General features: G+C 40.6%; 8 protein-coding genes, 1 long non-coding RNA gene and 1 pseudogene across 17 annotated transcripts in view; 4 read left to right on the top strand and 6 right to left on the bottom strand.

The window, feature by feature from the left end:
- Window positions 1–1,319, top strand: part of LOC124864391 (NADH dehydrogenase [ubiquinone] 1 beta subcomplex subunit 10-like) — a 2,393-nt gene extending 1,074 nt beyond the window's left edge. Inside the window, exons 3-4 of the mRNA XM_047359170.1 lie at window positions 890–1,029; window positions 1,129–1,319. Of these exons, the coding sequence (XP_047215126.1) occupies window positions 890–1,029; window positions 1,129–1,217 (229 nt within the window). The 3' untranslated portion in view covers window positions 1,218–1,319. The remainder of the gene's footprint in view (window positions 1–889; window positions 1,030–1,128) is intronic.
- Window positions 1,320–2,788: 1,469 nt separating this feature from the next.
- LOC124864385 (40S ribosomal protein S2) lies at window positions 2,789–5,323 on the bottom strand. The gene is made up of 7 exons (XM_047359164.1): window positions 5,173–5,323; window positions 4,758–4,895; window positions 4,596–4,685; window positions 3,773–3,880; window positions 3,360–3,693; window positions 3,002–3,093; window positions 2,789–2,913 (listed from the first exon to the last, which is right to left on the bottom strand). The coding sequence occupies exons 2-7, from the start codon at window positions 4,890–4,892 to the stop codon at window positions 2,833–2,835; spliced, it is 840 nt and encodes a 279-aa protein (XP_047215120.1). The 5' UTR covers window positions 4,893–4,895; window positions 5,173–5,323; the 3' UTR covers window positions 2,789–2,832.
- A 5,797-nt stretch (window positions 5,324–11,120) lies between these two features.
- Window positions 11,121–13,448, bottom strand: LOC124864389 (RING finger protein 151-like). Of its 2 annotated transcripts, none has more exons than XM_047359168.1 (4): window positions 13,005–13,448; window positions 12,286–12,431; window positions 12,093–12,189; window positions 11,121–11,724 (listed from the first exon to the last, which is right to left on the bottom strand). In XM_047359168.1, exons 1-4 carry the CDS (start codon window positions 13,005–13,007, stop codon window positions 11,251–11,253), a joined length of 720 nt encoding a protein of 239 aa, XP_047215124.1. In that variant the 5' UTR covers window positions 13,008–13,448; the 3' UTR covers window positions 11,121–11,250. The 2 variants fall into 2 exon arrangements, with proteins under 2 accessions (XP_047215124.1, XP_047215123.1); XM_047359167.1 differs by having other exon boundaries at window positions 12,286–12,455; window positions 13,005–13,447.
- A 648-nt stretch (window positions 13,449–14,096) lies between these two features.
- On the top strand, window positions 14,097–29,133 carry LOC124864369 (transducin beta-like protein 3). The gene is made up of 23 exons (XM_047359137.1): window positions 14,097–14,254; window positions 14,365–14,416; window positions 14,504–14,599; window positions 15,459–15,506; window positions 15,582–15,723; window positions 15,814–15,898; window positions 18,525–18,695; window positions 18,791–18,866; window positions 18,948–19,044; window positions 19,120–19,337; window positions 20,539–20,680; window positions 21,093–21,151; window positions 21,265–21,371; window positions 21,497–21,626; window positions 22,789–23,028; window positions 23,126–23,196; window positions 24,600–24,756; window positions 25,125–25,183; window positions 26,437–26,540; window positions 27,022–27,093; window positions 27,281–27,439; window positions 27,914–28,007; window positions 28,309–29,133. The coding sequence occupies exons 1-23, from the start codon at window positions 14,223–14,225 to the stop codon at window positions 28,679–28,681; spliced, it is 2,784 nt and encodes a 927-aa protein (XP_047215093.1). The 5' UTR covers window positions 14,097–14,222; the 3' UTR covers window positions 28,682–29,133.
- Window positions 29,134–32,650: 3,517 nt separating this feature from the next.
- LOC124864138 lies at window positions 32,651–49,923 on the bottom strand (annotated as a pseudogene).
- Window positions 35,548–36,539, bottom strand: LOC124864396. The gene is made up of 3 exons (XR_007037300.1): window positions 35,865–36,539; window positions 35,700–35,780; window positions 35,548–35,621 (listed from the first exon to the last, which is right to left on the bottom strand). It is a non-coding gene; the product is annotated as an uncharacterized LOC124864396 (long non-coding RNA).
- A 3,230-nt stretch (window positions 49,924–53,153) lies between the features above and the next one.
- Window positions 53,154–58,734, bottom strand: LOC124864380 (dynein regulatory complex subunit 3-like). Of its 5 annotated transcripts, none has more exons than XM_047359153.1 (13): window positions 58,620–58,659; window positions 58,423–58,529; window positions 58,143–58,308; window positions 57,936–58,052; window positions 55,969–56,135; window positions 55,729–55,875; window positions 55,492–55,566; window positions 55,263–55,372; window positions 54,994–55,168; window positions 54,760–54,891; window positions 54,608–54,646; window positions 53,648–53,758; window positions 53,154–53,560 (listed from the first exon to the last, which is right to left on the bottom strand). In XM_047359153.1, exons 3-13 carry the CDS (start codon window positions 58,291–58,293, stop codon window positions 53,465–53,467), a joined length of 1,320 nt encoding a protein of 439 aa, XP_047215109.1. In that variant the 5' UTR covers window positions 58,294–58,308; window positions 58,423–58,529; window positions 58,620–58,659; the 3' UTR covers window positions 53,154–53,464. The 5 variants fall into 5 exon arrangements, with proteins under 5 accessions (XP_047215109.1, XP_047215110.1, XP_047215113.1 ...); XM_047359154.1 differs by having other exon boundaries at window positions 58,143–58,305; window positions 58,620–58,651; XM_047359157.1 differs by lacking the exon at window positions 58,423–58,529 and having other exon boundaries at window positions 58,620–58,734.
- Window positions 58,735–59,280: 546 nt separating this feature from the next.
- On the top strand, window positions 59,281–84,297 carry LOC124864375 (TOM1-like protein 2). 4 transcript variants are annotated; one of them, XM_047359146.1, is made up of 16 exons: window positions 59,281–59,396; window positions 65,774–65,858; window positions 67,115–67,193; window positions 68,296–68,445; window positions 70,326–70,460; window positions 70,542–70,685; window positions 70,786–70,902; window positions 72,186–72,319; window positions 72,606–72,648; window positions 76,232–76,403; window positions 76,616–76,730; window positions 77,612–77,687; window positions 78,294–78,368; window positions 81,057–81,116; window positions 81,509–81,545; window positions 82,719–84,297. In XM_047359146.1, exons 1-16 carry the CDS (start codon window positions 59,345–59,347, stop codon window positions 82,862–82,864), a joined length of 1,620 nt encoding a protein of 539 aa, XP_047215102.1. In that variant the 5' UTR covers window positions 59,281–59,344; the 3' UTR covers window positions 82,865–84,297. The 4 variants fall into 4 exon arrangements, with proteins under 4 accessions (XP_047215102.1, XP_047215104.1, XP_047215103.1 ...); XM_047359148.1 differs by lacking the exon at window positions 78,294–78,368; XM_047359147.1 differs by lacking the exon at window positions 81,057–81,116.
- An 11,031-nt stretch (window positions 84,298–95,328) lies between these two features.
- On the top strand, window positions 95,329–110,302 carry LOC124864368 (sterol regulatory element-binding protein 1-like). Its single transcript, XM_047359136.1, has 19 exons — window positions 95,329–95,662; window positions 97,551–98,102; window positions 99,680–99,855; window positions 99,954–100,094; window positions 100,178–100,396; window positions 100,585–100,699; window positions 100,827–100,984; window positions 101,344–101,560; window positions 101,681–101,865; window positions 101,965–102,226; window positions 102,374–102,540; window positions 102,631–102,799; window positions 102,899–103,007; window positions 103,185–103,294; window positions 104,513–104,645; window positions 104,824–104,989; window positions 105,618–105,833; window positions 107,086–107,197; window positions 108,784–110,302. The coding sequence occupies exons 1-19, from the start codon at window positions 95,548–95,550 to the stop codon at window positions 109,002–109,004; spliced, it is 3,543 nt and encodes a 1,180-aa protein (XP_047215092.1). The 5' UTR covers window positions 95,329–95,547; the 3' UTR covers window positions 109,005–110,302.
- A 1,841-nt stretch (window positions 110,303–112,143) lies between these two features.
- Window positions 112,144–125,006, bottom strand: LOC124864367 (retinoic acid-induced protein 1-like). Its single transcript, XM_047359135.1, has 4 exons — window positions 118,510–125,006; window positions 118,293–118,386; window positions 117,375–117,424; window positions 112,144–113,764 (listed from the first exon to the last, which is right to left on the bottom strand). Exons 1-4 carry the CDS (start codon window positions 124,963–124,965, stop codon window positions 113,756–113,758), a joined length of 6,609 nt encoding a protein of 2,202 aa, XP_047215091.1. The 5' UTR covers window positions 124,966–125,006; the 3' UTR covers window positions 112,144–113,755.
- Between the last annotated feature and the right edge of the window lie 16,921 nt (window positions 125,007–141,927).

Raw genomic sequence — 141,927 nt, 5'->3', positions numbered from 1 at the left:
GATTTTTTTTTACAGGATTTGTACTAGGTGAAACTAAAGCTATGCCACCTGAGTTCTGGATAGATCATATTTACAGACAAGTTTTTCATCTTTAATGCAAAATGTATAAAGTTTTTGTACAATTTTTGCCCAATTATTGCTCTGAGTGGGTTGTTCTTTCAGGAAATGGCATGTTTTAGAGTCTGTATACATCTTTGAGTTACTAAATTAGTCAATGATTATTTCAGTAAACGATTAATCTGATTAATTGTTTCAGCCCTACATGAAATTTACCATTCACTGTATTTTTTCAAAGTGTTGAGATTTTTCATCTAAAATCAAAATATAGTAATAAAGTCATGGCTGTTTAGCTGTACTATAAACACTTTTTGTATTGTAGGAACACCTTTTTTTAAAGAATCGAGTAGCTTTTGTGACTCTAGACAAGCTATTTAGTCAACTCTAAAGGTTGCTGAGCCTGGTTTATGAGGAAGAAATCTTAAAACCACATGGGAAAAATCTTCTCAAGTGGCCAATGCCTGCTATGTTTTAAAGCACAGTGACAGTGTCCTATAAAGACAAGGAGACCTGTCAGAATTTGCTTTTTTTCTGATTGAAAACCAGCCTACAGATAGCACTGAGTGGAACATAAGATCTCCCTGGAATGGCATCAAGAATTCAGATGTAACATTTATTTACCCGTTACAGAAAGACCAGTTTTTTTCAAGTTTGCCTTTCCCAGTTTAAAAGAAAAGGACAGCTTCTCACCATCTTACTTCCAAAAATTTGGGGATTTTGTTCATTGGTTTACAGGATCAAATAAAGATGTCCGACGGAGAAAACATACATTAGTATTTCTGCAGAAAGTGGGCTTAGTTATAATCGTGGGTTACTGTTTTTCCCACCACAGTAAGGTGGATCAGGAGATTGTGAAGGTGGTCCAGGAACGAATGAGGGCCTGTCAGCAGAGAGAAGGGAACAGCTACGAGCAGAACTGCACTAAAGAAATCCAGCAGTTCCATGAGGTGACCAAGAACTTCCAGTCACGCTGTAAGTGTGAAAACTTGGACACATCTAGAGTATGTTTATGCCTATGAAATTGTTTTCAGAGTCCCAATATGTTTTAATTATGGCCTAATTCTTTTCCAGATGGAGATCTTGGAGCGTATGCTAGCGCGAAGAAGTGTCTAATGAAGCAGAAAGAGCGAATGATGGCAGCTCAGGCCCAGAGTGCTTAAGAACAGTTCTCTTTCTGTCCAGTGTATCAATTGTAAAATAAATTTATGTGATTATTTTCACAGTCTTACTTCCAATAAATGCGTGGTAAGGTTATATGCCAACGTTTAAGTGCACAACTTCATTTTTTTTTTCACAAACCAAATCTTTGTTTAACCAACAATTATCAATCAACTAGCTGCTAACCTAACTTGTGCTCCATGTTGTGAAAAATATATTTGGTTAAGCTGATTTCATTAAGTATAATTAAAGTATAAAGGCTGTTTTTGTAAATAACCAAACTATCCTCTGTAAACCAGTTCAGATTGTGATAAGGGATGGATTTTCATTCATTAAAAAAATTTAATTTCTTACGTTTGTAATGTAAAAAAAAAAAAAACTCAAATACATTAAGGGATATATAATACTGTAAACTTTGTTTTTCCGTCTCAAAATGTTCAGACTCAGATCAGTTGCTATTTCATAGATTTTTAATATCTGGACAACCTTGGATCTGCTGTATTCCAAAATCAAAAATACTAAGTTAATGATAGACTAATTTATTGTTATGAGAAAAGATTCTCTCAAAAGCAGTTTATCATCTACAATCTAGTTTTTAATTGATCTGCCAGGAACTCGGATACCAAATGGATCAATTAGCTGGACTTGGGTTTGGCCAAATCAAAACTAAAATACATCTTGATTTATTTTTCCATAATACAGAAAGTCTGGAAACCTATTCTGTTCATATGTACAGGTTTTTGTAAAAAAAAAAAGTACCACTGCTAATTTCACATCACTTAACCTAACATCCACATTAACTGTACAGAGTAAGAAAAAAACAGTAAACTGGTAACTGTATGTTTAACGTCTCATTTGGCCATACATTTATTGGTCATACACAAGGCTAATAAACATTATGGCCAAATTTGATTTTCTAGTAGATGGCCTTTCAATTGTAGTTTAAGCTGCTTTTTGGCCTGATGTTTTTATGCAAATTTAACCTTTTTCTAGGCTTATTTTCAGTTTTAACCCATTTAATGTCTAGATTGAAGAGTTTGAAGTCCCATTTTTTCAAAAAAAAAAAAAAAAATTCAGCACTACACTTCCTCATTAAACCAGCCCAGTATTCTGTCCATGAAATAGACCCATGAATCCTACTTGAAGGTGAAACACTGTCTTTATTCATGTTACCCCCTCCTAACAGATGGGATTCTTTAATCTTACAATCAGCAGCACCACTTTTCTTTATTGCTTCAGCTATCAAAGCAATAAAACCAGGTGTTAAGAATGGGATCCATATTTCACTAACTTTTTAATAACAGTTCCTATATAAAGGGTTCCCACAAATATCCTTTCTTAAACTCATGCTTACATTTCTAGAGTAAAATGTGCTTTTTTAGTAACTCAAACCACTTATGGGTGAAATGTTTGGGATGTCACTTTAATATAAAAATCGACATAAAAGTTGAAGTCCAGAAACACACGTTTCCCCCATATTTTTCCAGACCTAGAAAACTAAATTCAAATTCCATCATCTGCCAGACTGCAAAGAAAACCTGTCCACTACACAAAAAACCCATAATGCATCAAGTGGTCTATCAGAACGTTTATTCAACAATGTTCTGTACAAAATATTTAGGAGGTAGGAGCTGGCACAGTCTGGCCCCTCTGCACAGACACCTTGGTGTGAGTCTTGGCCAGATGGTCAGTGAACTCCTGAAATAAAACAAAAAAAATAAATCATTTTAATCAAACTGTTCATACATGATTTTGTTTAAGAAATCAAGGCATTTGTTGTACTGACCTGGTATGGAGACTTTGTGAAAATTGTCTCTTTCCACAGATCAGGGGTCAGGTAGCTGTAGGTCTTTGAGATGGCATCAAAGGTGGCCTTAGCTGTGGGTGATAACAATTAGTAGAAGCAAAGAAAAGGAGTAACAAACAAAACTCTTGTAGGGAGAAAGAAAAAAAAAATGTTGAATACAATAATTTTGGGAACAGCGAAGACGACTGAAACATCTTCCTGCCGTGCGTTATTCGTTCTTTTCTCTCCTGATAAAGACAACAGCAGCACCACTGAGGAGGTGAAGCTGAGCAGAGCAAGGAGAAACTCAAAGACACTGTTCTGCATTCGCACTCTGAAACCCAAAGAGGAATCTTACCAAAGTTGCCGAGGGTGGCGGTGCAGCCCCTGGCAGAGGTGTAGCAGTCATCAATACCAGCCATCATGAGAAGCTTTTTGGGCACAGGGGCGGACACAATTCCAGTACCGCGGGGAGCCGGGATAAGACGCACCAGTACAGAGCCACAGCGGCCCGTCACCTTGCAGGGCACAGTGTGGGGTTTGCCAATCTTGTTACCCCAGTAACCCCTTCTGACTGGAACGATTGACAGCTTGGCCAGGATGATGGCTCCACGGATGGCTGTGGCTACCTCCTTGGAGCACTTCACTCCCAGACCAACATGGCCGTTGTAATCACCAATGGCAACAAAGGCCTGAAGACAAAAAGGGACCACATTGAAGGGTAACCATGCAACAAAATGAGTTACACAAACATTCAGGCTTGACATTTACCTTAAACCTTGTGCGCTGACCAGCCCTAGTCTGCTTTTGGACAGGCATGATCTTAAGGACCTCATCTTTCAGACCTGAACCCAGGAAGAAGTCAATGATCTCAGACTCCTAAAAAAGAAAAATAGACATTACACTTTATCATCTGGAGTCCTACACATGTTAATGTTCAAAATCAGGTACTTTCAAGGTTCTGATTCTTAGATTTCCATGTCAACTTTAGGTCAAAATGTAGTACGATCACAAAATAGAGGCAGCTTGAAGGGTGGACAATGACAGAGGGATTTATTAGAGTGAAAGTGATAGGATTGACCGATGTAGGGAAAGATGAGAGACCGGAGACATGGGTGGAAGGATGAAAAAAAGATGACAAATGGTAGATGAATCCATCAAAGGATGCAATTGATAGATCAACACATTGACCTCTTGAAGGAAAGATGGACTGGGAGAACAAATGAAGGAAGGATGTAGAGATTAAGGGACATGTCCAAGGCGAGATGGACAAAGGGAAGAAAGGACAAAGACAGAACTTTAAAATGATGGACAGCTTCATAACTTTCTAGAATACATTCCAGATAGGGCAGATGGAACGATAGTTATGGCACATTTTAGCATTATTTTTCTAACACTGGCGGAAAATTTTAGGAAGCTTGTCATGTGGATAACGTAGCACAGAATCAAATTAATTTAATCTTCTCCAGACCATGTAAGCCCTTGATTCCCCTCACAGAAATGTATATTTCTGAACAATTTGTAAATTTCACACCAAGTAGCAATCTTTACTGTCCCACTGATGTTAAACCGAGGCATCTGTTAAGCATCTTACCTTGATGGGCAGAGAGTACAGATAGATTTCCTCCAGGGTCTTGATCTTCATGTCCTTAACAAGGCGGCCCAGCTTGGTGACGGGGAACCACTACGAGGAGGAGAGAGCATTAATTTCTAAAATAAATTCAATTAAGTTTAACTTGAATAAAATAAAACCTACCTCCTTGTCTTCGGACTTGCCACCCCGAGCACCGCGGCCCCTTCCACGACCTCTGCCGCGTCCACGGCCACGACCGCGGCCACCTGCGCCAAAACCTCCGCGAAAACCTCCTCTACCACCGGCGTCGTCCGCCATTTGCTGTACAAGTCAAAAATTAAATCAAACATTAGGTTAATTGCTTAACAGGGATAAATTATGAGTCTAATTATGGACAGCAGACATGAGCATCGCCTCCATGTTTAGATTTTATCTTTCCTTTTAAAGTATAATTTTAGCTCACATTTACCTTTAAATATCAGCAGATAATTAAGAGAAAATGTGTACGTGTTGGATTAGATGTTAAATTAACGTGTTTCGCTGAACGATGTACGAAATAATTAAAGATTTCAATACAAAAGCGGACATATCCACTTACGTGATCAGTATGACAGGAAGAAGGCCCATGAGGAAGTTCCGCCGGGTTTTATCTGAAACGTGTTATCGCGATGTTTCCGTAATGAGAGAATATGCTCTCTGCGGGCTCTTCTTCTTCTTCTTCTGTGTTGTTTTTTGGCAGTTGGCAAATAACTTGAAGATGTGCATTACCACCACCGACCGGTATGGAGTGTGGTTCTTCATGGTTTTAAATCTTATTTACTATTACAACAATCAAATTTTATTTATTAATTTAGTGCTTTTGAAAAATCTAATTATAATTTGAATATGTTTGCTACCTAAACTTCTTTGCAAAGTATCTCTCAATATAAAATTTTCTTTAATACCTACAAATTCTCTCCTTAAAATTGTTCTTTCTTGTTCATATTTCTGACACTTCAATATTACATGTTCTATTGTTTCCTCCTCTCCACAATAATCACATTTTCCTGTATTATGTTTCTTTATCTTGAACAATGTAGAATTAAGTCCTGTATGTCCTAGTCTTAATCTTGTAATTAATCTTTCCTCTTTTCTACTCCTTCTTCCTGTTCTTACTTCTCCTACTATCTTGTTGATTCTATAAAACCATCTTCCTTTCTTTTCTTCATCCCACCTTTTTTGCCATTCTTTCCTGATTCTCTGTTTAATTATATTTCTTGCCTCTGACCTACTAATATTTATTATAAAGCTAATGTTGTTTTGTGTTGCCTTCTTTGCTATCCTGTCCGCCATCTCATTCCCTCCAACTCCTACATGTGCTGGTACCCATAAAAACACTAATATTAATCCCATTCTTTGTATTCTAAATAAAGTAAGTTTTATTTCCAACAAAATGTCTGGTCTACCCTCTGAATGATTATGTTTTAAACTTAATAATGCTGAACTTGAGTCTGAACAAATGATTGTTTTTAATGGTTTTATATCCTCCACCCACTGCACTGCTAACAATATGGCTAATAATTCTCCTGAATATATCGATAATCCATCTGTAATTCTTTTTCCTACTTTTATTTTAAATTCTGGTATTACAAATGCTACTCCTATTTTTTCATCTGTTTTTGATGCATCTGTGTAAATCTGGACATAATGATAGTAATTGTTTATATATTCCTGTATTATACTTGAATCTAATCTACATTTTGGATCCTTTTTCTTTTCCATCAATGCCATATCCACCACTGCTTCTGGTAACAGCCACGGTGGCACTACTGGCAAAGGCAACATTAAACTTATTTCTTTTTCATATATTTGAAATTTTTCTGCTATATTATTGATAATCCAACCAAAACTCTTAACTTGTTTTTTTTCTTTTTCCCAGCATGGTTTTAAAATATCACGTGTGGGATGATCCGGATTATTGCTTTGTAAATTTATCCAGTAATTTAATGCTAACTGTTTCCTTCTTAAATCTAATGGCATCTCTCCCATCTCTACCTGAAGTGCTGCTATTGGAGTGGTTCTGATTGCTCCTGTACAAATTCTTAAAGCTTGATGTTGTATATTGTCTAATTTTATAAGATGAGTGTTTGCTGCTGATCCATAAATTATACTTCCATAATCAATATTTGATCTAATTAATCCTGTATAAATTCTTTTTAATGATGTTCGATCGGCTCCCCAATCAATACCAGCCATACATCTCATAATGTTTAATATTCTTTTGCATTTATCTATGATTTTTTCTATATGTACTTTCCATATAATTTTTTCATCAAACCATATACCTAAAAATTTTATATTTTTTACTTGTTCTAAAACTTGATTGTATAATTTTAGTTTTATATTTTCTCTTTTCCTTTTCTGTGTAAACACCATTACTTTTGTTTTTTCCACTGAGAATTTAAATCCCCATTGATTTGCCCATTGTTCTATTCTAATAATCTCATCCTGTATTTTATTTTCAATAAATTTGATATTACGACCCCTTTTCCATATAGCTCCATCATCTGCAAATAGTGAGCAACCGACGTCCTTACCAATATTTTTAAATACATCATTTATCATTATAGAAAACAATAACGGACTTATAATACTTCCTTGAGGAGTACCATTATCTATTATATATTTATCTGACAATTCTTGACCAATTCTTACTTGTATTGTTCTATTTGATAAAAAATCTTTAATCCAGTTAAACATTTTTCCAGTAATACCCATTTTATTTAATTTAATTAATAATCCTTCAACCCACATCATGTCATATGCTTTTTCTATATCAAAAAATACAGCTACTACATTTTCTTTGTTTATTTGTGCTCTCCTAATTTCATATTCTAAACATAATGCAGAGTCATTTGTGCTTCTCCCTTTTCTAAACCCATTTTGATTTCTAGATATATATCCATTAATATTTAAATAATATGTTAATCTATTATTAATCATTTTTTCCATTATTTTACAAATATTTGATGTTAATGCGATCGGTCTATAATTTTCTGGTTTTGTGTTATCTTTTCCTGGTTTAGTTATTGGAATAATTATTGCTTCCTTCCAGCTCTGTGGCAGCTCTCCCTCCTCCCAGACTTTATTGTATAATTATAATATTTTGTCTTTTGCTTTGTCATTAAGATGTTCAATCATCGCATAGTAAATTTGATCTTTTCCAGGTGATGTATTTTTTGTTTTCCTGGTTACAAAGTTCAATTCTCCTTGTGTAAATGGTTCATTTATTAATTTATTTGTATCTACGTTATTTTGCATTAAATCTTTATATTTCATCTTTGTGATTTCCCTACCTTTCTTTCCCTCTTCACTAATATTATTTGAACTATGAATTTTACTAAATGTTTTAGCTAATATTTCTGCTTTTTCTTTATCTTCCATTATAGTTATATTATCTATTTTTAATATAGGATATCCATATTCTTTTCTAATACCCTTCATTCTTTTAATCGTTTTCCAAATTTGATCAATTTTTGTTTCTCTCCCTACGGTATTACAAAAGTTTCTCCAATATTCTCTTTTTGTATGTTTAATGATCTTTCTTACCTTTGCCTGCTTTCTTTTGTACTCAATTAAATTCTGATAAATTGGGTTACTTTTTAACATTTTAAATGCTTTATTTCTTAATTTTATTACTTCACTACAATCTTTTGTCCACCATGGCACAATTTTTTTATCGTTCTTTCTTCCTCCTTTTTTATTGATTCTTCTGCAGCCTGTAATATTTTTTTACAGATATTTATATTTAAACTATTTATATCAATTGACTCATCTATTTCTTCCAATTTCTTTTGACTTAAATATTTAAATTTTTCCCAATCAGCCTTATTAAAGTTCCATCTTTTATATAATCCTGTATTCCTGTTATTTATTAATATTCCTGTTATGATTTTAATGGGGTAATGATCACTACCTACTGTTGTATCTTTGTCAATGTCCCACTCACAGTTATTGGCTAAACAATTTGATACTATTGTTAAATCAATCACAGACTCTGTACCTGTTTTTACATTAATTCTTGTTCCTTTTCCATCATTTATACATACCAAATTTTTTATTTCCATTATTTCTTCAATAACTTGTCTATTTTTATCATTACATTTTCCCCATAATGTGCTGTTAGCATTAAAATCTCCACACCAGATTACTTTTCCTTCTAAGTATCCCATTAATTCATCCATCAACTCAAATGATAATATTTTACATGGATTATAAAAATTTATTATTTTACACTTTTCCTTTTTATTGTAAATTTCAACTACTATATATTCTAACTCTTTGCCTTTTCCTAATATCTGATATTGTATCCCTTCTTTTATAAATATTCCACATCCTCCTCCACTTCCTTCTATTCTATCCCTTCTGATACTATTATACCCTTTAAACACAAAATCTAGGTTTGGCTTTAACCATGTCTCCTGTATACATATAATTTCTGGTTTTTCTTCAATTCCATCTATATACCCTTTAAATTCCTGTCCATTAGCGATTAAGCTTCTTTCATTCCACTGTAATATTATCATATGTTTCTATCAGCTGGGGTTCCTCCTTGCCTTCCATCTGTTTCCAACTTTTTATTAATGTTTTCCCAAGATCCTTCTTTAAACCCTAAGAACTTTTCTGCTCCTCTGACTATTATTTTAATCTTTTCTGTTTTGTGTTTAGCCTGTTCAGTGCAGTTAATGACATAAGCTATGAATAATATCAGTTTTTCCACAGACATTGTAACATTTTCCTCTGATTCTACTTTTCTTTGTTGATAAGCTGGAATCCTAATTTGACCTTCATCCCTTGATCTTTCTTTCTGTACATTTTTGACTGCTTCGGCATAGCTTATGTTTTTAGTCATTTTAATTTGTTGGATTTCTTTTGCTTTCTTCCTTACCTCACATCCCCCGAATGTAACTCTATGTTGCCCTCCACAATTGCAACATTTTTCCTGCACTTCTTCCCCACAATCTTCAATTCTGTGATCTTCTCCACACTTTGGACATCTTTGTTTTCCTTTACAGACAGCTGCTATGTGACCATATCTCTGACATTTAAAACATCTTAGTGGTGGAGGAATGAAAGGCCTCAAAGAAAAACTCAGATATCCTATTTTAACATTTTGTGGCAACACCTTTTCTTCAAAATCTATTAAAATTGACAGGCTTCCTACTCTTTCACCATTTACATTTTTTGTCAGTCTTTTGAGATTTTTTACCTTTGCACCAACAATGCTTTTTTTTAACTTGTCTATATCTTCCTCCATAGGAATGCCATAAATTACCCCCCGAATGATTTTATCTTCTCCTATAATCTTCCTCTCTGTCACTGTTTTCTTGCAAATGTTTTCCACTTGTAAAGCCTTTCTTCTTTGTTCTTCAGTTTTACACACCACCAGTATATTTCCATCTCTCAAGACCTTCACCATTTCAACATCTCCTATCTTTTTTTTAATTTCTCTAGATAGTGAAATAGGACTCAGGTTCTCTTTTTCTTCTTCATTTTTTATCTTTAATATTATTTTACATTCTTCCCTTCCGATTTTCCTCCTAACTACTCTCTCTTCTTCAGAACTGTTTTCTTCCAACTCTCTTTTACTCCTTTGGCTGTCTAACATTTTCCCTTCTTCTGCTTTACCTCATCCGCGTCCTCTCCCTCTACTTACTGGCGTCCATTCATCAAAGTCCATATTATCCTCCTGTGTATCCATTCTGAACCATTCACATACCAGTTTATGCCTTTTACTGCCACTTCCAAAAGTAAATAATTTCTACCACTGTGGGGTTCTAAGTAGACCAACGTTTTCAGATCGAAGTTTCGCGCCAAGATCCTGCCTCCAACCAATCCTTTTCCGGGTTCAACCAACAACCGTTTCCATGAGATCAGTCAGGAAGGAATGCTGGATAACTACTCACAAATGTTTTCGAAAATCTGGCCCGGGCTCTTCTTCTTCTTCTTTCTTTTTTTTATAGCGGTTTGCAAACAACTTTTAGGTGCATTACCGCCTCCTTCCACTCTGCTGTCTCTATTGGTAGCTTCCAAATATGACACCCTCCGAATTTATGCTTTTGTATCTAATTTTAAAATTATAAAAACGTAAATTTACAAAATTGCTTTGATAAATGCTGCGAACGTGTACTTGTTCGCTTTCCAATGCCCTGCTTGGTTTGAACAATTCAAAGAAAATAATATTTTCATTATAATTATCAGTCACATTATTGGCCTTATTTTCAAGTTCCCTTTTAATAACTATTTTTTTTCAAGTATAAGAATTGTCATATAATTGCAATAACATAACAATTCCTACTTTCTTTTTGATCATTCCTTACAATATACAATTATTTATATCCTATTAATTAATTAATCTTCCTGAAAATAAAATATAATTACTCCTGTATTGTTTGGCTCACAAGTGAAAGTAATCGAAAGTATTAAAGATTTTGAATTTATTATAATTGTCAATATCATTCAAGTTTCGATTTATTCTCTACTCCTCCAAGCAAAATGCGCGGACAATTCAATGTTGAATAATTTATTTAAAAATAATTAAAACTACAGTACAAAATTGTCAAATAATCATTCATTTTAAGCACATCACCTGCAGGAAACAAACACAAGCAGGAGAACACAAGAGCAATGTGCTCCCTTAACAGTTGCTGTTGCTGCTTGAAGTCCCACTGGAGCTGCTGCTGCTGCTCTCTCCAAGGTCCACCTCCTCCTCCACCTCATGCAAATCATCCATTACCTCCAGGCTTTCACATATTAATCCTATTTGCCTCCTCATGTGGGCCATGGTGCTTTGCATCCTCCTCATCTTCCTCTGTAGGGTCGTAGCAATAGCCCTGTGGTACCTCTGCCTGGTCTCATACTCCTGCCTCAGCTGTTTGTAGCAGTTGTGCTGAGCCTGGGTGCTGTGAGTGAGTATTGTCCCACAACCCATGTGGCAGGGCTGCCGCCAATGCTCGCAGTGGCGTGCGTGGGTTTCCAGGTCCCTGCGGAGAAGCTGCGCTCTGCAGCCCTGGTACGGGCAGGGGATAAGCTCATACAGACAGCCCATGCTGTGACAGTACTGCTCTGAGAGGGTGAAGGTTTCTGTACATCCACGAATCTGGTTTTTACACTGTGACAGAGGCACATACACACAGATCTTTAATAATTAGTCAGTCAGTCAGTCATTTTCTACCGCTTATTCCATAGTGGGTCGCGGGGGAGCTGGTGCCTATCTCCAGCAGTCTATGGGCGAGAGGCAGGGTATACCCTGGATATCTTTAATAATTACATAATTCAAATTCGGCAGGGTTACTACAACTTTTATTAATTAATTAAAAGAAATTCTGGAACTAAATATTACATTTGCAATGCCAAGTTTAGTTGAGTGATTAGTCAGTCATTTGAAATTTAAAAAAACAAAACAAATACTGTTTATTCAATTAGATATTAAAGGAAACGACAGCTTACAAATACATTTAAACTAGTTACATTTCCTACCTTTATTTTCATGCGTCCAATCGATTTGCTCAGCTTGAACATGACAAAGATCAAGCTTGAATTTACTGGTTTCCTGCAGCAGGGGCAGGTCTCCTGTCTACACAAGACAAATGTATTTTAGTCCTTATTTCTTGACTTGAAAGACAAATTAAAGTTCATTTACAGTACTGATCAGATGCACAGCATTCTGGACCTTTTTAGCCACTGTAAGATGCATTTCTTGCAGAAGATGTGGTGGCACGCACTTCTCACTGGACATCTGAGGACCCCCTGACAAATGGTGCAGATCAAATCGTGGTCTGGAGGGTCCACAAACAGCTCCACATCGTAGCCCCCACTCTGTGTTGAAACGTCTGGGTCAGCCTAGATATGTGCAGTATATATATTTCAAAAGTGTATTGCAAGATAGATTTTGTTGAATATTTTTTGGTTATGGAGCAGAGGGATTTTAAGCCAAAACTGAGACAACTGAGGAGGACATTTATATATGAAACAGTGTGATTTCTGTACAGCAAATGTACACTGTGCCCCACAGTTCCCCACAACAGTTTCTTAGCATAAAAGAAGGGACAACAGCACAGAATTGTTCTGGAAAGTCATATGACCAATCCCATGATTACAAAAATAAATACTATCACAGAGCAATTTTTTTCTGTTTGTGTCACAGTAACTATAAAAAATATCTCTTATTACAGCATCATGTTTATGTGAGGTTTTAATTCCTTCAAATATGAACCCTAATAATTAGAATTATTAGATTATTTGCTCATGGCTTCACTTTGTTTTGAGCCTTCACTCTCAGAGATGTTCACATGCGTAGATATTTCAAATCCAATTTGTTTATTTTATCCTGAATAAAAATAATCTAGAATAATACATACAACAACCCAATAGAAACTGCTGTTTACTTACCATGACAACTCTTCGTCCCTTATAGTGTTTCCATTCTCGCCGCTGCTTTACTCCACATTATCGATCTCTCACATGTCACTCACAGACACACACCCTTGTTATCAATACAACACACACATGAACATTCCTGACAGAACATGAAGGAAGGAGTGCGCTCGGACAAATAGACTGTAGTTTTTACTGTGGGCAGCGTCATTTCCCTGCTGTTCTAGCACCAAACTCTGGCTTCCCGTGTATAACGGTGACTTGTGCCTGCCTATTGTTGTGACTAAGCAGAATAAAAACAGTTAAAACAGTCTAGGTTCATCTTAGTAACCCAATTAACTAAAAGAAATGTCACTGCTATGAAAAGGAAAACGTTGAGCGTTATTTTCAAGCGTAGCTAGCTAACAGGTCGGCACGTTAATGAAGCCACCATATTGGAGAGGGACCCTGTCGTCACATAATTAAGTGTTCTAACGTTCCCATCTTCAGATAGATAGATAGATAGATAGATAGATAGATAGATAGATAGATAGATAGATAGATAGATAGATAGATAGATAGATAGATAGATAGATAGATAGATAGATAGATAGATAGATAGATAGATAGATAGATAGATAGATAGATAGATAGATAGATAGATAGATAGATAGATAGATAGATAGATAGATAGATAGATAGATAGATTTTTTTAAATTACATTAGGTCTAGTTACCTGTTACCTGGTTTTATATCACCTACTTTATCTTAAGACTATGATGATTTAAAGGATAAATTTTTTTGAGGGGGGGTTGTTTATCAAGATTTTCATATTGTAACATTGTGGGCCCAACACTGCAATGACTTCTTTGCAGTGGCGTGTTGCTTAACTATCTAGTTTTTTAGTTGCTGTATTTTCCATATGACAAAAATCAAAAACCTCTGAATTATAAAACTATAAACGTCATCGTGCAAACCACAATCGAGTTTTAGTTTTCAAACTAGTCTCTACTGTACTAATGCGGCGGATGAGAACGCGTACGTACCTTGTAACAGGGTAGTAAGTAACATCTTACGTGCTGAACTTTTGACCAATCACAGCTCCGCTCGCTCAGATGGCGTACAACGTGTGCGACTCGGTAACAACATGCGTGGTGTGGCGGCTACAGTCAACGTGTGAAATGAGAAGCCAATGATTATATCGTGTTTATTTCCTAAAAACAAAATCTGCTTTAGGAGGTTCCTCTTAGCAGAATGGCGAACACAAACCTTCAGTTCAAGACAAAGTAAGTTTATCGCACATACGTCTTACCGTCTGGCAGCCAACTTGACTGAAAGTGTGTGATGGAAACCTGTAAGGTCTTACTGATGGATTTCCGTTTTAATTGTGTTGTAGTTACGCCGTTTCCAGCAAGATCGAGCCGTTTTATAAAGGAGGGAAGGTGCAGGTAAGTTTTGAAAAGTTGTGTAAGATGAGCTGTGATCAGAGACGTACTCGGTCTTTTAAATGTAAATTCTGTATGTATGTTTTCCAGATCAGCAAAGATGAGAAGTACATTTTCTGCACATGTGGATCCCGTGTTAATGTTTTGGAGATCAGCACAGGCAAGATCGTCCACTGTGTGGAACATGTGAGTTCACACGGCTTACGATTGTGGAATAGATCCTACAGCTATGTTGGTGTGTATATACAGTATATATATATATATATATATATATATACAGTATATATATATATATATATATATACTGTATATATATATATATATATATATTGCATATATATATATATATATACTGTATATATATATATATATATATATACAGTATATATATATATATACTGTATATATATATATATACAGTATATATATATATACATATACTGTATATATATATATATATATATACTGCATATATATATATATATATATACTGTATATATATATATATATATACTATATATATATATATATATATACAGTATATATATATATATATATATACAGTATATGTATATATATATATACTGTATATATATATATATATATATGCAGTATATATATATATATATATACAGTATATATATATACAGTATATGTATATATATATATATACTATATATATATATATATATACAGTATATATATATATATATATACAGTATATGTATATATATATATACTGTATATATATATATATATATATATGATGTGAAGTAAAATCTATCAACTGAAATTCTTTTTTTAGTGATTGCTGTCAAACATTAAATCTAATTGAATTATGAGTTGTTTTTAACTATTTTTGGCTTTTTAATCTTGCCCAGACATTGTCACTTATGCCCCTTTGCCACTAATTTATTAAAGGATATTAAACTTGCGCTTATAAATATCTTTTAATAATATAAATAATCTAGATTCCGATGCATGCCGTCATTAGACACATTGCGAGTTTTTCCCTCTCCTAACTTTGTCTAAATTTGCTCTACAGGATGATCAAGAGGATATAACATCATTTGCACTGAGCTGTGATGATGAGGTAGGCAATGATTACTTCACTCAAATATCCAACAGATCAGGTTAAAACAGTAACACATGTTTCCATTGTGTCCAGATGCTGGTGACAGCCAGCAGAGCTTTGCTACTGAAGCAATGGGACTGGAGGCAGGCCAGTTGCACTCGCTCCTGGAAGGCCATTCATACCATCCCTGTGGCCAGCATGACCTTTGACTCCACCTCCACCCTGCTTGCCACAGGTCAGCGATGCCACGATTAACACAGACCACCTGACCTCTGCTACATCACCAACAAACCTCATGTTTTACTGATTTGTATTTGTCTTGCAGGCGGTTGTGATGCCACCATAAAAGTTTGGGATGTGGTTAAGCAGTACTGCACTCACAACCTTAAAGGATCATCTGGTGTTGTACAGTAAGTGTCTGTTACCATAAAGGAGACACAGCAATGAGAATTACAAAGACTTTCATGTGGCATAATGCACTCACAGCACTTTTGCAAAAGTGTTTATAATGCTTTGAACTTTTTGTCACGACGCAGCCACAAACATCAGCGTATTTGGGTTTTATGTGATAGACAAAAAAAAAGAAGGTTCAAAGTTCTGAAGTGGAAGAAAAATGATACACGATTCTCAAAGTTTAATTGACGTTTTGTTTTACCTATGGAAATCGGTGTATTTGTATTCCGGGCCCCCGAGTCAGTCTTTTGCTGCAACCACAGCTACAAGTCCTTTTGTAGTCTCTACTTCGGGTTTGCACGTTTAGAGACTGAAATTCAGCCCCTTCAGTGAAATTGGATGGAGAGCCTATGTGGACATACAGGTCCTTCTCAAAATATTAGCATATTGTGATAAAGTTCATTATTTTCCATAATGTCATGATGAAAATTTAACATTCATATATTTTAGATTCATTGCACACTAACTGAAATATTTCAGGTCTTTTATTGTCTTAATATGGATGATTTTGGCATACAGCTCATGAAAACCCAAAATTCCTATCTCACAAAATTAGCATATCATTAAAAGGGTCTCTAAACGAGCTATGAACCTAATCATCTGAATCAACGAGTTAACTCTAAACACCTGCAAAAGATTCCTGAGGCCTTTAAAACTCCCAGCCTGGTTCATCACTCAAAACCCCAATCATGGGTAAGACTGCCGACCTGACTGCTGTCCAGAAGGCCACTATTGACACCCTCAAGCAAGAGGGTAAGACACAGAAAGAAATTTCTGTACGAATAGGCTGTTCCCAGAGTGCTGTATCAAGGCACCTCAGTGGGAAGTCTGTGGGAAGGAAAAGGTGTGGCAGAAAACGCTGCACAACGAGAAGAGGTGACCGGACCCTGAGGAAGATTGTGGAGAAGGGCCGATTCCAGACCTTGGGGGACCTGCGGAAGCAGTGGACTGAGTGTGGAGTAGAAACATCCAGAGCCACCGTGCACAGGCGTGTGCAGGAAATGGGCTACAGGTGCCGCATTCCCCAGACCTGGGCTACAGAGAAGCAGCACTGGACTGTTGCTCAGTGGTCCAAAGTACTTTTTTCGGATGAAAGCAAATTCTGCATGTCATTCAGAAATCAAGGTGTCAGAGTCTGGAGGAAGACTGGGGAGAAGGAAATGCCAAAATGCCAGAAGTCCAGTGTCAAGTACCCACAGTCAGTGATGGTCTGGGGTGCCGTGTCAGCTGCTGGTGTTGGTCCACTGTGCTTTATCAAGGGCAGGGTCAATGCAGCTAGCTATCAGGAGATTTTGGAGCACTTCATGCTTCCATCTGCTGAAAAGCTTTATGGAGATGAAGATTTCATTTTTCAGCACGACCTGGCACCTGCTCACAGTGCCAAAACCACTGGTAAATGGTTTACTGACCATGGTATCACTGTGCTTAATTGGCCTGCCAACTCTCCTGACCTGAACCCCATAGAGAATCTGTGGGATATTGTGAAGAGAACGTTGAGAGACTCAAGACCCAACACTCTGGATGAGCTAAAGGCCGCTATCGAAGCATCCTGGGCCTCCATAAGACCTCAGCAGTGCCACAGGCTGATTGCCTCCATGCCACGCCGCATTGAAGCAGTCATTTCTGCCAAAGGATTCCCGACCAAGTATTGAGTGCATAACTGTACATGATTATTTGAAGGTTGACGTTTTTTGTATTAAAAACACTTTTCTTTTATTGGTCGGATGAAATATGCTAATTTTGTGAGATAGGAATTTTGGGTTTTCATGAGCTGTATGCCAAAATCATCCGTATTAAGACAATAAAAGACCTGAAATATTTCAGTTAGTGTGCAATGAATCTAAAATATATGAATGTTAGATTTACATCATGACATTATGGAAAATAATTAACTTTATCACAATATGCTAATATTTTGAGAAGGACCTGTACTTTTTCAACTCGATCTCTCGATCAAGTAATTTTAGGCCTGGGCTTCGACGTGAATGTGCTTCAATCTACACCCTTGCATTGTAGCTGTGGTAGGATGTTTGTGGTAGTTATCCTGCTAGAGAGTGAACCTCCTCGCTATTCCTCAAGTCTTTTGCGGCCTCTAACAAGTGTTCCTCCAGGATTGCCCTGTATTTAGCTCCATTCATCTTCCCAACAACTCACACTAACTTTTCTTTCCTTGCTTGAGAAACTCAGCATGATGGTGTCGCCATAATTTTTTGTGGTGGCAATTATGCTCAGTGCAGCATGATTTTTTATTTTTTTTTATTTTATTTTTTGCCACATACAGCATTTTGTATTTATGCCAAAATGTTCAGTTTTGGTCTCTTGTGTTTGCTCTGTTTCCTTCATTGATTTAAACATGATTTCTTGTTTCTTTTTTAATAAAGGCCAGATTGGTAGAGGGCCCAACCAATAGTTGTCCTTGTCAACAATTGGTGCCTTTAGGTGGACCTCCAGGTCTTGACCATAGATGTTTGTGGTTTTAACATTACAAAATATGGAAAAATTCACGGGGCTGAATAGTTTTGCAAGATGCTGTGAAGCTTAAACATCGTACAGTCGCACAGAAACTATGGTGTGTTTGTGCAGTTTGGTCCAGTTCCACCCTGACATCAGCCGACTGCAGCTGTTCTCCTCGTCTCTGGACTGTGGCATTCGGCTGTGGGACCTGCGCTCCAGTCAATGTGTGTGCATCCTGCAGAGCCACTACAGCGCCGTCACCTCTCTCAGCTTCAGCGGAGATGGTGGCACCATGATCAGGTACAGAGAAATCGGCCACCCTTGCAGATTTATTAAGAATCTCGCTGCTGTTTGTGTGTGATTTTTACTGATAGGTCTTAATGTTGAACTTGTAGTTCTGGGAGGGATCAAATCTGCACTGTTTGGGACCTCAAATCTCACCAGGCAACGAGAACTGTTCCTGTTTATGAGGTAAGATGTGAGAAAGTTTTAATATATATATATTTTTTTTAGTAAAAACAAGCTTAGTGTCTGTTGTCTTTTTTCCTCCAGGCTGTCGAGGGAGTTGTACTGCTGCCTGAGAAGACAGGCTTATCTCAGATTGGAGTAAAAAGCAAAAACTTGCATTTCGTCACAGCTGGCAGCAAAGGTTTGATCCACAATCATTTTTATGTGCCTTTTTTACATCTATATCCCTTACCTTTGTACCCTATTTCCCCTCCAGGTGTGCTGAGAGTGTGGGAGGCCAGCACTGCTCGCTGTGTTTATACCCAGACTCTTCCCTCAACCTTGACTCCGTCCTCTGAGGAAGACGAAGAGGAGGACAACCCTCGCAGTGTGACGTATCTTTTCCACCTGCCTGCCTCCTCCAGATTGGCTACGGTCACAGCAGAGCACAACATACTCTTCTATCAGCTGCCCAGTCTCACCACACACCAGCAGGTCAGTACTTAGTATTGACTCATTACATGCATGGCTCATGCTCCATGTGCAGTCTAACCTGCTGCTGTCACTGCTGGGCTGAGTTAGCCTAGATTATCAGGTGTGATGTAAGGAGTAGGCCTGAGGCAAGCTCCTTTATAGCCAATTGAGCTGCTGGTAGTCCTCTGCAGCTGTATTGTGAAGCTGTTTTGGAAAAGCATGGATGATATCCTTCAAGTGGAATTGATTGGAAGGTACTTCAATAAGAGCAAGAGCAGGACTAGGCACTAACAGTGCCTGGCTTTTAAATAAAATAACACAGAGACCATGAACTGGAAAGTCCTATAGCAACAGTGTCACTATTTACAGCTAGTTTCACATCGCTATGGAGTGCTGACCAAGAAGGAGGCACGTATTTCTACATGAGCAGGTTCCATGTCTAAAAATTGCAGCTCCACGCATGGATAAGGCAAATTCTTTATGGAAAATGGTTATATGGCCACACAAGATAAAGATTGGGCTGTGTAGCCACAATGGCAAGATAAATACTTGGCGAATCGAGGTGAGGGTTTTAAGCTCAAGAACACTGTATCTACCGACAAGCATGGTGGTGGCAGCATAATGCTGAGGGAATGTTTCGCTGCCAGGCGTACTGGTCCTGTGATCAAAGTCCCACCATATTCTTCAAATTTACCTTAAATTAACAACTAGATGGTTGAAACTTGGACCTAGTTGGATGTTCCAGCAGAATAGTGACGTTGTTTTGGAATGATAACGCAGGCGAACATTAAACTTCTGGAATGGCTGTGACATGAACCTTATTATAAATTCACAGAACATGCCTGAAAGCTATAGGTCTTAGCCAGGAAAACACTGACTTCAAATGACCTCCACCTTTTCCTATTAGAAGATGGCTCAGATATTCTGACCAGAAGCTTGTTGATGGCTACAAGAAATGTGTGGTTTCTCTGCAATCAGGAAAATTGAGCCAAATACATAGTTTGTTTAAATTCAGACTTGTGCACCAGATTCTTGCTTTTAAAATTCATTGACGTGGCATGTTAGATTATAAGTCCAGCCCTAATAAAAATTGCTGAAATCTATTAATAAAAAGCCCAAAGATCATGTGGAATACAGGCAGATGATGAGTGAATGGAAACTTCTGTTATTATAAATGCGAATTTTCCTCATTTAAATGTAACTTCTGTTGTACCTCTTGCAGTTTGTGGGATACAGCGACGAGGTACTGGACGTGAAGTTCCTGGGTAAAGAGGACAGTCACATTGTGGTGGCCACAAACAGCTGTCAGCTGAAGGTTTTCCAACTGCTTACCAACAGCTGTCAGATCCTCTACGGACACACAGGTTAGCAACCAGCAGAGGGCAGCATCCGTTTCTAAGCTGGTGTCCCGCCTGTACTTCTGCTTAACCATGAAACAAACCAGTCAGTACAGAGGTGTCCATATGTACATTAATAGTTCTTTTGAACTCATTCATTTTTAGTGAGATGATTTTAATTTGTTTGGAGTCAAGATTTCTTATTTGCTGAGTTTACAACTGACAACTAAACAACAAACGGGCAAATATTTTTGAGAAATGGGGTTTACCCTTTAAAGTTTCTAACACAAAAGAAAGGCAACGTAAAAAAAAAAAAAAACTTTTGTGTGAAGCCAGAATCGAAACAAATCAGGTCTGGAATGATCATGTTTATGACTTGCTGAACAGGTTGGATGAAGATGTTTATCTCTGCTCTGTTTAATCAGTCTATCTTCCTCAGATACCGTCCTCACTCTGGATGTGTTCAAAAAAGGATCTCTGTTTGCAAGCTGTGCAAAGGTAACCTCCTGCGACCCAATGAAAACGGTTTCATGCATGTGGCACGTGCATGTACAGTTTTGCAGCAGCTATATACATTTGCATGTTGTGTGTGTGTGTTTGTGTGTGTGTAGGACCGGTCGGTGTGTGTCTGGCAGATGGACAGCGTCAGCGGCGAGGTCCGATGTGTAGCTCAGGGATCCAGCCACACTAATGCTGTGGGCTCCATCAGCTGCTCCAGGTAGAACTCCTCTCTGCAGCTCTTTGGCTGCTGAGGTTTCTCATCTCTGCTACACACACACACAGCTTGACAGCTGTGGACTAATCGAGCTATACCGGTGAATTTTCATCTTTGTTGGTGTCCAGGATGAAGGCATCCTTCGTTGTGACCGGCAGTCAGGACTGCACCGTGAAGGTTTGGGATCTGCCAGCAGAGTTTCCTGGAGCAGAAATCCATCAGCTGAGCCCCCGCACCACAGAGAAGGCACACGATAAGGTACAAGATTATCAGTAGACTATGTGTCCCCATTGTGGTGTCTATCTGTTAGATGTTGTAGTAGCAGGTGTCTATATTTAATCTAAGTGCGCTGTAGCTTTCTAATCAAACCAGTTACTGGCTGCTCCACTATCAACCCCAGTGTCCCAGCCTCAGGTCGTTTATGACAAACCTTGGGCCATTTATCCTTGTAATGTATGTTTATGAACATTCTTATCCTATTCTAACAAAATGGAAACATTAGAACTTATATTTTATATCATTGTTATAAATGGGAAAGAAAGCTATGAGTCATATTAATAAAGGTTATTCCTAACAGTCATAAAAACTAAAAATCAAGAAAGTAGAGTTTGGAAAATTAGGAATTGTTGAAATGAAAGATGCTGCTAGTCCACTAATACCTCAAATTATTTTTTAACCATCTTTACCAAGGGTTCCAATAAATATGAGGCAGTTTTCAAGTGGCTTTTAGCAATTTTTCTCCAGAATTTCAGAAGTTTTTATATAGTTGTTTCTCTGTGGCTCCTTTTTTCTCATTTTCAAAATGAGGGGTTATGTCATTTGAGTTTATGTATTTTCCATCCATTTTACCTTAATTACATTTCAGATCTAATTGAGGGAAGTGGGACCAGAGGAACACTATTTATACATTAGCAAACAAGTATATGTTTGGTATGTGTGTTTGTTTTTCTTTAAAGCTCAGAAGGTGGCCGCTCTTATTTTGTGCCTGAAGCAGACTGAAATCTGTCGTCATGGAAACAGGTTTACGCAGGATGGCTCTGCTCAGAAGGAATTGCAGGATCATTTTTGGAGTCTTGCTCACTCGTGGGTTTCACATTTTCACTTAGCACTTTTTCCTGTCGCCCTTGCATGCTTCAGGGGTGAGACGAACAAAAGAACTATCAGAGCATTATCTGTGACAGGTTACCTAACTTCCTTTTTGTTTTCCAGAGTAGCATTCCTTCAACTTATTGTAAAAAGGTCTGGCCCTATTAACCTGAAAGTGACTCTTGAATGCATGAATGCTAAGAATCTGTTTGTTGAGGGGGAAAAACTCTTGAAATGCCTTCTTATATTGAACGTTTTAATCTTCAGTGCTCTGAACGTCTTTAATTTCATTCCCGACTGATTCCTGTGGTTTTAACCTTCATTGTTTCTACAGGATGTCAACAGTGTTGCGGTATCTCCCAACGACAAACTGCTGGCCTCTGGCTCCCAGGACCGCACAGCCAAACTCTGGTCCTTAACAGGAGATGGAAACTTGGGGCTCCTGGGGGTGTTTCGGGGCCACCGTCGGGGGATTTGGAGCGTCTGTTTCTCTCCGGTGGACCAGGTCCTGGCCTCCTCCTCTGCAGACGGAACCACCAAGCTGTGGAGCCTGCAGGACTTTAGCTGCCTCAAGGTGGGAATGCATTAGGAAATCTCAGATATCTGTTATTACGTGCTGGTGTTTGCTTTTAGAAAGCATGTAAAGATAACTCGGTTTATTTCTCTTTAAGACTTTTGAGGGACATGATGCATCGGTTCTGAAAGTGATCTTTGTGAGCCGTGGCACCCAGCTGCTGACCAGGTATTAACTCACCTCTGTCCAGATGTTTGTTGATTCCTTTTACAATGTCAGCGTATGATTGCATTGTGGAGTTTTAAAAGAAAGATCTTGTAAAAAATAAAGTGCAGTTATATGGAGCCTTGCTAAAATATAGTCAAATATTTTTACCCCTTCATCTTTTCCACATTTTGTCACAAACATCATTGTGTTTTTTTGGGATTTCATGTGACAGATCAGCACAATGTAGTGCCTAATGGTGAAGTGGAGGGAATCTGAAAAGTGTGGCTTGTGTTTGTATTCAGCCTTTGCGTTTGTATTTCTACTTTGTAGAAACAGCTGTGGTTTGTTTTCGGTATCTCTCTGCCAGCTTTCCACTTGTGTGACATTTTTTTCCATTCTTCTTAAACAAACAGCTCAAGCTCATGCAGATTGGATGGAATGCATCTGTAATTGTAAAACCTCAATGACTTATGAAAGATTTAGGTGTAGACTTTGACTGGACCGTTTGATCTAAACTGTTCCATTGTAGCTCTAGTTGTTCGTTTAGGGTGGTTGTTCTGCTGGAAGGTGAATCTCCACCCCAGTCTCAAGTCGTTTGCAGGTGTTCCCTCCAGAGTTGCCCTGTATTCTGCTCCATCCACCTTCCCATCAACTCTGACCAGAGTGGCTGTTAAAGAAAAGCATCCCCACAACATGATGCTGCTTCCACCGTGTTTCACTACGGACGTGGTGTATTCTGAGTGATGCGCAATGTTAGCTTTCTTTTCACCACATTGTGTTTAAAATGACAGCTTTAAAAGTATAATGTCAGTTTCATCTAACTAGAAAACCTTTGTCCACATGTTTGCTTCTCCCTTTTCTGTCTACTATAAATGTCTTCCTGCCACAGTTACACAAAGGCCGGATTTGTAGAGTGCACGACTTTCTACAGTTTTGGATCTGATTCACACCGTCGTATCAGCCTGACCATGTCTTGGCAGATTTGTGGTTGTGCCATACTTTTCTCCATTTTTGGATGATTGATTGAACAGTTTTCTGTAGGGCTCCGTGGTCTTTATTATGCTTTTTGTGCACACTATGTGCTATTGGTGGCCTATCAAGTAAATTCCCTTATAAAATAGATTCATGTTTGTAACATACATAATGTGTTCGAGGGATATAAATACTTTAGAAAGCAGCAGCAACACAGTGGCTCAGATGCCTACAAAACAGAATAGATGTTTAGGTTTGAATTCATTGTGAGATTTTTGCTAAAGCTTTTTAAAATAATTGTTACAGTTTTATAGACCTTTTAAAGTGTTAAAACTACCTAATTGATTTATTTTTCATCGCTTTTTCTGTTGTTCTATCCCTCCAGTGTATATATTTGTGTTTTCAATGTACACAGTTTTATAAAAACAAAACTTTTGATTCTTTCCCCTCAGCGGTTCAGATGGTTTAGTAAAACTGTGGACCATAAAGACCAATGAGTGCGTAAAGACGTTGGACGCACACCAAGACAAAGTCTGGGGTCTCCACGCCAGTCGTAAGGATGATAAGATGGTCACGGGCTCAGCAGACTCAAACATCTCAGTGTGGATGGTGAGTTGGAGTTCACTGATGGTTCCCCGACTGAGCAAGGGGTTACTGAGGAGATTATTTAAACCATTGACTTCTTAAAAAAGCACTTCTGAGTAGATTAGGTATACTAATGTACTGCCTTTATTTCCTAGTCGCTGTAAATAACTTTTCCACTGCAGCTCTTTAATGCCTGCTTTTCTTTTAATAAAACAAATCTGAAATTTTTGCCATAGTTCTTTTTTCAATTGTATCCAAATATGTTGGGTAACTATAGTTGCTTTTTTTCCCCAGTGTTTTTGAGGATGTCACGACTAGATCTTTTGCTGCTAACGCCGTACTCTTTCATGCTGGGGTTATTTGATAACTGATGCCATTTTTTACATGATTAGGATGTGACTGAAGTGGAGCTGGCAGAGGAACAGGCCAAACAAGAGGATCAGATACTGAAGTAAGACATTCGCCAGAGCCTGTCACAGATCAAGTTGATTTAATTAGCTCCTGTGGCTTTCATCCCCATCTTCTCACTTTAGCTAAAGCTCCAGACAAACGTTTTATACATTTGTTAAACCTTCCTTTCTTGGCACTTCTCACCATGTACAGGTGCTTCTCAATCAGGGTTGCATGATACCAGGAAAACATATATTTGCGATACCATTGTTAAATATCGCAATAACACTATCATTTATGATTAACCCAAAAGTTAAAAATGTTATTGAAAAACTGAATTTGAATGCATGACACTTGAATTATAATCTTACCTATTATTGCACCCAAGTAGGCCTTCGCAATTGCAATATTTCACACATTGACATTTCAATACAGATTATTCTGCAACTTGGTCTCAATTAAAATGTCATTGAAAAATTAATTTGTTGCGGGCGCGGTGCTGATGGTGTAGGGGTTAAGCGCGTGACCATGTACAGAGGCTAGAGTCCTCGAAGCGACCATCCCGGGTTTGTGTCTCGGACCCGGCGACATTTGCCGAATGTCTCCACCTCTCTCTACCCCTCTTTCCTGTCTGCCTACTGTCAAAAAAATAAAAAGGCCACTAGTGCCGAAAAAATATCTTAAAACAAAATTTATTTTTTGCAATAATTTAATTCAAAAGGGAAATTAGTATATTGATTCATTTGTGTTCATTTTGATTATTATGGCTTCAAGTTTATGAAAACCCAAAATTCAGGTTCTCACCCTTCTCACCTTTTCCTTCCACAAAATTTTCCATTCATATGCTCGGATGCAGCTCTTGTGAACAGACAGCTTCTTTAACAGTGACTTTTAGTGGCTTATGGAGGCTGACAGTACTGGACAACTGTTGATCCAGCAGTTTTTCCCATTATTATATCAGCCATAACTTAACATTTCTTAAGCTATAATAAACCGTAAATAAATGCTTTAAATGTATCACTCTGGTTGTAATAAATCTATATAATGTATGAATTGCACTTTTTGATTTGATTTACTGAAATAAATGATATTGTTATTTATTAAGATGTGCCAGTATGTTTATCAGCAGTCAGGTGCATCCATGGTGTGGATCTACAGTTAATGTAATTAAGATATTAAACATAAACTGTACAGTAAAAAATGTTCATGCCTCATCAAGCATTTACATGTAGTTGTTGCAATAAAAACCTTCTATTAAGTGTATTCAGGTTCTCACCAGCAGGTACATCTTGTGTGTTTCTGTTGTGTTTGAAGGCAGCAGGAGTTGTCCAACCTGCTGCATGAGAAGAAATATCTGAAGGCCCTAGGTCTAGCCATCTCACTGGACCAGCCTCACACAGTGCTCACTGTTATCAAAGGTACTTTGTTTGATTGAACGTTTGTCAGCCTTTATTCTGTTGTCCTCCTAAGATAATTACATACACAAACCGTCTTCATCGTTGTCATTTTTCCACCTGCGATTATCCTCGGTCTGTCAATACTCTTCTCCGAATGGCTTCTCACTGACTCACTTGTGCATTAAATCATAAACATGACATACCTGTTTGTTTTTCCGTAAGCTCTGGAGCATTTCTACAGAGTAAAGAACTGGTTATTGTTATTGTTCAGACTCCAGAATGTTGACAGGAGGCAGGACATGATGCAACAAACTTGCTGCAGAAATCCCAAGATGTGAGACTGTTCCTCTATAAACAAGCTTTAAAAAACCATGTGTTTATGTTTCTTATTAAAATAAGAAGCCCATCAGTTGTCTGTGTGCAAAATATTCTACTTGTTTTAAACTTTGCATGAACAAATGGATCTCAGCTGCTAAATGACAGCTTGCTGTGTTGTTTCTAGCAATTCGTCAGGTGGAGGACGGCAGCGAGCTGCTGGAAAAGACGCTGCTGAAACTGCGAGTAGATCAAAAAGGTAACATTCAAAATAATTTGTTTTGGATTGTTTTTAGGAGGTTCTGAAGTGCACCGAAAGTGGACCCTGATTTATGTGGAAGCAATAAACGTCTCAAATATGCAAACAATACAAGGAAGTTTTTATAAACACCTAAAATTGTAGGTTTTTTCCCTGTATTTAATATTCTGGTTGCTGTCCTACTCAGAGTCGCTCCTGCGCTACTGTGTTGTATGGAACACCAATGCCAGGAACTGTCTGGATGCCCAGGCATGCCTACAGGTGCTGCTGACGCACCTGCTGCCCGAGGAGCTGCTGCAGTACCAGGGGGCCCGGACCTACCTGGAGGGTCTCATCCCATACACAGGTCAGCAGGCAGCAACATGGGCACAAAGTGTTACAGCGTGGCCTCAACTCAGATTAACACCCAGAGGACACTGGTTATCCTGGCTAAATAAATATTTAGCCAGGATAATTGGACTTCTTGTTTCTTGAGGACCCAATTAGGGTTGAAACAATTAATTGAATCAGTTATTAAAATAATTGTCAACTAGTTTGGTAATCAAATCATCGTTAAATGGAGTATACAGACTCTAAAACATGCCATTTGTTGAAAGAACAACCCACTCAGAGCAGCAATTTGGCCAAAATTGTACCAAAAATATATAAATTTTGCACTTAAGATGAAAAACCCTGTATCTGTAAATATACTCTATCCAGAACTCAAGTGGCGAAGCCTTAGCTTCACCTATTTCAAATTCTGTAAAAAATCTATTAAGCACCTTTTGGTAAATAGGAGATTTTAATAAATAAACAGGTTTTATTTATCTTCTTCCCACAGAGAGACACATGGAGAGGATCGGCCGTCTGCTGCAGGCGTCCATGTTCCTCAACTACATGTGGCAGAAAATGAGAGTAGCTGGAGCATCTTCTGGGTGAGATGTTTAACTCTTCAGCTTATTTGAAACACTCTGGAGTGTTGACCGGTGGTTTATGTAAGCCTTTTTTTCCTGATGCGTACGTGAAGCTCGTCTTGTACGTCCTCTTTAATTTGTTGCAGGTGAAACCTGACATGTCAATTGTGAGTTAGATTCAATGAAAGCTGCAATACATTGTGGCGGCAGAGTGTTGCTTTCCCACACTGAACACGCTGACAGTAAAAACCACAAGTGATTGCTTTAAACATTCCAGTACAAGTTCAAATGTAAATAATCGGTTTTATTATATGTCGTCTAGTATGAAGCAGGACGAAGAGACGGACACTACTCCTCTCACACAGACGCAGCCCTTGTTTTTCATGGACAAGGAAAAAGTAAAAGGCAGCAGTGATGAAAGGGGAGTCGGAGACAACGACTGTGACGGCGGCCAAGAAGAGGAGCCATATTCTCATGTGGAAGATGAAGAGGAGGCAGATGAAGTCCGTGCCTCAAAGAAAGCCTCCACTAACGGTGCACTAGAGAAAAACAGAAGAAGTACCAAAACCAACGGGTACCACAAGTCAGAGAGCGAGGAAAGTTCAGAGGAGGAAGAGCTGGAGGACGATCATGCAATGCAAGTGATGAAAAATGTCATAGTTTCATCCGCTCTACAATGCCGGACTTTAAGCTGACAGGATGATGGAGCTCACCTGTAGACGGAAACCTCCTGAGGTTTTACTCTGCAGATCATTAGCTGACTGACTGACTGCAGACATCAGGAAACAAAGGGGGAAATTATGCAAATCCAGATAACAGGTTTCACTGGAAATATTTCTGTACCACCTAAACCCTAAATTAGTTCCTCTTTGCCAGTTTTAAACAAGAAACAAAAGTACTGAACCATCCTGATTTTATGTTTTTGTAACAGGACACCTTCCTTGAGGTGTCCTGTTACAAAAAGAACGTAGAAATGGTGGCTTAGGCATCTAGGCTGTGTGCCAGGGCAATTTTCTGAAAGCAAATACTAATTAGTAGGCATGCAGAAGTACCTGATTTCTATTTACAGGATTAGAAATTTACAGCTTCCTCATGTAACCCATACATGTAGTGATTTATATGTTTATGAATAAAATATTAATATCTATTTAGGGGCGTGTTTTGTAAATAATGGTAAACTAAGTTCCCGTTTTTATTTTTTGCCAGGTATTCATTTGGTTATTTAATTAGATGACCTCAAGTGTTGTTTGTTCTGCAAAACCTCAGAAACCTCAATTTTCAGGCTTGATTTAAACAGAAACAAAAAAAAAGCTGCAAATTTCTGCCTTAAAGAAGTATTTGTAATAGATTCCTGCCGAATAAGACTCAATAAAATCAGAAGTATTTAATTTATTTTGCATAAAAAAATGCTGTTGCAATGAGGAAATCATAGGACCTAAACCAACAGTCAACCAGATTTTTAAAAAGCTTTTTAAAAACTTGAGTTGCTGCCCAACAGGACGTTTGCAGGATGTCAGTTTTAACCTGCCAGGAATGTCTAAACATCTAAAGTTTTGGGGAGAGAAAACTAGAATTCCTAAAGCTCTAGAGGTTAGCAACTAAATGCAGTACCTTGCACAATTTTTCATACCCCTCATTTCCCCTTTTGTCACATTATTCACAAACATCAGTTTTTCACATTTTTTCTAAATAAAAATAACATGGCCTTTACTTTGATACCCCTAAAAATAAATCCAGTGCAACTAAATATCAACAGACGTCACCCAGGTAGTGATACTCTCCATCTGTGTGTAATATAAATGTTGTATAAATCCATCTGATCTGTAAGAACTCAGGGCTTTGCTTGAGAACATTAGTGAATAAACAGCACCATGAAGACCAAGGAACACAACAGAAAGATCAGGGCTGAAGTTGTGCAAAGTTTAAAGCTGGGTTAGGTTTTAAAACACTTTCCCAAGATTTAGACTTCTCAGACCTCTCTGCAATCAATCATCTTAGAATAGAAAAAACTGCAAAACTACCAAAACGTGATCATCCATCTAAACTGACAGGCTGGGCATGGAGAGCAATTACTTAGAGAAGCAGCGCAGAGGCCCATGGTGGTTTAGGGGGAGCTACTGAGAATCTGTTTAGATGCTGGCTTTTACTCATGTACTTAGTAAATCTGGCTTTTATGGGAGAAAGGAAAGTTCTTGACAGAAAGCCAAAGGAGTTCCCATTTAAGGTTTGCTATAAGCCATTTAGGGGACACGGCAAACATGGAAGAAGGTGCCCTGATCAGATGACACAATAGTTGGAAGCGTTTGGTTTATGTGAAAAATGCTATGGGCAGCGGAAAAGTAAAACTGCACGAAACACTGAAACATGGTGGGGGAAGCATCATGTTGTGGACTTGTCTTTCTTCAGCAGCTGACTTGAGACTGGGTTGGCAGTTCACTTTGCAGCAGGAAAACAACTATAAACATACAGTCAGAGCTACAATTGTGGGAGAGAGACATGAGTTTAGTATGAAAAAAGATTGTTTTGTTATTACCAAACACACGAGCCTGTTCAAGAGTAGTCCAGTTATGGAAATGTTGTGGTTACTAGATCTTACAGCTGTTTAGGTCAGGCTGATACAATATATGTGACTCAGTAATTCACCTAGAGGACCCCTTGAAAAGGCTTAGAGATTAGTGCCTGAAGAGTTATGGAAATCAGAAGATGAGAATGGATTGGTTAGGATTCATACATTCATACCAATGAGATGACTCAGTTATATATATGCTATTTGTATCAGAATGTGGGGATTTTGATGATTATTAAGAAGAGTTCAGAATTGTGCTCTGAATAAGGTCTCCCAAGTCAAAGTCCAGGCCTAAATTAAATTAAGCATCATTCGCAAAAATTGAGAAATGATGTTCATGGAAGTCGTTTGTTTAATCGGATTGGTTTGAGTATTTTTCATAGAAAAAATTGACAAAAATCGAGTCACTACATGTTCAAAGATACTACTTACAAAAAGTAAGGGATATTTGGCTTTCGGGTTATTTATGGAAAACATAAAATGTTCACGGTACAGTGATATTATTTTATGAAAGTAGGGCATTTAAGTAGAAGCATGCAATGGTGATTTCCTCATCTCACAATTTATTGAAACAAAAGCCAACAACAAATGTAGGTATACCACAACAAATACTTTCAGTGTCTCAATAATGTGCCATGTGCCTTTGAGCATCAACTACAGCTTGACAACAACGTCGGATGCTGTTCACAAGTGGACTTATTGTCTGCCTGAGGCATGGCATCCCACTCTTCTTGAAGGGCGGCCCTCAGGTCACTGAGGTTCTGGAGTACAGAGTTACGAGCCTCTACTGACTACTTCGCTGTTTCCATACGTTTTCCATAGGATTCAGGTCTGGAGAAATGGGAGGCTACTCCATTCACCGTTCATTAATGACGCAGCCTTGATGAGCTGGAGTATTGTCGTCCATGAAGATGAACTTAGGCCTGTTGTTTTCATGCAGGGGCACAATAACTGGATTATTGTGGGTGTGTCAATGTACTATTTTTAAAGTGTAGGGCAGTTCTGTATTGACTAGACACGCCTGCCCACACTATAACACCACCACCAAAGGCTCGTTTGGTGACAACTATGGGTGATGCATAGCACTCTCCTTGACGTCTCCAACACTGTTGGTGCCATCATTTCTGCTCAACGTCATTTGACTTCCACCAGAGAAAAGTGCTGAGGCACACTGGTCCCTCGTCCAGCGTAAATGCTCCCTGGCCCATGCAAGGCGATGATGCCTGTGCCTGGTGATGTGGTCAGGGGCCCTTGCAGATTGTCTAGCAAGCAGACCACGCTGATGTAAATGATTTCAAATGGTCCGACTTGTGACACTTGGGTGTCTCTCACCTTCCTTAAATGTGGCTGGAGTTCCAGTCTCTCTGTATCTCTGTTGCAACCTGCTGATGACACTGTGACACTCTAAGCCCAGTGACCACATTCGTCTGACATCAGAACATCAAGTTTTGCAAAAAGTACCGAAACACTAAACTGTTGGATTTGTCCATTTACGTGTTTAGAGAAGGTCACATTAGGTTCACCTGCAAATGTTATAGTACAACGTTTTGTGAGTAGTGCAAAGTACAAACATAAGTATAAAAGGGGAGTCTTTTTACTACCCTGTTTTTTTAACGTGAAAGAACTATGTGTGGTACATTTCTCTTTCAGGAATGACACAAAGACGACATTCAGTATTAAACCGACAAGATATATTTACTAATACTCTACAGTTATAATAAGTTCAGAAATCAGATAGATTGCACAGTATGTATTAGAGTTGATAAACTTATGGAACATAATCATGTACCTTTTCTCTCTAAGAGCAGATAAACCTCTCTTCCTGTGCACTAGGCACAGTGTGAATGCTTATATTACATAATGCAAGGTTTCCAGTATAGAAAATACATCCAGTTGCTAGGTTACCTTAAGTATTGATCACCAAAGCGAAATTATATTTTTCTTATATTATTGCAGAATCTGTATTTTCTGTTTGGTTTTTACCATTTTCATGTTTCAAGACAGTCATGAAACCAGTGTATCCAGTTAAGATCACAGAATACAATCTACTACAGGAGTAGTAATAATAAAAAAGCCTAACTTACGTTTAATCGACCTGTTACCTCAGTTTGTGTGACAGGTTGCTTTTGGTTGCATTCTTACAGGTGACTGTGGTACAACGGGTGAGAATCTCCTGGGGCTGGGGTCTGGGGGGCACCTTGGGGGACCTGGGCCCCTTGTAGAGGTTGGGGTCAGAGACACTGGGAAGTAAAGTACCCTTGGGGTTGTTTGTTGGGCTGAGACAGCTGGCCACCATGGGAGGGGATGTTGCAGCTGTTCATCATTGGCGCTGTAACTCAGGTTGAGGGATGAGCTGGCAGACACGGAGAGGGCATTATCACTGTCGCTTTCGAAGCTGTCCACTGACTGTCCTCTGAGGATCCTGCCAGTCTTCTCTCCATCACTCTGCACCATGATAACCGGAGCAGGGCCCTGCATTGCAGAAGTTGGAGTGGTGGAGTGTTTTTGTGCTGGAACAGAGTGGCTTGCTGCAGGCTGAGGATAAGGCCCGTCACATAGCCTGTTCAGAGACTGGGACCTGTGGGTGCCAGTCAGGTTGGGGGAGGTGGGCTTGCAATTAGGAAGTTGAGACAGGTTGCCATAGGAACAGCTGTGGTGTAAGGGAGAGGATGGGGCAAGCAAGGAGGACGAGTTTTGCACATTATGCTGAGGCGTCATCTGAATGTGAGGGTATCTGTAGGGCTGCAGGATCAGGGTTGGGATGTAACCAGTTTTTCTATTGTGTCTGTCAAAAGACATAAGAGATGAAGCAAAGGAAAGTTACCTACACGGTTTAACCATAACTGCAACTTTAAGAGTACTGGGCTGTCTAAAGCAAAGTGCTTTTGCACGAGTCAAAAATACAAACAGTGTTGTGCAAACACACAGTATTTCTAAAAAAATGTAAACACTTGCTGTGCATTTGTTTGCATCCCCCTTTACTCTGAAGCCCCCAAATAAAAGCCAGTGCAACCAATTGCCTTCAGAGGTCAATACTTTCACTGCAATTACAGCTAGAGGTCTTTAAAGTTTGGACTTTGAGCAGGCCACTGTAGCCACACCATGTTCCACTGTGGGAATGTTTCTCTTTAGGGTGATGTGCAGCGTTTTGCATATAGGCCAAAAATAAAAAAATGTCCCAAGCTTTGGGTATTGTTTGTTTAATAACCTAACACTGTCTGGTGTTTCTTGGTCTTCATGATGCGGTTTGTTCACTGATGTTCTCTAACAAACTTCAAATTAAATTCATAAATAGCATCTATAATAATGATAATCTTCTATAAGGACATTGAAGTCCTTGTAGGAGGATTAATATGTTACCTAATGAGCCACCAGTCGTTTTCAGATTTCCGCAGGACCTCCACCACTGTGCCAATGTCCACGCTTATTTCATCATCTTTGGTGGAACTGTAGCTCTTGACGACTTGGTAAAGCGCCCCTGTGGGTGGCATAATGAGCTTTAGGAATTATCTTCTCTAACTCAACAATTGTTGTCAGGGTATTGATTTCTGTCTGGATACCTCTGTCTGATATCCCATCCAGCTCCTCTTCATCCTCCTCATCTTCTAGCTTATACAGATAAGGTGCAGGGAACCAGGCCATCCTCTTCTCCTCATTCTCTACAAGCCACCACCCTTGATAGAATCACCCATTGATAAGATCCCTGAGTGAATCTGGAACTATTACAAGGACTGCTCGAGTTATATGTTGCTCACCTGTTATGTCTTTGATGAGAATGTCGAATTTCTCATCCACAGCAGCTTTGAATGGTTTGTTTTTGGTGTCTTTGGTCTCAAATGGAGCTACACATCTGTAGGTCTCTGTGATGAATGGCTGGGTAACACTAACGCCGGTGTCATGTCCTACAAAGCTCCTGAGCTCGTCCTCGGAGGGCATGATCATGATACTAAAGTAAACACAGAAAATAACTCAGCATTTATCATCTGCGTACATACAATTTGTTGTGCAATCAAAAATCTAAATTAGATGCTTGCCTGCAGAAACGTAATGGTACCAACTCACTGCATATGAAATGTAAATAGGAAGAAGAATTGCAGACTGACTCTTCAGAGGGGGATTGGTATATAATGTGTTAAACACAAGACAGTTTAATTAGCTTGAGACACTGGAGGGAATTCAACAGAAACAATTTAACATGTTTTTTTTCACACCTTTATTCAAAAGGAAACATAAAGGAATACCTTGTTGGCAAAAGTGTGAACATATGAATGCCAATCACTCATTTTTTTCTGCTCATGTTCCAAACAGATCTTTTTTCATGTGTCTTTTCTATGTGTAACTCTTTTAAAAAGACAAAATGAAGAGTTAAAAAAAACTGATAGATAGCTCACAATGGGAAGAAAAGACTTCATTATTCAGATTAAGTTTTGATTTCTTCTGAGGCAGATTAATTTATAGACATTAATATAGTGTGATGATGCATATTTATGCTACACCACAAATCAGTCTCATAGCAAGAATTTATACAGAATGCACAAAATGTGTGAAAATGGACCATTTTTGTTGTCAGTAAGTTCTGGTAACCAAATATGCATCTAATAGAAGTTGCAATATTCACTTTTACTTATTTTCTTTGTTTAAGTTTTGAATTTTTTTTTAGCTATGTCACTGCTTGCATTTAAACAGCTCCAACTGTTGCACAGGTTCTTATAAAAAATTCTCCTACTTGTTTTTGGTGAACTCTGGCTGCAGCTCCTTCTCCTTAGGTTGCAAGAACCTTCTTAGGTCTGCAGACTGCAAGACCTGCTGATCGCACCTTTGGAGCTCATTACAGTATTTCTGCAAATACTTAAGGCACACCACTGATTTATAAAGCCCCTTGCCGTGGCTCTTCTGCTTCACTTTGTTGCCTAAACAAAAAAAATAAATTTGTATTAATCCCAACTGTGTCCAGCAGCTGGACATATAATATTTACATCAAGCAACCCTCACACACTTTGAAATTTAGGAAGGATTCTGACAGATTTATTTATTTTACTCCCAGATGAAAACGTCTTCTTCAGTTGTTTCTATAAGGAAGAACAAAAAATAATTTAAATCATTTAACACGATCCCAGAGAGTAAATAGTGTGTTTTTTAATACTTACATGCATTTTCCTGAAATCATCAAAACTTCTATAAACTACAATCTCATTCTGATCCGACCAAAGCACAGAAGTTATGTACATCTGGAGGAAGATATGCGATATTAATAAAAGCCGAAAATCCCCTTAAAATAATTTCATAAAGGTAAGGACTTCATCTCTCCTTACTTTGATCTTCTCCTTGCGGAGGACTCCAGTTAAACGGATGCTGATGGGAAAACACTCACGCTCCATGATGACTGGAAGGAAATACTGTGGAGAAACGAGCTGCAACAGAAGCCTCTCAGTCTCATTCAAGAATGCACAGGAGACGTCCTGCAGGTGGATTTATATTTCCTCCTCTAGAGACAGGCGTGGCTGGACAGCTCACACAGCCTCTTTGATAGTGAATCAGTGATCATCTGCATATAGGGAATTCCTGCAGCGTCCCAAAGCCTGCATGGTTGACAATGAGAAATGCACCTTAAAGACACAAAAAGTTTAGCTTATTAGGAGCTGACAGGTTGGACTGGAGGTGTCATGGTCTGAGAAAATGTCTAGCTTTTTATTGTAGTTGACAACAGAAGGCAGTTTAATTCTCTTTCGAGTTGGCTGACTCTAAAAAACAAGTGAAACAAATTACAAATGACAAAGGAATGTAGACTCAAACACAGGATCACTTTACTATTTCTCAACATCCACGTGTCCTTATAAGAAGAGAGTGGTTAAAATAATTCCCCATTAAATACACTCTTTAAAAATAGATTTTTTGTACACCATCTAAGATGATGAAGACAATTATTTTCCTGTTTGGCAGCTCTACAATCTACACAAGGAACACACATAAAGTAAAACATGAACGCCTCTGAGTTTTTATGTGGAATTACAGGTCCTTCTCAAAATATTAACATATTGTGATAAAGTTCATTATTTTCCATAATGTCATGATGAAAATTTAACATTCATATATTTTAGATTCATTGCACACTAACTGAAATATTTCAGGTCTTTTATTGTCTTAATACGGATGATTTTAGCATACAGCTCATGAAAACCCAAAATTCCTATCTCACAAAATTAGCATATTTCCTCCGACCAATAAAAGAAACGTGTTTTTAATACAAAAAACGTCAACCTTCAAATAATCATGTACAGTTATGCACTCAATACTTGGTCGGGAATCCTTTTGCAGAAATGACTGCTTCAATGCGGCGTGGCATGGAGGCAATCAGCCTGTGGCACTGCTGAGGTCTTATGGAGGCCCAGGATGCTTCGATAGCGGCCTTTAGCTCATCCAGAGTGTTGGGTCTTGAGTCTCTCAACGTTCTCTTCACAATATCCCACAGATTCTCTATGGGGTTCAGGTCAGGAGAGTTGGCAGGCCAATTAAGCACAGTGATACCATGGTCAGTAAACCATTTACCAGTGGTTTTGGCACTGTGAGCAGGTGCCAGGTCGTGCTGAAAAATTAAATCTTCATCTCCATAAAGCTTTTCAGCAGATGGAAGCATGAAGTGCTCCAAAATCTCCTGATAGCTAGCTGCATTGACCCTGCCCTTGATAAAACACAGTGGACCAACACCAGCAGCTGACACAGCACCCCAGACCATCACTGACTGTGGGTACTTGACACTGGACTTCTGGCATTTTGGCATTTCCTTCTCCCCAGTCCTCCTCCAGACTCTGGCACCTTGATTTCCGAATGACATGCAGAATTTGCTTTCATCCGAAAAAAAGTACTTTGGACCACTGAGCAACAGTCCAGTGCTGCTTCTCTGTAGCCCAGGTCTGGGGAATGCGGCACCTGTAGCCCATTTCCTGCACACGCCTGTGCACGGTGGCTCTGGATGTTTCTACTCCAGACTCAGTCCACTGCTTCCGCAGGTCCCCCAAGTCTGGAATCGGCCCTTCTCCACAATCTTCCTCAGGGTCCGGTCACCTCTTCTCGTTGTGCAGCGTTTTCTGCCACACTTTTTCCTTCCCACAGACTTCCCACTGAGGTGCCTTGATACAGCACTCTGGGAACAGCCTATTCGTTCAGAAATTTATTTCTGTGTCTTACCCTCTTGCTTGAGGGTGTCAATAGTGGCCTTCTGGACAGCAGTCAGGTCGGCAGTCTTACCCATGATTGGGGTTTTGAGTGATGAACCAGGCTGGGAGTTTTAAAGGCCTCAGGAATCTTTTGCAGGTGTTTAGAGTTAACTTGTTGATTCAGATGATTAGGTTCATAGCTCGTTTAGAGACCCTTTTAATGATATGCTAATTTTGTGAGATAGGAATTTTGGGTTTTCATGAGCTGTATGCCAAAATCATCCGTATTAAAACAATAAAAGACCTGAAATATTTCAGTTAGTGTGAATGTTAAATTTTCATCATGACATTATGGAAAATAATGAACTTTATCACAATATGCTAATATTTTGAGAAGGACCTGTACAACTATCCATCCATTTTCTATACCCACTTCTTCCATACAGGGTTGCAGAGGAGCTGGTGCCCCTCTCAAGTCATCTACAGTTGAGAGGCGAGGTATACCCTGGACAGGTTGTCAGTCTGCATTGGGAGAACATGCAAACTCCATGCAGAAAGACACCTGGCCAGGAGTCAAACCCAGGACCTTCAAATTACAGCCAATTAACCCAATCATGTCCCACTCATCTCTCATGTCTACAGAAATTAATTTTAGAATGAATCACCGACGATGTAAATCTGTACATGCATGAAAAGCAGTTAAATAAATCTCACTTTACTTTTATTTACTCTCTAATGAAATCCTAAAATTAAGTAGCAGGTCATGTGTGCAGTGCTGTCAAATGGTACATGTCTCCTTATAGATTTTGCCTTATTAAATGCTACAGATCATCAAACACATTTTTATATCAGATAAAGATAATTTAGTAAATACATGTACATTTCAAATGATAATTTTGTTTATTAACAGTAAAAAGCTGGCCTATGTGAAAAATATTTTCCAAATTGTTAAATTACATGTTAACTGGCTCTTGCATGATCGGTACAAGAGGTATACTGTTTTTTGAGCAGGGACTTCTTTCTTGGTCAGTCTTCTCATTCCAGAGTGATGTGGGTTGGACAATGAAACTGAAACACCTGGTTTTAGACCACAATAATTTATTAGTATGGTGTAGGACCTCCTTTTGCGGCCAATACAGCATAGATTTGTCTTGGGAATGACATATACAAGTCCTGCACAGTGGTCAGAGGGATTTTAAGCCATTCTTCTTGCAGGATAGTGGCCAGGTCACTACGTGATACTGGTGGAGGAAAACGTTTCCTGACTCGCTCCTCCAAAACACCCCAAAGTGGCTCAATAATATTTAGATCTGGTGACTGTGCAGGCCATGGGAGATGTTCAACTTCACTTTCATGTTCATCAAACCAATCTTTCACCAGTCTTACTGTGTGTATTGGTGCATTGTCATCCTGATACACGGCACCGCCTTCAGGATACAATGTTTGAACCATTGGATGCACATGGTCCTCAAGAATGGTTCGGTAGTCCTTGGCAGTGACGCGCCCATCTAGCACAAGTATTGGGCCATGATATGGCAACCCAAACCATCACTGATCCACCTCCATGCTTCACTCTGGGCATGCAACAGTCTGGGTGGTACGCTTCTTTGGGGCTTCTCCACACCGTAACTCTCCAGGATGTGGGCAAAACAGTAAAGGTGGACTCATCAGAGAACAATACATGTTTCACATTGTCCACAGCCCAAGATTTGTGCTCCTTGCACCATTGAAACCGACGTTTGGCATTGGCATGAGTGACTAAAGGTTTGGCTATAGCAGCCCGGCCGTGTATATTGACCGTGTGGAGCTCCTGACGGACAGTTCTGGTGGAAACAGGAGAGTTGAGGTGCACATTTAATTCTGCCGTGATTTGGGCAGCCTTGGTTTTATGTTTTTTGGATACAATCCGGGTTAGCACCCGAACATCCCTTTCAGACAGCTTCCTCTTGCATCCACAGTTAATCCTGTTGGATGTGGTTCGTCCTTCTTGGTGGTATGCTGACATTACCCTGGATACCGTGGCTCTTGATACATCACAAAGACTTGCTGTCTTGGTCACAGATGCGCCAGCAAGACGTGTACCAACAATTTGTCCTCTTTTGAACTCTGGTATGTCACCCATAATGTTGTGTGCATTTCAATATTTGAGCAAAACTGGTACAATGTGCAATCAATGAAGACTGGCTACCAGGCTGGTCCAATTTAGCCATGAAACCTCCCACACTAAAATGACAGGTGTTTCAGTTTCATTGTCCAACCCCTGTAATACCGGCTCCAATATGGTGGCACTGGTGTCCCAACAGTCTCCAATTCATGGCCGACTTGAGCCTTGGCGGTTCCTGGGTTGACTTTGTAGCTGCTGCCATCTAGTGGTAGCAGATAAAAACTATTTCAGATCAGGTGAGAATAAATTTGATCTGAAGATCTGAATTTATTTTGTGAAGGTTTATGTTTTTTAAGGAGATGAACCATTTAACGGTCCTCAGTAAAGGGTGTATTCTTCCTGTATGAGATGTCCTGCATGTTTAACTGCTAATGTATTGAGATGCGTTTATTAAATAGGTCATTAATGTTATTCCATAAAATACCTTAAATCCAACAGATAATAATCTGGAGTTCCAAAATTTGTATAAAATATTTTATTCAACTTCCATGTCCACATGGCTCAACATGAAATCAAAACATTCTCTTCATGATACAGGTCCTTCTCAAAATATTAGCATATTGTGATAAAGTTCATTATTTTCCATAATGTCATGATGAAAATTTAACATTCATATATTTTAGATTCATTGCACACTAACTGAAATATTTCAGGTCTTTTATTGTCTTAATACAGATGATTTTGGCATACAGCTCATGAAAACCCAAAATTCCTATCTCACAAAATTAGCATATTTAATCCAACCAATAAAAGAAAAGTGTTTTTAATACAAAAAACGTCAACCTTCAAATAATCATGTACAGTTATGCACTCAATACTTGGTCGGGAATCCTTTTGCAGAAATGACTGCTTCAATGCGGCGTGGCATGGAGGCAATCAGCCTGTGGCACTGCTGAGGTCTTATGGAGGCCCAGGATGCTTCGATAGCAGCCTTTAGCTCATCCAGAGTGTTGGGTCTTGAGTCTCTCAACGTTCTCTTCACAATATCCCACAGATTCTCTATGGGGTTCAGGTCAGGAGAGTTGGCAGGCCAATTAAGCACAGTGATACCATGGTCAGTAAACCATTTACCAGTGATTTTGGCACTGTGAGCAGGTGCCAGGTCGTGCTGAAAAATGAAATCTTCATCTCCATAAAGCTTTTCAGCAGATGGAAGCATGAAGTGCTCCAAAATCTCCTGATAGCTAGCTGCATTGACCCTGCCCTTGATAAAACACAGTGGACCAACACCAGCAGCTGACACGGCACCCCAGACCATCACTGACTGTGGGTACTTGACACTGGACTTCTGGCATTTTGGCATTTCCTTCTCCCCAGTCTTCCTCCAGACTCTGGCACCTTGATTTCCGAATGACATGCAGAATTTGCTTTCATCCGAAAAAAGTACTTTGGACCACTGAGCAACAGTCCAGTGCTGCTTCTCTGTAGCCCAGGTCTGGGGAATGCGGCACCTGTAGCCCATTTCCTGCACACGCCTGTGCACGGTGGCTCTGGATGTTTCTACTCCAGACTCAGTCCACTGCTTCCGCAGGTCCCCCAAGGTGTGGAATTGGCCCTTCTCCACAATCTTCCTCAGGGTCCGGTCACCTCTTCTCGTTGTGCAGCGTTTTCTGCCACACTTTTTCCTTCCCACAGACTTCCCACTGAGGTGCCTTGATACAGCACTCTGGGAACAGCCTATTCGTTCAGAAATTTCTTTCTGTGTCTTACCCTCTTGCTTGAGGGTGTCAATAGTGGCCTTCTGGACAGCAGTCAGGTCGGCAGTCTTACCCATGATTGGGGTTTTGAGTGATGAACCAGGCTGGGAGTTTTAAAGGCCTCAGGAATCTTTTGCAGGTGTTTAGAGTTAACTCGTTGATTCAGATTATTAGGTTCATAGCTCGTTTAGAGACCCTTTTAATGATATGCTAATTTTGTGAGATAGGAATTTTGGGTTTTCATGAGCTGTATGCCAAAATCATCCGTATTAAGACAATAAAAGACCTGAAATATTTCAGTTAGTGTGCAATGAATCTAAAATATATGAATGTTAAATTTTCATCACGACATTATGGAAAATAATGAACTTTATCACAATATGCTAATATTTTGAGAAGGACCTGTACACTCCTGAATATTTGCTCTTTTCTATTGCACATCTTCTGTTTTCTGCTGCATGATGAATAATAAATAAAAACAAAAAGCAATATTTTATGATTGTGATGTATGCATTTTATTTGACTGGTTTAAACCTCAACTTGCTTTAGACCAGCCAAATGCACTTTAACCCTTACATCATCCCTGTTCAGGAAAACATAAAGCATTCCAACATGAGATATTTTCCAATCATTTACATTAAATAAAATCCCAGCCCAAGATGTTCTTTGAGAAAAGCTTCACAAGCACTTGAAAGCATAAGGCAACATATTTTACTTATAAGAAATTAGGTTTTGCTCACTCCTGCTTACTTTCAGGCCTCACAAGGTGCCCCCACCTTAGCTGAAGCTCCGAGTGTTTAATAAAATAGTCTAACGCCACACAAGGGAAAATTCACTGTTTCCTTGTCAAAGTCCTTACCCCAAACCCAGAAATCTCTCATTTTTGGGTTTCAGAAACATCTTATTTGACAGCTCATTTAATTATTAATTGTAGTTCAAATAAAACAGGAGCCTGAATTATATTAAATTAAGATTTTAAAAGGCGAGTGAAAATCTTTCCACTACAGTTCATTGGCTTGCATAGAAAACCATTTGAGGAAAAGATGGTTATCGATGACCCGTTCTGATCCGGCAGGAACCCTTTCAGCTGTTTCACTTCAACTAAACATTCTTCATCGTCTTGCATTGAACAAACTTCTCTTATTCTTGGTTGCAATACAATCCTTAAGGCATAAACCACCAATAAATCTCTCTGGGTAAATAAACATATTTTCTATTAAATATAAGAATTATTGTCATTGCTGTTGAACAAAATTAGCTTTTTCTCTGCAAACCTTCACTAAAAGTGCAACGTGTCTCCACAATCAACAATCTACTGTGATCTATCATGATGTTCAATAACACAGAGAGCAAAAAACATTAAATGGCAAAAAATTAAAAAAAAAAAGCCAACCAAGAAACCAATTATTGTCTTTCCTCATAAGAAGCTCGGTCTCAACTGTTCGTGTCTCATCAATCTTCACCAGTCCAACTCTTCTTCAATCCGTGCTTTGCTTTGTCACAACAAGAGCACCTGGCTACTTGTTAGTTTCCTCCCAAAGAGGACAACGGGTCATCCATCAGTGTGTGGCGTTTATGTCCCAGTTAAATGCAGGGCGGTAAGAGCCATCTCTTCACCCAGATGTTCTTTACATCACCGGAATTCATAAATAGGCATACTATGCTCCTGAATGTGGTTTAGACTAAGTGACTGGTACCTGCAGAAATGAAACAAAAAGCTTACATGGACAGCTGTTTCAGAAAAAGACAAGATATTTTGGGTGGAAATTTTACTTTGATTACCACTCTGAGCTTCTGTGGTAATAGTAGCCCTCAATGGTGGCTGTGGACTTCTGGAAGCAGATGTAGTAGAAACCAGCGAAGGAGGCACCGCTAATGTCTTTGATTGTGTGGTCTGGAACAAGAAACTGCTCCTGAAAGACCGACAGGAGATGAAGCCGGACCGTATTTCGCAAAAAGTAAAAAAACAAGTGAAGTAAAACCCTGCTCACCTTCCACTTCATGAAGATGTAGTCACTGTTTTCCAGTGTTTTGTAGTCAAAGTTGTCTGAGTTAAAGGTTTTACCGTGTTTGTAAAAAGCTTGAAACTTCCCCTAAGAAAAGAAAAGGCAATATGGGAATCAAAGAGTACAAGCACATGATCTAAAACTTATTTTCTTTAATCAGCCATCTGCCATGTAAGTATGACAAGTCATCACATCCTGACACTCCAAAACGTAGGTAAAAAGATGCCAAATGTTGTTGCTTGTCACCAGTCTAATTATTTTCAGTCACATAGTCTCCAAATGGCCTTAATCATAATAACTGCACACAGACACTCCAACTACACCCAAGTGGCCAAAATTAATATTAGAAAGCAGAGTTTAAATACATAGCCCTAGGCTTACTATATATCGCATCCAAGCAGGACTTTGCAATTATAACATTGCAGCTTTAATCTAAACATACAGGTCCTTCTCAAAAAATTAGCATATTGTGATAAAGTTCATTATTTTCCATAATGTCATGATGAAAATTTAACATTCATATATTTTAGATTCATTGCACACTAACTGAAATATTTCAGGTCTTTTATTGTCTTAATACGGATGATTTTGGCATACAGCTCATGAAAACCCAAAATTCCTATCTCACAAAATTAGCATATTTCATCCGACCAATAAAAGAAGTGTTTTTAATACAAAAAACGTCAACCTTCAAATAATCATGTACAGTTATGCACTCAATACTTGGTCGGGAATCCTTTGGCAGAAATGACTGCTTCAATGCGGCGTGGCATGGAGGCAATCAGCCTGTGGCACTGCTGAGGTCTTATGGAGGCCCAGGATGCTTCGATAGCGGCCTTTAGCTCATCTAGAGTGTTGGGTCTTGAGTCTCTCAACGTTCTCTTCACAATATCCCACAGATTCTCTATGGGGTTCAGGTCAGGAGAGTTGGCAGGCCAATTGAGCACAGTGATACCATGGTCAGTAAACCATTTACCAGTGGTTTTGGCACTGTGAGCAGGTGCCAGGTCATGCTGAAAAATGAAATTTTCATCTCCATAAAGCTTTTCAGCAGATGGAAGCATGAAGTGCTCCAAAATCTCCTGATAGCTAGCTGCATTGACCCTGCCCTTGATAAAACACAGTGGACCAACACCAGCAGCTGACACGGCACCCCAGACCATCACTGACTGTGGGTACGTGACACTGGACTTCTGGCATTTTGGCATTTTCTTCTCCCCAGTCTTCCTACAGATTCTGGCACCTTGATTTCCGAATGACATGCAGAATTTGCTTTCATCCGAAAAAAGTACTTTGGACCACTGAGCAACAGTCCAGTGCTGCGTCTCTGTAGCCCAGGTCTGGGGAATGCGGCACCTGTAGCCCATTTCCTGCACACGCCTGTGCACGGTGGCTCTGGATGTTTCTACTCCAGACTCAGTCCACTGCTTCCGCAGGTCCCCCAAGGTCTGGAATCGGCCCTTCTCCACAATCTTCCTCAGGGTCCGGTCACCTCTTCTCGTTGTGCAGCGTTTTCTGCCACACTTTTTCCTTCCCACAGACTTCCCACTGAGGTGCCTTGATACAGCACTCTGGGAACAGCCTATTCGTTCAGAAATGTCTTTCTGTGTCTTACCCTCTTGCTTGAGGGTGTCAATAGTGGCCTTCTGGACAGCAGTCAGGTCGGCAGTCTTACCCATGATTGGGGTTTTGAGTGATGAACCAGGCTGGGAGTTTTAAAGGCCCCAGGAATCTTTTGCAGGTGTTTAGAGTTAACTCGTTGATTCAGATGATTAGGTTCATAGCTCGTTTAGAGACCCTTTTAATGATATGCTAATTTTATGAGATAGGAATTTTGGGTTTTCATGAGCTGTATGCCAAAATCATCCGTATTAAGACAATAAAAGACCTGAAATATTTCAGTTAGTGTGCAATGAATCTAAAATATATGAATGTTAAATTTTCATCATGACATTATGGAAAATAATGAACTTTATCACAATATGCTAATATTTTGAGAAGGACCTGTACTCAAACATAGAAAGACTCTTCAGATTTTGTGTTAAGATGTCTCCTTTTCTAGCTTCAACTGCTTGCTTTTAGTAATAAACCCCAAACCAGTGACTTTTGGTACTAAAAGTGATTTGTTCATATGCATGTTTGGTATCATAACCATGTGTTATGATTGTAACCATTTCAGCAATATGTTGATTCGAGGTCAAGATGAAAAAAATTCAAAAGGTAATCCTGTTATTTTTCCATCCACTTTTGCACAAGTACCTCCGACAGTGAAACAGTCCCACAGCATGACTACCTTACTTTTGACTCTTACTGTTACTTTGGCCAAACGGCTCAACCTTTGGAAACATCTAGGTGAATGTGTGTCCACACGTGAGCCTGTACAGTATTTTCATCGTCATATCAGAGAATATCCACTATAAATTCAAACTTGTAAACCTAATTCTTGCTCGGAAAAATCCTTAACATTATGTTCTGTATATCCCTTTACAACCTGGAAATATACAGTTTCGAATAAGGTGTTAAAAAGGCACAAAGCTAATGAGACGTTCTGAACTCCTTTTATAAGTATATGCAAGTTTCGGACAGCAACCATATTATTTTAAGGCATTTTCAGGTGGAACCCCATATTCAGCATGAACAGTGACCAGTGATGGAAATTTGGACCTAATGTTGCAATAAATAGAGCTTCAAAACATTTCTCAACTGCAGTGTAAATTAAATAAAAAAAAAAAATAATTATAACATATGTGACTTATGTTTCATTATTAAAACATAAAAGTTGTTTAAAAAACAAATAAAAACAACCTGGACAGACATACCCAGTGCTTTCTGTCAACATCCTCATCTGCATCCCACTTCCGCATTAAAAAAGGCCGCCTGCGGCTGATTATTTCACCACCAAAGAACGTTGTAAGAGTGGGAAACTCCTACCACACATAAAAAGGAAAAAAAAAAAGAGCTTAATGTTGCTTATGGAGCGTAATATTCCCACACATTTTTCAGGCCGACAATTCAGACTCTCCACACGCAAGCTGCATAATTATAAGTCCTTGTTTTAACACTCATCCAAACCTGAAAAATACAAAGTGACAGTACAGCATAAATCCTCACAATAGATTTTGGCAGATTTTTTGACAGAACTGGAGTCAGGTTTATAGGCCACCTTGTTGCACTTATTCTATATGCTCTACCGAAAGCTGGTCAATGGGATGAAAACCAAGCCGTTGTGATGCCAGAATAAAACACTCAGTTTGGAACTAATTTGGCTGTATGCTTAGGGTTGCTGTCTATCTGGAAGATCAATTTGTGTTCCTTCGATATTCCAACATAATGTTCAATTCTAGTAAATCCATTGTTTGTCCAAACTACAGCAGTCCCTCTTACAGCAGAGTACCCCACAGCATGATGCTGCCATCTCTGTACTTCACAGTTGGGATTGTACTCTCAGGCTTGTAAGCATCTCCCTTTTCCTCCACATGTACAATGAGCATTAAAGCCAAGAGGTTTCCTCACACAACAGGACATGTCTCCAAATATTGAGGTATTTGTCCCATGGTGCATTTCCAAACTGTAATCTGGCTTTCACAGTAATGACTTCTTCCTCCAGGAATGGCATTTCAGCTTGTTTTAATGTGGATAAGGATTTTCTCTTACTGGCTTCAGCCAGGATCCTCACTGGGTCTTTTCCTTTGGTTCCGGGGTTTATACATAAATTTTGCCCCATAACACGTTCATCTCTGTGACACAGACAATGTCTCATTACTGGACAGTATGATGGCTGGACATGGCAGGATTCTTATGCCGATTTCTGACCCGATCCCTCCCTTTCGACATGCCCCGATCATGGTGATGGCTCTAAAAAGATAATCTTATGAGATATTCCTGCTGTGTGTCATGTGTTAAGAGTGATCTAGTCTGCTCGGAAGGACGTCAGGACCGCTTCAAACTCAAATCGGAAAAATTCAACATGTTGGATTGTCTTGGCCCTATATTCTAACGTGCGGGGTGTTCCCCGAGGACAAACGAGTACGCAGCCTGTTGAACGTGACGTGTAGCCAATCAGAAAGGGAGGCGATGGAAACATGAAGGTGAACTGCTCTGAACTCACGTTTGAACTCAAGAGGTTTTGTGAGATTTCCTGGCTGATACCGGAATGTTAGTGAGTAAAATCTGTTCGTTTGAGGTGTATTGTGCTTGCCGTGTGGCAGCACATCACACACTGTAGAACCAAACCTGTTATATCTACGATTTTTTAATCATCATGTGTGGGGTCTCTCGGGTTTTCAAATTAAATACCATTTTAAAATATTGCTGTGTGAACCAGGCATAACTGTTTCAAAAGAAGAATGTGGAAATTTCAAGCATTTGGAAACTGTAATCAGTAATGAACCAGATTTGGTGAGATCCTCAGTTCTCGTCTGGATGTCTTGGCTGATTTCTTTGGATTTTCCTAATTTGTCACACAATGAAGCAATGTGTGAGGTGTTGCCCTAAAATACATCCACAGGTGTGCCTCCATTTCACTGAATATCTGGTTTTAACTGTAAAACCTTTAGAATTCATGTGAAAATGATACCTGAACAGAAAGCACTGGACACGTCATGCAATGCTGATGACTAACCTCCCATCATCAAGATAAGCCCATAACTTGCTGCAATATAACATCAAATGAATGAAGAGTGCTTTTCTATACAGAAAGGAGAAATAATATCTGCTCTCCAATCATAAACCTTCAAATGTAACCGTTACTCATTAACATCTTCCACAGACAGCTTTACATCCGGACCGGTAATGCAACTGGTCTCAAATTGATCCAATTGAACCACGCTCTTGATTCAGCTTGTCTGGAGCAAGCATGAACCAGTCAGTGCTCAGCATTTGGAAGCACAAAGGTCAGTCTTACTACATCTGACCTGGTTTGAAAGCTTTACCTCAGTCAGGCCTTTGATCTTCAGGTATCCACACAAATATGAGTCGTCCATCGTCACATGCTGTCCAGCGCAAACAGATTAAGTTGCATTTAGTCATGTCTCACTGGGCCACAAAAAAGTGCTAATGTATAGTGCAAAAACAGCAGAAGGTAGGATTTAAACACAGGCTAACCTTTTTTAAACGCTATAGCTAGCATGCATTAAATTCTACATTTGAAAATCTACTCTCCTTCCTATTAAATGAAACACCTGCCGCTAAAATACTACTAATTATTTGCATAACTTCCTGCACAGAATGTAAAGCTTTTTAGACAGGTGTCAAAAACTACTATCTAGTTTACATACAAAACAATAATACTTAAAAATAAAAAACTCAACAAAGGTTAAGCTAATTTTGGGTTAAATAATATCAATATTTTTTAAATTACCTGTAAAACAACTTCGACATCGTAGGAGTTTCCTTTGCTCCTCTGATAACCCCGGTACTGCGCGCCGCTGTAGAGCAGAGAGGAGGCCACCCCGGGCTGGTGGGTGTTGATCGGTGCGGGTGGAACAAGACAGGCCGAGGATGGACAGGCCGCGCCGGGTGGACAGCGGCACTCTGCTCGGACAGGCATGATGGGCGCTAAAGAAACCTCGTCAACAACCGTCATGAACTTCTACACTGAGCACACCACAGCCGGAGACAGAAAATGGGGCTGACACAGGTTTTATCAGTACAACAATAACCGTAAGACTGCTCAAATGTATTAGCTTTCATTGACTGCAGGACTGAGGATGAGTGTTGCGACATTTCCTGTAGTCGTTCAGTTTCCTTGGATTTTATTGGCTAAAAACTAAGCGCTCAGTTGGAGCGCAGTTCTTATTGGATGATGTGCCACCATACATTCTGGGGCTTGTATTTCGATACTTTGTTTCCACCTTTTTGATTGACGATAGCTACAAAAGATTATTACATGCAAGACTAGAGTGGACCACGGTAAATGGGAAAATAAAGGTACTACTTAATTGCGTTGTGGCACATTTCTCTGTTACAGCTTTTTGCCAAATTAAAAATGTTTTTTAAATAACTTTAAAATGGCTAAAACACGTTTTAAATGTTATCGAAGATTTGAGATTAGTAATGTAAAGATTTTTTAAGCAGTAATTTATCTACAGTCCCTATGTAAAAGTATCTATACCCCTTGCACTTTTTCTTTTTATGGGACAACCCCATACTGGATTTTCTGTGACAGACCAACAGTTAAAGCTTAGTCAGACTGGATGGGGAGTGAATTGAAATACAATTTTGATATCTAACAGCATCTCAACGTATATGCTTTGAGCTGAACTATATTAATTTTAGTTCTGGCTGTATTATGGTTCTAAAATCCAGTGGGAAGGTGAACTAATGCCCAAGTCTCAAGTCTGTTGCTAAAGAAAAGCATCCCCACAGCATGATGCGGACACCACCATGTTTCACAACAGGCATGGTTTCTTCAAGATGATGTGCAGTATTAGGGTGTATTCACACTTGCCACTTTTGGTCCGCTTTAAACGGACCAGAGTTCGTTTCCCCCCTTGGTCCGGACCTTTTGGGCAGGTGTGAATACACCCAAGCGAACCCCGGTCCGGACCAAACAACCGGACCGAGACCCACTTTTTGAGATGGTCTCGGTCCGCTTCCAAACGGACTCTGGTGCGGTTCGCTTATGGTCTGAATACAAACCGGCCCCGATCCGAACCAACTACAAAAAGCGTACGTCTCTTTGGACATAAAAAGCCACCGTAGCCGGTAGCAAAGGTGTGTGTTGTAAGGTAATCATACCTGATAAACTGTGTGTTGCTTAGCAACGCTACTGGCTTGTTGTGGGAGGAGACACGTCGGCGTTCACAGCACGCATTGTCCGACGGGGTTCCAACATTATAAATGGAACATCTCAAAGTCTGTGTTGAATGAGCTGAACTTCAGTCTCACAATAATATTGCAGCTGTAATAACGGCTTAAATATGCAGAACAGAGGTGCTGCACGCAGCACGTCTACAGATGTTTTCCTCAATTTCCGGGTCTGTGCTCTGTCCCGCCCCGTCATTTCTGTCCAATGGGAACAATGATCGTCACCCGCGTGGCTTTGTTTACAAGTAATAGTTCACTTGCAAAAAGTACAATGTGAAAACAAACCACACCAAATGAAAAAAATAAAGTTAGCTTTTGGCCCGGACCAAACAAGCGGACCAAATTACTTTCCTGGTGTGAATACAACCTTAGATTATCACTCATGGTAGAGGCTGAAAGGTATAATTTTAACCTCATCTGACCAAGGCACCTTCTTTCACATGTTTGCTGTGACCAATACATTAATTGAGGCAAACATAAGACAGGGCTTTCTTTTGACAATGACTTACTATTGGCTATTATTCTGTAGGGCCCAGATTAACGGATTGCAAATCTATTAGTTGTCCTTTTGCAGATTCTACTATTTGAACAGTGGATCTCCGAAGCTCCTCCAGAGTAACAATGGGCCTGCCATCTCTTCCGTCGATTTTGATGGGCAATGTGAGATTGTTGGGAAACAAGTTGGATGAACTCCAAGCCCTACAAAGGACCCAGCCAGAGTACCGGGCATGCAGTATCATGTGTTTTACTGAGACATGGCTGCAGGATCATATCCCCGACTCCAGCGTCTCTCTGCCGGGCTTTTTAACCATACGAGCAGACAGAGATTTAAAGAGGAGCGGCAAATGTAAAGGAGGTGGACTGGCAGTACTTGTGAACAACAGATGGTGTAATCCAGGACATGTTACTGTGAAGTGTCATCTTTGCAGTCCAGATATTGAACTGTTGGCAGTAAGTTTTCGTCCATATTATGTACCCAGAGTTCACCAGTGTTATTTTGGTAACAGTTTACGTTCCGCCTTCCGCTGTTGCTGACACTGCATGTGATGCCATCAGCTCAGTTGTTGCTAAGCTACAGACACAAAACCCCAATGCTTTTGTGGCAATTTCTGGTGATTTTAACCATGCTTCACTCTCTGCTACACTTCCAACGTTTCAACAGTTTGTCAGCTGCTCTACCAGAAAAAACAAAACATTAGATTTGTTTTATGCAAATGTCAAGGACTCATACATCTAGCACAACCTCCTCTAGGCAAATCAGATCACAATCTTGTTTTTCTGTGCTCGAAATATAAGCCCCTTGTTCAGAGGCAACCTGTAATAAAGAGGACTGTGAGAAAATGGTCACAGGAAGCTGAAGAAGCTCTGCAAGGTTGCTTTGAGGCTACAGACTGGGACGCACTGTGCCAGCCACATGGAGAGGACATCAATGCCATGACTGAGTGTGTAACCGACTATATAAACTTCTGTGTGGATAACATCATCCCCACCAGAACCGTGAGATGCTTCCCCAATAACAAACCTTGGATCACCAGTGACCTGAAGGACCTGCTTAACAAGAAAAAAAGAGCCTTCAGAGAGGGAGACAGAGAATTATTGAGGAGTATACAGAAACAACTTAAAGTCAAGATAAGAGACAGCAAGGAGGTGTACAAGAAGAAGCTGGAGAGCAGGCTCCAGCAAAACAATATCAGAGATGTGTGGACAGGGATGAAGAAGATCACAGGCTTCAAGCAGAAGGATGATCAGACCGATGGAGGTCTGGACAGAGCCAATGAACTGAACGTATTCTTCAATAGGTTCAGTTCAGAAACCAGCTTTGCATCCTCCTCTCCTGCCCACAGCCAAACAGACATCCCACCCTCCTTTGACCCACAGGACCCACAGCTGTCTAGTAACACCTCACATTTTTTATCTTCCACCTCAGCCCTAGACCTTTCTACATGTTTACCTTCAACCATATCAGAAGATGCCGATGCTTCCTTTGCTTCCCCCTTCCACCTGTGTGTCTCAAGAAGTCAGGTGAAGAGACAACTGGAGAGACTGAATAGGAATAAGGCTGCAGGTCCAGATCATGTCAGCCCTAGAGTCCTGAAGGCCTGTGCAGAGCAGCTCTGTGGGATTCTGCAGCACCTCTTCAACCTTAGCCTGGCCCAGAAGAAGGTTCCGGTGTTGTGGAAGACCTCCTGTCTTGTTCCGGTACCAAAGAAAACTCACCCATCAGTCCTCAATGACTATAGACCTGTTGCCCTGACGTCTCACATCATGAAGGTCCTAGAGAGACTCCTGTTGGCCCACCTGAGACTGTCCTACAACAACAGAGTGTCTTCAGTCAGAGGCTTCTTCAGATCTGCTGTAAGACGGAGCACTACAGGAGATCCTTCCTGCCCACAGCCATCAGCATCTACAACGGCTCTTTGAGAAAACCTTCATAATATGAGCTATAACAACATTTAATTTCCCTTTGGGATTAATAAAGTATTTTTGAATTGAATTGGCTACATTAATGCTCTCCTTGTCTGGCCTATCAGCTTAGGTGGACTGCCATGACCAAATTTTCTTTCCCTTTTAGAATAATGGATTGAGGGTCTATAATATATCCCTATTTCAAGCTTCTCCTGAACCCTGATCAAACCTTTATCCCTGACCTCTCTACAGTGTTTCTTCATCTTTATGATGCCATTTATTTTCAAATGTTCTCTAACCTTTGTTCTAAACCTCGGAGGCCTTCACAGAACAATTGGATTGATTCTACAAATAAATTAGACACAGGTGGACCAAATGTTTTATTTAGTGGTATCAGAGCACAGGGTGCTGAATTTGCATGCCACAGTTTCAGTTTGTTGTTTAAAAATAATGAAAAAAACCCCGTAGAATTTTCTTTGACTTCAAAAATATGCCCCAAACACATTGGTCTATCCCAAACACTTGCAAGGGTCTGTATCTGTAATAACACATTTTTTAGCTAAAAACAGGGAAAAATAAATGGACCAATGCTATTATTACTTATTTGCTAAATATTGTAGCAGTGCAGAGATTGTAAGATACATTTCTTCTCTGGTGCAATGAAATCTTGTAATAATATCAATCCAAGTCCTTTAGTTGTTTCCTCAAATAGTCGACATATCGGTGAATGTCTGAGATGCGGACTCGGTTCCTCTGTTCCTCTTTATCCTGAAGCTGCAATAGTGCATAAAGATGGGAATTGCCGAGCGGTTGTCGTTTAACTTGAACATACACTTGTCTGTTTAATGGGAGGTTCTTTACCTCTTTAATGAGAGCTGCTTTCGAGTCATTAACTCGTGTAACCTGATTTTCTGTTTCATTGATTGTCTCAAGGAGGTCATTATGGCTGGCTGAATCTTTGCTTGTAAACACCTACACATAAAGAAATATTCATTCTCAGTAGCTTTTTTCACATTTTGATAATAAACACATTGTTGGTTACAATAACTGACCTCTCTGGTAAAGATGTGTAAAAACCTTAAAATGATTTCTGTATAAATAGAACATGACACAGATCAGGTGAAATCTATTCTGCAAAACATACCCCAGGCGGCTCGGGTGTGAAACAAAGAATGAATACATGAAAAAGAAACTCATGCATATTGTTAAGTATGGTGAAAGATCTATGATGTTGTGGGACTGTTTCTCACCCAAAGGCCCCGGGAGCCTAGTTAGAGTGCATGGCATCGGGAACTCTTTTTACACATCTTTACCAGGGGTGCCATGGATATGGCTGGCATTGTATTTTCCTGCTCACATGGTAAATAGCTTATATAGCACTTTATCAAGTCAGAGAACCCCAAAGCGCTATACACCAAGATCAGTCATCCACCCACTCACACACTGACAGTGGTAGGCTACATTGTAGACTGACAGAAGTGGGGCTGTCATACAGTCAGCGCCACTGGGAGCAAATAAATGATGACCACCATCAGCAGGCAAGGTGGGCGAAGTGTCTTGCCCAAGGATGGACAGAGTGGGGGTTCAAGCCAGCAACCCACTGGTCACAGGATGAACCCCTACCTGAGCCACCGTCACAACTTTTTTCATCAGTTCAAAGAAGAAATGTACTAAAACACAAAAAAAGTAAAACAATTGACTGCAGTAGTCCCATTATCAGCTTGGGAGGCAGCTAAAGATTCCAAGAAAATTGAAGTCTTTGTCATTTTAACTTGAACTCATAACTAACTTTAACTAATAGCATCAGTAAAAGTTACCCACTATCTCTGAGATGCTGCTTTCGAGGAGTTTGATGTTGCACTGAAATAAAAAGAAACAGCAAAGAAGTTAAGTAAAGAATTTCATCTAAACCCACGTATTAGATCACTAGATAAAATAAAAGCATTTAAAAACACAATCTTATGTAGACTTACGTCTAGATTTCCAACCAACTCAAACTCCATATTCAAGAGGCTTTCACAGAGCTGTGAGATTTCATCACTGCCTTTGTTGATTTTGATCTTTTTTAGCTCTGGGTCTTCTAGCTTCTTTATTTCGATTCTCCTCTAGAACGTTTGAAACTCATTAGACGACAAGGATAAAAATAATAAGAAGGCAGTGAAAATATACAATGATTTACTGTACATATAGCAATTTGGTCAACTTGCCTGTATGTCCGGCTTATCAAAGTCTGCTAGAATCTGTGACGCCCTCTGCTGGTAGTAAGTCTCAGTCTCAATCTGACCAGAGAAGAAAGAGTTCAGCTCTGCCTCCATTTGTTTGTGCTCAGCTGAGTCTACAGGAAATATCTGTGAGCACAGCTCAAAAATTGGGCTCTCAGCTGTAAGTGCAAAGTCAAGGAATCTGTGGGATTTAGTCAGTTTGAGCTGTCTGATGAAAGACTACATCAGCTTGGTTCAAAGAAAACAAAGGATATGTCTGAGGCATCTGAGCCACTCCTGGAAGGCAGTGTGGCTCTGTTGCCTTTGTATCGTCGTTTACCTTGCTGTGAAATGAACTTTGTACAATATTGTTAACAGATGCATCCTGTAAAAGGGAAGAACTTAAATTAGACAAAAATGCAAGAAATAAAATGTGCACACTTGGAAAAACGGTATATAAAAATACGATCATTATCAAACTTTGTGTATTTGTAGCTGAGTTACCTGGTTTTGCGCCTGCAACTCTTCGGGTCTAAATTTCTTAAGTTCAATTTGGTATTTTATGATGGCTTCATCTCTCTGTAATTTTCACAGACAGAAATGGCTAACTTTTACTAACTGTATGGATTATCAATATGGGGCCACAAATCTGGCTAAACTGATGCTTAAAATAGAATTATTGTGCAAACCTCCTTAAGAAAACAGAGGAATCCAAAAAGATGCACAAGAGTTTAGACTTACCATCTTTTGACCGATTAAAATGTTGTCTAAGAGGGTCACATTTGGGAAGAAGGCAGCAACATAAAGCGAGCGATCGTCCTTCTCTGTCAAAGGATTTCCAGCGATGGAGAGCTTGAACAAGCTTTTAAACCTCCTGAGGTAGAGCAGCTTTTGAAATAAATAAGACGTACACAATGTCAGGTAAAAATTCAATAACTTTACATAAATGTAAGTTATTTTCCTTAAGAAACAAAATCTTACAGTGTCTGTCCGTCTGATGAGGTTTTTTGAAATGAAGAAGTGACTGAGGTTCTCAAGTGTATCCATGTTGTTAAGGAGAGAGATTTGGTTGTAGGCCAAATTCAGCAGTTCAAGCTTCTTCAGGGACTCCAGACCCTCAATGTTCTTGATCCTGTTACACGACAGATCTACAAATACATTTAATACAACCATCAATGATTTCTGAGAGTACCCTGCCTTGTGAAAGTGCTCATACCCCTTAAATTTAAAAATTTAAGTTAAATTTAATTTCCCTTTGGGATTAATAAAGTATTTTTTAATTGAATTTGAATTTGAATTTAAATGTTCCCACATTATTTCACGTTACAATCACAATCTTGAAAACATATTATTAGGATTTTTTTCAGGCTAGACCAACAGGAAGCAGTGCATAGCTGTGAAGTGGAAGTTTAAAAATTTTTTGCGCCAAGTTCGTAAACACAGTCCATGTGTAAATTAATTTCAGTAGCCGAGGACCTGTCCTGTGAAGTTCTCAGATGTTTGTTTGTGAACACTAATGAATAAAAACACACCAGACCAGTCTGGGATAAAATTGTGAAAGATTTTAAAACAGGCTTAAGTGGTAAAACAAAATCCCAAATTGTGAACAGTTCACTGAAAGTGTATGACACAAATGCAAACTTACCAAAACGACCTAAACTGACAGGTTGGGCAAAGAGATCCTTACTCGTATAAGCAGCCAAAGGGCACCATGGTAACTCTGGATGAGGTGGAGTGATCTAGAGCTCAGGTGGGAGAACTATTAGTTGTGCACTCCATAATTATGATGGTCTTTGTGGAAGAGTAGCACAAATACAGTCTTATGAAGTCCTGTTTGCAGTTGGCCACATGGCATGCAGGGGACACAGAAAACATGTGGAAAATGTGATCTTGTCACATGAGGCCAGAATTGACCTTTTGCAAACATGCAAATGCTATATGTGGAGGAAGAGTAACACTGCACATCATCAGTGGCGATTTTTGATCTTGGCCATTTGGGCAGTTTCACAGGGTTGCATTAGAAAGAGGGATGCACAGAAACAAACACAATGTGCCCTATTTCTTCTATTCATGAACTGTCAATGGGGAGTTGGTGCCCCCATATGTTGAGTAGGCATACCCTGCTGAGAATAGAAAGACTTGGTTATTTGCACTGCATTTTATCTAAGGCCAGCATTTTAGAGCCCTGCCAATGGATATAACCATGAAAACATAATCCACATTGTAAAACACAATCTAAAGCTTTGTGACAATATTTATTTTTTTTTTTTTACATCAGGGGCAGTGAAGTTGGTCATAGTTGATGCAGCTAAATACAGGGCAATCCTGGACAAAAACCTGTTAGATATTCAGGAAGACTTAGTAATGGGCCAGAGATTCATCTTCCGGTAGAACTACCCTAAACATACACCCAGAGTTACAATGGAATGGTTTTGACCATGTGTTAAAATGTCCTAGTTAAAGTCTAGACCTAAATCCAATCAAGAATTGAAATCAATACTTTGAAATGCTGTTTATAGATACTATACATCCAATCTGACTGAGCTTGAGCTATTTTGTTAAGAAGAATGGGTAAATATTTCATTCTCTAAATATGCATAGCTAGAAGAGACATACCCCAAATCATTAGAAGCTGTACGTAGCAAAATATGGTACTGTAAAGTATTGGCTCAAAGGGGCTAAATACAAATGTATGCAACACTTTTCGGATTTTGATTTTGATTTAGAAAAAAATGTGAAAACTTTATATCCTTGGCATTGTCATTGTATTTCATAATTATGCATCACTTTGTGCTGGTCTACTATATAAAACCCTAGTAAAATACAGTTAGATTTGTGGTTGTAATGTGACCAAATGTAAAAAAAGTTCAGTAGGTATGAACACTTTTAAAAGATTATCCAAGACACAATGGTAACATGAAGCGAAAATTAATGAAATTGTCTCCTACTAAGCCAGGTCAGATTAGTCAGATGGTCCAGGCCCCAGATCTTCTCTATGAGGTTGTTATTAAGATCCAGTCTTACCAAAGATGTAAAATCATGTATGAAGTCCATCTTCATGATGTCTGGAAACGACAACATGAATCCGTTCACAAAATTAGACCCACAACTTTGTCATGCAGCAAATGAATAGGAAATTGTGTTTTCCTTTTTACCTTTGAATTCTAAGACCAAAGTGATGAATTCACTATGGTGAAGACTCTCAAGACTGTATTTGTGTAGGGCCCGTTTTTCATTTTCAGTGAGTTGTTCAACTAAAGCTTCCTGCAGGAACTCCTCATCCATGGAAGAAGAGTCCGAATCCATGTTGTTTAGACTCTGCTGAAGTCACAGATTATTCCAAACTAAAACTTTTGATCAGTTGACAAAGATTAAGCTTACTATTATCCTCATTTTAACTACCTAAATGTAAATGTTCGTAACATGTTTACTTACCAGGGACAACGAAATAGACTGATTACTTTTACTTTGTATTAATATAAAGTATATAAAAACAGCCGGGTTGCCCTGTTTTACCCTGTTACTTAGCAACAGACCGATTCCTTTAAGTAAAAGCAAAAGTACGTTGTTTGAATAATAATTTGCTAAAATAATTAAACAACTCAGCAGTATATTTTGGTGTGAAGCATTACCTTTATGTTAAGTCTCTAAAAGAGGTTGCCGGGTAACGGTCTTCCCTCAGTTTATACCATGTTACCTAGCAACGGGCTCTTCTTCTTCGGTTAATTTTTTAGTGGGTTAAAAAACCAGTGTATTACCGCCATCTGTCTGGTTGAGGTGTGAACAACTTAATATAAATTTAATCTAATATCCATTTGGAGAAAAGAAGAACAATAAAAACAAAAACAAAAAAAACTTGCTAAATTCTGTTTTCTAGTCGTATATCCTTTAGAAACTTTACTAGTGATTTTACTATAACAAGTAAATCAGGTCTATATGTTTATCATTGTTATTGGAAATCTCACTGCCCTTCTCATTTTCTCTCTTTCATTTGTGTACCTTTTGCATTCTACCATACCATGTTCAACCCTTTCTATTTCTCCACAATGTGCACAGGCAACTAATGGATTTTTCCCTTTAATATTTAAACCTACTATTTAGACTCGTGTGCCCAATAATTAATCAAGTTATCCATACTTCCTCTTGCCTCTTCATTACACAGCCACTTGTGATTACCTCCTTTAATTAAGTACTACGTAGCTTTTTTTCTGATTATGATTGACACTGATTTTAGCCAAGCAAATTCAGGGTTTGTTTCATTTCATCCAATAGAATTAATCGATGGGCGGGGCTTAGTCGCACAGCGGCTTCTGAGTTCAGTCTCAGTCATTTCCAAAGCGGGTCATTTATTGTCAAAATGGAGTTTCTACTGGGAAATCCGTACAGCACGCCTGTGGGCCAGTGTATAGGTACGTCAAGCCGTGAGGGTGTTTTATTAGAACATTGCTGTTTTGTTTTTACATTAAGATATTTAGAGTTCACTTTTACGTTGGGTGGAGAGAGCAAGCTTTGCTGGCATCTTCCTAGCAAACGTCATCCACTCGGAGTAAGCTCTCAACTAACGTTAGCCAGAAAATCTGAATGATTTCTCTTTACCTGACTTTTTGTTTCGGTAAATCACTCTGCATCTGTGAGGAAAGTGACTTGCAGCTTTTAAGAAAGTTAAATCACTGAGATTTAATGCTAAGTGCGGGTTTTGGCAGATAGAGAAGGCTTGCTGAGATTTTGCTCAGTCTCCGAACAACAGTTGACCACACTGTTTGATCAGTGTCGTTCTTATTCATTTAAAACATCCAGACCCTATAATAATGTGGTGCTTTCTGCAGATCTCCAGAGGAGAAGGAAGCATTTTGGCGTACCACACCCCATGGCTGAATAGTTGTAGCTTATGTTTTGAATTACATCAGATTGTAATTGTTTTGACTCATCATAAAGTCATTTTGCAATTAAGGATTATACAGGTGCGATACAGGTCAATACATTCAAATATTTATTTCAAATTGTTAATTAAAATGGTGATACTCGTATGAACTAGATTTTTTTACACGCACAGTTATATTTTTCAAGTGTTTATTTCTGATCATTTTGATGACTATGGCCTATAACAAAAAAGAAAATCCTAATTTAAGTTTCTTAGAAAATTATAATAGGACATAAAACAGACAACAAACGATTTGCCATACAGAATTGTCAAGCTGGTGATAAGTATGTCCATGTATTGTCCCATATACATATACACACACACACATGCATGGTATAATTAGTCATAATAAAGTCAGCATCGCCATAAAGCTCGTGCTCTAAAATTTTGCACACTTTGGACAAAGTAGGGTCTATTGTGTTTTATTTCTACTGAGTAGACCAACACCAGCAGATGACATGAACCCCTAAATTATCATTTCCTGTTGAAATTGATGCTGGACCACCATAATCTTGGATTCTGTCCCTCTCCAATCCTCCTCTAGACTTAAAATAAATAAAATGCAAAGTTCACTTGACATGACTTTGGAACATGGAGCAAAAGTCAATTTCTTTAGCTCCTATTTGCTTCACAATCCTCCATGTTGCATGTGTGGCATTTTTCTACCACACTTTTTACTTCAGTATGTTCTGTTTAAATGCCAAATGAAGCATTGACACTCCTATTTGTTTTATTTTTTCAAAAAAATATTAAAGGTCACAAACTGTGATTCATAGAAATTGTGTTTATTGTAGGATAGTCCTGTGTTATAGAACCTGTTGTAAGTTTCAAACCTCAGCACTGTGTTGTTTTTCTGATTAGTGGAATCTACATATAATAAAACCAGACAAGGTAAATGTTTACCACTCAAATTTCCACAATGTTATAAAAACAGATCAATTTGGAGAACTGGAAAATCTGTTTGAAATGTAAATGCTTTATCTGTTCAAGACTTAAGACTAGAAAACGTTTTAAGACGTTTCAGAATATCTTTTACTTGTTATTTTGTCATTTAATGCATTTCAAAAGAGTCAAATAGAAAAAGTGCATTAGTATTACCATTTTCTCTTGCATTCTACAGTATAGTCCTCCCTCTACCTTGTGTGGTACTTTGCATTATGTTGCACATCTTGGGTTTCACCATTTCACAGAGCTGTCTGCATCCCTGGGCAGATCTCTATGTTGCTGCACCCTGTGGGGCTACGGCCAAATGACAGTGATCCATACCTTGCAGGAGATGGGCAAGCGATCATTTTACCTGGCCCCAAAGATGTTAGAGGAGAGATGCCTGTCAGGTGTTCATTTATTTATTTTCTTCATTTGTGGGTGATGAGGACTTGTTAAACAACTGGTATCAGAGGTTTAGTATTGCTGGCTGGGACTGAAAAGGTTAAATAAAAACACTTATGTGGACAAGGCAAGCAGTTGTAATGGAGAAAGGAAGGGGGTTAAAGGTCTGCACTGAGGAGGGATAGGCTGGAGAGGAACTTTGCAGCTTTGTTGGGGAGTACATGGTACAGCTTGTCACCATCAGAGGCACGTGATCAACTAGCTTCAGTTTTTCAATTGCCTCAATCTGTGGTGGTTGGGAGGATTTTTGCTCTACACCATGAAAAATGAATGCATTTCGTTTTATTACTAAAGCTCTAGTTGTTCCGTGCCATTCCTACACATTTTTCCCTTCTGTTTTTCCTCCTCATTCCTTCTCGGCCACTTGGGCTCTGTCCCTCCCTGACCCTATAATCCATTTGAGGAGCTTACAGGAAGAGGGTTGTGGGTAATTCCTCCAGACTCATCTTCTAGATGCTCCTAATACCCAGAAGTTGGACAAAGCTTTAGGTGTCAGTACGGTTTGAAATTTTTGAAAGATAATAGACTTTATTTCATCAGAAAGCTCAAATGGAACAATGTAGGGAGGAAATTTAGTCTGGCAATGTGGAGTAACCAGCGAGATCATTTTCATTTACTGCATCGTGGTGTGCCATGCATCCTCTACAGCTCTGGGAAAAAATATTAAAGCTGTAGGAAAAGCTCTTTGACTGCCTACTACCTCTTCTGGAAGATCTCACCACATCACAATTATGCAGGACAGAAAAAACATCATTTATTGTACATGTATTAGTACTAAAACTCGTTTTAGATCTGAACAAATACAGAACGTCTATGTGCAGAACTAATTCTACAACTTGCCCTGCAACTTTAAAACAGCAGCAACACGCAGGGAAGATTAGCCGCTGTCAGTAAAGTCTGCTATTAGGGAACATTAAGGTTTCTCGTTCAGCTACAGTGAAGAAAGAAAGGTGGACCGAACCAAAGCTTTATGTCAGCATTATTCAAAAGCGATGATGTACAATTTAAAAATGTAACATTATGGTAACGAGGTTTAATTTAACAAATTGACATTTTTGAAGAAATACTTTTCACATAGAACAAATCTATCATACATATTGTTTATTTGCGCAATTCTGCCCAAACATGATGTTATTGTCTTGTTACAATATAAATAACATTTTTAGATCACAGCCAACATTGACAGTCATGTCAAACAACCTCAAATACATGTTCCAACCTCTCATCATCAGTACAGCAACACTATACAAATCATATTCACTTGTGGGTTAAACTTAGCATATTTGAAATTGCGTCTCATTCATTTTATGTGTAACAGAAGTAAAACCTGTCTGAATTCTGAGAAAATCTTCTGTTGGCGCCACCTGCTGGTATGTTTGTTCCTTCAAACAGTCGCCCTCGCAAGAGTTTCCACGAGAGTTTGATTCGCTCAGTTGGGAGAAAAATCCAGTAGTCTGTGTTCCCTCAGCAGGCGAAGTTAAGAGCGTGAGCCCCAGTGTTTCAGATGGGAAACAAAAACCAGTCTGGTAGTGCGAACACCTAGTCTTTTTTAAAAAGTCGTGTAATGTGTCCCCAGCTTAAATCTCCACTCAACTCTTTAGTAGCCTTTTTTGAATTGCTAGACCATACTGGTAAAATCTTTGTTCGCTGTTGAATAGAGTAAAAAAAATGTACGTTTCAGTGCCGAGGTACAAACCAGACCCTGATTCTCCTTTTTTTTTGTGTGTGCACCATTAAACCCCCTATTATGTACACCAAAAAGACTCAACATTTGTTTTCTCACTGTTTGACAGTTAATCAGACTACACGTTTCCTGTTTTAGGTCAGTTAGGATTACCCCGGTTATTTCTATTTGCTGAAAGCCAGAAAGCCAGAATAATAAGAGAGGTCTTTTAAAAACCTGCCTCAAATTCCAAAATTTGCATACATGCCAACTTAAACTGACAGTTCTGATAAAAAAAAAGTTGATTAGTACTTAAATTATTAATTTATGCATAGAGCTGCAGGATTTCAGAAAAACATGTATTTGCGACATTAGTGCTGAACTGCATTGATGACATTGATTAACCCACATTTTTTCTGCATCTCTTCTTTTTTTTCTGATTGCACAGTTTTCCCACTACTCTGCATTAACCTTGTGCATCACGAGCAGTTGGACTCAAATGTACTTCAGATATGTAGAGCACACTTGAAATAGGGCTGTGCACTCATTGGAAGCTGTTGTCCAATTTTGATTTAGGCTCCAACTGATCCCAAAAATAACATAATAGTCAAAAAACAATACAGTTTTTACATTATTTTGGCATATTTCAATTTGCAAGTAACATCTTAAGTTTGTGATTTCTCCCCACTGTCGCATGTTCTCCTTTTTAGAAGCTGAAAATAAATAACTGATTACCATATATTTACCAAAATAACCATCATATAAAATTTTTCCATATTCGAGCCACTTCAGCTGCCCTGACATGAGAAATAACATCCTACAATATATTCTCAGCATTATTCAAAAAGCGATGAGGAAGATAAATAGGGAAGGAAACCCTGAGTTTCAGCTCATCACTTCACCCTCTTCATTATTCCCCACTTGTAGCCAAAATGCTTTGAAAGACAAAAGTGAAGTGCAAAGAAGTGATCAGCTCTGACTTCTGTTTCTACGTGTTGTGGTATACAGCATATCCATTAAGGTAGACAGCATCACCACACACAGCCTGTAGATGTTTTGCCTTAACATGTTGACTTCCCACTTTAAAGCTGACTGGTTTAAAGCATTGGAGGAAAAGCAGGTGTGCCGTGTGTGAAAGTAAAACAGGACAAAAGAAGTTCACTTCCAGTAGGATGTTTACACATGGCCTCTAAAAGGGGATCCTTAGAATAATGTAATGTAACTGTTTAACAGGCATGTATGCATGTAATAATCAGAATTAATGAGGTTTTTTTGAGAGTCTGGTCATACAATTGGTACCTTATTTATTGTCATATCAGTGTTCTGTTGACCTATGCTAAAGCTTGGCCACGGACCTTTACAGATGGACTCCATCATCCTTTTTTTCATTAATTTCTGCGGAATGTAACACAATTCAGTTGTTTCATTTTGTATTTTGATTCTGTTACATTATTTAGCTGTTTAAGTGAGAATTAGACAGTTGTTGGTGCAAAAAAATTTTATTTTAATATTTTTTGAGTCATTTAATTTCTGAATTGAAACTGTTTTTTTGTTTTTTTTTTGTTTAGAAAATTTGAACATTTTAACCCAGGCGTTGTACTTCTGAACTTAAATGTTTAATAAATAAAGACATAAAAAACATTATTTTCCTCATCCTGCAGATTTCTGCAGCAACTTGTCTTCTGATTTATGAACCACTTTTTTTAAGCTCGGTTTACTCTAACTGCTCACTGGATTGGTCAAAAAGCTGTACTTATTAGAGATGCATTAATCAGGATTTTACTGGCCAACACGAGTCTGAAGTTTTCTTTGAAGTCTGACAATATAGGTAGTTGGGTACTATGTAGGTAGTTGCTTTGAATTAAACAGGAAATTGTTTACGACATTATCCCCACTGATGTATCAAAGAATATCCTCCCACACCCAGGTCTTTTCTCTCCCTTAAAGTGAATCACGCTGTGCTTACAGAGCTTCAAAAGTGGGAGTTTTCAGATTTAATGGATTTAATAAATAAAATAAATCAGATTTTTCATTAATTGACCTGCAGATTGCTGGAGCTGATCAAAACAAATTGGCTATTTCACTGATTGTTGTCGCTGATTGTTATGTTGTAAACTCCTCTTTTTTTAAAAACATGCTGACTTTTCCAGATAAACGTCCCTACAATAAGTAAGACAGTTCTATTACTGTAGTTTAATTTACATTTTTTACGTTAGTTTCTAGGGTTGCACCAATTGATCGCCCGGCCGATCAATCTGCCCCAATTTTCTTAATTTTGGGAGATTGGTGATCAGATAATACTTGCATGTAAAAAATAAACTATTCCACTGATCTTATCTACTTGTCTTCTCTATTGTGCACATTTTGTTTGTTTTTAAAATGTGAAAAATGATAGACTAAAGGAACAGCAATGCTGAAAACATTTCATTTATATTTGAGAGCACTACCTCATGTGCAGTTAAAACAAGTTTGTATGTTTTCACAAGTATTGTTCAATGTTTTTGAATAAAATAAGATTGGATCTTTTAAGGTGCATTGTGACCTTCTAACACCTGACCAATATTGGGCAAAATCGGAATGGTCAGGCTTTTTAAAGATCGGTGATCGGCCAGAAAACTGCAATCGGTGCACCCCTATTAGTTAAATTTTTCATGCATGCAGAAAGGCACTAGCATCTTGCATCTCTCGGGGCTTATTGATCCATATGTAAGATTTGTTTGTCTTAATTAGTTCTGAAATAATATGTGTAATACTATGAAAAATGGCAAAGTTTAAACAGCATTCTGGTTGACCTCTTTGTGTTTTTCCTCCAGAAAGAGCCACAGACGGAGGCCTACAGAGTGAGGACTGGACTCTGAACATAGAGATCTGTGACATCATAAATGAAACAGACGAGGGGTGAGCAATTTAATTCATTTTTATTATTATAGGTCTTGGAGCGTTATCGTTCTGAAACATGTAGTGTGGGTCTGTGGCAGAAAAGCACTTCAACTCTCACGGCAGCTTGTAACAGAGCTTTCACTGTCTTATCGCAGGACGGACGGGCCGAGTGACTGAAGCGAATTATGCACTGCCTGCTGTTATTTGCCTGAAGTCAGCACACCAGACAGAAACTCTTTTGTTTGTTGTTTTCCTGTGTCACTGACTGAATGAATGAAAGATTTCAGATCCTGAACTGGCCTCCGACAATAAAAGATGCCCAGTCAGCAGTGGAGTATGAGACTCTAATTCTGCAAAATCTGTATTTGGAGAATTACCAAATGTAAATCTTTTCCAGTGCAGGCTGGAAAGCCAAAAGAAACTATACTATTCAAGTATTTTCCAGGTCTTGATACGTATGGTCAAATATTATTTCCATACTTTACTCAATCATCTGTCTGTCCGTTTTCTTGAATCTCTCCTTTCTCCATCTTCCTTTCATGTCTGATTTACAGTCCTCAGGCCTACACTCACCATTTGTCTTGTGTGCAACCATCTCTGCCACCCAGCAGCTAAAACAGAAGAGGAGAAAACATGGAACATCTTTCCTTCAAGGTCTTCAGTAAATCATTTCAACTCCAAAAACTGAAATTCTGGAGATCCAGAGTATGTTTTGAGTAACCTTTTGTTAGATGTCATCCTAACACAAGCTTTGTGTGCCTTTTGCACACAAAGCTTTCTCAAAGCAGATGGTGTGTACTTGAACAAGATAGAACAAAACAGATGCACGCCCAATAAAGAAAGAATCTGAAACAGTATGTGCACTGAATGCATACTCACAAAAACATTTTTCCTCTGTCTACATCCATCTTTATCAGTTTTAGCAGCCTTGCTAAGTACCTGTTATGAGCGTTATGAGCTTATGAATGAGCTCATAACAGCTTATTATGCCCCATCTTCATTGAGGGGAAGGATAGTATTAGGCAGAAAGCCAGCCTGAGCTCTTTATGCATGGGTAGCTTTGATCTTGCCTTTTGGAAGAGGTGTTCTCTAGTCACTCAAAGGAGAAACGGACAGCCAGATGGTGTGACAGTTCTTCTCAGTCCCACTCAAATAGTTTCACTCACAGACTGACTGGCATCTGTTATTGTGGCCCCGAAAAGAGTCCATTCCAACTAAGTCAGTGGTGTTATGCTCGCTCTCAGGGGGGGCACTTAATGCTGTTTTCTTTCCAGGCCAAAAGATGCCATGCGGGCCTTAAAGAAGAGACTCAGCGGCAACAGGAACTACAGAGAGGTTATGCTGGCGCTAACGGTAGGTCGTTCATACGTCTAGCTGCATATGAATGTATATGTGCTGACTGTGGAGAGATAACATGGAGTTTAGTGCAAAGAAAGCTCATGTGTTGCACACACATAGACATATGAATGAAAAGCATGAGACAGTAATTTGGTTAATTCATTTTCCTTTTCAGTTTAAAAAAAGTCCGAATGGCCTGTAGAAGGAAGCCTAAAAAACCTAAATAGATATAAAAGTGCAGAGACTTTGGCCAAAAGCACATTTAAAAAACTCTAAAAACATAAATCACGAAATATAGGGTGCAGTCAGTTCATCAGCAGGTGGTAATAAGAGGGTTCCTACCTCGCCTTGAAAAGGCTGAAATTTGATTTCAGTATTTTCCACGCCTGGCTAGAATGAAAAGATCTTCCTTCCTTCCTTCTTTCCTTCCCTCCCTCTTCCCTTTCTTTTGTCCATGCTCTTTCACTGTGTCCTTTGACCTTTTTTTCTTTGTGTCCTTTTTTCCTTGCCTTCTTCCCTTCCTTAAAATGAATGTAAGGGACAGATATCTTTTTACATGGAAAACTTGTGGGAACTCTGTAATAACGCCGTCCTTTCTTTGGTTCATAGAAAACCCCTAGTATGTTTTGAATGGCTGGAAAGACCTAGATAACTGCCATTTTTTTTTTAAACAGCATGGTTTTAGTCACTTTACATGGTCATTGTGAACTCTGTTACACTTCATCCAACTGCTACAGATACTTGCACTATTCATATTGCCCTACATATATTTTTTATATCTGTACATACCTTTCTAATCTATTCATTTTATTTTATTTTTTGCCACATTCCTTTCTGTTGTTGAATATGCTTATACTTATACTGTCTTGCTTTTACTTGTTTTCCTGTTTTTTATTGGGAGCCTAGCAATGTAATCTCGCTCATATGTACATTGTGAATGTGCAGTTGAATGACAATAAAGTCTAAAAATCAAAAGTCAATAGGGACAGTTAACCTTAACAGCAAGCAGCAGAACACAAAACGTCTACCAAACCTGATGCTCGTGGAAATTCCTCCCCTTTCTCCTCTGTTTCTTTGTTTATAGCGTCTCTCTGCTTGATTGTTGCACTTTCTGCAGGTGTTGGAGACATGTGTAAAGAACTGTGGTCACAGGTTTCACGTCCATGTGGCCAACAGAGATTTTATTGATGGCGTCATGGTCAAAATCATCTCCCCCAAAGCCAACCCTCCTACGATAGTGCAAGACAAAGTGCTGTCCCTCATACAAGTAATAAGCCTTTCTTTTCTTGTCTGTTTAGTCATTATTTTTATCACAATCTTTGTACATTCTGCTTCTCTGTTACTGCTTAAAAATGCCTTAAAGGTTTTTAACAGTGGTGCTGTGGTGCAAAACAAACATCAGCCTACAAAATGTTTTTAGCCCATTAACTTTTTAATATTTTGTCATGTTAAAACCACAAACTTCAATGTATTTTATTAAGAGTTATGAGTGAGACCAACACAAATTAGAGCCTAATTTTGAATTGTATGGAACATAATACATGGTTTTCAACGTTTTTATTCAAATAAATATTTGAAAAGTCTCGTGCGCCTTTGTATTGAGCACTCGAGTCAGTAGCACTAACCTTTGCTGCGATTACACCTACAGGTCCTGGGGTATATTTCTACCAGTTTTTTTACTTGTGAAGGCTGACATTGTTGCCTATTCTTCTTTGCAAAATAGCTCAGGCTTACTCAGTTTGGAAGAAGAGTGTCTATGAACAACTGTTTTCAAGCCTCGCCAGGTATTTAATTGGATTCAGGCCTGGACTTTGACTGGGCCAGTCTAGCATATGATTTTACTTAGATTTAAACTATTCCATTCTATTTGTGGCTGTATGTTCAGGGTTTGTAGTCCTGATGAAAGGCGAATCTCCTCCCTAGTCTCCAGTCTTTTCTAATCTCTAACAGGTTTTCTTCCAGGATTGCCCTGTGTTTAGTTCCATCCACGTTCCCATCAACTCTGACCAACCTTCTTGTCCCTACAGATGACAAAAGCGTCCCCTTGAGGATGAAACTGCCACCAACATGTTTCACCATGAGAACAGGACCTTCAGGATGGTGTGGAGTGTTAGTTGCCTGCCACACGTTGCGTTTTTTGTATGTAGGCCAAACAATTCAACTTTGGCCGCACCAGACGTCTTGCAAGCTTCAAACAGGACTTCTTATGACTCCTTTTAACAAAGGCTTTCGTTCTTTCACTTTGTCATAATAATCACTTTTGGGGAGTGCACAACTAACCTAACCTTTATAGATTCTTCCACCTAAGCTGTGGATCGTTGCAGCTCCTCCAGAGTTACCGTAGACGTCTTGGCTGCCTCCCTGATTAATGCACTGATTGCGCTGCCTGTCATTGTAGGTGGATCGCCATGTCCACCTACGTAGGTTTCCAGTTGTACCACGCTCTTTCCATTTTTGAAAGATGGACAGAGCAGTGCTTAGTGAGTCATTCAAAACCCGTGGATGTTGTTTATATCCTAACCCTACTTCAATCTCCTCCACAACTTTCTCCCTGATCTGTTTGCTGTGTTCCTTGGTGTTCGTGATGCTGTTTGTTCAATAATGTTCTTTAACAAACCTGTGATGTCTTCACCATACAGCTGGATTTTACTTTATTTAATATTAGGTGACGTCTGAAAGAAGTTGGTTGATTTTCTTTAATTAGGGAATACTGTATATTTTCTTTTCATTTTGCAGCTATATGATACTTTGTGTTTGATCTGTCACATAAAATCCCAATAAAGTTATTGAAGTTTGTGGTTGTAGCACAACAAAATGTTGAGAAGTTCAAGAAGTGTGAATGTTTTTGCAAAGTGCTGCAGGTCGGGTGGGTTCCTTATGCACCACTTCCCAGATATTTAACAGCAGTTCAGCTTCTAGTGTTGCTGTTTTATCATCTCAAGGCTTGTTTAAATATTTATCAGCATTTGCACAAGGAATGTTTATAGATTTAACTATTTATCCAGGATGATGCCATGAGTCATATTCTGTTTTATCAAGATTTTTTCTATAGTTTACAAAGAAAGAGCTTACTTTATTCACTTACTTTAATTTTCAGTGGTTATCAGAAAAAAATATTTTTATGATTTATTTGTTTTTTCCTATCAGTCCTGGGCCGATGCCTTCAGGAGCAGTCCCGATCTTAATGGCGTGGTCCATATCTATGAGGAGTTGAAGAGGAAAGGTGTCGAGTTTCCAATGGCAGACCTGGATGCTTTGTCTCCGATTCACACGCCACAGAGGGTAGGAATAAAAACTGTCCCTGCATGTTTGTAGAGGATTTAAAAAAAAAAATTTATTGGAAGTTTTGCTTTCAAATCATAGGGCACACCTAAAGTGGACCCAGCCATGATGAAGTACCTTGCTCCTAACACATCGGCTGATGATGCTCCTAAACCCAGCCAGCCAACCCCCGCTGCCACGCAGGCCTCCAACATCCCCAGCCCTGTCACTGCGACCCCTGAACAGGTGATGACCACTTTATGAAGGCATTTGTAGCCATTGATTTGCAAGGAAGTAATGAATAAAAACAGACTGGAAGCCCTTTATTGAGTTCTTGTGCGTTCAGATTGCCCGGCTGCAGAGCGAATTGGACATCGTGAGAGGAAACATTAAAGTCATGTCAGAGATGCTTACGGAGCTGGTCCCTGGCAAGGAAGATGGTTCTGACCTGGAACTGCTCCAGGTAAGATTTGAACCTTCGCATTTGATATGCTACTTCAAACTATAGTAATGTGCATTCATAAACGTTCTTATATTTCCTCGAGAACCCATCTGAAAAATGAACTCTTTACCTTGCTGTTAAATTACCAGTTGGTAAGCAAATATACATGTAATGCAAACACAGGCCCCATAGATCAATCAGGCCTTGTGACCCGACCGGGTCCGGCTGCTTTCACAGACAAAGTTGCACCTCTTTTGAAGCCTATGTTGCTCCCTAGACCACGAGGAAAGAGAGCTGACCAGCCAATCAGAAACTGATTTTTGTGTAAGTACGGCAGCAGGTTAACAGGAAAAAAAAAAATTTAATGTCAGCAAGTTTGGACTTCCAAGACAGCATCTGAGTGACTGAGAGCTTGTGCAGCTGCAAAACGTTAGCAGCGATTTTAATAACATGATGGATGTTTTTTTTGGTACAGTGTTTGTTATTTTGAGAAACCTTATTGTTTTGCTGCACCTGGGCTCTTTGTGCAGAGAGTTTGCATTTTCTCCCTGTGTATGTGTTCTCTCGGGGTCCCCTGGCTTTGGTCTCTGTAAATAGCTCTTTGGCATCAGCCTCCCTGCAGCCCTGGATGGATAAGCGGGATAGATGGATGCTTATTCTTTTGATTGAGCCACTCTAATGGCCAAACTAAATGTTGATTTTGGCCAGATCACCTAATCGGGCCAGGCAATCTGAAGTGGGCATGAGGAAAAAATGGATTTTTTGGTGACAGGTCAAAATTAGGAGGTGTATGCTACAACAACGTTTTTTGAAAAACAAAAATGGATCACAGAAAATGAGTTGTTGTAGCACAGTGTGTCCACCAGGGTGTGTGCTTTGTCAAGTTTTCACACAATTTCAGTTGAAGGTGTGAGACTGAGGGACTGATGTGAGATTCCCTGAACTGGCAATCATCCAGCGGTACAGGGACCCGTGCAGAGTTTAATCTACTCTGGCCAAATCCACTCAGGTATTTGTCAGCCCCACAGATTTGGCTTGCTGCTCACAAACTGCTGCCAGTTATGATCATTATGTTAATCTTTTTCATGTTGCTACAGAATCATACAGAATAAAGTTGAATAAATATCCTCATCTCGGTCAAGGATTTTTTATGTAAAAAGTAGTCACATATATATTATATTATAAGCAACGCATTTTTGCCTTTTTTTTTTTGTTTTTTGCTTGCTCTATGGGGTCCTCACAGCTCTTTTGTTTTGTGTCCCTTCCCTCCGTGCATCAATCTGTCGCTGTGTCCCTCCGTCCAGGAGCTGAACATAACATGCCGCGCCATGCAGCAGCGGGTGGTCGAGCTGATAAGTCGTGTGTCCAACGAGGAAGTGACTGAGGAGCTGCTGCACGTCAACGACGACCTCAACAATATATTCCTTCGATATGAGAGGTGCATTCAGTCAAAGCCAATTTCTCTTGGGCAGTGACATCTTAGAACATGTGCTGGATTACAGATAACAGTTCCTCTTAATCCTCCTAAATATGACAAAACATGCTTTGATTAATTTGGTTTTCATTACAATGAAGGGCACTGTGCAGAACTCATTCCTCTGAAGCGTTTTTCAGTTTTGCTTCCATGTTGCCAAAACGGCTCGGTCATATGGTGTTTGAAGATGAGACGCGTGGGCCGTCAAAGCATGATGTGAAACATTCACAGGATTTTGTTTTTCTCACAGGTATGAGAGGTACAGGTCAGGCAGGGCGGCTCAGAACAATGGGGTAAGTAATCATGAACTGAGACTTTGCTTGTAAAAAGACATAAAACAAGCACCACAGCTGTATACGTTTTTTATTACATTCAATTCCATTATCACATGGGTTATTATATTTGATTCTGCCACAGTGCTTTGTTCGTTTGTGTTGACAGAAACAAATATGAGAGCAGTCTTAGATTTTATTCCAGCCTCCTCGGTTTAGCAGTGGAATGAATATGAACCTAAACTGACATGCTAGCATCTGAACCCTCTACATGTTCTAGGTTATTGGCCTCTATGTTTACCTGCTGCTTAATTTCCAGGGCCTCAGTATGCTTTCAGAGTTTTTACAAATGAAAATCACTCACTAATCATTTATAAGAGAAGCTTTTTAACCATACGAGCAGACGGAGATTTAAAGAGGAGCAGCAAATGTAAAGGAGGTGGACTGGCAGTACTTGTGAACAACAGATGGTGTAATCCAGGACATGTTACTGTGAAGTGTCATCTCTGCAGTCCAGATATTGAACTGTTGGCAGTAAGTTTTCATCCATATTATTTACCCAGAGAGTTCACCAGTGTTATTTTGGCAACAGTTTACGTTCCACCTTCCGCTGTTGCTGACACTGCATGTGATGCCATCAGCTCAGTTGTTGCTAAGCTACAGACACAAAACCCCAATGCTTTTGTGGCAATTTCTGGTGATTTTAACCATGCTTCACTCTCGGCTACACTTCTAACATTTCAACAATTTGTCAGCTGCTCTACCAGAAAAAACAACATTAGATTTGTTTTATGCAAATGTCAAGGACTCATACATCTAGCACAACCTCCTCAAGGCAAATCAGATCACAATCTTGTTTTTCTCTGCTCGAAATATAAGCCCCTTGTTCAGAGGCAACCTGTAATAAAGAGGACTGTGAGAAAATGGTCACAGGAAGCTGAAGAAGCTCTGCAAGGTTGCTTTGAGGCTACAGACTGGGACGCACTGTGCCAGCCACATGGAGAGGACATCAATGCCATGACTGAGTAACCGACTATATAAACTTCTGTGTGGATAACATCATCCCCACCAGAACCGTGAGATGTTTCCCCAATAACAAACCTTGGATCGCCAGTGACCTGAAGGACCTGCTTAACAAGAAAAAAAGAGCCTTCAGAGAGGGAGACAGAGAATTATTGAGGAGTTTACAGAAGCAACTTAAAGTCATGATAAGAGACAGCAAGGAGGTGTACAAGAAGAAGCTGGAGAGCAAGCTCCAGCAAAACAATATCAGAGATGTGTGGACAGGGATGAAGAAGATCACAGGCTTCAAGCAGAAGGATGATCAGACTGATGGAGGTCTGGACAGAGCCAATGAACTGAACATATTCTTCAATAGGTTCAGTTCAGAAAGAAGCTCAGCATCCTCCTCTCCTGCTCACAGCCAAACAGACATTCCATCCTCCTTTGACCCACAGGACCCACAGCTGTCCAGTAACACCTCACATTTTGTATCTTCCACCTCAGCCCTAGACCCTTCTACATGTTTGCCATCAACCATATCAGAAGATGCTGATGCTTCCTTTGCTTCCCCCTTCCACCTGTGTGTCTCACGAAGTCAGGTGAAGAGACAACTGGAGAGACTGAATAGGAATAAGGCTGCAGGTCCAGATCATGTCAGCTCTAGAGTCCTGAAGGCCTGTGCAGAGCAGCTCTGTGGGATTCTGCAGCACCTCTTCAACCTTAGCCTGGCTCAGAAGAAGGTTCCGGTGTTGTGGAAGACCTCCTGTCTTGTTCCGGTACCAAAGAAAACTCCCCCATCAGTCCTCAATGACTATAGACCTGTTGCCCTGACATGTCACATCATGAAGGTCCTAGAGAGACTCCTGTTGGCCCACCTGAGTAAGCAAACAGTAAACCATCAGGAGTTGGAGTTGAAGATGTCATCATACACCTGCTTCAACAAACCCACTGTCATCTGGACACAGCCAGTAGCACTGAGGATCATGTTCTTTGATTTCTCCAGAACATTTATTACAATCCAACCTGATTTGCTTTGTCAGAAACTCCAGAAGACTCAGGTGGAGGCCTCAACAATCTCCTGGATCAAAGACTACCTGACAAACAGACCATTCCTCTTCACTCTGTACACCTCAGACTTCCAGTACAAGACAGACTCCTGTCATCTGCAGAAATACTCGGATGATTCTGCAGTTGTGGGGTGGATCAGAGATGGACAAGAAGCTGAGTACAGGAAGGTGGTGGACCTCTCTGTGGCATGGTGTGGAAACAATCATCTCATGTTGAACGTGAATAAAACAAAGGAGATGATTGTAGATTTTAAGAGAAACAGGAATAAGTCAAAAACTATTTCTATCATGGGAGAAGAAGTGGAGGTGGTGGAGGAGTATAAATACCTCGGTGTTCACCTGGACAACAGACTAGAGTGGAGATGCAACTGTGAAGCCATCTACAAGAAGGGACAGAGCAGACTGTACTTCTTGATGAAGCTTAGAGTCCTTTGGTGTGGTGTTTGCAGCAAGATGCTGCATATCTTCTATAAGTCTGTTGTGGAAAGTGTGATTTCTTCTGCCATCATCTGCCGGGGAAGCAGCATCAGAACCAGGGACTTAAAAAAGCTCAACAAGCTGATAAAAAGGCTGGTTCTGTTCTGGGGACTCCTCTGGAACCTCTGGAGATCATTGTGCAAAGAAGGAATCTTCATAAAATGAAGAACATTATGGAGAACCCTGAGCATCCTCTTCATGAGACTGTCCTACAACAACAGAGTGTCTTCAGTCAGAGGCTTCTTCAGATCTGAGTAAGACGGAGCGCTACAGGAGATCCTTCCTGCCCACAGCCATCAGTATCTACAACCCGAATAATGAGCTACAACATTTAATTTCCCTTTGGGATTAATAAAGTATTTTTGAATTGAATTGAATTGAATTGAATAAAAAGATGCCCCCTTAAAACTCTGCAGAAGCTGCCAAGATCTACAGCCCACTCCACCAATCTGGCTTTTATAAAAGAGTGTTAATAAAGAAAGGAAAGCCATAAAATACACTTCTTATGTCCCTTTTTATAATTTGCAGCAAGATATAAAAGAGACAGGGCAGACATGTGGAAGAAGGTGATCTGGTCAGATGGGACTAAACTGAACTTTTTGGTGGCAGTGAATTGACACTGCACATCAGCCTTAACAAACCATCTCCTCTGTGATCAATGGGGGTGGCAGCGTCATGGTGTGGGGATGTTTTCTTCAGCAGAGGCAGTAAGGCTGGGCTAATACGAATTCAGATATTTGTGAAGCCCAGGTCTAATTTATCTTCCAGTTTACAATAATGTGCTACTTATGTTGGTCTGTTGCATAAAATCCTAATAAAATGGGACAAAATGTGAAAATGTTGAAGGTGTACGAGTACTTATTGGAAGGCACTTTACCTCTTTTCTTTTGCAAAGCCTCTAAACCCATGATTCAAAATATTGTCTGAAAAGGTCAGATATGAATGTTGTCAAATATAAGTTGATTTAGGTCATTCAATCAACTGTTCTGTTCTCTTCTAACCTTTGAATATTTACACTTATTTATGTTGAAAGTTTCTCTTCTCCTCTCTGTCCTCAGATGTTGGCTGATGCTACAGAAGATAACCTCATAGACCTGGGCCCGGGCTCTCCCTCTGTGGTTACACCCAGAAATATGTCAAGCCCTCCGTCCAGCTCCGCCCCCAGAGCCTCGGCCTCCCCAACCCACAACACGTCCACACCTTCCATATCTACTGTACTCGCTAGTCTTGGTAAGAGTAATATTAATATTAAGAGCTTCCTCAAGCTTAGTTCAAGTGTTTTTGGAGGAGCAGCAGTTCAAATGATATAACCAATATACCTAAAATCAATTCTTCTTTGTCCAAATCCTCATTAGTTTTTATTTTATTTTCACTATGGATTTAATTATTTAATGCATAACAGGAAATGCACTCAATGTTCCTCTCCTCGTGTCTTGTTCCAGATGTAGGTTCTGACAATGTGAGCGGAACCCTGACGTCTCTGTCGGACCACAGCAAGGATGACTTTGACATGTTTGCCCAGACCAGGAGCAGCTCACTGGCTGAACAACGCAAAAAGTAGGTCTTCATATCACTTATCGGTCTGTGTTTTATTTGAATTGCTAAATATGCAAATCCCTCCTTCCTAATAATTTCTTGAGCAAATGTCAATATCAGTGATGCGCAGTGGGGGAAATAATTATTCGATCACTAATAATTTTGTATTTCTAAATTAGGTTTAAAATGACTGATTTTGATTACAAAGGACAAAATATCTGCTACATGTAAAAGGTAATCTTTTTTCATGTCACTGATTGAAACAGGCTTTGATCTCTTTGCAAAAAAACAGCCCAAAGCATATTATGTCCTCCTCCATGCTTAACTATGGGGCTCATTATGTTTGGGTCATATTTACCATTTGTTTTCCTTCAACCACAGAGGGTCAAGTTGTAAGACCTCAGCATTTTGTCCTAAACGTCCTCTGAACCATTTAGATGTTTACTGAAGAACTTTATATGAGTTTGTACCCGTCTCGTCTCTATCAGAGGGCTGCAATATTTCAATCCTTCACTGCGTGCTACTATTGGTGTAGCTGGTAACTGTGCTCCCAGCTGCCTTCAGGTCATTTCTAAGCGCCAGTTATGAGATTCTGGACTGAACCCTCATGGGCCCTTTGTCATCCTCAAACCATGAAGCAAGATCTTTCACAGTTTCTCTAAGCTCTTTTTGATGGTCACACTTTTCCTCCCAGTGTATTTTGGTCTTTGTTGGCTTTGTGATTTTGACCTTATACTATTCCAGCCATAATATAGATTTTAACAGTGCTTCTACAGAGGTTGGAGATCTGTATCTGCTCCTTGAGATTTGTCTAACCTTCATCAGAATGAATCTTATCTGTTTGTGTTTTTCTGCTACCGAATTGTCAGTATTAACTTTAGTTTTATTGGTTTGGTGCACAGTGTAAAATATGAAGAGCCCCATGCTCTGGGAGGCCTAGCTTCTGCTTTGGACGTGAGACAACAAAACGCAAGTGGGGTGAGTACATGGGAACATGCAGTTTATGTCTGATTTACCATGTATGACGCAGGGAGGGTAGCTTATATATACATGTTGCTTATCTTTACTGCATTTAATTCCAGAGGAAAGCAAGTAGGCATGTTTAAATTAAGTGCTCAAAATGGGTAAAAGCAGGTTAAAACCAGTGTTGCAGAGAGATCTACTCTGGATCGTTTTGCCAGATATTAACTGTTGGTTCTATCAGAAACGCCAACTCAGGACCCACTCACTAGTTTCAATATGTTTCTGTGCTTTTCTCAGCAGACATTGCCATTTATTTGGAAGTTATCTCTTGGTGTGTTTCCACAGCCTGAGAAATTTTAGTCATTAATTACATTTCTCTTTTTAGCATGTTTTACATTTTATAGAATTAAAATTATTTTCCCCACTTTTTTTTTCCTCATCTTTCTGTTTACGGAATGAACCTTTTATTTCTCTTTTATTCTTTTGTTTTTAATTCTCTTTGAATGAAAGTCGTGTCTCGCACTTTTGACTTCTCCTCTGTCGTTTTTCTCTGGATTGTGTGCTATGCTGTGGTGGGGCCTTTCTTCTCTTGTGTCAGGTCTTATTCTGTTGTTGATTCAGCTGAGGGTAAAGGGGGATGATAACCCAGCAGATCAGGAGCTGCCCATAGACAGCTGGCTTATTACCCAAGGAATGGTGAGGACTCTTATCCACAGTGTGTCCTCCTAGCCCTCCCTTCATCTTTACCAGCATCTACGCTTGCATCATCCATCATCTTCGTCAGCTGCTTTGCTTTTCTTTTTTTTTTCTTTTTTTTTTTGCCTCATTTTACCACTTTGTTTGAGCACTAAACACTACTCTCATAACTGTCAGTGACGTTAAAGCCACCTCTTCATAGATCTAATAATGTCCCCCATGGTTCTTATTAAGCATTTATATGCTTAATATAAACTAAAACAAAATGAGTGGACATACTTCCCCAATGCAGCAAATCACACCAACAATTCAGAGCTAATTTGCAGTTTGAATTTGTTTTTTTTGTTTTTTTAAATGTAAATATAAATTGATTTGCAGTTGTTAAGAATAGCATCTGCTGTTTGAATATTTGATCATTTAATATGACATTTAGGACAAAGTCCAAGAACCATCCTGGACAGAGCCGGCCCCAGACATAAGCGGACCTGGTAGCTGCTTAGTGCACCCCCATGCCAGCAGGGGGTGAAAAAGCCATTCAGTTTTCAAACACTATATATCAGCTTGTGTTGTTGGTTGTGGTCATTTTGATGAAAAATGAACCAACTTTTATATGTGCTGTTGGGTTTGATGTTTTTTTAAATAATTTAAAAAACTTCACTAATTGAAATGATTTATTATTATAACATTTGAAAGATGATTTTGACAAGTCCACTTTGTATAAATACACACAAAAACATTTTAATATTCAGTCATTTTGAAGTGGCCCAGAAAGAGTCCCCTGATAGATATTCTGGGGAGGCTGCTAAAGATTAGGGTGATGGCAAGGAGGCTGGCACCCTTAAGGAGGTGTAGCTCATCACCAGAGACACCAGTGGACACAAGTTAAAAGCTAGTGAGCATTATTGCTAGATCATTTTCGACATGACGTTTTTAAATAAAATGTGAATAAAAACAGACGAATATTTTCAAAAATAATACCCCCTTACACACTTCTCGTTTGAAAGAAAATGTTTGCCAGGGTTATGAATAATGTTGGGCCTAAAGATACGTGCTTGTAAGTGCAACCAATTAAACTTGGCCCCTTCATTCTTGATTCTCCTTGGTCCCAAATGCCGTAAACCAGATATGCCCTGCAGGAGCCAATGAGTGAGTAGGAGAAATACCCCAATCTCCAGAATTTATTTACAACATTAATATTCCACAAATCTTCATCTGGAATGCCATTTGTTTAATAAATAAGGCAGACTGTCTAACATCCAGTTTAGGGAGCTCATCTTTGGCTCAGTAATTAACTCTAAAAATGCTCTTTAATACTTAATGTGTAAACAAATAAAAAGGCAGTGGTGGCTGGTGGGCAACCGGGCTCCTAAATGAAATTCAGCTTTGGTCCCCATTCAACCTTGGACCAGCTCTGATCTTGGAGCGCATCTACAGAGTGCAAGGACAAAGACGCCACAGTTCTGGTTTGGGTTGTGGCCGCCCTGTCTTAAGGCCACACATAAAAACAATCTTTTAATATGTTCTCTTTGTTCTCTTTCTAGTATTTTTGGAAACTAATTGAAAAAGAAAAATAATGCTAAGACTGTGATTGCTGCGTTGTGGGGAGTTTTACCAGTTGTAAGAACCTCCACGTTCCGCTAGTAAATCATCTTAATAAAACAACTAACAAAGATTTAAGCTTTGTTGACATGGGAGTTTGTTTCAGTAGTTTTAGTTTAATCTAACCTTAAGTACAAAATGTTGCATTTTCTGACTTGTTAGGGACAAATGTCTTATTTTGCACTTCTCTGCAATGTTTTCTCATCTCTTCTTATAGATGCATGTGTTTTTGTTTTTTTTTGTCTTCTGAATGGGTTTTATAGCCTCACTGCCTCAACCTGTATTTTAAAAGGCTCCTCCCTTGCATAAACGATACTCTCACAAACTTCACCAGCATTTTGTGCTGTTAAACAGAGCCTCAGAATAAGGTTTTCCTGCCTGTGATGATTGGGTTGAGCTTAAAACTTAAAAATAAATAACCTTTGATGCATCAAAATAATTCGAAAGGGGTTTGTGAGGCTAATTGTGCTCTAATAAGTAGAAAGCAGGTGTTTAAATGTTACTATTTTTACTGTTTTGAAGGTTTTCCAACTTGTATAAGCACAGCAAACTCCTCATTTACTTCCTCATTGAACATTCTCATCAGACATTAACGAACCAAAATGCCACGCGCTCTGACATGGCTTCCAGCATCACTGCTCACCATGCAGCGCTGCGATTGCTAAGTCCCTCCACGGTCCCTGTGCTCTCAGCTTTCCGCATCCAATCAATCTCTGAATCCCGCTCAAGTGATTTGCTGATTAACTAATGATGTGGGATAAGGACTGCAGCTCATCAATCATCAGCTGTTCAGTCATGGTGAACGCAGTGAAATCAATGAGAGCAATATGTAAACTGGGAGATGCTGTTCTCATTTGTAGGCTTGCTAAACAGCTGATCATTATATCAGGAGAAGTTGTTTTTGTCTTTTGAGAAATTGTTATTTTTTTCATTTTGGGAAAATTTTTATCATCTTTGTCTGAGGTTTTGGTGATTCTTCTCTTCATTTGTGTGTGTTGCATCTCTCTTTATGTTTTTTGGGGTTTTCTTGTCTCTTATTTTTGTGGCTTTGTTGCGACCCTGTGGTTCGTCCACGGCTTTGCTCTATAGATCCCCGTATCGCAGTCCTCTGTCATGGATGACATAGAGGAGTGGCTCTGTGCTGACGTGGTGAGAGTTTTCTTTTATACCTTGATTTTATTTTATTTTCCCTATCTTTTCTTTTCCTTTTTATTCATCTGTTTATGTTACTAATCATATTTTCCATTAACTTCATGTTGTTTTTTTTTCATTTAAAGCCCACGTATTCCACTAATGTTGGATGTAACACTTAACGTTTAGTTCTGTCTAACTAAAGTTATCTGTGTTAGCTTGTGGAAGATATGGAGGGGCTCAGAAAGGTTCTTTGCTGTGTAAAATGTGCATGAATATCAGAGTCTCCATGGGCCACTTGGTGTGAATTTTATTAACAGCTGACTTGTGTGACCACCCGGTGTCCACATTTACCTTATTGTTTTGTGAAGGTTTGTGTCTTCATAACTGCTTTTCTGTCTTTTAAATAGAAAGGAGATGCTGCTGAGGAAGGAGTGACCAGTGAAGGTACCTCTTACACAATTAATGCAGCACATAGTGCCTTGCAAACATGCTTTCATTACCTTTGAACCTTTTCAGATTTTGTCACATTAACAGAAGCAAATTCTTTTAGTGGGATTGCAGGTGATAGACCAACACAATAGAGCCTATAATTGTGAAGTAGAAGGAAAATGATACATGGTTTTGACAAATTTGTGGAACCGTACCTATTTTGGAGTCTCTAAAATGTTTTCTTCCAGAACTGTCTTGTATTCAGCTCTATAAGTCTTCCCATCAACTCCACAGAATGATACTCCCAACACCATGCTTCACCATTGGAATTGTGTTTTCAGGCCGATGTGCAGAGTTAGTCTTCTGGCACATCACAAATAGCATGAAGGCCAAACAGTTCAATTATTGTCTCATCTGATGCTTCGTATGGCTTCCTTTCAACAGTTTTTTACAACTAATGGTTGTGCACTCTAGAAAATTCTCACACTTGAGCTGTGGATCTTTCTTGCACTTCCAGAGTTACCATGGGCCTCTTGGCTGCTTCTGTGATTAATGCTCACCTTGTCTTGCCTGTCAGTTTTAGGTGGACAGCAGCAGAAGCTGCAAATGACCCGAGACTGGTACTGTACCCTCTGCACATGGTGTGCCCACTCTACCAACTGAGTGCCATACTCACCCAGTGAGATGTACAAACCTTGGGATAATGTTTTATAACCTAACCCTGCTTTAAACTTCTCTACAACTATATCCCTGACCTGTCTGTTTTGTTCCTTGGTCTTCATGATGCTGTTTGTTCACTAATGTTCCCTAACAACTCTCTGAGGTCCTCACAGAACAGCTGGATTGAATTAGACACAGGTGGACTATATAAATGAGGTGACTTCTGTTGATGATTCAGTGCACTGGATTTTATTTAAGGGTATCAAAGTAGGGGCTGATGAATACTTAAGCCTGACACAGTTTCCAGATTTTTATTTGTATAAAATGGTTTTTAAAGCCACGTATCATCATAACATCCCAATAAAATGCACTAAGTTCATTGGAAAGTGACAAAATGTGGAAACGTTCGAGGAGGTTAATGACTTTCGCAAGACACTACATTTCCTCATGGCTCAAAGTGTGGAAATTTGTATGAAATGTCCTTGCACTAATATCTGTGTCAAAGATGAATTGATTTTTTTCTTTCAGAGTTTGATAGGTTCCTGGAGGAGCGAGCTAAGGCAGCAGACACCCTCCCGTCTCCCTCTGGAGCTAACCCTCCTCACCCCACTCGTCCCCCCACTGGCTCCCACAAGAAGGCTGAACGGACAGAGGATGCCCTCTTTGCCTTGTAGACTGTTTTCAGCAAACATTAGCTTCTCCAACAGGGAACAGCAAGGTCATCCTAAACAATTCCCCTCCAAACCAGCTCTTTTATTTCCATTTTAGCGCTGACTGGATGGAAGTGGTGTGGCAAATGAGCTCCACCTTCTTGCTCTTCCCTTGCGCAAACCCATGGAGCACACTGCCATGTTGCGTTTTACTGTAAATGGATGTATAAATCTGTTAATGTGGGATGTAGAACTCGCAGGCCTGCGGCTCATTTGCAGCGATCCCACCAAATGAAGACAACCTAATTCGTCTCATGTGGCGTAAGATTGTGTTATAATTCTGCTAAGATGAATTAATAGCAGAAATGCGGGCTTATGCATTGAATTTGTATGGAAGCATACAGTTAGAATAATGTTATTTTTACTATATTCAACGAATTGCCTATTTATGCATTTGTTATTCTAATGGTTTGATCTGTAATATGTGCGAGAGCGGTGGTTTTGGTTCATCAGTTATTTTCAATTAATCCGCAAATATTCCATTGAAGAATTCTGGTTTGTTTTTTAATAACTGTATTAAGTAATGTGGAAGGGAACACTGTGTTACCCTGCTTACCAATAACACTGCGAAGAAGAGGCTTATTTAATCACATCTCATCTTAATAAACCAGGCATTCATTGCATTCCTCTAACCAAAGGGAATTATAACCACAGCCACAACAAAAAGAACCTCGTTAATGCATTTCAAACGACTAAAGGGAAGAAATATGCCCATCGGATATTTTATGCATCTTTAAAAAAATACAAACGTGAACTGGGAACAGCAAACAGCTGCAAGCACCTTTAGCCATTCCAAAGAATATTAAGGCTTTAATGACCAACTAGGATTTTATTTTTATATACTAAGAATATATAAAATGTAAGAGTAATAAACTATGGATGTCGGTACATGTTTTGGTGATTGAGGAAAATGTTTTGGATTGGTTTTCCTTTAATATTTCAAATGATTAAAAACATAACAATCACAGGCAAAGCAGTGTTTTAAAAAAAACAAATACACAATTTTTTTTCATAATCTGACGCCACAACTTGCAATAGCAAAGGCCATATATGGTAGGGGTAAGTTTGTTTTGGATCGGCCTCACGATCTTAAGAAAAGATGGGATCAAGTTAATATGTACATTAGTATTAACTTGTCAAAAGTTTAGATTTGTGCTCATTTTATATGTTCTTTATATTTGTAGTGCAACAATATGTGGGACAACACCTCTGAAGTGCACATGAGAAACAGCGCCTCCTACAGTCAGGGAATGCGATGATCGAAGAATTGCATGCCTGTCTAGACATGTACAAATGGGTCCTATTTTTTTATTTCTTTTTACCAGTCAGTTTGTATTTTTGTTTTAAATATGAAACACAAATTTAACTAAATAAAAAAAATACCTTTTTGAAAAATAGAAAAAATAAGCAAAGTCATTTTTCTTTATGGTCTAGAATGGATGGCTTGGGGTGCGTTTTTTTTAATGATGGGCTTCCGTGTCTTGCTCATCTATCTCTCAACGTTCTCTTCACAATATCCCACAGATTCTCTATGGGGTTCAGGTCAGGAGAGTTGGCAGGGCCAATTGAGCACAGTGATACCATGGTCAGTAAACCATTTACCAGTGGTTTGGCACTGTGAGCAGGTGCCAGGTCGTGCTGAAAATGAAATCTTCATCTCCATAAAGCTTTTCAGCAGATGGAAGCAGCTCCAAAATCTCCTGATAGCTAGCTGCATTGACCCTGCCCTTGATAAAAACAGTGGACCAACACCAGCAGCTGACACGGCACCCCAGACCATCACTGACTGTGGGTACTTGACACTGGACTTCTGGCATTTTGGCATTTCCTTCTCCCCAGTCTTCCTCCAGACTCTGGCACCTTGATTTCCGAACGACATGCAGAATTTGCTTTCATATCGAAAAAAGTACTTTGGACCACTGAGCAACAGTCCAGTGCTGCTTCTCTGTAGCCCAGGTCAGGCACTTCTGCCGCTGTTTCTGGTTCAAAAGTGGCTTGACCTGGGAATGTGGCACCTGTAGCCCATTTCCTGCACACGCCTGTACACGGTGGCTCTGGATGTTTCTACTTCAGACTCAGTCCACTGCTTCCGCAGGTCCCCCAAGGTCTGGAATCGGCCCTTCTCCACAATCTTCCTCAGGGTCCGGTCACCTCTTCTCGTTGTGCAAGCGTTTTCTGCCACACTTTCCCACAGACTTCCCACTGAGGTTGCCTTGATACAGCACTCTGGGAAAAGCCTATTCGTTCAGAAATTTCTTTCTGTGTCTTACCTTCTTGCTTGAGGGTGTCAATAGTGGCCTTCTGGACAGCAGTCAGGTCGGCAGTCTTAACCCATGATTGGGGTTTGAGTGATGAACCAGGCTGGGAGTTTTAAAGGCCTCAGGAATCTTTTGGCAGGTGTTTAGAGTTAACTCGTTGATTCAGATGATTAGGTTCATAGCTCGGTTTAGAGACCCTTTTATGATATGCTAATTTTGTGAGGATAGGAATTTTATTTGTTTTGTGATGGGGAAAAACAGCAGGACTATACCTTTTTAGGTGTACAAACAAAACAGCCCCTCAGTCAGTAGCTATATGGAGAATTAGGTGTCGGTCAAGAGGCAGGAAAAAAAGGGATAATTTTCTGTTTATGTTTGCCTGTGATGATTTATTATTTTAATAATACAAAACTAAAATCAAACCAAAATAACATTTTTGCTTTTGTTATTGACAACAAAAACTAGAAAAAACAGCTTTTGTTCAATTTAATATTTTGTATTTTAAAATCAAACAGAATAGCTACTTTTTTTCTAATATTTCTGGTGAGATCCAATTACCAAAACATGCACAGACATTTAGAGTACATACATTTTTCTTTATCAACTATATTATTATGGGTGCACTTTTATGCAAAAACAAATCTGTTTTTTGTCTTTTGTGTTTGTAAAGTTAGTACTTTTTCAGGGGATGGAAAAAACTCTTAAGAATTACTTTGCACACTGCTTTTGTTTCTTCATCACTGCACTGCTTGTTTAAGTTCATTATATAAAGTTTAGGATTGCAAAACCAACAATATTAGACATTTACTTGGACAAAAACATGTTTTTTGTGATCAGTGTTAAAAGCGCTGGCTTTAAAATTGCCTCAATGACAGTATTGAGATTACAATGATGGATGCTTTTTAAAGTTGCATTCTCATTAATAGATCCCCATATATTTAATGCTATAAAGTCTATACAGCTCAAAATACTCTCCTGATTTAATTTTTAAAATGTATTTCTACTTTATTTTTATAGCTCATGTATTTTTGCAACAATATTGAGTGCGGTCAGAGGCAGGTACATTCTAGCTCAGGTGTTGACAAGAAAAACATCAAGTCAATTTTCATTTTCACCCATTTCTACTTTATTTGTTCATTACAGCATTATCTGCCCCCAACCCCCACATTAAACTGCAAAACCCTTATTAATTTGGCTGAAATAACTGTTGTCATTAGAAACCCCAGTTATAGGGAAAAACTTATGATTTATTAATTTGTTAACAAAGAAGCTAAGTCTCAATGATTAGCTGTTTTTCTCCATATAATCCTTGTAATATTTGAATGTAACTTAGTTCAAATCTATTATTGAGCTTTATTTGGTATTGATGCTGTATTGTTACAAGTGTTTAATATGGTTGCCAGGTAATTTTTTTTAATTCTTAACTATAGGTTGTACAATGACAGCTACTAAGAAAGTTTTCAGAGATGATTTAAAATGAAACTTATGCTATTTTCAGTATATATGTGTTACAAGTCTTTCTTTCAAGATTGCAAAATGTGTTCCACAGATGTCTTGGCTGTCTATAATTGAGTACTGAATGTCTTAAATGGGATTAATACAAAAGGTTTGGACATCTCAGGTGTTCCACGTCTGTTTGGCTGTACCGTCTGCTGCCATTACTTACAATCAGATTTGTATTTGACCCTATGTGTGACTGCCCAATAAAACACTAGCAATGTTTGAACCCTACCTCATTATTATGTTCTTATTTCACTTTTTGACTTTTGTGACAGTTATCTGCTCAATACTGATGCAACCTACCATTAATCTTGCACTGTACAGGTCAATCACTGTCACATGGGTGTTTTTTCCCCTCCCATAGTATTGTTGGTTATGGATATGTTGCCCACTTAACCCCTGGGCATATACTGTATATATATATATATATATATATATATATATATATATACACTGCTCAAAAAAATTAAAAGGAACACTCAAATAACACATCCTAGATCTGAATGAATGAAATATTCTAATTGAATACTTTGTTCTGTACAAAGTTGAATGTGCTGACAGCAAAATCACACAAAAATCATCAATGGAAATCAAATTAATTAACCAATGGAGTCACACACAAAATTAAAGTGGAAAACACACTATAGGCTGATCCAACTTTGATGTAATGTCCTTAAAACAAGTCAAAATGAGGCTCAGTATTGTGTGTGGCCTCCACATGCCTGTATGACCTCCCTACAACGCCTGGGCATGCTCCTGATGAGACGGTGGATGATCTCCTGAGGAATCTCCTTCCAGACCTGGACTAAAGCATCCGCCAACTCCTGGACAGCCTGTGGTGCAACGTGACGTTGGTGGATGGAGCGAGACATGATGGAATGGGTGGGCCAGTCCATCGCTTCAATGTCTTCATCTTGCAGGAACTGCTGACACACTCCAGCCACATGAGGTCTAGCATTGTCTTGCATTAGGAGGAACCCAGGGCCAACCGCACCAGCATATGGTCTCACAAGGGGTCTAAGGATCTCATCTCGGTACCTAATGGCAGTCAGGCTACCTCTGGCGAGCACATGGAGGGCCATATGGCCCTCCAAAGAAATGCCACCCCACACCATTACAGACCCACTTCCAAAACGGTCATGCTGAAGGATGTTGCAGGCAGCAGATTGCTCTCCACAGTGTCTCCAGACTCTGTCACGTCTGTCACATGTCTCAGTGTGAACCTGCTTTCATTTGTGAAGAGCACAGGGCACCAGTGGCGAATTTGCCAATCCTGGTGTTCTCTGGCAAATGCCAAGCGTCCTGCACGGTGTTGGGCTGTGAGCACAATCCCCATTTGTGGACGTTGGTCCCTCATACCATCCTCATGGAGTCGGTTTCTAACCGTTTGTGCAGACACATGCACATTTGTGGCCTCCTGGAGGTCATTTTGCAGGGCTCTGGCAGTGCTCCTCCTGTTCCTCCTTGCACAAAGGCGGAGGTAGCGGTCCTGCTGCTGGGTTGTTGCCCTCCTACGGCCTCCTCCAGACACAGCAAACCTTCTTGCCACAGCTCGCATTGATGTGCCATCCTGGATGAGCTGCACTACCTGAGCCACTTGTGTGGGTTGTAGAGTCCGTCTCATACTACCATGAGTGTGAAAGCACCACCAACATTCAAAAGTGACCAAAACATCAGCCAGAAAGCATAGGTACTGAGAAGTGGTCTGTGGTCCCCACCTGCAGAACCACTCCTTTATTGAGTGTGTCTTGCCAATCGCCAAAGATTTCCCCCTGTTGTCTATTCCATTTGCACAACAGCTGTGAAATTGGTGTCAATCAGTGTTGCTTCCTAAGTGGACAGTTTGATTTCACAGACGTTTGATTTACTTGGAGTTATCTTGTGTTGTTTAATTGTCCCCTTTATTTTTTTCAGCAGTGTATATATATATATATATATATATATATATTATATATATATATATATATATATATATATACTCACTGGCCACTTTATTAGGTACACCAACTGCTCGTTAACGCTAGTTTCTAATCAGCCAGTCACATGGCAAAGCCAATCAAATGCCTTGTTGATGTCAGAGGAGAATGGCCAGACTGGTTCGAGCTGGTAGAAAGGCAACAGTAACTCAAATAACCACTCGTTACAACCAAGGCATGCAGAAAAGCATCTCTGAATGCACAACACGTCAAACCTTGAGGCGGATGGGCTACAGCAGCAGAAGACCACACTGGGTGCCACTCCTGTCAGCTAAGAACAGGAAACTGAGGCTACAATTCGCACAGGCTCACCAAAATTGGACAGTAGAAGATTGGAAAAACGTTGCCTGGTCTGATGAGTCTCGATTTGTGCTGCGACATTGGATGGTAGGATCAGAATTCAGGAATTGACGTCAAACAACATGAAAGCATGGATCCATCCTGCCTTGTATCAACGGTTCAGGCTGGTGGGTTGTAATGGGTGTGGGGGATATTTTCTGGCAACTTTGGGCCCCTTAGTACCAATTGAGCATCGTGTCAACGCCACAGCCTACCTGAGTATTGTTGCTGACCATGTCCATCCCTTTATGACCACAGTGTACCTATCTTCTGATGGTTACTTCCAGTAGGATAATGTGCCAAGTCATAAAGCACAAATCATCTCAGACTGGTTTCTTGAACATGACAATGAGTTCACTGTACTCAAATGGCCTTCACAGTCACCAGATCTCAATCCAATAGAGCACCTTTGGGATGTGGTGGAACGGGAGATTTGCATCATGGATGTGCAGCCGACAAATCTGCAGAATCTGTGTGATGCTATCATGTCAATATGGACCAAACTCTCTGAGGAATGTTTCCAGTACTTTGTTGAATCTATGCCACAAAGGATTAAGACAGCTCTGAAGGCAAAAGGGGGTCCAACCCGGTACTAGCAAGGTGTACCTAATAGAGTGGCTGGTGAGTGTGTGTATATATATATATATATATATACAGTATATACCAAACGTTTGGACACACCTCATTCAAAGAGTTTTCTTTATTTTTCATGACTATGAATATTGTCTTATATTCTAGGTTCTTCAAAGTAGCCACCTTTTGCTTTGATTACTGCTCCGCACACTCTTGGCATTATGTTGATGAGCTTCAAGAGGTAGTCACCTGAAATGGTTTTCACTTCACACGTGTGCCCTGTCAGGTTTAATAAGTGGGATTTCAAGCCTTATAAATGGGTTGGGACCATCAGTTTGGTTGTGGCAGGAGGTGGATACAGTACACAGCTGATAGTCCTACTGAATAGACTGTTAGAATTTGTATAATGGCATGAAAAAAGCAGCTAAGTAAAGAAAAACGAGTTGGCATCATTACTTTAAGAAATGAAGGTCAGTCAGTCCGAACAATTGGGAAAGCTTTGAAAGTGTCTCCAAGTGCAGTCGGAAAAACCATCAAGCGCTACAAAGAAACTGACTCACATGAGGACCGCCCCAGGAAAGGAAGACCAAGAGTCACCTCTGCTGCGGACGATAAGTTCATCCGAGTCACCAGCCTCAAAAATCGCAGGTTAACAGCAGCTCAGATTAGAGAACAGGTCAATGACACGCAGAGTTCTAGAAGCAGACACATCTCTAGAACAACTGTTAAGAGGAGACTGTGTGAATCAGGCCTGGGAAAATAGCTACTAGGAAACCACTGTTGAGGACAGGCAACAAACAGAAGAGACTTGTTTGGGCTAAAGAACACAAGGAATGGACATTAGACCAGTGGAAATGTGTGCTTTGGTCTGATGAGTCCAAGTTTGAGATCTTTGGTTCCAACCACTGTGTCTTTGTGCGGCGCAGAAGAGGTGAACGGATGAAGCATGGAGGAGGAGGTGTGATGGTGTGGGGATGCTTTGCTGGTGACACTGTTGGGGATTTATTAAAAAATTGAAGGCATACTGAACCAGCATGGCTACCACAGCATCTTGCAGCGGCATGCTATTCCATCCGGTTTGCATTTAGTTGGACCATCATTTATTTTTCAACAGGACAATGACACCAAACACACCTCCAGGCTGTGTAAGGGTTATTTGACCAAGAAGCAGAGTGATGGGGTGCTGCGCCAGATGACCTGGCCTCCACAGTCACTGGACCTGAACCCAATCGAGATGGTTTGGGGTGAGCTGGACCGCAGAGTGAAGGCAAAAGGGCCAACAAGTGCTAAGCATCTCTGGGAACTCCTTCAAGACTGTTGGAAAATCATTCCAGGTGACGACCTCTTGAAGCTCATCAACAGAATGCCAAGAGTGTGCGGAGCAGTAATCAGAGCAAAAGGTGGCTAATTTGAAGAACCTAGAACATAAGACATATTTTTAGTTGTTTCACACTTCCTCCACAGATTCTCAGATTCATGTTGGGACTGACTGAGGCACTTCCAAAATTTTTATATGGCTTCCAGTCAAAACATTTGTGTACAGTAGGTTAAATTAAAAGATTATGTTAAATCTAAGTCTGTCAGGGGTATGAATAATCAGTTTGCTGTGCACAATTAGTGTGACTTACTCAACAACCCACCCCAATCAAGGGTACTCATACTAGTCGTCTTCTCCCCAGACACCTCTTCCAGCTCCTCCGGGGGGAGCCCAAGGCCAGCTGAGAGACATAGTCCCTCCAGCGTGTCCTGGGCCGTCCCCTGGGCCTCCTCCCGGTGGGACGTGCCTGGAACACCTCCCGAGGAAGGCGTTCAGGAGGCATCCGGTATAGATGCCCGAGCCACCTCAACTGGCCCCTCTTGATGTGGAGAAGCAGCGGCTCTACTCCAAGCCCCTCCCGGATGGCCGAGCTCCTCACCCTATCTCAAAGGGAGTGCCCAGCCACCCTACAGAGGAAGCCGCTTGTATCCGGGATCTCGTTCTTTCGGTCATGACCCAAAGTTCATGGCCATAGGTGAGGGTAGGAACATAGACCCGACCGGTAATCGAGAGCTTCGCTTTTTGGCTCAGCTCTCTCTTCACCACAACGGACCGGCACAGCGCCCCCATTACTGTGGCAGCCACACCGATCCGTCTGTCGATCTCCCGCTCCATTCTTCCCTCACTTGTGAACAAGACCCCGAGATACTTATACTCCTCCACTTGAGGCAGGAACTCCCCTCCTACCTGAAGAGGACAAGCCACCCTTTTCCGGTCGAGAACCATGACCTCGGACGGAGGAGCTGATCTTCATCCCAGCCGCTTCACACTCGGCTGCGAACCGCCCCAGTGCATGCTGTAGGTCTTGGCTAGATGGGGCCAGCAGGACCACGTCATCTGCAAAAAGAAGAGACGAAATCCTCTGGTCCCCAAACCAGACCCCCTCCGGCCCTTGGCTGCGCCTAGAAATCCTGTCCATAAAAGTTATGAACAGGACCGGTGACAAAGGGCAGCCCTGCCAGAGTCCAACATGCACCGGGAACAGGTCCAACTCAGTGCCGGCAATGCGAACCAAACTCCTGCTCCGCTTGTACAGAGACCGGATGGCCCCTAGTAAAGGGCCACCGATTCCATACTCCTGGAGCACCCCCCACAGGGCATCACGAGGGACACAGTTGAATGCTTTCTCCAGGTCCACAAAACACATGCGGACCGGTTGGGCAAACTCCCATGAACCCTCGAGTACCCTGTCGAGGGTATAGAGCTGGTCCAGTGTCCCACGGCCGGGACGAAAACCACACTGCTCCTCCTGAAGCCGGGGTTCGACTATCGGCCAGACTCTCCTCTCCAATACCCTGGCATAGGCCTTACCAGGGAGGCTGAGGAGTGTGATCCCCCTGTAGTTGGAACACACCATCCGGTCACCCTTCTGCCAATCCAAAGGCACTGTCCCTGTCCGCCACGCAATGTTGAAGAGGCGTGTCAACCATGACAGCCCCACAACATCCAAAGACTTCAGGTACTCAGGGGGAATCTCATCCAACCCCAAAGCCTTGCCACCATGGAGCTTTTCAACCACCTCGGTGACTTCAGCCTGGGTGATGAAAGAGTCCAACCCCAAGTCCCCAGCCTCTGTTTCCACCAGGGAATACATGATGGCAGGATTGAGGAGATCCTCGAAGTACTCCTTCCACCGGCCGATAATGTCCCCAGTTGAGGTCAGCAGCTCCCCACCCCCACTGTAAACAGTGTTGGCGAAGCACTGCTTCCCCGTCCTGAGGCGCCGGACGGTTTGCCAGAATCGCTTCGGGGGCCAACCGGTAGTCCTTCTCCATGGCCGCACCGAACTCCTCCCAGGTCCGAGTTTTTGCCTCTGCCACCGCCCGGGCCGCGGCACGCTTGGCCCCATGGTACCCGTCTGCCGCCTCAGGAGTCCCACAAGCCAACCACAGCTGATAGGACTCCTTCATCAGCTTGACAGCGTCCCTTACTGCCGGTGTCCACCACCGGGTTCGGGGATTGCTGCCGCAACAGGCACCGCAGACCTTACAGCCGCAGCTACGGACAGCAGCATCGACAATAGATGTGGAGAACATGGTCCATTCGGACTCTATGTCTCCAACATCCCTCGGAGAGTTGAATACATCCCTGGTCGAGGGCTCTGCCAGACATTCCCAGCAGACCCTCACTATGCGCTTGGGCCTGCCAAGTCTGTCCGGCTTTCTCCTCCTCCAGCGGATCCAACTCACCACCAGGTGGTGATCAGTGGACAGCTCAGCCCCTCTCTTCACCCGAGTGTCCAAAACATGCGGCCGAAGGTCTGATGATACGACAACAAAGTCGATCATTGATCTCCTGCCTAGGGTATCCTGGTGCCAAGTGCACTGATGGACACCCTTATGTTTGAACATGGTGTTCATTATGGACAATCCGTGACTAGCACAGAAGTCCAATAACAAAACACCGCTTGGATTCAGATCGGGGAGGCCATTCCTCCCAATCACGCCTCTCCAGGTGTCACTGTCGTTTCCCACGTGGGCGTTGAAGTCCCCAGCAGAATAATGGAGTCCCCAGGAGGGGCACTATCCAGCACCCCCAACAGGGACGCCAAGAAGGCCGGGTACTCCGCACTACCACTCGGCCCGTAGGCCGAAATGATAGTCAGAGACCTCTCCCCAACCCAAAGGCGCAGAGATGCGACCCTCTCATCCACTGGGGTAAATCCCAACACGAGACGGCTGAGCTGGGGGGCAACAAGCAAACCCACACCAGCCCGCCGCCTCTCCCCGCAGGCCACTCCAGAGTAAAAGAGAGTCCAGCCCCTCTCAAGGAGGGTTCCAAAGCCCACGCTGTGCGTGGAGGCGAGCCCGACTATTTCTAGTCAATATCTCTCGACCTCCCGCACCAGTTCAGGCTCTTTCCCCCCCAGCGAGGTGACATTCCACGTCCCTAGAGCCAGCCTAAGCATCCGGGGATTGGGCCGCCGAGGTCTCCACCTTCGTCCGCCGCCCAATCCTCTTTGCACCGGTCCCTCACGGTTCCCCTTGCAGGTGGTGGGCCCACTGGGGGATGGTCTCGCGTCTGTCGTTTGGGCTAGGCCCGGCCGAGTCCCGCGAGGAGCAACCCGGCCACCAGGCGCTCTCCGACGAGTCCCGACCCCAGGCCTGGCTCCAGGGTGGTACCGCGCGACGTCACATGCCTCGATTCTGTAGTCATCATGAGGGATTCTCGAACATCTAGACGTCACCTAGAGCCTGTTTGCCATGGGAGACCCTTCCAGGGGCATTTAAGCCCCAGACAACATAGCCTCTAGGATCATTCGAGCACTCAAACCCCTCCACCACGTTAAGGTGGCGGTTCAAGGAGGGGCCCAATCAAGGGTTTCAGTGTTATTCAACTCAACCACTCAACTTTACAGTGCTACAGCAGGTCATTGACTATACCTATTTCCATGCAGTTTTAGAGGCACTCATTTGTTGATAGAACAGATTTTGTTTTAATTAAAATCTTTTTTAGCATATGTTTACTTTGAGAAAAATGAATAATGTGTTTAGATTTTTTTTAAACAAGTACATACATTTTAGGTTCTGCTGAATTTTATATTTTGAATATATTTTAATTAGATTTATAAGGTTTTAGCAACTTTATTTAGTACGGTTTTGTTTTTTTTGTTTTGACAAAACGCCTTCGTTTAATTTCAGTGTTCCCCCTTCTAATTCTGCGGGATGGCAGCACATGACGTAATCGCTGAGATTCAGGGCTGTGACGTCGGATCACCCCACTCCGATTCTGAGCTTGCCATTGGACGATTTCGCTGGTTCTACATGAGGACGTGCTGATTCCAGTCAAACAACCTTGACTACCGGCAGCTCCCTCCCACTAATGATTTTGATTGGTTGTTGGTGGCAGACCCACAATAAACGAATACATGTTGATGTCTTGAAAACATAGTTATGATTTTTTAAATATGTGTAAAATATTATTTGACTGAAAATTAGAATTAATATCAGTACAAAATATATTATTTTTTAATTGTAAATTGCCCTGTTATTTTTTTCCTTAAGGATCAACAAGTATTATGTTGGAGCCACTGTGAATTATTACAAGTTCATAACCATACTGCCTCGTGTACAGTCAGACAAAATAATAAAAATTCTCTCTACACTGTTTCACCGGCTTGTTCAACAATGAAAACAAACTTGAGATTCGTGAGAATCTAGTACGGGCTCTGTGATTGGCTGGCTCATCTGTTCATCTTCAGGTGTGGTATGGGTTCCTCTGTTAGTACTGAATGAGCTTCAGTGTTTCACTCGGTTTGACAAGTTTCCCAGCGACGATCATGGGGGGTTGGTGTGTATAGCTAGTTGACATATCGCTAAAAAAGTTTAAGCGCATCCTAGATAAGACTTAGACTGATTTGGGATCCGATAGTTTATCAGATGTAGGGACGTAAGGCATAAAGGATTCTCCAGCTTTCTGAGATCAGATAGCACGTCGAGCCAACTCTGTGGTCCAGAGAATCAGATGAGAGTGAAGATGGACCGCCTGTCTTTTGACGATCCTTCGTTGGATCTGGATCCAACTTTGTCACTAAATGACCCCAGTGAAATTGATACGGCCCTTTTAAGCGACATTGATGGTAAGGAGCAGTATATTTATTTATACTGATGGTTAAGTCAGTCATGTTTAAAGAGCTGCAACAGTAAACACTGTATAGGCTTTTCTTGTTCAGCATGTGTCTTTTTCTAATGTGTATTGTACGTCAGACAACTTGTATACAGCAGAGACAAATTAAATGTCTTTAACAGCTTATAGTATATTTTCAGTCAGAGACATAACTAGCATTAGCCATTTAGCATTCGGTTTTTCTAAAAGCTTCTCTTTGGTTTCAAATGCATCATTCATTTTATTAGTTTTTTACTGTAAGAGGTGGTTGCTATAACTTTACTGTTTACAAAGCGCTAATTGTATTGTTAATTTGGTGATTTAGCTAAGCTAGCGAGGCTAATGTGCTGCTAACGGTTGTGAGTGAGCCCCGCCCCCAGCGTGCCTGGCAGACAGAGGTTATTGTCGTTCATCCCTCCTTCCTGGGTTCAGCTGCCTCCGTTGACCGAATTAACACACGTTTTAGTTGTTTGTCCGAATAAAATATAACATTTTGCGTTATCACACCTGGTATTTTAGCTGAAATCCGTGTGAATTGCAATATGTGTCGTGGTTTGTGTTATAACCCTATATTGGTGAGGAGGAAAAACGTGCATTTTATCAAAAATGCAAGATTTTCTGTTTCCCAATGATGTTCCATCCTTGATCGATGTGTGTTTTATGAGTATTGCCAACGTGTAGCATGATAAGCGAGCTTGGGTAAACAGTATTTGACCGTGCTTTCCTAAATTTGACCGACTGTAACCCCTCTGGTGACGCTGCACGATGGTAACCTCCGTTGGAAGCCAAAGCATCTCTCCCTCTTCTCGCTGCCTTGGTCTAGTCGGCATAGCAAGTGTGAAAGCTGCGCTCTGTTTGGTCAAGAGCGATCACCTCAGACACAACAGTGGTTTTACAAATTCAGGCTGCTGCGTTGCACAGCAGACACAACATACACTCGGAACCGGACACTTTCTTTGTCTAGATTCTCAAAACTAGTGGTACCTGTGCTGCCTTCGGTGGTCAGAGTAATGGTCTTGACTATTTATTAGTAAAATATGAAGCAAATTATCCCTTGTAAGCTGAATTGTGATGAAAACATTATTAACACAAGCCTAAAATATTAATTATTGAAGTGCATTTATCTTTTTTATAATGACAAACGACTCAAAAGAAAATTGCAAGTCATCCAGGTTCTCATCCACCCCCAGACTGATATGCTACCACCACCCTGCATGATGCTGGTATAATACTTACTAATTTAAAGTACTAGATGTTTTAGAAATCCTTGAGCAGGAAACTACTGTTGTATAATCTCTCTCCTTTACTGTCATTTTTTAAAATCAATTTATATAAAAAAACACATTCAGATCTATTAATTGTATATCAACTAACAGAAAAAATGAGACAGGAAAAATTTTCAGAATAAACACCAGTGTAAAGAAATTGTGTGATTTAAAAAAACACAAATAGATAAAGCACACAACGGGTAAATATGAGATTAGTACAATATGTGTCACCTCAGTTAGGTGTTTTAACAGCTTGATGCAGAAGGCTGTGCATCAGTTTGATGGGTTCTGCTTTTGATGTTGCGGTACTATTTGCCTCATGGCAGCAGTTTAGGAAGTTCTGGTCGAAGGTGTGATGGGTCTCTGTTAATGTTCAGAACCTGGTTAATACAGCTACTCTGGAACTGATCCTGAACAGAGCATAGAAACACTCCAGAGGCCTTTTAGACTTTTTTTTTTTTTTTACATATTTAGTATAGTTACATGTATTTCAAATTTTAACAGATTCCTTTATCTTTTAATGGAGTAATTTTATAGTTAATTTCTGGTTTATGGATAACATTCCTGATGTTTTTGATTTCTTCGTTTCTGCAGACATGCTTCAGCTCATCAATAATCAGGACATGGAGTTTGAAGGACTCTTTGATCCCACTCCCTTTTCTGGGAGCCCTTCCACCCAAGAGATGAATGGCTTGTCCCAGACCATAACTTCTGCTTCTCCTCCAGCTACCACTCCCACACCTTCATCCACCACCACTTCCTCCATCCTGAGCAGTAACCCCCACTTAGATGCCCTGTTGGGCCCGCCCATCAGCCGTAGCTCCTCAACCCCAGACAAGGCCTTCCAGCCTCCTACCTTCCAGCAGTCTCCCCTGGCTCAGGTACCCAGCTCTGCACAGAGGCAGCAACCGTCCTCGAGCCCACAGGCTCAGAGCCTCACACAGCCCCATATGGAACAGCCCCAATCGACCATAAGTCCGTCTGCCCCTGCGCAGGCAGCATCACCTCATGGTTCGCCCGGACCAAATCCAGCTTTCAGCACCACAACACAGACACTCTTCACATCCCCAGCACCCCAGAGTCCACCTCAGCCCCAGGCACAATCTCTGGTCCAGAGCAACTTCAAGAGCCAAAGTACCTTCACGGGTAAGTCCTCTGTAGTGTGACAAACATGTTGAAGAGGAAAAATTGTAGCATTAATAGTAAAACAAAAATGCTCTGCAGGAGAAAAGCTCTTCTGATATTTTTCAATGCAGTTACAGGTTCTTTTCTTTTTATCTGAACCAGAGATAATATCCATCTTGAACTGACATTCATGGTGTTTGGATTTGCTGTATAGTTGTAAATTAAGTAAAAACTAATCCAGCAGGAACATTTGACTGGCTGTGACTTTTGAAGCATGTCATCAGTGTCTGAGTATGGGCTTGTTTGAGTGAGTATGAATTGCTATGTTAATGGCTCAATATGACTTAATGCAAAGCTGCTTAATTCCTTAATAAGACTAAATAAGCTCCTCGAGTGCTGTCAGTTTTCCCCTTTTTCATGTCCATTTAATACTTTTGTACAATTTAATATTGTTTATTTGTTGTCCTCTCTCACAATCAATAGATTAGATGTAAAGAGTCTTTACAACAAAGAAACCTTTGGACATTTCTGTAATCAAGCAACAACAGTAATTGATATCTGATGGACTTGGCTAAATAACATTTAGATATTCAGAGGTGTTCACTTGGGTTAGAAGACCGGTTTGAAAGATGATGAGGAGATTTTTTTTTTAATTGGATGCAATCCATTTTTTATTACCACATGCCAAATCTCTCTGACCCTGATAAGGCTTGGCAAATGCAGCGGTTATCTTAGTTATATCTGATAAAAAGAGGTATGGGATGATTCACTGAAGTTTCTTAAATGTAATTTATAAATAGGTGAAAGGTTATCTGTTAGTCTACACACTCATTAACAAAGCTCGTCATGGAATTGAAGGCTTAATTAAAATATTGGCAGAAGGGCTGAAAAATGTCGATGCATTGAGCACAGAAGCCGTTCCAATAACTTGGTGGCAAAGGAACATTTCTGGTTCATGTCTGAATTACTTTCATAGTGCTTTTCTTTAACATTTTGTGATATCTAGGATATCAGGATTTTGAAATTTAACTATCACTTTCAACATAGGACAAGTCTGAGCCAGATCAAGGAACAGTCAGTTTATTTGGCCTCTGTTAGCCTTTTAGAGAAATTGATGTTCTGATTGCTAAATAAGTAAATACCAGTGCTGTGCAAAGTGTTCTAGAATTTTTATGATAAAATTACATATTTTCAGAAAGCTACAACTTAAAATCAATTAGTTTTTTGTTGAGAAACAGCCTTACTCCTAGACTCATTGTCTTTTAGCAAAGTAAAAGATTAAGTCTAAAAAAATGAACTATGCTGATGGAAAAAAGGTTGAGATAAAATACTTTGTAACAGGCTTAAAGATGTAAAAGTTTGAGATTTTTAACTGCTTCCATCCACTACTTGTTTATTTTACAAAACCTTTGCCAGGTTTAGACTTGGCATGATTACCAGTGCTGGTGCACTGCATTTGTATCAGTTGCAAGGAAATTTACTGCAAATAACCATATTAAATAATTTCTTATTCATTCTGAAAATAGCTTTTCCAGGAACCCAGAATAAAAACTTAACAGAAGGGCCTAATATATATCTGTGTTGTCACTGTCTTGAAGCTGTCAGCCCCATCAGTGTGAGCTCTCCTGCCACCAGTTTGTCGTCCTCGCCTCCAAGCGTTCAGCCAATGGCGATTCAGACCCAACTTCAAGGGCTGACCACTGCCTCCCCCCTCCTGGCCACCTCAGTAAGCCCTCCAGCTCAGACTATCACAACCCAAGTACAGCAAGTACCTGTAAGTGTCTGAAGCTGCTACTTGATTGCCCCGGTACTGATGAAGGAGCTTAATGCCAAGTATTTACGGGTCTTCTTTGGTCTTTGTGTGTGTGTCAGGTCCTGCTGCAGCCTCAGTTCATTAAGGCTGAGTCAGTGCTGCTCACCACCCTAAAGCCCGAATCCTGTATGGTCACAACAATGGCCTCTCCCACATCTCTAGCCACCACCACCAGTGCAGTACAGAGCACTTCCTTGCAGGTAAGAAATTAGTTCAGGCAAAGCCAAAACATTACTGTGAAATTTAAACATGAGATATAATGCTGAACTCTGACCATCTCTAGGCCTTTATGGGTGGGGGCACTATCCTGACCACCGTGCCTGTGATGGTGGATACCGAAAAGCTGCCCATCAACCGCATCGCGATTCCTGGCAAGCCGTTAGGCCAGCCGCACAAGGGGGAGAAGCGCACCGCTCACAATGCCATCGAGAAGCGTTATCGCTCCTCCATCAATGATAAAATTTTGGAGCTGAAAGATATTGTAGCAGGCACTGAAGCCAAGGTTAGAAACAGTTTATTCTATACTCTTGTTTTTAAGCTGTATATAAAATTATTGGATGTTTATGCTCTAGTATCTTGTATTTTCTTGGTACTAGTCATAATGTGGTGGCTGACTGATGTAGATGTTACATTTGATCTTTATTATTACATTCATTACATGTTTGTAGTGAAATTTATCCTCTTCTGTAGCTCAACAAGTCTGCAGTGCTCAAAAAAGCAATCGACTACATCCGCTACCTGCAGCAGACCAACCAGAAGCTCAAACAGGAGAACATGGCTCTGAAAATGGCAGCCCAGAAGAACAGTACGAGTTTAAACCCTTATCCTGTCTGTGTTCTGCTGCGTGCTGTTAAGCAAGGCTAAATCCTTCTGTGCTCTGGATCAACCCTCAGACTGTTCATTTTGTCATTTCTTTCTTCCGCCTCTTAAAGAGTCTCTCAAAGACCTGGTTGCAATGGAGGTGGACAGTCAGGCAGAAGTGAAGAGCGAGCTGCCCACCCCACCTGCCTCTGACGTGGGCTCCCCGACCTCGTTCTCACACTGTGGCAGTGACTCAGAGCCTGACAGTCCAATGGGAGAGGACACAAAGGTGTGTAGCATTTTATTTGCTCTGCAGCAGTTTTAATTGTTGGAGGATGATGAGTTTTTCAATTTAAATTATGGTTCAAGATTGTTATCATTAAAGTTTCCAGAGGAAAGGTCTTCATCCTCTTCTTGCTGATTAAATTAGTGTTTTGCACCGATAAAATCAATGTTGAAGTAGACTTATCTGTACGTAAAGTTTAAAGGAACAGATGATTATGCTGCACATAACGCCATTTTCTCTAAAAGCAATCAACAGTTTCCATGTTTTTAGTTGCATAATAACAATAACAGTTGCATAATTTCTGTTAATGCTTTAAAATTATAGACACTAACTGTCTCTATCTACATCTTCCTTTGTTGCAGTCACAAATGGGCTTGCTGGACCAATCCACAGCAGGTGGCACGGTCGGGGGCATGCTGGACCGTTCCCGCATGGCGTTGTGCACTTTTACCTTCCTCTTCCTCTCCCTCAACCCGCTGGCGGCTTTGCTCTGCTCACCCGGCAGCACCTCTGCAGGAAACACTATGGACATCACCACCCACCATGCAGGAAGAAGTGTCCTGGGTGTAGATATTGCGGGTAAAACTACTGGTTCAGTGCCTATCGCAGCATATCACACTAAAGTGATTTATTTTGCTACTTGCTCTGTTGCATAGACTTAGTCTTGGCAATAATTAGCTGTATTTGTGCTGTCCATAGCTGAGTCTTGGGGCTGGATGGATTGGATGTTTCCAACCATATTTGTGTGGCTGCTGAATGGCATTCTGGTGTTGGGAGTTCTAATCCGATTGTTGGTTTATGGAGAGCCCGTAACCTGTCCACATTCAGGATCATCCGTGTTATTCTGGAGACACCGCAAACAGGCCGACCAGGACCTTGCTAGAGTAAGATCATCTTTTTATTTATCTACTTAATAATAATAATTTGCAAAGGTTCATTTTTGCCTTACTCTCTGCTTTTCCATCACTCATTCCTTTCCACAGGGGGATTTTGCTCAGGCCAGTCACAACCTGTGGACCTGTCTGAAGGCGCTTGGTCGCCCCCTGCCCACCTCCCAGTTGGACCTGGCCTGTGCAGCGCTCTGGTCCCTGCTGAGATTCTGCCTTCAGCGCCTCTGGGTTGGCCGCTGGCTTGCTGCGAGGGCCGGAGGTCTGCGCGCCGATCGCCCCCTGCAGGAGGATGCGTGCAAAAGCAGCCGTGACGCTGCATTGGTTTACCACCGCCTGCACCAGCTTCACATGACAAGTAGATTTAACATTAACAGTTATAACAAAGTTGCAACTTAGCTTATGTTAATTTGATTTGACTCCTTACTTATTTTTACTTTTGTTTACTGCATCACAAGTTGGAAAAATATGGCTGTTGTAAACCTTTTTCTGTCTGTACACACAGGGAAGCTGAATGGTAGCCACCTATCAGCAGTCCACATGGCTTTAAGTGCAGTAAACCTGGCAGAATGTGCTGGTTCATGCCTGCCTGTCGCCTGTCTGGCTGAGGTCTACGTCTCTGCGGCTCTACGAGTCAAAGCCAGCCTGCCAAGAATCCTGCATTTTACCTCTGTAAGTCTTTATTTATACTTCCACAACTCCTTCAATGACTGAAATCAAGCAAACCTTGTTAAACCAAAGCTCCATCTTCTCTCCTGACAGCGTGCGTTCCTCAGCAGCGCCCGTCAGGCATGCCTGTCATCCAGCGGCTGCGTGCCTCTGGCCATGCAGTGGCTCTGTCACCCGCTCGGCCACCGCTTCTTCGTGGACGGGGACTGGGCCATTCGAAGCACGCCTAAAGAAAGCATCTACAGTCAGGCAGGCAACACTGGTAGGCAAACAGTATCTGTAGAGCCTAGGTTACTCTACCTGAAAGCTGTCCAAAATGGCGTTTTGGATCTGTAATGTAAATGGTTTTATGTTCTTACAGTGGACCCTCTGGCCCAGGTGACTCAGGCATTTAGAGAGCACCTCCTTGAAAAGGCTCTTTATAGTGTTGCCCAGCCGCATGGAGAGAAGGATCCTAGCCAGGCTGAAGGGTGAGAAAACATGAAAACCTTCAATAATGTCTTTGTTTTTGGCCTATAGTTCATTAGAGTTTTCCTAAAGACCCGAGTATAAACCGGAAGAGTTTCCTAGTAGTGATGGTTATAAAGGTCTTAATAAATGAGAATGTTGGAGAACCTGTTGACCTTTTGGTATGTTTCTGTTATCAGGGAGTACGCCGATGCCTTGGAGTACCTCCAGCTGTTGATTAATGCATCAGATGCCGCTGGTGCCGCCTCCCAGTCATTCGCAATCTGCTCCAACATGGCTACTGTGACTGGTAGGTTAATACTAAAATAATGGTTAGAAAAATAAAGCGTCGATTAAATGTTTTTGAAAATAGTGATATCTCTCCTCTTTTTATTTTTATTATTGTTGATCATAGTAGTAATATTAATATTTAATGATTATTAATTAGTATTATTTATATTTATTTTTAAAAAACAAGACATTATTTTGGTCATTTTTACCAAGATTAATAGTAATAATAATAATTTAAAAATGGAAAACAGTCTTTCATCTTAAATAGTATTAATCCCATAAAACTAGTAACAAAAAAGTAATGAAAAATGTCTTTCTAAATAATAGTTCTATAATAATTTGTTGTAGCAATAACAATAAAATATAATTAGACAGTTATTATTTGTTTACTAATTTTTACATGTAACTGATCTTACATGCATTTTTAATTAATTATTAATAATATTTAAATAAGTAATTAAAACTATCTTTGTAATTAACAAAAACAGATGAAATATGATGGGAATAGAAATAATATTTATTATAACTATTCTACTGGAGCAGCACAGGCTTACAAGCAATTGACAAATTCATTAGAATTAGTGTGTTTGCATAAGATTAGACATTTTATAAACCAGACAAATGATAAAATTACTAAAAATCACAACAGAAGGAGAATGTTTTTTTATCTGAACTCCTTATTACATCACTGCGTTTACATCCCAGCTGTGTGATTACCTTGATGATGATTCTAAATCAAATAACAGTCTATTTATACTCTTTTGAAATCAAGTGGTCTGATTTCCATTCAACTTTCACCGCCACAGCACTTTCCTTTGTCTTCTCTAATCTAAGCAAAATGGGGGCCCGGTGAAACGAAGGCATGCTGGATTGCTTCATTTATCTTCAGCACTGTCAAATCTGTGATCACCTTGAAAGGAGGCAGGGAAGCGAGACTGTGCAGGGGTTTTAATCGGAAACTTTTCTTGGCAGAGCCTCAGGTTGCTGTCTGTGTTTTCTAATGTGCAGCTGAATAAATTACCCTCTTTAAAAGATCTTCTGTGGGTGCATGGTGGGACTCTACAAGAGGGGAGAGTCGACTTAATTCAGGGGTCAGAATATAGAGAGCAGCTGTCTTTGTGTATTATCATGCATGTGAAATGTGAAAAACGCCAGTGGGGGATTGAAATATTTGCATAATTGCCTGTCTATGGGAGGGTGTCTCATTTTTTTAACATTTTTTTTCTCCAATCACCAGGCAGCGACCCCCACTCCAAGTGGTGGTCCTCGGTTGCCATAGTGATCATAAACTGGCTTCAAGGAGACGATGCTGCAGCAGAGAGGCTCTATCCAACCGTGGAGCACCTGCCCCGCAGTCTGCAGAATGCAGAGTAAGTCCTGCATCCGTTTCAAGAAGGTTCTATGTAACTTTGACTGTCTGTTGCCAAGCTCACTGCACGCACACACACACACACACACACACACACACACACACACTTAAAATCACAGTCATACACTTGCACTGCTTTAACCTGTTTCTTTTATCTGATTTGCTTCTGGTTCTGGCAGGAGTCTTCTGCCCAAAGCTTGTCTTAACACATTCAGGGCAGTCAGAGCTCTGCTCTCCAAGCCAGAAAACTGCCAGCTGAGTCTGAGCCACACTGACAAGGCCAGCGCCCTGCTCCGAGACAGCCTCAACCTGGGACCACACTGCCACAGCTCCAGCTTAGACAAGGTACGCATGAGTCAAATGGATATTTCAGGGAGGACATTTTTTTTTAAAAGGTGTCAGTATAATACCAAAAAAGCTAAAGAAAACCAAAACATTTAGGATATTACTTGCACACTTCCCAAGTTATGCGCAACACAAAGCCACAGGGTTTACCTGATGTCAGATCTCCAGATTCCCCCTGCAGCGGTTCCTCTGTGGGACACTGCAGTGTCCTACCCTGTGGCTTTCAGCAGATGGTGATTCTGGTGGATTGGCAGCTCAAAGTGTGTTGGTGTGGTATGTGTGTATGTCTATGGCCAGGGCTGCAGTGCATTGTAGTTGCATTGCATGTATGTCTCCTAAGAGTGCAATGTATCTGCAGTGCAACACAGAGCTGGGCCACGAACATCAGGACACATACGGCCTGGATGAAAAGAGGTTTTGGTTCTGCTTCACAAAATCTCTGTAGGGCCATTTTTCTTTCAGTCTACATGTGAAAGGTAAAAAGGCTAGAATCATCCAGATGTAAAGATGTACACTATTTGAGTTATCGCTGAACGCTACACAAATATCACATTTCCGTGACTTTCTCTATGACCCAAAAATGAATCATATTTACGTACCTCAACCAAACGCTTTGATATTTCTACAGGTCGTCGAGTTGATGGTGTGCGATCTCCTGCTGGTTTTGAGGACCAACATCTGGCGTTTGCAGCAGCATGGGACATGTCCTGCAGGATCAGGGTTGGTGGGCACCAATGGTCCTGCCAGCCTTCATCAAGCATCTCCACCAGAACTTCAGGGCTTTCAGCAAGACCTCTGTTCACTGCGCAAGCTGGCACACAGCTTCAGGCCTGCCATGCGAAGAGTATGTTCAATTTTTACCTGTATGTTTCAGGTGGTCAAACCCCTTTAATGAGGGTTCAGTTGCTATATGACCCAATGGCAACCCATTCATAATACCTCACACTTTAACATGGTCCTAGATCCTTTGGAAGGGAAACAGGCCCACAGCATCACAGATCCCCCACCATGCTTCTCAGTGAGCATAAGATGCTTTCCTACATATGTATCCCTTGTTTCACATCAAACCCACCTGATCTTAGTCCCATCTGACCAAAGCACACAGTTTCAGCTAAAGTCCCAGTAGAGTTTAGCAAACTCCACGTGTTTCTGTGTATGGTTGGAAAGAAAAGGCTTTTCTTCTGCCTGGCATCACTCCTAATACCAGTTGGCTTATGGAGAGTTTTTGATCCTAATACTGCTCAACGAAATGTTTCATTATTCTCCTGTAGAAATGTACATGGCTGGGCAAGTACCTATTTTCTTCAAGCCATTTGTCGACTTATAGTAGAATTGCATGCTTTCTTGTCTTTCCCATTTTAAAGAGCTCCAAAGAGCTCTTGGCTCATTCATCACGTCATTTTCATACCCAACGGGCACAGGAAGTCATTGCTTACTAATTATTATTAATTAGGTCCCTAGACATTCGGATTAACTTTGAAAAGGTGAGTATAAATAAAAAAAATAGCTTCAGTTCTATTTATTTAGCAGGAATTGGCAAAAAGGTACCAAATGTGGTTCAGTTCTGTTAAAAACAATTAGTTTAGATTAGATTCAGATCGGTTTGCCTTGCTGCATAAATGTACTCAAATTGAAGGTTGGATTTTCTTGCGTTTTTTTTATGTAATAAAAGATTAATTTATATTAAGGCTTTTAATACATTTTCATGACAAGCACAGTAACTGCGGTCTATTAGAAACTCTTGCAATGACTCTAAAGATTGAGAGCTGCTTCATTTCAACATGAGCTCATCCATGTGCTTTTTAAACACCCATTTTTAAATCAACAATGCACCAACAGATCAGGTTCACGTGTGCAACGTGTACGAAGCAAATTGCATTAGTTTGTTCTAAAGCTGTTCATTTACAGAGAGTCTATGGTGCAATTCCCAGTAAAGTAAAATTTTAGGCACTCGTAACACACACCCTCATACACATTGCCTTGGGCAAAATGGGCAAATGTGCTGCAGCATTGTTCACAAAGCTTCTGAGTCACTCTGAGGTAGAGCTGAACATTAGATGTGAGTCATCCTCTCTCTGCTCTGTGTTTCTCTCCAGTTGTTCCTTCACGAAGCTACTGCCAGACTAATGGCGGGGGCCAGTCCAACCAGAACTCACCAGCTACTGGACCGCTCACTGCGGCGCCGAGCAACACCCGGAGCCAAGACAGGTGCGTTTGTATGTATAGAGAAGCTTCAGTGGATTTTTGGATTTGATCTGATCAAAGAGAGTAATGTTTTACGGTCAAAGAATCTGCAGTGTGAGGCTTGGCTCTGTCTGTTGTTTTGTCTTAGTGTAGAGCAGTCATCTTATGGTGCGTTCAGACTGACCGCAAATGATGTGATAGGAGTGAGTGATGTACATGTTAACCCTATGTAAAGGCGCTTTCAGGAGCCAAGCCACGCGAAGGACACGATGTGAACTGAACGATTAGGGCGAATAGAGCGACGCAAAGCGAATTTGGCTGGAGTTGAAAAATCTAAACTTTTCTGTCAATTCGCATCGCGAACCAGTCAGTGCAGTCCCTGCAAAGAAATAAGGGAAAACAATACCTACAATCTGCATACGTTACATATATAAATGCACACGTAGGGTGAAGGAAGGTTTGTTCTGAGAGGTTTGTGGGTGGCTATGAAAAAAGCAGTTGAAATTTAGTCCTGAAAAGGACTGTTCATTAAGGCACGCATGAAGTTGTGAAGCACACGTGTGACACACAGCTTTCTATTGAGCTGAGATTTATTTTCTCACCGAAGACAGATGGACAGGCGTTCCATAGCGGGGATACAGCGCCTGTAGTTGGTGTCCCGGAGGCTGATTCGTCCCCCAAAGCAAGGGATTTAAGGAGATCGAATGTGAAGCATACATTTGTATTTAGCACCCTTAATCTGATGCCTTTAAATGAAATCCAGTACAATCCATTATCTTCATATGTCACCTAATTGGTAAATAGAGTCCACCTTTGAATTCCTCAGAGAAGAAAGCCATTAGAAATTAGTTTCTCAACACGGTGTTTAAAGGACACAGCAAACATGCAGACGAAGTTGCTCTGCTGCACTTTTTGGCCTTTATGTGAAGTGATTCATGTGAAACAAAGAAAACACTTTGAATGACCTTGAACACAAGATCCTCCCCGTGAAACACAGTGGTGGCAGCATCATGCTGTGGGGATCCTTTTTCTTCAGAAGGGACAGCGGAGCTGATTGGAGTGAATGGAGAGATAGGTGGCATTAAATAGAGAGCAATATTGGGAATATTTCACATTGTTCCCAACAACATGATATTGCCACCCTCAAGTGCCCTGGGAGATGTTCATCTATGCTTTAAACTTCTCCACAACTGGCCTGTCTGCTGTCTTCCTTGGTCTTTATGAAGCCGTTTGCTCACTAATGTACTTTAAGAACTCGCTGAGGCCTTCAAAGAACCGCTTGATTTATACTCAGAATAAATTACATATGGGTCCTTAAAAGGGTCTGAATACAAATACATCTCACACTTCATATTTGTATTTGTAAAAAGGCCATAAAACACTTATAGTGTACCTTCTAATTTATTATGCACTACTTTTTGTTTGTCTGTGACATACAATCTCAATAGAATATGTAGATGTTTGTGGTTGTAAAGCGACAAAATGTATAAAGTATAAGGATGATAGAAGCACTGTAAGCAAAAAAATAAGCCCCACATTCTGATACAAATAAGTCACCTGAGCACCAGTGCTCACCAGATATTTGGTTTTTTTGTTTTGTGTGTGTGCAGAGGAGTGCGAGGCGCGGCCCGGCCAACGAGAGCAGGCTCAGGCTGTGATGCTGGCTTGTCGCTACCTTCCTCCCTCATTCCTGTCGGCTCCAGGCCAGAGAGTGGGCATGCTGGCCGATGCAGCCCGCACGCTGGAGAAGCTAGGAGACAAAAGGACCCTCCATGACTGCCAGCAGATGATCATAAAACTGGGCAGCGGCACCACCGTCACCAGCAGCTAGAGCGAAGGAGAGGTGGGGGAGGGAGACTTGCATACTGTATACTGACGCTGTATACTGAATGACCTCCTATATACAAAAGCGCACATAAACAGGCAGAGGAGAGACTTGCTTCCACAGAAACCTTACAGTCTGTATTTAAAGTGTTAGCGGAGCAGATCCTCAGGATGTTGCTCCTTCTACCTACCAGCCCCCAAATCTTAAGGCACTTATAGAGTTCACGCACTCTGTTTCTTCTTAAATTCTGATTTAATGTGACAAAATAAGATGCAACTTTTTTCTATCAGGCCAAACTCTCGTGAGAGCTGATTGCAGTGTCCCACTTTGACCACAGTGAGGAGCCACCTCTTCCCTGAGGTGGAAGCAGAGATGTTTTCCCTGCCTTCATTCAGTATTGCTCCACCCTCTCTTCTCCTGACTGTTTGGCAGATCTGCACCTTTTTTCTCCCCTGAAGTCCGATGGCCCGATGTGTGGTTGTGGCGGCGTCTCTTTGTTTGCAGGGCAAAAATTTATAAATAAAAAGTAACCAAACTCTGGTTTGACTGTGAGCTTGTGCAGTGGGAAGCCACTCCACACACTATAGAAGCTTGAGATCATCAGTCCTGTCTGCACTAGCCCTGTGAGGCTGCTCTTTAATGGAATACAATAACAATAAGGCTTTATGAAATTATTTTCATAGATGTTGTGTGTTTGTTTTTGCTGTGTACATATTTTACAACATATTTATAATCTGGAGGAACTTTGATTAGGCGTTATTTTGCATAAGCATAGTGATAAATGGTAATTTCCTCCCCTTAAATCCATTTTAAGTGCTTTTCTTAGACCAGGTTTAGTCGAGTCATGACTGTACTGCATAGATCTGAGCTTGTTGACTTTTTAGGTCTTGGACAATTATAAATATATGATATCAACAACAGCGTCCTATGAAGCAAAGCTTTGGCATTTCTCGAGATCATTTGTTGCCCTTTAAGAAACGATTTCCTATTTTTCCATTTCTAACACTATCATACAGGAAGATATTTGCTCTTTTCCTTATGGTTTCATATTTTGAGATGAGCCACATCATTTAATGATGATGTTTTTATTATTTTTTTTAAAGATTGTAAACAGTTTCAAAGAAAGGTTTGTCATGTACCAGTATGTTTTTTACAGTTGGTCATGTGAAATCTGAAAAATGTGGACGTGAAAGACTGAAGCAGCCTTGGTTGAAGGTACTCTTCTGTAACTGACGTTTTTTCCTCCCTTGTAATATTGTTTCATCCTTCTTACATGTAAATATTAAATCATTTTGTAAAGAAAACTTGATGCTTTCATGTTTTTATTGGTAAATCTGATTAATCTGAAGGTATAAAATATAACAATAATAGCCGGGATGTTGCTATAGACAATTATTCTTAATCTGGTGTTTATTCTGTATAAATAATTGTATAAAAATGTCATTGTGAGATAATGTTATTGCAATGGAAGGATTTATTCTAAGGTTTTCAGACATTTTTATCCGGGGTGCCAATAGCATCAAGTAAATTAAAAAAAGGTATACTTTAATATCAGGAGCCAACCTATACTTACAATTTTCAGTTTTATTGGATCATAAAATGTATTTTAAGATGATCCTGAGTGAATCAAACGTTATTTGTTTACCTCCAAGTTTCCTACATAGGTATAAGATTGATTTATTTTTAATTAATTTAACTTCCAAATCTGAAAACAGATTAAGAATGTTGCATAGAATGAGAGTGAATTTCAAGTCCTTGCATGTTCTTGTCAAAAACAAGCAATGAAAAACAAAATGAGTCAAGAAATTTAAATTAGGTTAGATATAGATGAAAAAGAATATAAAATATATCTAAAATGTTAACAGATTTCGATGAGGATAACTTGCATACATGATCCGCATGTGAGCTTAATTTCAAAAACACTGTTGTCTACCATATATGGGTTGTGACGTCGGAGAGATGTGAAAAAAATGGTGGAAAAACGTTTCTCTTCGCTGTTGATTTGATGTATTATTTGAAAATGAAAAGAAAATGAAATCCAATTTAATTTGTGGTACAATGTTCATCTGCTTTTTAACACAAAATAAGAAAAAACTTTCATTTGAAATGGGTTAGTCAGAAACGGATTAGTAAAAATCAAATTTGGTTAGATGTTTTTCATATTCAAAAAAAATAAAAACAAAATCACTGGAAAAGGGAAAGGAAAAGCTAGCTTATATCCAGATACATGATACAATCATTGTACTGTATACTGCAACTGTAGGGGGCCCTGTTTGTTCTGTACACCTCACACACGTTGTGTCACATCATCTGGATAATGAAGAGCATTTAAAATAAAAGCAAATGTAAAATTTTGGTGAACTTGGACAAGAATATAAATATATATTTGTAATTTACACATTTATATCACAGTAGCCCAATATTGAAAACCCCCTACCATATATGGGCAGTGACCTCATGAGTTAAAGCTTATACTTTTAGAGCTTAAATGAGGGATGTCAGAAAGCAGGACAGTGTTTTTGTTTCTTTTTGCTGGTGATTTTATGGCATTCCACTATTATATCTAGAAAATCAAACCAAGTTTTAATTTCTGCTTTTTCAAATTCACCTGAAAAACAAAAACCTGCTTCATATTTCAATTAATGTGTCTAATTTTAAGGGAAAATCAAACAATCATTTATTGTTTCTTTTTATTGGGATTAATCAAAACATGTACAGAGCAAAATACATTATATTTTGAGAGTTTTCTCTTCCATTTCTTTTCAAAAGATAACCTAATTGTTTTGTAAATGCTCAAACAAACAGGGGGCTTTTAACTCTAATGACACCTTTGATTTATCTAACTAAAGGTGACATTGTGTATGCATTGACTTTACCACTTTAGCCAATATCCTCTTATTTCTTTGTGGTTTTTGGGATTTCACATCCCTTGGGCAGCTTTACATGTATATTGTGTAGTATGTGGAGTTATTTATTGTATTTAACAACTACAGCAAAGCCCAAGCACTCCCAGAAAGTCTCAGTAAAGTCCCTAGATGTGGAAAATTTGATGAAAATGCTAAAACGTTTTGAGATTTCAGATCAGGGTTTCCAGACTCCAGTGTGATAAAGTATGTTAAGTGTAGACAAAAACAGCAGACATTGGTTGTAGCAGCATTGAAAGGTGCTGGTATATTTAACATTGGCGTTACAAAAAACATTTCAAACAAAGTGATGCTGTGTCATCGAGTCCAAAACAAACAGACATAAAAATCAATAAAACGGCATGCTCCCACTTAAGACAAGTGACATTCCAAAAAAGGGGGTTATTTTTTTTTGTATCATCAATGGATTCTTTTAATAACATTTTATAAGCAATAACATATTCCATTTTATAGAAAATAAACATCTCTAGGAAATACTATACACAATTATATTAGTACATCACATCTTACATTTAAACAGCATCAAATACTTCTGTACACCATTAAATAATGAGCTTCGAAAAGAGAACGTTTGGCGTGGAGTTTTTACACTTTCTTTTCTGCTTTAATACTTAAATATGTCTCTTTCTGAAATGACTAAAACGTTGACTGTCTCTCTGCACAGTGCAGCGTTATATCGCCTGGCAGAGAGGAAAAGAGGCTACATTTTTCATACACAAACAGACAGGTGGAGCGTCTCTTTGCGCAGCTGTGAAGTAATTACACATCATTGGATATTTCTGAGCCGTACATTGAAATGAAGTGAGCTAAAACTGTCTCTGCATCCATAATCCGAGCCCTCGTCTGATCCGGTGTGATGACAATGTCTGCTGTATATTATACTGAATATGCGCACAGTTGAATTAAACTCAACAGATTTAATGTTTTTGTTTTTTTTGTTTTTTGTTTTTTCATATATATCTATATATTTCATTTCTGAACACAAAGTCCGACATATACCAAGGGTGACGCAATGATGTTGCCTAGTCATAATGCACATCAATATACACCTTTAAAGATAAGAGCATTATATTAAAATACAGTTTTTTTCTTTAGAACCTGTAAAGCACATCATTTACAGTGTCCTCGTTTATTTTTAGTTTTGTCTCTTGTTCCAAACATAAATGCAGACATTGAGATAGTACATCCAGTGGTTGGTTGCAGTACTTTTGTTTTTTCTGTTAAGCTGTTTTAGTAGCAAAACAGCCCAACATCATGATACCACCGCCACCATGTTGACACTTGGTACAATGTTTTTAGTTTTTTTTTTTTTTTATTTAAATTTTTTTCCCAAGACAGATAAGATCTTGAGTTGAAGATGCACGTCTGCACTCAGACACATATACACAAACACATGGTGAAGATATGGCCATGGAATGATAATGCAGTGGTTATCACATACGCATACCAAAAAACACTTGTATGTGATCCTGTTGGCCGCTTGGACGAGACAGTCAATGGGACGTTCGTGTCCAGTTGTCTGAGGATGACGGGAACCTATCTGAATGCTGTACCCCCACAGACCTATGTTCCTTGCTCTGCATTTCAAACTGTTTGCACTGAGGTCCAGGCAGAAAGACAATGCCACCACCCCCTGCCTTGCTGTTGAGGACTATTTTCAGCAAGCAGCTGTTCAGTTCTCCAGGGTATGAGCTGCTCTTTGCTCCACACCTTGATGCAGTCTCTGGCCATCGTGCTTGTCCTTTTATCACTGCCTTTATTGCAGCAGTTTTGGCTTGCAGGATAAGTGGCAGAATGATGATTTTGGTAGTGAAGGTGGAATACAGAGATATCTTACAAGTCCTGTAGAAGAAGAAAGGAAACATTTAGAGCGACTCTTCTCATTCTAATTTATGAGCCTTTTTCCTTTGGTTTGAAACAGTAAAAGCTTCAGGCAGCTGTGATGCAGGTGGGGAGCCTCCAGGCCACTGAGCTGTGAGAGTGAGGCTTTTTCTGCAGAAATGTACTGAAAACATCAAAGAGAGGCGGCTGCATAAAAGGGGAGATGGATGCAGCGGACCAGGTTTGCTGAAAAAAGAGAACCGTGTAATTGCCCTGGTGTTCTGGCAGTGATGCACTTGCAGTGCCTTGCAAAAGTTTTCATACCTATTGAACTTTTTGTTGTATTACAACCACATATATCAGTATATTGTACTAGGATTTTATGTGATTATTTAAAACATGGTGCTGACCTGAAAAATGTTACATGTTTTTTTATGTAGGTTCCTTACTTAATACTTTCTTGAACCACCTTTTGCTGCAATTACAGCTGCATGTCTTTTGGGCTGTACCTCTAACAGGTTTGCACAGTTACGAACTACATTTTCTGTACAGTTGTCTTTGCACATCACACAAACTCACTCAGGGTGGTCTGTGCATATCCATTTTCAGGTGTTGCTAAAGATTCTCAACTAGATTTGAATCTGGACTTTGGCTGGAACATTCTAACATTCACATCTAACATTGTTTAGGCCCCAATCTCAAGCCTTTGCAGCCTCCACCAGGTTTTCTTCCAGGATTGTTCTGTATTTAGTTGCATCTGTCTTCCTATCAGCTCTCACCAACTTCCCTGTCCCTGTTGAAAAAAGGCATCCCTGCAGCATGATGCTGTTACCACCATGTCTTAATATGTAGGGTAGTGTTAGTTTTCTGCCACACACTGCTTTTAGCATGTAGAAAAAAGCAACATTTTTATCTCATCTGACCATAGGAACCTTTTCCTCATATTTGCTTTGTCTCCTATATGGTCTGTTGCAAACTCTAATAGAGACTTTGTATTGTTTTCTCTAAGCAATTGCTTTCTTTTAGCCCCTTTTCCATAAGGGCATAACTGACATTTGTTCTTTAAAAAGTTTTCCCCACCTCAGCTGTGGATCATCAGCTATCATGGACCTGTGCTGCTTCTCTGAATGAATCTCTCCTTACCCAGCCTGTCAGTTTAGGTATCATTTGTCTATTTTAGCATCATGGACCAAAAAGCTTGGGAATTTGTTTTATAACCTAACTTTCCTTTAAACTGCTAAATGATGTTATCCCTGTTCTATCTGCTGTGTTCCTGGGTCTTCATGCTGTTTGTTTACTAATGTTCTCTAACAAACCTCTGAGGCTTTCGCAGAACATCTGGATTTATTCTGAGATTAAATTACACACAGAAAACAATAACTTCCCTTCCAGTTTACTGCTTTGTGTTGATCTATCACATAAACTGATAATGAAATAGACTGAAGTTTGTGGTTTAAATGTGACAAAGCATGGGGAAAAAATCAAGGGAGTTGGGGGTGAATACTTTTGCAAGACACTGTAGATGTCACTTTTTCTCGCCCAAAAGCCTTCATATTCACCCTCGAAACTACCAGCTGCCCATCCTCAAGCCCTGCTTAGCACTCTGTTTTTGTCCTTCTTCTGGTGCTCTGGTGCTCTCTGTCTCTCTCTTTCTGTTTTCACATCCCTGTAGTAACACATTATTTTTTACACCTTTAGTCACCTCACCATCACAGGAAGGCTCCCCTCTTTTGTTGATCTTGTTTTCTCGCACCATCTCAGCCATTCTCAGTCTGCTGCTCTCTGATGTAACTGTCCTGATTCTCGTTTTTATTCCAGCTCAGCCACAGCCCAAAAAAGTCTGTTTTTCCCCAGTTCCTGTGTTTTTTGCACCCATGTGCATATATGCGAGGTTACAACTAACCTGATAATTATCGCATGTTGATGTGCTGCTACTACGTTATGTTTGGGTGCATTTATTTACTCTTAAAGTGAAAAAACAGGGATAGAGAGAGTCTTCTGACATGGGGACCCATGGGTGGGGTACATGTTTATTCGTGTCTCCTTTTCCCTTTGATTAGGCCGCTCAGCTTAAATTGGCTCGGCACAGACGTGGAGCCCTTCAGATCCCTCAGCCTGATGACAGCTCTGCCTCAGCTCAGCTAACAGCAATCTCTCTCTCACTCTGACTTGCTCTCATTTTCTCTCTGTTTCTCACACTTCGTCTCTGCTGCTCAGACGTGGGAGTGGAGTTGAAGGGAGAGGATGAGAAAGGAAGCGGGTGAGAAAGGGGCTGATTGAGGAAGGGTGAAGGGAGGATTTGGGAAAAAACAAAACATGGAGCTTATAGGATTTCAGAAGGTGAACGGATTGAGATGCTGGGAGAAATGGTGCAGCGGGGGAGCAAAGAAGCGGAATGAGGCTACCAGAAAATAAGAAAGGGGAAGGAGAAATAATGAGAGGAAGAACTAGAGAGTAATGGTGGAGAGAGCATGTGGGGAGAATAACAGGCAGTGAAGGCGGGTGGGGTGTTTTGATCAGCTGCCAGCTTTTTATCCCTGCCAGTCTGCACAGAGGAGAGCAGGAAATGAAGAAGGAGGGAGGGAGGAAGGGAAAATGCAGATGCAGAGAGGGGGAGGGGGTCTGGGGCCACCACTGCCTCAATGCACTGCTGCTCTCTGCTGAATGTCAGCATCTCTGGCTCTCTCTACCACCCCCTCGCATTTGACCTTCCAGGCTGTGCTGCAGTGTCCATTCATCACCAGCAGGTGGTGCCTGTCCCACAGGAACGGCAGGTGTGGTGCAGACTGTTAATGTTCACCAGAAAAGCAAGGAGCCATTATAATTGTAGAGGTCTGAGGGTGTTGGGTTGGTTTAGGGAGCTGAAAATGTTTAGCGATCAGTGAGTTTGGGATGATGAATCTGTCTTTTGTAAGATAATAACAGGAAAATTGTCTTTTATTTCTTTTTTATTCTTGCTCTATTTTGCATAGGCTGACACACTATTCATCCTGCACTGTGGCATACAGTGTATTCTTTAAAAGACACAAGAGAATTCACGTTTTGCACATGTGCACATGTATAGAGAGTTTATAAAAGAATAAGTAGGACAGGAAGAGGGCCAGAGCTAAAAGAAGAAAATGCACCGACATGCATTATCACAAGATACTCCTTATTAGTCCAAGTGTTCCATTCTAACTTATGAATATTCTTCAATCTAAACCCTTCTAGTGTAGCTCTGGGTATATGTCTAGGAGCCTCCTGGAAGGTAAGCTCCATCCTTTGCAGCCTCTAATAGGTTTTCCTTATTGTCCTGTATTTAGCTTGATTCATCTTCACACCCACTCTGACCAGGCTCTCTGTCACTACTGACGACATCCCCACAGCATGATGCTGCCACCACAATGTTTTACACTGGGGACGGTATGTTCAGTGAGATGTGCATTATTAGTTTTCTGCCACAAACAGACCTCTTGGCTGCTGAATACTTTTGCAAACCACTGTACTACATTTATCTCTACATCTCGATGCAATAAAAATCAAATATCAGTTTGAAGAATAAAAGGTCTTCAAGCATTTAAACCTAATCAGCAAGTGTATAAGGATTAATATACATGTATTTCACTTGTTTTGCATAACGTTTTCGTCTTACCTCATGTTTTGGGCATTTGATGGAAAAATCATCCTCGTGGAATTTGCAGCCTACAGGCAGCAAGAGAAAAGGCAAAGAGGAAGATAAGCTAGTGTCGCAGTTAAATGAGGAGAATAAATGAAGCAGATGAACAATGTATTTGAACACTATGTAGATGGAAAAAACTGTAAATAATAAAATGCAAAATAAAGAATTACAAAGAAAGTAAGAAGAAAGAGAGATGGGCGCAAGTGAGTGGATGAGTTGTAGAGCAGGCAGGCAGGCAGGCAGATATGGCTGGTGCACTCAGCAGGATTAAAAAAGGCCTCACTCCTCTCTCTGTGCTGGCTCTGCAGACGTGGCAGGCCTTCTAATCCTCACACTGTACCTCTCTGGGATGATGTTTCACAAGGGCAAGCCATGTCACATACATGCTGACACTTCCAATGGCAACAGCAAACACGAACACACACATATATCAGCTAATGGGACATACATACTGGTAACATGCTTCTGAGACGAACATTAGGGAACATTTAGGCAAGCATTACACACATCAGTAGATGCACACACACCCACATTCAGAGCCCCGACAGCCGCGTGGATGGATGGAGCCACAGGGGTTACAGTCAATAATGCACACATAGAAACTCTCCCCCCCCCTCTGTCTATTCCCCCTCTCTTTCTTTCATACTCCCACTTTCATCATCCCCTTTAATCAAAGCTCTCTTTCGGGTTTCCTCTCCTTCAGAGCACTCAGACGTATCGTTTTGCATTCAATATTGCTACTCCTTGATGCATTTTCTTTCTCAGTTTACCCACATCTACTTTCCCTTGCCTCTCCTTTTAATGTTTCACTCTTTTTAAACTAAAGCTCAAGCTCATTTCCAGATTTTTACTTTGGCTTTTGTGTTATTTCAGTCCTTTTTTTTCACTTACTTATCTCTTTGGCGCAGATGTAGTGATATTTATAAGAGCAGCCTCTCCAACAGCAACTGAGGGATGCCCCCAAAATCTGGCACTTGTGACAGCTCTGGGGTTCATTGGACAAAGAACACAACCAGTAAAATCCAAGTCAAAATCAATTCAAGTTAAATAATAGAGAAACAAAGACATGTCTAATATGTATTGTGTCTTTTTATGATTGTTAACATACCGTTTGAGCTGACTTGCTGGCAGCTTCCTTCAGTCCATATAACCTTCCAGCTACCATAATTATCCCCTTGGTCCAGATGGTACAGTTTTCATGAGCCCAGTGCTGTTTGGCCACAGCCTCCATTTGTAGCCTTTGGAACGTGCTTTCATTGTCCTCTTGGTCTTTCGAAGCAACCGTGCAGATGTTTTGGAGCTGGTTCATTCTCCTGAATCTCTCTCTGAGAGTGAGTCTTCTCGGACCACCCTCCTGACAAGGTCTTTCCGGTCTCACTAGCCGTCGGTAATGCCGGTGATGCTGCCTGCTGTTACCAGCCACTTCAGATGAAGGTTCTGTATTTCCCTCCTTGTCTGAGTTCACCATATCTTCTGTCTTTGAGGAGGTACCTGGTTCTTCACTACTGCTACTATGATTCCTGTCAATCTTGTTGGTGTCTTCCCTGAAGAATTGCGCGTGTGTGATAGTCAGAATTTTCCGTGGAATACTATCTTCTGTGTAGTAGGGTCCACACAAATCTCCTAGGTCCTTATAGTTTGGCGGTTTCCCACACAAGCAACATGTAGGACGCTTATCAGATAGATTTGTATTTACCAATGGTCCTAGTTGCATGGCAGCAGTGTGTGGGACTACTTTAGCAACCGTGAAAGGATTCCTCATTCTAAGTATGCCCTTTTTTCTCCGTCTCTGAAATACAACGGCGTCTTCAGGCTTGTTGACTATGGCACACCAAGAGGAAAAGTCTCTGGAGTTGTTGATCCGTACATAAGGACAAAAAGATAGTTTGGAATTTCGGTTGAATGGTCTGCTCCTACATCTTTTCACAGAGTTGACCACCATGTTTTTTTCTGTTACAGTCAGCACAGGACCCACAATACTAGTCTCCTCGCTTTCTGTCTTCTCTTGTTCCCTTCTTTCCCTTTCTTCTTTTTCTCTTTCCTCTTTTTTGTCCTGTTCACATCCAGCTTCCCTCACAACTGACTCAATAACCTCAATGGCATCTTTCATCCCAGGTTTTGGCCCAGGTTTTTTGTGAATCTTTACTGGCTTTCCAGGTGTCTGTTCCATTGAGGCTTGGCTTCTTTTCCGTTTGGTTGGGTTTGCTGACGGTTTTCGGCCTCTTCGAGGTTTCTGAATAAGTTCTGTGGAGACAGACTGATGGGTTTCTGTGAACTTATCCTGGTTAGTTGGTAGACGTTCTGTGGACTCTGTGGTGGCCACCTTCTCCTCTATCCTTTCCACAGGTTGCAATGTTTCTGTTGTTGTGTTTGTCTCATCTACTGTCTCATTTTCCTCTAAATTGGCCTCTCCTTTTCTCTTCTTCCTCCTTTGTTTAAGGTGCATTTCATGGTTGTTCTTAATGGCTCTCTGTTTTGCAAGCCTTGGTGTTGTGATTATGAGACTGTCTGCTTCCAAAGCTACTACTGATGCATCTGTACTTTCCACCATGGCCCACCTTTTTCTCTTAGTTCTGAAAGACTTTGTGGCATCAGTAGAAACACTCTCTGAAGTCTGTTGTGTCCTCTCAACTACAGCCCCAACTTCTAATGATGTCTCTGTTGAGGTCAAAGCCTCATTGACCGTGTCTATCTTGGATTCTGGTTTACTTTTTTCCTGTCTTCTGTCATTCCTGTTTATAATCTCATCTTCCACTAATGGTCTCACTATATTTATTGTTGATTCCTCTTGACTTAGCTCATGCTTTCCACTTTCTTGTGATACGTCCATTGTGATTGCTCCTTCTTGCTGTTTCATTTCCTCCTTTGTAAACTCTGTTTTCTCAGTGTTATTTATTTGAATTGAAGTCTCCCCTTCCTTAAGGACAAATTCAGGAAAAGCCTTAGATGTAATATCGTCACTTAGACTGCTGTCTTGTTGGCTAGCTGGGAGGTGTTTCTTTGAGCTAGGAGATGTAATCTTTTGTACCATTGCCTCATATTTCTGCCCTCTGCCTTTGCGTGGGGGGAGGACCTTTGTTTTAGTGGGGCACAATGGAGGCACCACAGACACATCACTGTTAGAAGATCCACTGTTGTTAGGAAGAATGTCTTTGGTTGTTGTAATGCCCAGAGAAGCTTTCCTGGGTGGTCCTCGCTTTCTTCTGGGGCCTCGGACACTTTTCTCTTTGGATGCGGGTAGAGCCTTTTCAAACAGGACTGGTTGAGGTGACAAAGTTCTTAATTTGGGCTTTGGACCTCTTTTCTTTTTTACAGGTGGTGTGCAGATTTCTGGGCTAGATTTGCGCTTTAGTGTAGGTACTGTCTTTTCCTTAGATGCCTCAGATAAGACTGGCTTTGCAAGTGGTGCAGGTAAGTGTATGGGAACATCTGTTATCATGGTATCAGCGTCTGGAGGTAGAATTTTTTCCACGACTGTGGTCTCTTCTACTTTTAGAGAAATATCACGGAGTTTATTTTCTGTTGGTGTTTGGGTTTGAATGTCTTCCACTCCCCTTTCTTTTTCTTTTGATAGTTTATCCTGTGAGGGTTTTCTGGATCTTAAGACCATATTGTTGTTCTCCCTCTCTGGTACCTTTACCTCTGGAGAAGCTTGTTTTTCCTCTGGTTGAGGTTTTACATCCTGGTTATCCCGGAGTGTTGTAGTTTTCAGAGCTTTCCTGGCCCTGCTTTGCTTTTCTTGGACTTGTTGCCTTGAAACGTCCTGGTTCATCAATTTTGCTTTTGAAATTGAGCCCCTGGGGCGACCTACTGGGGCTTTGATGGGAGCAGAATCTGTGGCGGTCAAAACCTCAGCGGGCTTGATGCCAGGTTTTAGACCTGGTCTCAGGGCTGGTTTTGGTCCAAGTTTCAATCCAGGCTTTGGTCCAGGCTTTGAACCTGGTTTTGGCCCTGGTTTTTGTCTTACAGTGGTTTCAGTTTTCAGATGAACTTCTGATTCATTTGGTGCAGGTTTTTGTCCTGTCTTCTTTCCAGGTTTTGGTCCAGGTTTGGGACCTGACTTTAGGCTAGGTTTAAAACCCGGTTTTGACACTGGCTTTGCACTTGGTTTTGGCCTTGGCTTAGATCCGGGTTTTGGACCTGGTTTTCTCTTCACATTAGGTTCGACTTTTGTTTGCAAATCTGGAGAATTAAACGAGCGAGTGCACATTCTTGACTGAAAACCATCTTTCAGCACTTTAGGAGTCTGGCTCACAATAGAATCCTGATGAGCAAGGTTAGTTTGATCAGAGAATAAAATAGTCTTGCTTGGAGACATGCTTGTTTTTTGCGTAGAAGAGTTTGTTTCTTCGGCCACCTTCTCTTCCTCCTTCTGTAAGCTTAGTTGTCGCCTTAGCACCACGCCTGAATGCATCATTCTCCTTCTTCCTCTAGCATACTTGCGTCCATATGTCCTTGGCTGAGCAGATGGGACCATAGGTTCTGGCTTTGTCAGTGGTGTCACAGCACTGGCACAACTTATGCCTGGTTCTATATCATCATCGCCTTTTTGAGGAGATGGTGGAGTGTCTGCCCAGGAAGGGGCAGAGGGTAATATTGACTTCCCTGGCAGTTGAGGAGAGTCTGGCTCCAGGACCTTAGCATCGCTGTGATCAATATGATCTCTAGCCTGAGCAGGAGGAGCAGCCTTGTCATTGAGAGCAGAGAAGATTGGCATAGCAGACTGAGGCTGAGGTACTGTGTCACCAATAGCTGACTCCTTTGTTGAAGCATCTGTTGCTGTCGTAGCTGCTGCTGCATTTAGATGACCAGGTCCCCGTGCAAAATCACTGTCGGTATTGAGTGCTAAATTTTGACTTTCAATCCTGCTGCAGATATCTTCAGATGGACTCCCTTGGATATCTTCATTATTCATGTGATCTCGAGTTAATGACTGGGTTTCTTTCTTTCCTTCCTCTACTTCTACTTCTCCAAGCAAAAGCTGTGAAAGAGAACTTTTTTCATTTTCTTCTTTCTCATCCTCATTTGCCTTATCTTCTCCCCTCTCCTCTCCTGCCTCTTTGTCATCCTCCTTATTTCTGCTCTCCTTCTTGTCATAGCTACACGCTTCCAGGACTTCAGCTTGGGGAGTTGGAGAAGTGTTTGCTGAACTGTCATCTTTCTCTGTGGAGTATTGATCCTGCTCAAGGTCTCCTCTTGAAATGAAAGGCAAAGTTTTTACAGAACTCTCAGATGCAGTTGGAGATTCAGATTTGAATGCCTCTGACTTCATCACTTGACTAAAGTGATCTTTGTTACTGGAATCAGAGAGGTCATCTGGGGACTGTTCTACTGAGTCTCTTGCATCTGAGTCATATTTGCTGTGGACCTCTTGGTACATCGTCTCCTCATAGCAATAGTTTTTGTCTGCAATATCCGTGTTTATTTTGTTGTAGAAAGCTGGGCATTTTTCCTCACCTGTCCATTTCTCTTGTTTCTCTGTAGGGTTGGTTGAGTCTGAATTGTTTATGAAGTCAAGAGTTTTCTCTATTGCTTCCTCTTCTTTTTCAGCAGGTTTTTCCGTCCAAGCTGATTCTTCAAAGTTCTCTTTTACAGGCTGATTGATATGTTGTATATTTGATGGGGAGTCACTTTCTTGTTTCAGGGGACTGGGGATTGTAATACTTGTTGGAGACCTCTCATCACCAATGCTCTTCGCTGGAGTACTCATGCCATCTCCTCCTTGCCCTGCCTGACATCTTATAGGATCAGGTGTAAGGTTGTGCAGACCTGAGTCCCCAGACCTGGTAGACATATCATCTGGAGAAGCAATAGAGCAAGATGACGCCGTGTCCAGACTGAGTTGTGTATTGTTATGGGCCTGAGCTGGACTTCTGCCCTGGCCAAAATAATAGTAGCCTCTGTCCAATGGTTCATCACTACTGCTGGAGTAGCCACCCTCATGGAGTTCCATAGGCAATGGTTGGTGCTGTGGAGTAGAGTAAGGTTCATGCATGGGGCCTCCACTCATATTACCACCACTGTCTGAATATGGAGGACTTTTGTATTCTTCACCCTTCTTGGTGGAAGCCCCACTTCCAATGCTGCTGTTGCTCCCACCACTGCTGCGCTTACTGCCTTTTTTGTTTGCAACCAGCGCTTCTGAAAGCAGAAGCTGTTGGACATTATTGGAGATATTCTCCACCTGAGAGGTGAGAGCGTTTAGGCTCCACAAGCTGGGGTTTGATAACAGCTTCTCTGAGAAGCGCTCTTTCATTATGGGCGCTTGTGGTGTAGTGGTATAGCTGTGGGATGCTGTGTGGGATATGTTAGGTGAAGGGTGAGACCTTGGGGGCATCAGCATGGTGTTCACATTGGCTTGATCTTGCATACCAGCTGAAGAAGATGACGAGGAGGAGGCTGCTCCCGGTGTCATTGGTGGTTGGCCATACTGGAAAGACTCTGGATTGGTCATTAATGGTGAAGGGGTGGAACTATATGAGGGCGAGCGGCCGACAGAGCGAGCAGGGGAATGGCTTGAGGAAGGGCTACAAGTCTGATAATACTGTTCTGGAGATCTGACAGGGAGCTCCGAAAGACAGTAATTTTGCTGTGGTTGGTTATAGTGCTGGTATTTAGGGTGGGATTCTTGGGGATTGGTCATTGCCTGTAAAGAGGTCTGCTGCTCATAACCTCTGGGTGTTGGCTGCTGGTACCCATAGCTGTTTGGGGTTGACCTGTAGACTCCCTGCTTCAGACTGCTATGACTACTCAGCTGTCTGCCATACTGGGAATTTGGAGGTATGTTGTAGCCTTTATAACAATGGGGCATGGGACTGCATTTTTCCATGTATGGGGATGGAGAAGGGGAGGGTTGAGGGTAGTGTAGGTGACCCTGGGGATACATGAGAGGTGAGGGTGCAGGGTTAGGAGGGTGGGGCTGGTGGTGTGGGCTTGTGTAACTTGGGGTAGAAGGCTGATGGCATGGGGTTTGGGAGTGTCCTAACATGTTCGAGTCCATGTACTGGGAGGAGCCAGGTGCTGGGGATGCACCTGCCTCCAGTCGACCCACCATCTCCTGTTCATACTGTGCTAACTGTGCCGGGTCCTCCCACTTCTGCTGGAGATGATTCTCGCTCATATACTGGGCAGAATAATTTCCTGGGCCCATGTGATTACTATAGCCCCCATGACCCTGCAGGTGTTGACTGAGGCTTGGTGGGGGAACTTTGTTTCCTCTGAAGGATTTTTTTGTTTGTGAGGCTGGTGAGCCCCCATTTCCACCACCTGCAGTAGTTCCTGGGTACCCAGAATAGTTTTGTTGGCTGTAACAGTCCTTGGGTCCTCCAATTCCAGCTGCTCCTGCAGTTGGCACATTTGCTGTGTTAGACATAGCCTCATAGCTTGACCTGTTGTGTCCTGGGCCAGGGCCTGGATGTGGACCAGGGCCTGGGTGTGGATGCTGTGGTTGGGGATGATGTGGGTGTTGTCGGTAGGTCTCCAGGCGAGATAATTCATGGGGCTCCTGCTGATAGCAAGGTTGGTTGCTGTGGTAACCACTGGTGCGCTCGCGGAAGGACTGCATAACTCACTCCGTCTATAGCATGAGCAGGGAGGGGGAGGGGGGATCTGGGGTTGTGAAAGTATGGATGGAAGAAGGAGAAGAAATAGAGAAAAGGACAAGAAATTATGAGGCTAGGTGTTAAACTTGGGGTATACAAGAATTTTTCATTGTCTGAAGTGAACTTCAGAGTGTATTTCAAGAGCTACTTACAATAATATTTCCTCTTTTTTGAGAAAAACAATATTTTCAGACACACAAAAAGATCCAAGGCAGATAATGTGTTGCACATCTTACCAAATTCACATATTGAGTTTTATTGGCCTAGTTTGATTGACCAGTGTTCAACCTAAAGCACTACTGATATTTTTTTTTAGCATCTGTACATTTCGGTGTCATTGTTTGTGTCCACAGCATGTATATCAAATGTGTATAAACTACTTGATTACTACTAGGCAATTTTGATTTGAATCTCTTGTTATTTTTCCAACCCTTCACTAATATTACATTCAAGCTCTGAAACAAATATTATTTTTTTTCCGGTTAGGGGTAATAACATTTTCAGATGGGCCCCTCATTCTTTTCTTCCTTCTGCTCAGATAGAAACTCTTGTTTCCTCCCAGGAGAAGTAGGCACTAATACAATGTGTATGTGCATGCTCTAAATGCACCAGCAGAGGGTTTATGTTGATAGTGCGAGATCCGTCTCTTCCAGTATGTATGCGTGTGGGGACTATACTGTTTCGCCTGCATGCGTGTGTTTGTGAATGTGTTTACACAGAAGAGAGATGAACAAAGGAGGGGTAGAAATTTTTGCTGATGTATAAAAGGAAAAGAGTCACCTGGAGACAGAGCACAGAGCCCCTGAGTGTGTCTGTTTGAAAGAGGCAGTTTCAGTACAATATCCCAGCTTTCAATCCACTCTGGGGACAGTGGTACATCCCACCAGACACACAGCAGCGTTATTCATCTATGAACACTATATGTGTGTGTGTTTGTGTGAGTACAATGGAAACCAGAATGTGTTAAATGTGTGCACTTCTTTTTTTTTCACACCTAGATCTAAGTTTGCTGCTGAGTTTGGTTCTGTTTATGGTATGCAATGCTGTGGTCCATGTTTTAAAATATACTACAAACTAATAATCGCATTCATTGATAAACAGACACTTGTAAATTCCAATGGAGACCTAGTGTCTGCCTTCTTGCCATCCTTGCTCCCCTACTCTCAGCTCAGTACTGTTCCACCTGGGGTGATGTGTGTGTGGGCAGACTTGTTTACACAATAACAAGGAAAAGGAGTGGGATTCTCCCAAACCAAGTGTGCTCAGCACAGCAGGCAGGATCAGCTAAGACTCACGTTATTTTCTTATCCAGCAGAGCAAGGCCTTACATCCCATGTTGAACATTTTTGAGTTTACACTGCCTTGCAAAAGTATTCACGTTCCTTGAATTTTTTTTTACATTTTGACACATTACAAACATTGCAAACTTTAATTATTTTTTTTTGGGATGTAATGTGATTATTTTGATGAGGTTCTGAAATTTAATTGGGTCATTTCTAAACCTGAAATATGCTTTGGCCTGAGCCATTCAGTTATGGCTCTGACTTTATTTTTTAAGTCTTTGTCCTGCTGAATGATGGAGGTTCAAGTGTTTTTAAGGGAATGTTTTAACAGGTTTTTATTCAGGATTCCCCTGTATTTAGCTACATCCATGTTCCTATCAAATCTGTTCAGGTGTCCTTATCACGGCAGAAAAAAAAAATCCTTTCAGTATGATTCTGCTATGTTTCACTTTGGGGAGGATGTGTTCAGGGATTCGTGCAGTGTTAGCGTTCTGCCACACAGCATTTTGCAACTAGGCCAAAAAGTTGGACTTTGGCTCTGATCTCTTCTGATCAGAGTTCCTTCTTCCACACTCCGTAGCCCTTACATGGCTGGCATGTTTAATGGGACTTTGTCAAGTGCATGATTATTAGTTTTCCTGTGAACAATTTCTTCCAACTAAGCTATGGATCTCTACAGCTCCTCCAGAGTTACCATGAGCTTCTGGCTGTTTCTCTGATTAATGGTCTCCTGTTAGTTTAGGTGGTTTGTCATGTCTTTGTAGGTTTGCTGGTGTGCTATAAACTAAACATGCACAAATGAAGTATTGAACAATGCTCTGTGAGAATCTTAGGATATTGTTTTATAATCTAACCCTGCTTTAAATGTCTGGGCAACTTTATCCCTGACCTGTCTATGATGTTCCTTGTTCTTTCCCAGAAACATGGCATTAATGTTCTCTAACAAACGTATGAGGCCTTCACAGAACAGCTGTGTTTATACTGAGATTAAATTACACAGATGGGTTGTATTTACTAATGACCTTTGAAAGGAAGAGGTTGCACTGAATACATTTCGAAGTATGATTTTATTTGGACTTCACAAGCCTGTACTGCTTTGTGTTAGACTGTTACATAAAATCAAAATAAAATAATTAAATTTTGTGGTTTTAATTGGAGAAAATGTGAAAAAAGTTCTAGGGGGCTTGAACACAAGACATGACACTGTAATTGTATTTTTTGCGCTTGATTGCATCTTCCTTTGAAACAAAACAAAGAAACCAAAGACACCTTCCCTCAAATCGATTTACTTCACGCTTGCCTTTTCTCAAACACAAACGTGTGTTTGACGGTGTCTACATTCCCATCACGTCCACCTTCTACCTTCATTCTGCATCTCCCTCCCTTCCACTCTTATCTTCCACACAGAAGCCTGGCACCATGGTGCTGACCGATCGCCATATTTGTGGAGGCACAACGTCTCTGCTTCAGTGAGGAGCAGAGAGGAGAGCGGATGGAGCTTACATGCTGAGATCACCAAATCTCCTTTGTTTATTTGTCTGTCCATTCTTCAGCGCTTGCATTAGAACAGAGAAGGAGGCATGAAGGAGAAGCATATAGGCCTATGCATCTATATATCATATGCATCCAGCAAGACACCCACATTTTCCCCTTCTATTCTTGTCTTCCCCTCTTCTAAGCTGACTGTATTTTGAATCTCTCAACAAAGTGATGTCTGCACAAGAAAGATAATTCTCCTTCCTACTCCACTATGTCCCTGTCTTCCTCTTCTTTCTTTTTTCTCTTAAACCTTCCTGATAGAGAGGGGATGGCGACAAGAGGGGAAAGAAAACAAGGCGTTGGTGGTCTAATAGAAGGTGAGAGAGAGAGTTAGAGAGAGAGACTGAGGTAGAGAGGGTGAAATGAAAGCTAGTAGAGTGGAGGGGATGGGAAGAGATGGACGGCGAGGGGATGCAACAACAGGGAAGCAGTGGTAGAATGATAAGTTTGATGAGGAAGACAAGGAGAAGGGGGTGCAGAGGACAAGGGAGGATGCATGATTTAGTGAGGGGGCTTTACAGCCTGCTCTTGGGAAATACAAACTGCAGCAAATACACCACCATTTGCATGCACATTACATACAAAGAGGCCTATAGTGCATTGCGAAAGTATTCATATCGCTTGAACTTAGCTACTCTATTACATTTCCTTAACTTCTCATCCCCTAAAACTGTTTTTTTGGTGTGTATTTGTGTGTTTACTAATCATTTCTTTTTTAGCCACAAGTGGCCTTTACTTCAAGGTGGACTGTCTTTAAATGCTGTGGAGAGAGGGGGAAGACATGCAATAAGGGTCTCGACGGGTCTTGACTCGAACCCTGCGTCAAGGACTGAGGCCTAACTACCTGGTTTGCAAACACTACAGCTATGCCACATGCCCCAATTTACTTCTGTAAATCACTTTGTGTTACACTTTGATTAAACTTTTTCACAGTTTCACCACAGACCTAAATCTCTTTCAATGGGATTTTATGTGATAGACCAACATAAAGAATCATAAACTCAGTAAAACAGAGGAAAATGGAACATAAATAAAAATCTGAAAAGTATGGCATGGGTACTTTTCACATTTAAAACTATACAGTACCGATACTCGGTAGCTGGGAATCGATACCGGTACTCAACGGTACCAGTTTTCTGTACATTTGTGTGTGTTTATGTGGTAATAAATGTTAATTCATTTATTAATAAAATCTCAAAAATGTTCAATTTAACATATTTATTTCTCAATATATAAACCTTTATATCAAAACAACATCCAGCTGTTTGTATTGTAACATCTCAATGGTTTCAAACATTTCTTCAACATTAAAACCCTTAACTGACAACGCAGTGTAATGCACAAATTAAAACCCAGCCCTGTTGCTGGCTGCAGACGAGTTGCTAACGGATGCAGGCATGCTAACGCAGCTGAATGAAGGAGTTGTAGCCGTAGATCTCAGGCTGACGAAAACTGTCTCTTCTGCCTTAACAAATGTCTTGTGCTTAACCAGGTCAGTGTATACACACACACACTCAGAAGAATATATATATAAATGGCTGGGCCCATGGTTTCCTCTGACTGCAGCCTGTTTAAGCTGACTACATATTCAACAGAAAATCCCTCGGAAAAAAAGCTACAACTCCGAAATGTTTATCTTTTATCTACTTTATTTATATACTATGTCTATATCTATCTTTTTTCTTTATCTTTACCTGTCTCTCAATCTTTCTTATTTCTCCTTCTTTCTGCCTCTTTAAAACATATTTTATCTGTTTCTGTCTTTTTCTTTTCTTTCTTTCTTTCTTTCTTTTTTTCCTCTATCTATCATGTATGTATTTAATTACCAAGCTCAGTCTTATAGATCCAGGTGAATATTTCACCTTTCACGACAGCCAAGCCAGGTCCAAACCTTTTATTGGGTGGTGACTGGACTTTAGCTGAGTGTCAGGGGCAGGGCATGAAACACTTGGGCTATTTTGTGTACTTCTACCTTCGCCATATGTACCAGGAGTAGGAGAGTTAGCCCTGCTGCTGCTCGCATGGAGAGGAAGTGGTGACATCAAAACTAAACTTGACGCTTTTTAAAACCGCAGATATCCTTGCTTGCTTTCTAGGTTTTAGCGGCATGTTTTTCTGTCCACTGGAGCTTGAGTTCACCTGCAGCGAGCACACGTAACTCAGTGTGGGCAATGTTGTGTTCATGTCCGGCATGGAAAATCGCCCACTCTTCCATTCCCTCAGTGTCACAATTATGCGCTTAGGTACCGAAACATGGTACCGTTTGATTTTACGTGAATCAGTACTCTGTAGTATCGACGGAATTCGGTCGGTACCTAAAAAAGTATCAAATTTGATACCCATCCCTAATGGCGAGACTTCAAATGTTATCTTTTTGGATGCTCCCCATCCAATCTGACTCCACTTAATCTTAATTGCAAAGAAGAATGGTCAAAAACCTAAGTGTCTAAATGTGTTGACTCAGTTAGGCTGAATAGCGATGCACACCACACTTTTTAGATTTTTGTTTGGAAAACATTTTGAAAACTATCACAGTCTGTAAAATTGTAGAATATCCATAGGTTGCTTAATTATACAATTTCTTGAGCTCTACAGGCAAACATAAGCTGCTAGACCTGACATTGATTACGACAGCTGCATCCAGCATCTTTTTTTTTATTTATCTTGGCTGTTTTACTGTTACTATTACTATAATTTGAACGTTTTGTGCTTGGGAGGATCTATTCGTGTGAAGCATTACAATGCATCTGCCTCTGAGTAAAATATTGCCAGGAAGGGATGGGGAGAAGGAAAAGAAGGAGCGGGAGGGACAGAGAGAGGGGTGAATTTGATTGTTCCACTGAATGGTTCATAATGCGAGAACTGTGGCTGGTTCCAGTCCCCCCTCTCTTCCTCTTTTTCATCAAATCATCTTCAGAGGCAGCTTGAGATGGGATTTATCTCCTTTCTCAACACACACATGCACACACAAAGGAACAGAGAGAGAGAAAGAGAGAGAGAGGGAGAGACAGCTCACTTGTTCCATCAAATCTGGCTCTGAAGCACTTTGGCTTCAAATCTCTTTCCTGCTCCTGGTCCATCTGTCTGTCTGACACCAATAAACACACACGTGCGATGCACAAAGCGGAGGCACACAGAGAGTGGAGGGATGGAGCGTCTCTCTGTGTGTTTACCTCCCCAGTCATCCTGGTTAATTATGCATGCAGAGACAGTTTGCTGGGAAGGTGGAGCAGCTTGGGAGGAATTGTACGCGCACGCAAACTCACGCTGGCACAACCAATCACAAGTATTCACCCAAAAAGTCACACTTCACCACCACTGGAACGACACGACCCAGCGAGACACACATTCACTAAAGCTCAGCTCACATGCTCCTCAACAAACTGGCAACACACTATGCAACGCTCTCTACCTTCTAGCCTCAATCTTTTAGCGCACACACACTCGTGTCTAACACATCAGCCGTTAACACTCGGCTTAACACAGTGTGCTCCAAAATAACGCAGCAACCCGCCCTGCCGCTGCTTCCAATCAGCTCGCTGCAATCCCCTTTCCAATTACACACACTTCAGCAACACGACACAGAGAGCATTCAGATGCCTCAGACATCACGCTCCCTTTTCTTATTTCCTGTTTGGATCCTCGCCTCTCTGGCCGTGCCCTTTTACTTGATAACCTCGAGTTCAATGCAGTGGATGGGCTGACAGGCAGGCGGGTAGGCAAACACGCAACATCTCCCTGTGTCTCTCTCCTCTGTAGTGTCTTGGCCAGACTGCGTGGGTGGTTTCCTACCCAGGAGAGAGGCTTAGGAGATTGAGGAAGCCAATATCTACTCCGACATTTGTCAGTGTCCCGTTGTCATGACACTCAGCTGGAGGTCACAGAGGGTCACCAGCATCCAGTCACATAGATTATTGGAAGACACATGGAGGGGGCCGAGCTGTGCCACAGAAGACAGACAGAGGGATGCTGATGTGAGGCCACAGGCCACATAGGAAACTATACACAAAGACAGAATACGTGTTTGTTACAAAAAATGGCGAATGCAAAAATTATTCCACTTGATGGCTGTTTTTTTATTTGCATATATTTACAACCTGCATTGTGAATCTGGTGCACAAGTTAAATAGCAAGTCAAAAATGTTCAAAGTGGAACAAATTGCATTCCTTTGTGGATTGCCTCCTAAATCCTCAGTTATTCTTGGCTATATTCAAGCAATAGGGGTGTAATTGTACATACATTTGTACTAAGATCAGCCGACACCAAGCTAATTCAAGAGTATTTAGACATGTTTTATTTGAGTGTTTTTAAGGCACTCAGACAATTGTCTTTTCCACAGCCACAAGAACTTGGGAACGGCAACAGTGGAGTAGGAGTGTTGGGTGTACGGCAAGCTTAATGGTTTAGTTTATAAACCAAGAACATTTTTGAGGCTTTGAGAAGAGTCATCTCTTCAGCCACACAACAATAGGGAATGCGACACTAGGTGCAAAGTGTCACATCTACTCGAATGATCGTTTGTGAATCTGCTGCAGGAATAAAGTAGAGTACATGCAAAACTGCATCGCTTGATGAATTTCATCCTAAATCTTGACTTGTTCTTGTTTATGGACAGGCTAACAGGGGTGTAACGGTGCATGTATTTGTACTAAATAAATCGTAGTACACATGTCATCCATGGGTCCGTGTTTTTATAGTGTTGTTTTAGGCGACGTAGTAGAAAAACAGTGCACTATGATTTAAGGCAATCCACACCAAACTAATGCAAGACTGATAATAATGTCAATCTTTGAGAACAGTTTAAAAAAAAATGAAGATGCAAAATAGGCTCAAATTGATGCATTTGCTAATCTTGAGGAGTGCTTTGAGGTCTGCAATATGTGTGAATCTGGTGCAGAAATAAAGCACACACTCTGTACAAAATTGCTACACAACCTACCCCTGGAATCTTCTAAGCTAAGAAAAGTGTAACAGCATGTCTTTTTACCATCTTGTTACCAGCATCATTTATGGGCCCAAGTTTTAATAGCTTTTTATTGAGTGACATGGCAGAAAATTAGTAAGTTGCTTTATAAAGCAGTCCACACAAAATGAATGGAAAGTTAGTTGGTAGAAATTACAAGCAGGAGGTCAAAAATCCAACTGCTTGTTTTTATTCAGAGATGAATTTGCCAAAATTGTATATTTTTTCATTATTTTTGATATCAGGTATTAAATATGGAGGAATCACCAAAGACAAAATAAAGTCCACCGCTTTTCTGACAAGCTCTACCTAGTGATAAATTGATTTATAGACCATTTATGTTGAAATTGTGTCTTAGACAAGGTAAATAAGTTTTGTACTTCCTGTAATTTCATTTGAGGTTGACTCCAAATCAATTAAAGCTAGAAACACTGCACATGAGCTACCACCAGCTATTGGTTGTACCATACGTGTACCAAACTTTGCCTAAAAGACCAAGGTTAATAACCAAATTGACCCTTATGTGCTCATTACACACATACAATCTAGGAATTGCACTGCAAGACAGCTAGTGACTTGGATAATTTAGAACAATTACAGTTTAAAAGTTAAATAAGCAATCCCTCACAAATATTTGGGATTTTAAATGAACAATTTCTTTGATTCTATATATACATTACAGACAGATTTGTCCACAGCCTCTATCAATAAATTGTCTTCCTGGCACCTGATAAGGGAGTAAAATGAGCCTTGATGGAGCAGAGCATTTTGATTCGGCGAGGGAAGCCAGCTAATGTGAGGTTTGTGTCTGAGCAATGTTGTATTTTCTCCTCTCTGGAGTTTAGGGATGACTCATCCACAGCCACAGACATGGCTGGCTTTTCCGTTACATAGGATGACATCAGAGACACAAATGTCTGCATACACATTCTCAAAACCAAAAACACCAGCTATGCACACCCAACACAGTTTATATAAATACATAAAGGTGGTAGAATAAAAGTGGTACCCTTTGACAACAAGAACACAGACAGACACACTGTTGCAACTTCAGGATAAAATAATAAACAAAGGTTGAAGAAAGAGAGGCAGATCTTCTGCACCTCGTAGAAGAATAAAAACAATCCCTCACTAAATCAGGTATTAAAAGACAAGAACATTAATTCATTAAGAGTTCTGGTATGATTGTAGCATGGACCTCTGGTTTTCTCTTGCCTTGTTTTGACACACATTCAGGTGGTGTCCAGTGACCGTTTTAGAGAGAATCAGCATGTTAAACCAACAACAACAGCGTCTATAGTTTTAATGTTATTCACAGACCAACAAAGTGCTCAAGTGAGGGAAATACTCAAGAGTATGTACATAGCATGAATAAATAGGCCAAGCGCATGTGTTGCCTTAAAGGTTTCTTTTGCTTCCAGCTCCCCGTATATTTCCACTTGCAAGACATGAACTCTACAACTGAAATGAATATTGCTTCAGTAAGTGTATGTTTAAATGTGTGCTCCTTTGTCTGTAAGCATTCCAGGCAAATGCAAAGATTACATCCACAGGTGAGCTGTTTCAAAAAGCTGAAATGCATGCATCTGCAGAGTAAGTTCACTTCATTTTGATGCTGTCCTAAATCTGTGGCAGTTATTTCCTTTTATTTCTCAGACTTTTCTCTCCTTATTTTTCATCTTACGTCATCTCACTTGATGTAAACATAAGTCCTTTGTGCGACAGCCATTACTGTCCCCCAATGAAACATGTTATCGCTGAACACTATGAAGTTGGAGGAAATAGGCAAAGCATCATTTTACCTCAAGGTTTTTTTTTGTAATCAAGTCATTCCAGGCATTATGAATTCAGACTTTCAGAACCCAAGTCTGCAATGTTCAGACTTAAATCAGCAGCATCGCATCAGTGTTGTGAATATACATAGATCACTTCAAGGTCCTTCAAGAGCCCAAAACAGAACCCCTTCATTTTGGTGCTACACAATGGACAGGAGATGAGCATGTGGGTTGTGAAAGGACAAAATCCTGTTCACCCATTTTTTCGTGTATACCCGTCCTCCCTTTCTTTTCTTTTTTACAGCCTTCTCTAGCCTTGACCCAAAATCATTTTGCCCTCCTCTGTTCTGCTTCTCCACATAACTATCATTTATGCCTTTTTTTTCCTAATCCATTTTTTCTTTCCATCTCTCACTCTGTCTTTCAGTGCGGTCACCTCCAGCAGGCAGCTGTCGAGCGCTGCCCTTTGAAGGACTAAACCTGGTCTTTGTTGACATGGTGACAGAGTGATGAGACAGGGCGGGGATGGAGAGAGGATTGTGTGAGGAATGAGCGATGGAGAATTACAGGCACACAGGCGCAATCAAGCACATACACATCGCTCTGCGAAGTGCATTTTTTTTCTTGGTTTACGAACAGGTTGTCCATGTGACTGGAATAAGAAGAAAGAAAACAGATTGCTCACTTCCTTTTGTGTGTCCTTGTGCTTATGTGGATGAGAATCTGTGACTTTTTGAAGCCAGGTGACGACAAACGTGTGCAAGTGTAATATGTGTCGGACGTGACCGTGCATGCATTTGTGAATGCTAGACTCTGGGTAACCTTCCTTGGTGCAGATGAATCTCCAGAGTATGAAAAACATGCTCTGTGGACTCCATGAAGTGTCAATAACCTCACCAATGCCCACATGCTTTCTCAATTCGTATGTATGGCTCATTTCTCTCTTATACACACAAGACACACACACACAAGGGAGTTGGGGTCTTGTCAAGTGGGCCGCAGAGCTACCTCGTATTCAATCAGAATCATTCACTGAAGGAGACTTTGGAGCAGAGGAAAGTAGGATCCAGAAGGAAGACTGAACGCGAGAAGACACAGAAAAGTAATCAGAGTGTCTGATAAGTTCCCATCTACAATGAGGGCTAAATACAAGCCGATTCACTGGAAAATGTGAAATTGATCTGTTTCTGTAGTGCTCCACATTTATTTGATCCATTAACACACAAAAACCCACTGCACACAAACGTCTGTTTCCAGGTAATGGGATGCAACGTCGCACCCCTGGCAGAGGGAGCCGAGCCGGGGCAGGTTTGGTGTGATGTCCCCGCTGGGCTCCACAGTGCATTCATCTCCCATATCTTCCCATCCCTCGACTCATTTACGCGTACTCAGCTGTCACACGTGCAAATGTTCACAGACTCACTGGCACACACGCAGACGGCACACACACACTAATCTGCACCTGCTCCCTCTTTGTGCCACTTCAGTACATCTCATTGATGATGCTGCGTCACTCTTCCTGCGCCTTTCTGACATCCATAAAAACACACATTCTATCTCTTCCTGTCTGCTCTTTTCCTCTTTTTGTCCTTCAGGTTGTCTTATCCACGACCTCTGTCTTCCTTGGTGTTTCCTCACCCTGAAGCGACTGTGCAGATGCTCTTTGTCTGGCTGGGAGTGTGTTTGTGTGTGACCTTGTATTGGATTGGAGGAGGTCAGGCTGCTTTTTGGTCTGGTGCACTGAACTCAAGCTGCTGGTGATGACAATCCTCCAGTGTCGCTGTGGCTTTTGTGTCTGTAAATTAGATCGATTAGGTTTTTGAGTACATTTTCCTGTTTTGTGAGAAAATTAGGAGGATATGAAAACCTTCATTTACAGGCTTAAACATGAGCTGAAAAACTATAAATTTGAGCCACACACAAATGTTTATATCCGAGGCTACTACTCCATAGGTTATTGTAATCTGATATTTTCTTTTCTGTCTGTGAACATATCAACTATTCCAAATTTTAACTAAAAATACCCATGGTGCACCAGTAAATGATGAGAACATAAACATAAAATGGCGTACAAAATACAGGTCCTTCTCAAAATATTAGCATATTGTGATAAAGTTCATTATTTTCCATAATGTCATGATGAAAATTTAACATTCATATATTTTAGATTCATTGCACACTAACTGAAATATTTCAGGTCTTTCATTGTCTTAATACGGATGATTTTGGCATACAGCTCATGAAAACCCAAAATTCCTATCTCACAAAATTAGCATATTTCATCCGACCAATAAAAGAAAAGTGTTTTTAATACAAAAACATCAACCTTCAAATAATCATGTACAGTTATGCACTCAATACTTGGTCGGGAATCTTTTTGCAGAAATGACTGCTTCAATGCGGCGTGGCATGGAGGCAATCAGCCTGTGGCACTGCTGAGGTCTTATGGAGGCCCAGGATGCTTCGATAGCGGCCTTTAGCTCATCCAGAGTGTTGGGTCTTGAGTCTCTCAACGTTCTCTTCACAATATCCCACAGATTCTCTATGGGGTTCAGGTCAGGAGAGTTGGCAGGCCAATTGAGCACAGTGATACCATGGTCAGTAAACCATTTACCAGTGGTTTTGGCACTGTGAGCAGGTGCCAGGTCGTGCTGAAAAATGAAATCTTCATCTCCATAAAGCTTTTCAGCAGATGGAAGCATGAAGTGCTCCAAAATCTCCTGATAGCTAGCTGCATTGACCCTGCCCTTGATAAAACACAGTGGACCAACACCAGCAGCTGACACGGCACCCCAGACCATCACTGACTGTGGGTACTTGACACTGGACTTCTGGCATTTTGGCATTTCCTTCTCCCCAGTCTTCCTCCAGACTCTGGCACCTTGATTTCCGAATGACATGCAGAATTTGCTTTCATCCGAAAAAAGTACTTTGGACCACTGAGCAACAGTCCAGTGCTGCTTCTCTGTAGCCCAGGTCTGGGGAATGTGGCACCTGTAGCCCATTTCCTGCACACGCCTGTGCACGGTGGCTCTGGATGTTTCTACTCCAGACTCAGTCCACTGCTTCCGCAGGTCCCCCAAGGTCTGGAATCGGCCCTTCTCCACAATCTTCCTCAGGGTCCGGTCACCTCTTCTCGTTGTGCAGCGTTTTCTGCCACACTTTGTCCTTCCCACAGACTTCCCACTGAGGTGCCTTGATACAGCACTCTGGGAACAGCCTATTTGTTCAGAAATTTCTTTCTGTGTCTTACCCTCTTGCTTGAGGGTGTCAATAGTGGCCTTCTGGACAGCAGTCAGGTCGGCAGTCTTACCCATGATTGGGGTTTTGAGTGATGAACCAGGCTGGGAGTTTTAAAGGCCTCAGGAATCTTTTGCAGGTGTTTAGAGTTAACTCGTTGATTCAGATGATTAGGTTCATAGCTCGTTTAGAGACCCTTTTAATGATATGCTAATTTTGTGAGATAGGAATTTTGGGTTTTCATGAGCTGTATGCCAAAATCATCCGTATTAAGACAATAAAAGACCTGAAATATTTCAGTTAGTGTGCAATGAATCTAAAATATATGAATGTTAAATTTTCATCATGACATTATGGAAAATAATGAACTTTATCACAATATGCTAATATTTTGAGAAGGACCTGTATATGAGCAAACAGCTCTTTCATTTTAAACACAATTTAGAGAACTAATTAAAAAAACATATTTGCAACAATATCAGGAACACCCCGTGATGAAAGGAAAAATTCTACATCACTGCTGTTTGGAATGGTTTGAAAAACCTGACTGCCTACAGGAGACCTTCCCCCAACCCTGAGCAGAATCCTTGCCTGGCAAATCAGTTGAATGGCTTCTACTGGAGGTATGAAAACCAGCAGTTCACACCTCAACCCAATTCCTTCACATCCCATTCAGACACAATTATTGCCATACACCAACCACCCCCCTACCTTCAGACCCTCTGCCTGCACTAAGGATCTTAGAGGAAGATGTAAATAGGCTCTTTCAGCGTCTGAAAACAAGGAAGGCCTCAGGACCTGATAATGTGTCCACATCATGCCTGAAAGCCTGTGCCGACCAACTGACACCCATCTTCACTGAGATCTTCAACAACTCACTGGAGCTGTGTAAGGATTCCCTCCTGCTTCCAACGGTCCACCATCTTCTTAGTAACCAAGAAATCCACCATCCTAGGGTTAAATGACTACAGGCCTGTTGCCCTGACGTCTGTGGTCATGAAATCCATTGAGCAACTGGTTTTGAAGCACCTGAAGGACATCGCAGGCCCCCTGCTGGACCCCCTGCAGTTTTCCTACTGGGCATAAAGGTTGGCAGATAATGCAGTCAGCTTGGGACTACGCTTCATCCTGCAACACCCCAGGGATGTATGCCAGGATCCTTTTTGTGGACTTCAGCTCAGCCTTCAACACCATAAACTCAGACATCCTCCACCAGAAGCTCACCCAGCTCAAAGTTCCAGCCTCCACCTGTCAGTGGATCACCACCTTCCTGAAGGAAAGGCAGCAGCAGGTGAAGCTGGGAAGCATCTTTTCCCGCAAAAGAACCATCAGCACCGGCACGCCACAGAGGTGTGTTCTCTCCCCACTCCTCTTCTCCCTCTGCACAAATGACTGCACCTCAGTGGACCTGTCTGTGAAACTCCTGAAGTTTGCAGATGAAACCGCTGTAATTGGACTGATCCAGGACAGTGATGAGTCTGCTTACAGACAGAATGTGGATAGCCTGGCACACTGGTGTGGTCAGAACCACCTGGAACTTAGACTGTGGAGATGATGGTGGACCTTTGGAGAGCACCACCCCCAAATACCCCCCTGACCATCCTCAACAACACTGTGTCTGCTGTGGACTACTTCCGGTTCCTAGGAATCACCATTTCTCGAAACATGAGATGGTCCTCATACTTAGAAAATTTTCAGATAAATGGCCCAGTTGAGACTGTACTTCCTGAGGCAACTCAAGAAGTTCAACCTTCCACAGGAGCTGTTGGTCATCTTCTACACTGCCATCATTCAATCTGTCATGTCTTCATCCATCTCAGTGTGGTTTGGCTCATCCACAAAACAGGACAGGTCCAGACTGCAACAAATAATCATGAATGCAGAGAGAATAATCAGGGCTGACCTTCTGTCATGGAGTGACATTTTGGACTTTGTGGGTTCTTGTGATTTATTTTGTAATTTAGATTCTCCTTATGGGTCTTTGTTTATTTCTTAGGTTGTTGTTTCTATGTTCTCCTCTAGTTTCTTTGTTTCATAGTTATTCTAGTTCTTTATTTTCTCCTCTGATTTATTATTTTGCTTAGTTTGTGTTCTCTGTTGTTTGTTTAGTCCTTTCACTCTTCTTCAGCCTTTGTATTTGTTTCACCTGTTCCCTGTTTCTTTGATTACCTGCCTTTTGTCCCCTTCTATGTGCTCCGTGTATATTAGTTGTTCTGTTTGCTTAGTTCCTCGCTGGTTCCTTCTGTTACTACCCCGTTCACTACCACGTCTATGCTTTGTTTATGCTTCGCTTGGATTTTATGCTACGTTTTGCCATTAGTACCTGCAGAGTTTTGTAAGTTTTGTATTTTGGACTCTGATTCATATCTGCAGTGTTTTTGTTACGTTTTTGCTTTTGAGGAATAAACTATGATGCGGCTACCGAGCTCTTGTCTGCACTTTGGTCCGACCCAAGATCCTCCTCCGACACCTTCCCTCCATCCAGGACTTATACAGGTCTACGGTCAGGAAAAGGGCAGCTAAAATCTCTGCAGACCCTACACACTTTGCACACAAACTGTTCAGGCTTTTACCTTCAGGTCAGCGCTACAGAGCGCTGTCTGCTAAAACCAGCCGCCACAGAGACAGTTTCTTCCCATAGGCTGTTTCTCTGATGAACACTTGACAGTCAGAGTTCCAGAACAACACCATGCGTACTTGGACTGATCTCACATTATATTCCATTGTAAAGTCAGTTCTGCATATATATATATATATATATATACATCTAAAAAAGATATTCTTTATTATTGAGAGCAAAGTGTACCGGAGTCAAAGTCTTTCTTTCTTCTGTACAGACGTGGCAATAAAGCTGATTCTGATTCTGATCACTGGCCACTTTATTATTAAGCCAACAGTGTAGCAGATTGGTTTTTTTCACACTGTTCTTCGACTTCTCCAAACTTACAACCAGCCTTCAGCAGATGGTAATTTTTTTGTGCAATATAAACAGATCTTTGATAATGTGGTGCTGTTTGCTCTAGTTTTAGGCTACATAGATGAACAGAAAAAAGGGCAGATATTCCACAAAATGCATACATAATTCCTCATTTCAATGGGGGGAAAAATGCCTCAACGCAGAGAGAGACCATTTGCTCAGCAGAACTATTTTACGGGTGGTCATAATTTGCAAAGGTTTGTCACGCAAAGTCAGGTTTGTACATATTTAGCATCCACAAATAGAATCAGTAATTTGCTAGTTTTTCTAAAATAAAACCCAAACTATTTGCATATAGGAGAGAAGTGCAAAATATCAATACTAATGTAGATTGGACTTCCTAAAAGTAATTTAGTCAGTGACACAACTTACCACTCACATTTATCTAAATTAGCCATGTTTTTGAGCAAGTTCAAAGGTTATAAAGGTAGTCTAACTAAAATTTCTCTGGGTTTAAGGTTGGTGTTTTGTGTTATGTTAAAATGTTTGGTGTTTCTGTGTAATTTTTTATTACGCTGCCTGAACTAAAAATTCAATCTTCTTCGTTAACCTTGGTTCTTGTTGAATTATTATCTTGTGCTTTTGGTGAAGTTTAACTCCTGTTTCAGTTCCTTATAAGGTTTCTGTTTCCAATCCCTTTAGCTGCAACGAAGTCATTATTATTTTGATCATTGCCAATACAGCCCAAAGCTTAGTTGCAGATTGTTGTTGCTGCTTTGGATTTGCTTTTTTCTTCTTGCTTGTATTTGGTCTTGATTTCTTTTGAGTACTTTTTGTTTGTAGTAATATTCCTTGTACATCCACTGTTTGCACCAGCTTTGACTTGCTGAAAATGTAAGATAAATCTAGTCATGCAAGCGCCTCTGCACATATTTAAGTATCTTGGTGTCTTATCATGAGTGATGGTAGGAAGAAGAAAAGATGAATGGAGATAGATAGATAGAAGCCTTGTCTCAAGTACTGCGGGCCCTACTGGAGTCAGTTGTGGTGAAGAAAAGTGAATCTCTCAATTCATTGATCCATCTACATTCTAACCCTCTACAATGGTCATATACAGTAGATCATGGCTGAATGAACAAGATCTCACATGCTGTATACAGGAGGAATGTTGTGGAGAAAAATCAGCTTCTAGAATAGTTAATTTTCT

Source organism: Girardinichthys multiradiatus, chromosome Y (genome assembly GCF_021462225.1).
Source record: "Girardinichthys multiradiatus isolate DD_20200921_A chromosome Y, DD_fGirMul_XY1, whole genome shotgun sequence".
NCBI classification, from domain to species: domain Eukaryota; kingdom Metazoa; phylum Chordata; class Actinopteri; order Cyprinodontiformes; family Goodeidae; genus Girardinichthys; species Girardinichthys multiradiatus.
This window is presented reverse-complemented; position numbering and strand designations above follow the sequence as displayed.

What these genes read in the sequence shown, in the direction of transcription:
- LOC124864385 (XM_047359164.1), bottom strand. Translation starts at nt 4,892, where the DNA reads ATGGCGGACGACGCCGGTGGTAGAGGAGGTTTTCGCGGAGGTTTTGGC. An exon ending in GCAAGTCCGAAGACAAGGAG is followed by an intron (nt 4,686 to 4,757) that starts GTAGGTTTTATT and finishes TCCTCCTCGTAG; the next exon opens with TGGTTCCCCGTCACCAAGCT. An exon ending in TGTACTCTCTGCCCATCAAG is followed by an intron (nt 3,881 to 4,595) that starts GTAAGATGCTTA and finishes TTTCTTTTTTAG; the next exon opens with GAGTCTGAGATCATTGACTT.
- LOC124864369 (XM_047359137.1), top strand. Translation starts at nt 14,223, where the DNA reads ATGGCGAACACAAACCTTCAGTTCAAGACAAA. An exon ending in TGTTTGCAAGCTGTGCAAAG is followed by an intron (nt 21,152 to 21,264) that starts GTAACCTCCTGC and finishes GTGTGTGTGTAG; the next exon opens with GACCGGTCGGTGTGTGTCTG. An exon ending in ACTGCGAGTAGATCAAAAAG is followed by an intron (nt 27,094 to 27,280) that starts GTAACATTCAAA and finishes TGTCCTACTCAG; the next exon opens with AGTCGCTCCTGCGCTACTGT.
- LOC124864380 (XM_047359157.1), bottom strand. Translation starts at nt 58,293, where the DNA reads ATGGATTCGGACTCTTCTTCCATGGATGAGGAGTTCCTGCAGGAAGCT. An exon ending in TTTGGTCTTAGAATTCAAAG is followed by an intron (nt 58,053 to 58,142) that starts GTAAAAAGGAAA and finishes TGTCGTTTCCAG; the next exon opens with ACATCATGAAGATGGACTTC. An exon ending in AGTTGGTTGGAAATCTAGAC is followed by an intron (nt 54,647 to 54,759) that starts GTAAGTCTACAT and finishes TTTTTATTTCAG; the next exon opens with TGCAACATCAAACTCCTCGA.
- LOC124864368 (XM_047359136.1), top strand. Translation starts at nt 95,548, where the DNA reads ATGAGAGTGAAGATGGACCGCCTGTCTTTTGACGATCCTTCGTTGGAT. An exon ending in CAGTCAGGCAGGCAACACTG is followed by an intron (nt 102,800 to 102,898) that starts GTAGGCAAACAG and finishes ATGTTCTTACAG; the next exon opens with TGGACCCTCTGGCCCAGGTG. An exon ending in AACACCCGGAGCCAAGACAG is followed by an intron (nt 107,198 to 108,783) that starts GTGCGTTTGTAT and finishes GTGTGTGTGCAG; the next exon opens with AGGAGTGCGAGGCGCGGCCC.
- LOC124864389 (XM_047359167.1), bottom strand. An exon ending in ATCTTACAGTGGCTAAAAAG is followed by an intron (nt 12,190 to 12,285) that starts GTCCAGAATGCT and finishes TGTCTTGTGTAG; the next exon opens with ACAGGAGACCTGCCCCTGCT. An exon ending in TTGGACGCATGAAAATAAAG is followed by an intron (nt 11,725 to 12,092) that starts GTAGGAAATGTA and finishes CCTCTGTCACAG; the next exon opens with TGTAAAAACCAGATTCGTGG.
- LOC124864375 (XM_047359146.1), top strand. Translation starts at nt 59,345, where the DNA reads ATGGAGTTTCTACTGGGAAATCCGTACAGCACGCCTGTGGGCCAGTGT. An exon ending in AAGTGCTGTCCCTCATACAA is followed by an intron (nt 68,446 to 70,325) that starts GTAATAAGCCTT and finishes TTTTCCTATCAG; the next exon opens with TCCTGGGCCGATGCCTTCAG. An exon ending in GGAAGGAGTGACCAGTGAAG is followed by an intron (nt 81,546 to 82,718) that starts GTACCTCTTACA and finishes TTTTTCTTTCAG; the next exon opens with AGTTTGATAGGTTCCTGGAG.
- LOC124864367 (XM_047359135.1), bottom strand. Translation starts at nt 124,965, where the DNA reads ATGCAGTCCTTCCGCGAGCGCACCAGTGGTTACCACAGCAACCAACCT. An exon ending in CCAGCAAGTCAGCTCAAACG is followed by an intron (nt 118,387 to 118,509) that starts GTATGTTAACAA and finishes AATGAACCCCAG; the next exon opens with AGCTGTCACAAGTGCCAGAT. An exon ending in CATCTGCGCCAAAGAGATAA is followed by an intron (nt 117,425 to 118,292) that starts GTAAGTGAAAAA and finishes TGCTGCCTGTAG; the next exon opens with GCTGCAAATTCCACGAGGAT.